Source organism: Ailuropoda melanoleuca, chromosome 8 (assembly GCF_002007445.2).
Source record: "Ailuropoda melanoleuca isolate Jingjing chromosome 8, ASM200744v2, whole genome shotgun sequence".
Taxonomy (NCBI): Eukaryota; Metazoa; Chordata; class Mammalia; order Carnivora; family Ursidae; genus Ailuropoda; species Ailuropoda melanoleuca.
This window is the reverse complement of record NC_048225.1, coordinates 74,714,749-74,858,927: the sequence shown is the minus strand read 5'-3', so window position 1 is coordinate 74,858,927 and position 144,179 is coordinate 74,714,749. Positions and strand designations below refer to the sequence as shown.

At 38.0% G+C, this 144,179-nt stretch overlaps 1 protein-coding gene and 1 long non-coding RNA gene across 4 annotated transcripts; one reads left to right on the top strand and one right to left on the bottom strand.

The window, feature by feature from the left end:
• Nucleotides 1-31,798: 31,798 nt before the first annotated feature.
• On the bottom strand, nt 31,799-50,799 carry GORAB (golgin, RAB6 interacting). 3 transcript variants are annotated; one of them, XM_002918576.4, is made up of 5 exons: nt 50,634-50,799; nt 44,801-45,158; nt 42,528-42,629; nt 40,171-40,311; nt 31,799-33,623 (listed from the first exon to the last, which is right to left on the bottom strand). In XM_002918576.4, the coding sequence occupies exons 1-5, from the start codon at nt 50,767-50,769 to the stop codon at nt 33,167-33,169; spliced, it is 1,194 nt and encodes a 397-aa protein (XP_002918622.1). In that variant the 5' UTR covers nt 50,770-50,799; the 3' UTR covers nt 31,799-33,166. The 3 variants fall into 3 exon arrangements, with proteins under 3 accessions (XP_002918622.1, XP_019654555.1, XP_034522606.1); XM_019798996.2 differs by lacking the exon at nt 50,634-50,799 and having other exon boundaries at nt 44,797-44,930; XM_034666715.1 differs by lacking the exons at nt 44,801-45,158; nt 50,634-50,799 and adding an exon at nt 43,445-44,787.
• An 86-nt stretch (nt 50,800-50,885) lies between these two features.
• LOC117803407 lies at nt 50,886-127,546 on the top strand. Its single transcript, XR_004627242.1, has 4 exons — nt 50,886-50,992; nt 67,115-67,202; nt 107,976-108,079; nt 127,361-127,546. It is a non-coding gene; the product is annotated as an uncharacterized LOC117803407 (long non-coding RNA).
• Nucleotides 127,547-144,179: the final 16,633 nt, after the last annotated feature.

Below are 144,179 nucleotides of genomic sequence, written 5' to 3'. Positions count from 1 at the left end.
AATATATAGAATTTAAAAGAAATTTATATTCCACCAAGAAAAGAAGGGGTAAGAAATAGATTTATCAAGTGGAGAATAAGCTAGTTTCCTGAGGAAGTCTTCATGAAGGACATAATCTTGAGTTGTGGCTTAATATACATCCTGGACCTAACACATTGAGAAAAATAGGATAAGTAACGAGATGCACTTGAGACCTTTTCTTTTTGTGTACCACTTTGGCACTTGACAAAGTTAAGAGATGCTGGTTAATGAATGAATTGGAACAGAAGAGCAGGGCAAAAGGTCAGATTGTCTGGGTTTACATTCCTGACTCTGTCACTTACTAGCTTGGGAACTTGGGCCATTCCATAACTTCTCTGAGCCCTAGTTTCCTCATCTATAAACCAGGAATAACTAAATGTACTTCATATGGTTATAGTAAGAAGTAAACAGTTTACATCTTAAATCACCATGCTCAGTAGATGCATAGTCAACAGCAGGGACAGCAACATATCAAAGTCCTGCTCCTAGTGGAATGCAGGCTGCATATGTGGAAAATATGCTTGTTAAATGTCAGTAGTTTATCAGATGTATCATCCATTATGAGGAATCTCTGAATGAATTAAATTAGGTCAAGACTGAAATAAATGGAGCATAACTCACCAGTTTGTTAAAGGTATTGACAGAGTCACCAGCTTCCACTAACAGTTTTTGACGGAATGTTTAACTTTTGCTTAGTGGCTACATGGAAAGAATGCACAGGTACAAGGGGCCACCTGTGATCCATAGTGGAGTTGAATTCATGGTTATTTCATATTTTTTTGCTTTAACAAAAGGGAGAATAATGCAGCAAATTTCCTAAGGGGTTGAAAAAACACAGGCACAAAAGAAATGATTTCAAGAGTAACTATTGAAAATTACTTTTTGACCACCCAATACTAATTGAATAGTCAGTAATGATTCACTTTGGGCCCCTGATTTTACCTTTTTAAGGGTTGTGGCTGGTATGAAATGATCAAAGCTGTGGAATACTGCAGTATTGACAAAACCACTCAGCAGTTTGGGAGCTGTCCTTTGGACATTAGGAATGTCAAGGGCTCTGAGCAGACTCTGAACCTGATCCAGCTTGAGTGTCACTGAAACGGGGATCTGACCAGTAGGAAAACTGTGTCCTTCTCCTGTCTCTGTGGATCTCTACTCTGGTTAGTTGGAGAGCTGCCAGGGGCTGACCGTGCATCTGATCTTCATCCTGTTGCCCATGAGGCAATGAATAGCACCTTACTTTCCTCATCTACAAACTGAAGACGGACTTCTCTCAGCAAACTTCCAGACTGTGTTCTTCTCTGGCTCAAGGGTCAGAACCAATCCTGCTGATTTATTTTCAGGCTTTGCAAATGGGAATGGAATTTAAAACATTTTTTTATTTCCAAATGCTAAATTGGATTTCCCACACATATATATGTGTACATTCAGTTAAGCATCAGGGAAAGCCCAGGGCTTGGTGGCTTTGGATTCCCAAAAGCCACCATTCTCCTTTCATGTGCTGACTTCCCCAGCCTCTGCTACCAGTATTGCCATACCTTATCTCTGCCACAGAAATGCCAACCGTGCAGAATGGTGAATATCATAGATTTTGTCTTTCTTCACCTCCTGGCAGCCCAGAAAAACAAACAGATAAACTGAGCCTAACTGTAAGTTAGCTCTTCCATGTAAATATAATAATACGTATTTTTACCCAGATATAGTAGGCACATAAACGCAAAAAGCTTTCTAGCCACTTCATGTTGCTTTCCAAAAGCTGAATAAATGTTTTCCTGGGATTCATTTTAGGAGGACAATGTTTTCAGATATGCCTTATGCTAATCTGTGAGACTTATGTCTCCCTTTCACCAGGTTGGAAGCTCTTTCAGTGTTGTACATCATTTTAGGAAAAGAACAAAACACCAAAGGGTTTTCATTTTCCCCTTTTCCCTTATGTTTCTACTACTCCCTGTCTCATCCATGCTAGTATTAGGTGGATTTCTTCTGGAAGCCCTGCAAGTGCCTGTCTTCTTTCTAAGTTGCTCCTTCCCCTCTCCCGAGTGGCTCCCTCGTATTGACAGTCTGTGTTCAAGCCTTCTCAGCCCTTCCTCAGTGCTCAGTGTATGCTTGTTTGTATTTTTCCTGAGGCTGGGCTAACTGTGGGGCTTTCCACAGAAGAGGCAGGAGTTTGGATAAGCCAGCAGTTTAAGCAGGTTTTATGACCAGCCAGTGTAATAAAATGCATTCAGGGGTCACCCAAGAAACTTTAATCAGCACCAGGGGTCACTGGATAGCACTTCTAGACAGGAGAGAAGAAATGAGGAACAGAGATTCAAAAGAAAGGAAGAAGTCTTGGGGGAGGGGGTTAGGGAATCGAAGGTTCTCAAGTTATCAGAAATAACTTAAAAAAAAAAATCAATGTGTCTTGCAATCAGAAATGGCAAGAAGCGCCATAATTGCCCAGCGGAAATGAGAGATCTGCTGCAAATTTAGATGAGAATTTTACCCAAAGACTTAATTTTTTCCCCTTGTGCAGTTTTGCATGAAAGTTTAGCCTTATGATTGGTCTCGGGATGGATATCAGATATCTCACCCTGAAGGGAGAAACATTCCCACCAAATCCTTCTCCCCTGAAAGAAAAAAAAAAATTCTGCATTCAATAATCAGAGCCTGGGCAGACAAATTGGCACCACTTTTTTGGTTTCCAGCCTCCTTTTTATTTTCTGCTAGAAATAAGACTGCAGACTTGAGTCACAATTCACAAATATTTGGTAGTATTATGTTGCAAGGAACTGGGGGGGAAAACCCAGAAGAAGGTAATTCTTAAAAGCTTTGCCTTCACTCATGCAAACAAACTTTATGCTTCTCAATAAATCTCCTGTTTTGTAAGTGGCCATTAAAATAACAGATCATTTGATTAAAATTCTGTTTTCTTTTCACAACGGTCATTTGGAGTTTTGGGGAACCTCCAAATGTGGTCTTGGCCATGATGTCATTAGCATTTTATTAATGCATTCAAAAGGTTAAAAGCTCTTACTTTTTATAGGGCTTTTAAAAGCAAACATTTGATTGTCTCTTGCATAAACTGACTCTGAACCCATTAAAAGGTGACAACAACTTCAGAACTGACCCTGTTTAAGGGTAAGAAAATTGATCAAGGATTTGCCACATTTTTAATTGCTTTGAATGAAATGGAAACTGAACTGAGGCCAATATTTAGGAATGGAAAGAATTAAATCCAGTCCAACACCTTTCAATATAATAATGATATTTTTTAAATTAAGGTTTTTCCTTTTTAGAGTTCAATGATTCTTTATGGCACAAAAATAGTTTGTAGTATGAAAGGTTTATTTTTTCCTCCAGTCCAGTCACAATGCAGTTTGTCATTAAAAGTAAGATGGAAATATTTTTTTAAAAAATATGTTTCAGGTGTCCTGGCCCAAAAAGAAATGCTCAGGGCAGCAACTGTAAATGTGCCTTTGTTGTTTATTTGGATGGAAAAGCATGTGTGGCTGTATAGATTTGAAATGATGTTATCAAGCTTTTAGGCTCTTATTTTTAAATTAGGCATTTTGGAGAATTATGTAATAAATCCATAGTAAAATAATAAATCCAGTGGTGGTGGGGTCTAGGCAGCCATTTATTGTTACTTTCCATTTTGTCTCATTCTCATCACATATATTTTTAGGTTGGAAGGCCCCATTTCATTGAATATTTTGCATACAAAGAGAAAACTCCTGTCCCCCCCCCACCACCCTGCCACTAGCTTCTACTCTAAATGAAAATATACACCCTCCATTCTTATTTTTTCCTGTTCTTACATCACTGATTATGAAGAGTTTTCAATCACCTGTATTGTTTTATTTCTTCAGTTTTTAGTGACTGATCACATTTCTAACTCTAGCACATTTTGGGTTTTTTCAGAGCACAGGCCTTTATTTTTTTACCCCTCACAAATGAACTACTGAAAAACCATCTCCCTGAGCCTTTCTTTTTTAATTGCTTCTGTGTTCTGAGGCATTGGGGGAGCTGCATAACTAGCAGGAGCCGATCAGCAGATAAGCTTGCATAACACGCACTTAATTATACAAACAAGTCTTTCTGGAGAAAGTCTTCTGACAATTACCTCTTGAAATAAATATACCTTGGTGACTGTCAATAGTAATAAAACCTGCACAATCATTTCTTAAAGCTTTTATTGTTTGCCTGTAATTAGCATGTTGATGTGATTAAAGCTACATTTGACTTTTGATAAACCCCAGACTCCTATAGATAACATTTCCAGCAGTTCAAAGCTGCTTTCATTAGAAGCGATATTTATCTGATTTGTAACCAATCAATTGGAAATAAAACTTTCCTGTGGCATGCCGTTAAAACAGCCAGCAGCAGCCCTGGTTTCCTCAAACCCCTCTTCTCGTCTATGTCCTTGGATGAGATGGATTCCATATGGTCAGGCGCAGGAGCCCCGGCAGGGAACTGGAAAGGTAGAAAACGCAGCTCCACCCAGGCCCCTCCACACTTTCTGCCTTCTGTTAGAAGGCACGGGCACTGCTGTAACCAATTTTCCTGAAAAATACACTTTTGTGTGGCAGTAGAAAAGCTGCACAACTGGGGTTTGCTAAGGGCATATTTGCGATGTTTACTGTGCTTCCATATTTCTACATTTATGTCTGATTCTTTTACCAAACCTTTTCAATTCTGTTTTTAACTTATCCTCTTTGCCCTTCCCCAAAGTTCTTTCTCCCTTTATTTCCATACTATTATTCTCATTTTATATCTCCTTTTTCCTTCCTTTCTGATATTTTTTATGTGCCTGTTTTCTGTGACAGTATTTGCTTTGCAACTAGTTTAAATTTCCTTGTTCAAAAAATCACAAAGCCCCAACTTTTGAAATTTTGACAAATAGACAAAAAATGATTTTCACAAGTTTATCTGACCCAGCAAGTATGCTGAGGACGTTCTAAATGTCCGTAAGCACTTGCGGAGCACGGAGCTAGTGGCATCTCTTCATTATCACTGCAGTGACACTGCGTCCTACAGCTCAGTTTCTGTATAATTTCACCTCTGCATAAATTTACTTATTCTTGTTCTCGAGAGGAAGAAAGAAGGAAAGAAAAAAAGAAAGCCCACTTTTAGAATCAGTATGCATTTATTCATAGCATTTCTCCCCTCTTATCCTCCACACTCTTCAAACATTTCATATTTTTAGAAATGAAATAGAGAAAGGAAAGTATTTTCCACAATGAAACCAGTGTTGACATGCAAACCTTTATGGAGTTCCAGCCATCACTCATTAAAAGCTGTCTTTAAATATATGGTAAACATGTGCATAATGCCATATATGCCATGTTTTTTAAGTAGAGTTTTAAAGTGAATGTACATGAACAAAATATTTTATTACTATTAAGAAGAAAACATGAAATCTGTGTTTGTGAAGCCATTTATACTAATCTGGACATGTTCAAAGGTTTTCAAATTTTATTTAATTATATGGTTTCTCAGTGTCCAGGTCAAGAGTTTTCTTGAGCACTGTAATTTATAACTTTATAGGTGCTCCTATATATTTCCAAACTTATTTAAGCACACATATGTCTTTGCACAGATTCAAGTGCATTACCTGGAAAATACTGATTCTTTCTCATCTTAAAATGACCTCAGTTATGACACTTAATATCTTGGAAATGAACATCATTTCATGTATTTATCACCCAGAGGCAGTTGCATTTAAAAATTGAGGATCTAGAAGGAGGAATCATTTCTGTAAAGTGAACAACTAAGAAGATAGCAAGATTGGGTGTGACAAGTATGTCTTTACTGGTCTGGTGTTTATGAATATGCCCATAGCCAGGAGAATTTCTAGAGAACTCCAAGCTCAGGGAAAAGGTCAGTAGTACACTATGCGCCTCTTGAAAGCAGCTTTTATCAAACAGTTTAAACATTTTCTTTCCATTTTTTTAAGAAAATATTTTAGAAATCATTAAAAATCCATTTTAAGTAAGTCAACTGTAAAGTAGGTCACTTCAAATGCATTCCCTCATTTCTCCACCTCCTAATTAATATACCTTAAGGTAAGCTTGTTGGCAAATATTTTATGCTACTAAAACACAAAATATTTATTCTCATCATCTTAATTTTGGATCCCTTAATTTAAGATTATAAATTGTGTTCTTTGGATAAAATTTTCATTTCTGCTGAAAATATGTTAAGTATATTTTAGAAACTAAAGCTGGAATATTTTTTTGCACATAAATTATCTTATATTTCAGCAACCATACGATCACTAAAATAACAGACAAGTTCAGAGCATTCTGGACTTGAGCAGTGCTTTTAAAATATACTCTGCGCATAACTGAAACCACAGTGACAATATTTCAAGTAATAGAAGGAAAAATCATTTGCAGATTTACAAAGGGAAATCATATACTTCTGCAAAGTTTTACTCTCGTAGGAGTTGTCAGGCTTACGGACGAGTAAGATTAAGATAATATCACACTAAATAACTAAAGATAGAGAGGGAAATCTGGCTTAACTGGACTTTTTTTCTAAATTGGTGCTTGAGTGTATGCTTCCGTGTGTGCGTTTATATGTTTGTGTATAATATAGGCACACAGGTGACCGTGGCACAATGATTGAGCTCTTTATTTTGTGTCTCTAAGATTTACTTCTCTTGAATTACCTATTTTATATAATTTTTAAACCTTTTTTTTTTTTGGTGGGGAAAAGATATACTAAACCAGTCACTGATTATAGCTACACAATGACAAATATCAGAATGAAAACTGAAAAATCTGAATTGTCTCCCTTTACGATGCCAAGGAGCTGAGGGTCTGAAAATCATCAAGGCACTGAACTAATGGTTTCAGTTTTTGCCCAAGTGTTTGGCATCATGTAGACATGGCCACAGGCTCTGTTCCTTCTTGGCTGTGGGTTCTTATCATCTGTAGATACAGGATATTTCAAAAGTACTCAGCAGAGCAATTGCAGAAGTGATTGAAATGACAATCCCCAGGCTACATACTTAAAGGGGGGAAGGTCTGACCACTTTTTATTGCAGTTAGCCAAGCCAAATCATTCCGACTCATGTGTCTCATCTTACACATCAGGTGATTTTCTCCCACATTAGTCTTTGCATTTGTGTGTGTTAATGCCTTTATTTTTGCTTCCTGAAATTGGTATGACGATTTTTAAAAATCCTATACACAATGGAGATTTAAATTTTGTTCATAAGCCCTATGCACATCATCAACAAACGGCTCTGTTTCTACGTCTTTTTGAGAAAAGGGAAAGAATCTTATTTCAAATTTTACCTGAAGACAGAGTGGGCTTCATTCTTCACAGGTTAAGTCTTTCAAAAATATGGAATGTCCATGAACTTGGGCAGGGTCTAAAGAGTAAAAAATACTCTGATTCTACTGTTTCATTAAACCATAGACTTAATTCAAATTTACGTAATCCGGTTTGTTAAAGGGATTGATTGGCCCATTTATTTATTTATTTAATTAGTATTCCTGATCTGAGGCACACTTATGAGTGTGTTTTGATGTTAAATGTCCTTTCCAGTCTGATCACACATGATGGAATCAGTAACATGAGCTAAATCCACTCCAGCTCCCCAGACAAGCTGTAAATAAATTAAGATAGTAACCTCTACTCTTTGGGTCTCAAAAAACTAGCTCTTAAAAGCAGATTGGAAGATTGGAAGATTCTTCTGAAGGAAGTCTTCCACACAAAATGGCGGTGTTGGGCAAGTCTATTCCCAAGGGAAGGTTTTGGGGGAGCTACAAACCTTGGCAGAGAAGTGGGTCACAAGCAACATGCATTTGCCTTTGTGAACATGTCACTCCTCAAGCCTGCTCTTTACGTGTCGTATGAAGGCCTGATGGAGGTGGTCAGAGTGGGCTCCAGAGGCACGCCTTGCATTTGCTCTGGTCTTGGCAATTTTTGCAGAGTCACTGCAGAGCCCAGGAGAAAGAACACTAAAAAATAACCCTGAAAACACTAAAAAACTTTTTAAAGGAAAGAAGAAAAAGAAAGGGTGGGGGAGAAGAAAGAACAGGCCCTCTCAGCTCCAACGGAAGCTATGCCAAGAAGCAACTAACTAAAAACAGACTGAACAGAGAGGAGAAATGAGGAAAGAATAAAATGGTTTGGAGTCAGGCTGACAAATGCACGAGAGAAAAATTCACATGGTTTTAGAGCAGTACTTGGCATCTATCTCAGAATTTTGTGTGTGTGTGTGTGTGTGTGTGTGCGTGCGTGTGTAGTTTTTCATTTTTATTTCTGGAAGGATAGTTTGCAATTTCTTTTTACTGAAAAAAGATGAGTTATTTTCCTTCTTTAGGAATAGTGCAGAGGCCACCCCCATCTCCCCTCAAAAAGTCTACCTCCTCCAACTTAATACAGTTTTTGAAAATGTTTCTTGTGCTGAATCACCGGATTGCTTCCTACTGTGTCTAACCAAATAGAGTACTAAAACCCAAATGCCTGGGCCTACTGTCTTTGAACTAGTTTGCTGACACCCTTATGAGGAAATAGAGGACCACTGGCTTGTTTCAAAAGAAGGCAGGGTACAGCGTGGGCCAATTTTGATTCTGCATTACTTTGAATAGTCGAAGCAGCCCCAGGGCTGTGGTCTGCAAGTATTTGACTTATTAGATCTAATCCACTGATGGCTTGTGTGGTAATGAATGTCTGAAATGCTTGTCTATGATTAGAAATTTTTAATGCTGTCCTCACGGGCTCTGAGGCGCTCTCCTGCTTGTAAATGGAGGCTTAACGCACTCAAATCATCCATGGAACTGTGTGAGCTGGCAACACCCAGAGAGAAAACTTGCCATTGTGATGCTAATTTCCCTCTCACCTTTGACCAGAAGGGGTAATTATATATAATTTGCAGAAACAGTTCTTCTGGAATGAGAAAACCTAAGGGAAACATGGAAGTTTGTTTAAACTAAATTGAATACCTTTTAGATACAAATGCAGTTTGAACTAAATTATTCCTCTTTCCCGTGATCAAAGTACTGGGGGATTTTGACAGCTCTGAAAGCCAGGAAACAGTGTGGACATTCTTATGTGGACCTCTCTCTGCAAGGCTATAAAGACTAGAATTGACGAAGCAAAGACCCTCCAAACAGCTGCCAGGGGGTTTTGTTTTCTTCTGTGACTGACATGTTCTAAAGGCACTGATAATGACTAATCATAAATGACTGTCCAAAGCGGTAGCATTCAAGCAACCTTTCTCTGTGCCTCCCCCTTGCCACTTCCCTTCCCCTCTCCCCTCTACCAACCTTAACCAAGTTGTCAGGACAGACACACCTGGAAAGTCAGTCTGGAGAAGAGTGTAGATGACTCCCACCTCAGGTGGCCGCCATTGTTGCCCTGAGACCATTTGTATAAGATGCATGTTCCCTGTGCCTCTGAGAGGAGTCTTTTGAAATATTTGCTCTGTCTTGTGTCCCAATTTCCAGCATTTTTTTCCATCAGAAGTGAGCTCTTTCAAGCAGTAAACCTTTCAGTAGTGCAGAAGACGACGAAGTCCAAGCAGACTGATATGGATAACAGTCATGATTCCCAGGTATCGCACTAACCTCCTTTCTGGGGTAGATGGTGGGAGCTGAAGTGCATGTATTTTAACCAGAGTCAAGCAAGGAGCCAGAATGTTGGTATTGTGGTATTAACTGAAATATTATTTATATCGATTTCTACTATTGACTAAAAGTTTCAAATAAGTAAAAGTAAAATCTGGCCACTCCCATGTCCTGGAAATAGCATGAGTTTTCAAGTCAGATAGGTCTGGATTCATATATTAACACCACTATATATTAACTGTATGACCCTTGACTTTTCTGACCCTCAGTAGCCTCACCCCTAAAATGAACACCACCTCATGGGATATTTAAGATAAGATACAGAAAGTGCTTGGTATGTTAAAACAAACAAATAAAAAAGAGAGAAAAAAAACCTCAACGCTCAATGAAAGTTAGTTATCTCTTCTCCCCTAAAAATAAGACAACAATTTGGAAGGGAACCATTTTGTTGCAAATCATTCTAGAGTCTAGTAATCATCTCTCCTTAATAATTGACGTCCTTGCTATACCATGATAGATTAGCATGGCTGCAGAAATTGAAGAAGACATGATGACCAATATCCTAAACACTGAATTTGCTCTCTAATCTGCCTTTGTACCAAATGTCTCTAGACAGTTTTCTTAGGCTGTAATAATCATAATCATATCTTTTTGAACATTGTGGTGAGAGCTATATATTTTTTCATTTATTTCACAAAACAAGTTTACAAAGTAGTTATTCCTGTTTTACAAATGAGAGAATTGAAGCTCAAAATGGTAAAAACGTTTGCCACCACATGAATAGTGGAGATGAGATTCTAACCCAGTTCTATTTGGCTCTAAATCCTACTCTTAACTGCTGCGTATACTGCCTTATGCTGCTGGATGACACCAAACAGACTTCACCATGGCATGAGGGCAGATAACTGCTTAGACTCTACTCAGATACTCTGCTGACATGAAATTCACTTTGCCATGTAGGCAACTCATTCCACTTTCAGATAGTTCTGTTTTCCTGTGGTTCTTTACTTTGAATTTGATGATCATTGCTGTAAAGCGGGGAGGGATACTTCAACAACTGTCTGAAAAGAAATGCACTGTAATAGAGAGGAAACAAGAGAAGAAACTGTTGAATTCTCTGCAGGTCCCCTGGCCATTATCCAGTTTTTAGAAATATTCCCCAAGGTCACTAAGTGTTATTTTTCATTTGTTGGAACATTTTCATGGCCAATATTTTAGAACTGTCCTTGCTACATTTGGCTATTAAGAACTTGAAATGTGGCTAGTCGAAACAGATGAAAATGCAACATATACTGTGGATTTCAAAGACTTCACACCCCCCCCAAAAAAACAAACCCAGTGATAATATGTTTTAAAAACAACAGAAAGTTCTCTGTTAATTGATTACATATTGAAATGATAATATCTTGGATATGAAGAAGTACATTATTAAAATTTTCACCTGTTCTTTACTTTTTAAAATGTGCCTACTAGAAAATGTTCAATTACAGTATATACAGATTCACATTTGCAGCTGACAGTATATTTCTACTGCACAGAGTTGTTCTGCACCCTTAAGCATGGAATGTACCAGAGGTTTGAAATGTATCGTGATCCGTACCTTGCCCTGTATAGTCTCAGAGAACAATAAAAGCAAAACCTTATTTTCCTTCCAATCAATGCTGCTTTAGAGTTAGTTATTTTGTATGCACAGAGACTGTTTATATTTTGGCATGCAGCTACTGCTAAAGTGACTCCCTTACTCACCCTTGTTTATAGTTGACAGAATCTTTACCCCACAAATAGGACTCTTTGTGTTACAGGGCAACGCATGGCCTCCACCCTTGAAATCCTTGGAGTTAGCAATGGAAAAATTCAGGCACTTGTCCCCAGTTGTGTGGGGTGCGAGTAGATGAGTATGGAGGGTGACAAATGGGGAGCTGTCCTAAACAGACTCCAGGCATAAGGATGCTCACCTGAGCATCTATAATGAACACCAAGGTCTTTTCACAACCTGAGGTCTCTGTCTAAACACAACAGAACATTATCCAGGGTAACCAACCATGTTAAGGACCCAAGCCACCTCTGATAACTGTTACCTGAGAAATCAAATGGTGTTTCCAGTCACCCCACCTAGAAATAGGAGGCTACAGCTGATTTCCATCTTGGAGGAAGGAATTGTTCCTGTCAGCCTGCCTGCCTGCCTGCCGCCTGCCTGCCTTCCTGGGATTGCAGCTGAGCCATATTTAGCCTCTAAAGCTAGATGTTTTAGTGCCTGGCTCTTTTTAACTGGCATATGTTAAGAGCTTTGAATTAACAGGTGCATAAAAACTGTCAAAAAACACTTAAATCTCAAGACAGACTGTCAGTTGTATTAAAAAATATGGTGTTACATAACCATGCACTCTCAACACGTCCAGCGTGTAACAGCTCGGAAAGTCCTTTCTCCCTGCTAGCAGCCCAGCAATGCTAATCCATCCCATGAAACAAAAGGCCACGGTCCCTTAACCTCTTGATGGAGGACGCAGGCTATGTGAGTGCATGTGCTCGCATGCACGTGTGGACAGGGGAGTGGGTCAGAAGCATGGAGGGGGAACTTTTCCCTTCTGCAAGGGAATGTTCTTTCAGTTTCCAAGACCCGCATTTGTAAACTAAGCAGATTGAAGGGAAAAAAACTTCCTAGGATCCTGGAAGGCACACTTGAAGCTGTTCTTTTTAGAAAAATAAACAATTTATCATGTAATATGGTGAAATTTAAATTACAGTTAGCACAGGATGGCAGAGAGAGAGAGGTTTGAAAATGTGTTGCTTAAAGCTGTATGAATGACAACAGTTTCAAGAGAATGTATAAAAGTCACTATGTGGTAAAAAAAAGTAGAATCAAGAATGATCCAGTTAAAGCAGAGCATAAATAATGTTTGCTTTCATGATATTAAGAGCTGCTTTACTGTATTTTTAAAGACAATAGTTATATATCATTAACTCTAAAACTGGGATGAGAGAGCCAAGCATTTCTGAATTAAGTACTTTCTTGCACATACTATATACTATAAAAACATTTTAATTTAATCAAATTAAGTATGACCTTGGCTGTGTTTTATAGCGTGATGTCTTGGATTCAGCATTGGGTCCTAATCTACCAAATAGCTGGGTGACTATGGCCAAGTCTGTTACCTCAAACTCATTAATTTTTTAAAAATTGTGATATGAAGGTGGAGGGGGGTGGGATGGGAGAGAAAGACCCCTTAATATTCATTTTGATTCTAAAAAGAGTAAAATCCTATGATTTATGAAATTCTACCTGGAATACGAGCATCACTTCTGGGTATCCCTATGTAGAATATTAGAACCACTCTATTGAAAATGATGAGGCAGGTTTTTGTTTATCTTTTTATTTCTTCTGTGTCTTGGCATTACCCTTGGGTTTTTTGTTTTGCTTTTTGTTTTTTTGTTTTGTTTTGTTTTCCTTTTAATGCATATTCCAGAAGGCCATCACAGGTCAGTTTTCCCAGAAAACAGACTCTGGGATGGAGGTACGTATGCAAAAGTTGATTGGAGAGTATGTTTGAGGACAACAATGGTTAAGTGGGTCAGGGAAGCAGCACCAGGCAGAGAAAGGTTGTATCGTAAAGTCTGTAACCTCAGCCGGTTGAGGAGTTCTGGCCCCCGGTTCTTCCCAACTGAGACAAGGGGGCCAGTCCTTAGTGTCCCCTCAACTATTAGTCTTTGATTGCAGGCTGCCCCCCGGGAAGGGGGCACAACCTTTGGCAAGGCCACTCTCATTAGCCCAGGCCAACTCCTGGAGAGCATAACCAGTGAGTCTTCAGCAGCCAACACTTCCCATAGCTGGGGGCTTGGTGTCTTGGTCCTGAAGGGGTCACCTGGCAGAGTGCACCACAGTACCCACTACAAAGACAAATGTAGGATCTGTTCTTACAGTTATTATTGGAATTTACTCTTACTAGATGTACGATCTTAGACAAGATACTTAATTTTTGTCTTCTTAACCCATACTTTGCGCATTCCCAAACTGGGGAAAATAACAGAACCAGGTAAAGTTATAATAAAGACTAAAGAAAATAATATTTGTAAAGCAGCTAGCAGAGTGCCTGACACATAATGGGCTCTCTTTAAACATGTGCTTTGCCTTCTGCTCTTATTAAGTGATAATCCTTTTTCATGTCTAGGGGTAGTTTCAAGAAAGGAAGATCTAACAAACATTAGACTGTCCTTGAGGTTAGTCCACAGATGAAAATATTTTCCTGTTGTAAAATGCCTTTTTTTTTGAAGGATGCTGACGTTTTGGATCTAGGTTATACTTCCTGCCTTCTGAAGGATGTCACTCTTGTCAGAAAAAAAATACCGAAATGATATAATCTCCCCTGCCTCACCGCCAACCACCTCATCTCAACATCATCCCAGGTGCTAGCATCGCTGAGCAGTGACTGTTAATATATTAAGGCCCGAGGCAGGCTATGTCCTCCAGAAAGGCCTTTTCTGCCCTACGTCTACATTAACTTGAGAGGCCATCACGAAGCACCCTGCCAGGTTCCTCTGACATCAGTTTATTAAGATGCACAGGTTTGGGAGGGATAGAGGGGGAGGTAGACAGAAGCCCTTAGTTATTTTGCCAAATCCCATTTCAAATATGAAACCAAGCCAAAAACAGATAGTACATAGTTCCCAACACTGTTTTCCCATTGGAAGGTGTTAACATTATTGTTATTGTTTTATCCTTATTGATTGGCAACGACAAGTTAGTTTCTGTAATGGGTATGGAGGAGAAAGAGTTTTTGCCAAAAGGAATTACATTCTGAGAAAGATCAAAGTGTGGGTGTTTCATCTGATACACATTTCCTCTCTGCTTGGATACCGGGTCTTCTGGCCTGTTTTGAAATTCCGATGTGCGTGTCAAATAGTCAGGGTTTGTTCCTCACTCCTGCTTCTTCCCTCCTTCCCTCCCTCTTTGCCCACAGACGGAGGCTTCCTTGTGGCTTCTCCCCTGCTCAGCGTCAGCTTAGTCTGATGTAACTATCACAGCAGGCCAAAGAAGGACCTGCGATGTCATAAAACCAAACCCTGTTGGTAAATATTTTGATTTCAAAAAGCTGAAAAACAATTGTTATTTTGGAAGCTGAAGGGCCAAGTCCCGGAAGGAAATTCCTGAAAAGGGACCTGGCTCTGGCATTGACCATCTCTTGAGCTGGGAGATATTTTTATCTTTGAATATGGAACAGGAAGATCATTTTCTCCAAACATCAGAATGAAACTGAATCTTTACCAGCCTGCCAGCAATTTATAATAGAAGAAAATTACTTGAGCCCTAACCATGGAGAAGTTAAAACCATATCAATAAAACAAACTAAAAAGACCCAAACAAACAAAAACCACTTTTCATTCCACTGTGTGAGCTAAACAATCCCATCCCTCAGGGTGTATTGGTTTTTATTTTAGTTTATTTACAGTTAAGCATCCATTTTACCTCTTTTTAAAGGAGTCTGAGGTGTCTTAGGGATGGACATTTAGTTTTTCTATGTTATTTATATTGTCAGTTTTCATCATGCCATCTTGATGGTTATCTAACACATCAGATACATTTTTTCAATCTTTAAAATAAGTACATAAGAAGTCCCTGAGAAATATTATTCAATTAAGACCGTTCATTTTAGGCCTTTAGTTTTGCTAAAAATAGATACCCAATGGCTCATAACTGATTTATACCTGATACTTTGTCAAAATTTAATGGACTGTGTTTCTGTGGCACAAAAAACAAAGTAAACCAAATCTTGAACTAAACTACAGAGTTCCTTGGGGGCTTTGAATGCTCACAAGACTATGGGGAAAGAATAGGATAGAGGTGTGAGGGAGGGACTTGGAGGTGAACTGACACCTTCTAAGCATCTCTCAGGATTACCTGGGAGCCTCTCATTTTCTGGACCCTCACCTCTTACTTGCCTTGCATTTCCATAGCCCACCAACTCAGCTGGACCTGTTGGGGTGAGCAATCTGCTGCCCTGTGAATGCCAAGCCCTGGCCCCGTGCCCACCCTTGGCTGCCTCTCATGTGTCCCGAGTTTCTGCTTCTGCCCACGACCCCCAGGCTTGGATAAAACAGTATACCACAGGCACACTACACACACCATACATATTACATATCTGACATACCAGCCACCACCAAGATGGTGTCAGCCTGGAGCAGGGGAGCCCTGCCCCATGAAGCAAACTTCAACCAATGAGAAAGGGAAGTAGGTAGGGGCTGGCTAGATGAATTCCCTCTTCTTCTTCATACCCATGGACTGTTCAACATAGCCCATGTGCAGAAGTTCCTCCTGGATATGCTTGCTGTGCGACCAGCCACGTCTCTTTACCATTGTGGATTGAGTATCCAAAGCACTGGCCAGTGCAATATTGCTTCCTCTTCTTTCTTAACCTCCCTTGCTTCTTCCTCTCTCTGACTTCCCAAGCAAAGGCTCACCAGTTAGTTAACACCTGCCTCAGGATCTGTCTGCTAGGGATTGGGGAGCTGAAGTCTTCTGAGAAACTAGTCTTTTCAACAACCCTTGTAGACTATTGTCTGAATCTTAGAAAAAGGGCTCGCAAGTAAGGAATCTGTCTGAGGAGCTGGGAATGCTAGACAGTCCCCCTTGAAGACCCTGGTAGCAGAGGGTGGCACAATACATGGCTCTGAGCACAAGGGGAAGAAAGGTCTCTCTACTTCCTCAGAGGAGTAATTCTGCAGGACATTATGGGTGCCACTGGGGACTAAGAGATCACTGGCTGGCAACACCAGTGGTAGGAAATAGCCTAACCTTAGTGGCATGATGAAGAATCTTCATAGGAAGATCACTAAAGAGAAATAGAGAAGGAGAGAGTATGGTGGGTGGTACACGGTGGTTTGAGAGAACTTGTTCAGAAGAACTTGCGAAGCCCCTCTTAGAAGTTTTAGAACTCTTTGGAAATTTGGGAAAGGGGATGATTGAGGGAAGGGTTAAAGTTTCTGCCATACAAGTTGGACCAAATCCAACTTTTATAATGCAGTTGTTGGGTTAAAATGACAAATGGCATTCTACATAAGCTAGCCACACTGTGACACATACATGCTGTATGCCCTTACCATATTTGTGTAGGGCACAGTGTGACAACCGTGAGGACCATTTACTAATGGAATGTATCGTGATTGGCTTGACTTTATTATCTCTTTTCCTATATCCTAAGCCCAGTCTTCAACCCATGAGACATTCCATTTCTGTTAGAAATGATCATGCAACACCAACATCAAATTTTCCAATTATATACTCAAAGCTAAATGCCTTTCAGATGATAGCTCTGGGGAAGGTAAGGTAGAAAACTGAACACTTGAAAAAATAATGTGTTCTAGGGGTACGTCTCCTTAGTATAATCTCACTACTTATAATGAAAGGTAACTTTCAGATACTCTCAAACTATGCTTGAGAAATTATTAGTAATTATTAAGCTCCAGGGAAAAGTGACTACAGGGAGAGCAGACAATATGACAACTGAGTAACAATGAGAGCAGAACAAATGACTTCTTCCCTTAAATCTTAAATCATCTATGTCATGATTTTTAAATCCAGGAACAACTGAGGGCCCCCCCCCCAAGTTGCACAGTACTACGTGTCTGTCCAGGAAGGGGATCAGTATGATACAATTGCAGTCATACCCGTATTCCCCACAACCTAGCCAACATAGCTCAAGAGTCCACACCAGCTATAGTCATCTAATTCCTATTTTGGAATCTTATGATTTTCTTTTCCTCCTAACCTTTTCTTTGAATAGTTAGAGGGGTCACTATTGTCTTAATTTTAAAATAAAAATAACGAATCAAAACAATAAAATGTCAGAATTACTATATACAACACAAGATTTAAGGTTCAAAATCTATCTTATTGTCAGTAGATCTGTTACTACTGCTTTATTCTAGTATATATTCAACTGTGATAGGTTTGTACGTATGTTATTATGTATACACAAAAGTAACAAATGGATATGGTTCATTGCTGTCCACGACTGCCTCTCCTCTCATACATCCCCTCTCCACTTGTCACTGTACCTTCTCTTATTCAACCCAGGAATCAAATTCTGGTTGATTTTCATTGATGCATTTCTAGCATCATAGCATGTGAGATATGGTAGATATTCAAGAAAGGTATGTTCAAAGAATGAAATTTATGAAAGGAGATCAGTGTAGTAGGTTAAATCTCTTGAAACCATCTTCTATTCTGAAAAATATAGACAGGCTTTACTCTTAGGCTGTGCACTAAGCTATATGAAGCACATAATTTTGAGACCTAACACTTATTCCTTTTGTTCTTATACCCTGAAGAGTATATTCCAGTTAATCGGGCAAGTAAGAGACCGCATGTATAACCAAACGAATGGGAGTAATTATGTAAGTTTTCATAGTAAAAATATACACAGCTTTTGTGTGTGTGTAATAGGGCATTCTCTTCCTCATCATCTATGTGATTATCCCCATCTTCGCCATCCACTGAGAGCTAACGAACACCAGGAGGCAAAGGTAGTGCCAAGAAGTAAGTCTCAGGAGACAGAAGGATGTACTTGGAAAAAAGCACTGTATTAGGAATCAGGAGATGGAGTCTTTCATAAATTACTTAACCTCTTGATCCTCTCCTTCTTCAGCTATAAAATAGAAGTAATAGTAATAGTAATGGCTTTGTCAATCTTAACTAGTCATGAGGAATATCCAGTGAAATCGATATTTGAGAACTCTGAGGTTCTACATAGCTATAAAATGTTATTTTATTCACAAAACAATCTCCTTAGGAGGTAATGGGGCATCAGAATCAGACAGACATGAGTTTAAATCCTGAGTCCCCTAACCAGAACTGTATGATCTTGGCTGGGTTATTTTTCTGAACCTCTGTTCGTCATCTTAAAATGTGGCTAGTCATCCTTATTAGAGTGGACATAACAATAAAAAACCATCATGTTGCTAGGTGTAGCACTTGAATACCTTGTTCATGTAAGTTTGGTTTAAAATGTGATTATTTGAAACAAACAGACATCTGTGGAACATTTCAACTCAAGAGTTTAACAAATTGAAGCCTGCCATTTATTTCGTGAAGTAGGTGGCAAAAACTTTGATGCACTATATAAAACACCTAAGGCTAACTAAATTAACTCCCTGAAGATAGATAGAGCCATAATCTTTCTCCTGACTGGTGGTGAGACCCAGGAGAACCCAAGAAATATTAAGTAATTAGCGGTACCTTGGTCACTTGATGCTTACAAAGAGAATAATAGTTTTCCATCAGACCTCAGTAACTAGAGCAATGGTTGATATGGAATATTAAAAGAGCATATGTCAACTGAAACAATGAATCACCCGTGATGAGTGATAAATGGCAGAGGATATGCTAAGAGCCAACAATTTAAATCAAGTGTTAAAAATAGATAAAAGACTGGAAACAGTGGTGTATACAGTGCCCCCCCCCACAAGCCTGCTGGATTCGGTGGGCAAAAATTGTCAAGCCTACTTGACTGGTTTACAAAGCGTGCAAAAGGGCAAAATTACAATGGTGTCTTTTTCTGTGTCATTTTTCTGTCTCCAATGGGACTTGAAGAAAGGTATTGTAAGACCACTTTTCATGAGAAAGCAATAAAGAATAACAGAATCATGAAGAAATGTACCAAGGGCAAAACCCACAGCGTAATAAGAAAACAACCACAAAGATTTTTCCACAGATAAACAAGAGTCACCTGAAAAGATGGGTGATGAGACTCTCCTGAACAGAAGGTTTATAGCAAAGAGCAAGACAGAGAAGGAGAAAGATGAGGCACACGTATGCAGTCCCAGAGACCGCCCACCACTGGGCAGGAAGGTGGAGGGCTAGCTGCCCAGGTGACAGCTGACGCCAGCTCTGAGACACTGTGCTGAAACCTAGGACTTCAGTCCCAGCTGCCTGATGAAAACCTCTCTAGTATCCACCATTAGATTCTGTCTGATTCCAGCTTCCTTGCTAAGACCCACGTAGTCACCTGTGTCCCGTGCTCTGCATTTGTGTCATTCTGGACTCTTCTATTCTCTTTGGGGGATGATTGCAACAAGTTTTTTTTTTTTTTTAAATCCTCATTGCTTTCTACTTTTCTGGTTAGGAGAACATGTGAATAGAAAAGAAGTAAGAATGGGTGGAGAGTGGTGAAGGGCTTTAGACCTGCTTGTAATCACAGGTGCCTTGTAGGACTGATTTATGTTTGGCCAACTTAGAAAATGTTTTTACCAAAGCAATGCAGTCTTAATTCATCGAGCTATATAGTCTTTCACCCCCAAGCTGATGTAAACTCCTAACATGATGTAAGCTCCGAAGTGCACATACTGCCCAAGGCAAGGATTTAAAGTGAGAGTCAAGTTTGTCGTCTTTTACAAAGTATACTTTCTCACCCCGTCACTTCTCCAGTTACCAAATCATTTCCAACCTGTCTGGACCTTCTGGGGCATGGGCATAAATCAGGAGAAATGTAGTTGGAAATGGCTTCCTTTTCTTCAAAGCAACATGTACCCAATGGAGCATTAGAAATCCATAATGATGCATGTGGTTTCCATTATGCCAAGGGAAAGCCTGTCCCAACTGCTCCAAACTGTCTCTCCTGTGTACGACATCACAGCCCAAGGTGATTTAAAAAAATATGGAGAAGTCCCTGGGTTACACTCAAGAAGGGATCTTCCAGGATCTCAGACCTAGTTTCTCATTCTGATGGAAGAGACCGATGTATGGTGGTTTGGCATGATCTCTGAAGAAGAGACTCTGTTATGAGATTTCTGGACTTTAAATACCACTATCCTTTGGGGATTTTAGAACTCCTCTGAGGTTGTTCCCAGACTGAGCCAGAATGATCACGAGAGGCCTGGGAACAAACGTAAAACACGCAGCCTTGAGGCAACAGCAATATGTTCACAGCTTTTTTTTTTTTTCCTTCTTCTAATTCTCTTTTCTTCTCTCCGTCTTCCTTCCTTCCTCCATTCCTGCCTCACCCCTTCTTTCCCTTATGTCTTCTTTCCCTTCTTCAATACCTTTATTATTGGCAGTTTGACTTTTATTTTTTAGTTTTATGGTATATATCTCAGCATGCTGGGCTGGTGGAAAACGTTAATAAATGTACATATTTTTCAGATGCTTTCTTCTCGCTCCCTTGCTTTTTTCTAAGATGACTATTATTATTACTATTTTTTTTTACTCTGCTACTGCATCCATCTGTGGGGAGTAGCATTGAAGTTCATAAATAAATGGGTTAATTACCATGATAAGTGGATCTTCACGTGCCATTGAGAGTTATCTAATATACAGGGAGGCCCACGACTTAGGAGGAAGCATTCAACAAAGCTCCTCACAGTGAGTATACCAAAAGATGTACACATAAGCCCCGTCCTCTAGAAATTACAGGCTAGTGGAGGAAATAAAACAGAAGAAAGTCAATGTTTACTACACTCTGAATGTTCATTAATTCAGTTAATAAGCATTAATTGAGCACCTACTCTGTGCTAGGAACTCTTCTAGGTGCCAAAGTTAAAGCAGGGAACAAAAGAGACAAACCTCCGACTTACTTTGAAGAGTAAGGGACTAAGTATTCTGTAGACATGACTTTATTTGATGTTACCAAGAACTCCTTAAGCTGTGTATTATGATTTCCAGTTTACAAATGAGAAAATGAAACTTCAGAGAGGTTAAATTACTACAGTTTGTTAGGGACAGAGCCTCAATCTCCAACCAAGTCTGTCTGATTCCAAAGCTTCACTATTTTCTATTATCCTCGATGGCCTTCAGAGACTAATGAAATCATGAGAGATCTCACAGGGCAAAGTAGCCTAGGCTAAGTACCAACTGAGAGGAATCCAGAAGAGAGCAACCTGGCAAAGGCTGGAGCAGCCCAGGAGAGTCTCATGGAGGCACCCAGTCTGAAGGATAGAAAGACAGAGCTTAGGCAAGGAAGAAAGGGAAACAGCACACGAAGTCTCAGAGGCACATGGGTGTGTGGCCCAATTAGGGACAGTGAGTGAAAGTGGCTTAAATGAAAAGCAAGATTCTTATAGGACAGAACTGGGAGCCAGAGCCAGAGAGAGGACTGGGACACACTATAGTGTGCCAGAGTTGGTACTGCGTCTTAGGACAGTGGAGAATGTGGATGTTGGACTTAGATTCAAAGACATATACGTCCTCTTGCTCTATGATTGCTGAAAATTGTTCTGCCTTTTCAAAGTTATCATTCCCTTGTCAATAAAAGACAGGATAAGCATGGACATGTTTTTAGGTGGCTTCAAGAATGACCCACTAATAGAAACATTGGTAAATTGCTGTATAAAAAGGCTAGCATATTATTACATTTCCACCCTGGATGTATTTTTAAATACCCACTCAGATTCTTCTTTGGGCTGGCTTGGTGTGCATACAACTGGATACATGACTATTTAGCCAATAAAACTGGTTGAAGAATGTGAAAAATTTATCTACTACATGAAGTCATTGTTTCATATTTGTCTGAAGCTCCCAGTGGACTCCGAACACCAGATTTTTGTTCCCTCTGCTTTCCACATTGCTCTTTCCCATGAGGAGATTCTTTTGATATCAGCATGGGGTATATGGAATTCTTTGGGGGTGAAAGGTGTTCCTTCTATTATAGTAGCTTTTTATTTAACCAGTTCATTTCCATGTAAAAGTTGCTTTTAATGCAATAAAATTAGAAGGGGAGCACCAGATTTGTTTTTTAATTTTCCTCTGGTGGAGCAGTGTTGCTGAGCAAATTTGTTGAGCAGCTGCAATTGTTAAGGTCACACTAACACTGAAAAAAGGAGGTCCTGACATCAACATACCCAAAGGTCTGAATAATTTTGGGCTGCCTCCAATTTTGAAATCCATTTCTCCGGGCTGTTCATTTCTTCTTTCTTTCTCCCACACTGGTTTCTGGCTTTTTCCCTTCTCCTAATGAACCCAATTTTATGTGAATGTTTTAATTTTGCCTGCTATAATGCAAACAGTTCCTATGGTATAACCTTTAGGTCAATTCTATCAAGTATTATTTGCTCGGGTTGTTCAGGAGAAAAAAAAAATCACTTTCTTCTGCCTAGACCTTGTGTAATTGCATGAATTCTCTGATTTAGTTGGCTCTGCAAATCTATTCCAAGGTGCATTGACTGCAGGGATGGAAGGGAACTCATTATGCATTGCCTGCTGAAATGGTGACCTGCAAATAATGATGGGGAAATCAAGCTTGATCGCTGTGCTTTCTCTTTAGTCTAATTTCTGCTGAACTTTGGACTGTAACTTGTTTTTTGGCTGGAGAGCCTCAGGACATACTGGAGTCTGACCAAGGGGGTGCCGAGACCTGGATTTTCACACCATGAAGCTGGTAACAGTTTTGACTTCAATGCCTTGAGAAGTAGGTGATTTCAATTGCCCTGTTTCCTTTCAGGGGAAAATGCTTTCTTTGCACCTAAACAATCTTCCGGTGCTTTTGACTGACAAGCATATTGTTATGATTATGACTGGACTTCTTGACTCCTGCAGGGATAGCATTTAAAACTGCCTGAGACTGGCACAAATCAAAATATTCATCAACTTAAACTATGTCAGCTAAAATGGAAAAGCCAAAATTGTAGTGTTTTATATCATGTCAGAAGTCCATGAACATGGTGCAAAACTGCTTAACTCTTTCCCTGCCTAAAGAAAATTGTAGCCCATAACAGAAGTTATCTGGATATATTTTCAAAATTATACCTACCATATAAATGCCTTATTTTTCTCCCTTTAAAGTATCCATTGATTTGGAGGGCTTATTGATTTCATTAACTTTCTTTTATTCCCATTCATTGGTTCATTTGATCCTTCAGTGGACACATTTGAATGCCTATCATGTGCAGGGCACTCTGTTTGCCTTTGTGGGAAAGGGAAATTAAGTTCTTGCCCACAAGTTGCTGCTGGCCCATTAGAAGAGACGTATCCATAAAAAGGTACAAAATAAGCGGTATGGTAAGAGCTACATGATAGGTACAGGTAAGCTGCCAACGTAGGTTGGGTGAAATCCCCTCCATCTAAGGAATTGCTGCTCAACCTCCACTTTCTCAAGAATTTTCCTCTCCTCCATTGGTGCTGCACAGTCAACAGCTTTTTTGTAAAATGGGATTCTGCCCTTCCCTATAAGTACTCCCTCAGATACAGCTGCTGGATCATTGACCACACTGACCTGACCAGTAGCCCTTCCACTGGAATTCAGGTAGCAAAGCAAGAGATTTCTGTCTCACTGTAGCAGCAGAAGTTGAAATGTAGACCCTATCTACAGAGGGGCCAGTAAGTGTAGAGTGAACAAAACCAACATGCAAAGAAGAGCAGAAATCAGAGAGAGCGTGGTTCTGGTAGGAATTCAGGTCCTCCGTGCCTTGGTAAAAGACGTGATTACATTTCTGTCTCTGCCTCCAGTCCTCCCTACCCCCTCTCCCCACACCTGCATTTCATTTTCAGAGAGACGGTGGGCAAGAATGAGTTGATTTCTATTACTCACATCCCAAAGAACCCTATCTAATGCAGAAGGCTTTGTAAGGAAGGAGAAGGATGGGTTTGTCTCCACTTAACAGAATAAGAAAGAGAATAGAAATCCTAGTGTTGCAGGATCATATTTTGATGTATTAACAAATGTGTTTTTCCCTGTGATTTCCTGTTACCCTTGACCCTCCCCCATCCGGGCAGCTAGACCATGAGTCATTCCTTGCCTCAAGGGAGGGTTGTCACAGCAGAACCAGAGAACAAAAGAGACAAATTCTTGGCTTTTGAGTTTAAAAGGCTGAGCTTCAGGCTTCAGACAAAAAAGATTTGGAAGAATATTTGATCAATTTGAGCCAATTTTTTCCTGCCCACGTAAAATAAAAATTCCCCTGGCTGGAAGACAAGAGGCTCTTCTAAGGCAGAGCAAGAGGGCTGGATGCTGGTGAGTCCCTGAAAGCACTTCTTGCACTCTGCTCTTGCCTCGCTCCACAGGCTGACCCCTAGCATGAATGTGGGGTTTTCAGGTTCTAAGAACAAGGAGACCTGTGCCTTCTTTCCAGGTTAGAATCCAAAAGATGGCAAACGTCAGAGTGAGCCCCTCCACCCAGCACTGTGCCAGAGAAGCTGTCGGGCACATCTAGAGCAAAAGGGGATGAGTTTTTCAGTTTTCCATGGTCCCAGAGTGGTAAAGGAGGTGAGCCTAATATTTTCTGTGGCCCCTGGAGACATGTAGAAGGGGCTGAGAGAAAGCCAGCCCTGGAGCTCTCCCACAGTCCGGTCTAAGGGATGTTGAAGATGTAATCTATTAGAGTTGAGTATGAGGGACCAGTGGTACCATATAGAGCTTAGAGGATGCCTATATGGACAGGTAACAGCCAAGAACCAGATCCTGAGGGGCACCTGGGTGGCCTAGCCAGTTAAGCACCTGACTCTTGGTTTCAGCTCAGGTCCTGATCTCTGGGTCGTGAAGATTGAGCCCCGAGTTGGGCTCCGCACTCAATATAGAGTCTGCTTGAGATTCTCTCTCCCTCTCCCTCTGTCCCTTCCACTCATGCTCTCTCTCTCTCAAATAAATAAATCTTTAAAAAAAATAAAAAAGTTAAAAAAAAAGAGAGAGCCAGATGCTGAGACATGTCAGGGCAATTTGGAGAAAGCAGCTCAGCCTCCCTGCAGGTAGCAATTTGAGATCAACCCACAATTCTCTGTGCTCTGCACTAATACTTCCCCCAATGGATGTTCTGATCAGATGGTGTAGGCATCATTTAGATGGCATACACCTCCCCAGATGGGACAGAGTTTCTGCTAATCACCCTAAGAATGGCTGTCCTCCTTCATGGCCAGCTTATATTTTGTTGCCTCATAGAAATACAAGAGCTCCTGATTCAATCTCCTGAGCCATATCAATTATTTATTGCTGCATAAAAAACTACCCCACAAATTATTCTCCTAAAACAACAACCATTTTATTTGTTTCTGATTCTGTGCATAGAACAGCCAAAGAACTGCCCACCTGATTCTAGTCCAAATTGCTGACATAGAATGGTGAGAAAATAAAATAGTTAAGTCCCTATTTTCCCTCAAAGTCTTGTTTTTGAGGCATGATTTATATAGAGTGAAATTTACCCTTTTGAGATGCACAGTTTTATGTAAGCCATACCTGAGTGTGACGGTATTTAGATGAGACTTTGGACTTTAGACCTCAGATGCTGGAATGAGTTAAGATTTTTGGAGCTGTGGGATGAAATTTGTTACAGCAGCATCCCACTTCTTGCTACCAAAATCGGTATTAGCTTGGGCTGCCATAACAAAATGCCATAGGCTAGATGGCCAAAACACCAGAAATGTATTTCTCATAGTTTCAGAGCCTGGAAAATCAAGATCGAGTTTCCGTCAGATTTGGTTTCTGGTGAGAGTTCTCTTCCTGGCTCGCAGATGGTCACCTTCTTACTGTGCCCTCATATGAAAGAATGAGAAAGAGAGCGAGACAGAGAGAGCCTGTACAAGCTCTCTGTTGCCTCTTATGGGGACACTAATCCTATGGGATCAGGGTCTCACCCTTATGCCCTCATTTAACCTACTTAAAAGTAAGCCCTATCTCCAAATACGGTCACAAAGGAGGTTAAGGTTTCAACATACATATTTTGAGACACAATTCAGTCCACATAGGGTCACATCTCCCTGACATATACGAAATCAATAGAGGTTTTTATAAAAAAAAAATTACTGTAAATGTGGCTTTGAAATTATGAGTGAACTCCACTAAGAGTCAAAGAGAATCAACAAAGTTTTAAGAGAGTTAAATTGACAAAATCACCACCAATTTGAACTAAAAGAGACCAAGACTTTCCAAAATGAAGAGGCCCGTGGACCCTCTAGTTTCCATGGACAGGAAGCAGGCTGATAAAGCTTCTCAGTTGAAAGCATGGGTCATTTCTTATGGAAAAGCAAAGATATCTCCAAGTACAAAGCTGAGAATTGAGAAGAATGCTGAACTGGGGAGCCATTCCCTGAGATGAGAACTAGGCCCTTAATTACACTCCCTGCCCCCAGAAGAGGGAGATGTGACAACACACCCCAGGCTGGATTTCCGAATGCCTTCTCTCTGCCTTGCACCCCTCTTCTTTTTAAAAGGGAATGTCTTCTGATGTTGTCCTGTCCTGTCTCACCCTGTGTGTTGAGGTGTGGGGAGAACAGGTGACTTTGCCTCTTAGCTCACAGGTCTGTAGACTAAGAGGAGCCACACTGAAGGCGCTATACCAGAGCAGGTTCATTCACGTCTGGGCTTGATCAGATGATGAGATCGTGGCTCACATGCCCGAAACCATAATGGGATGAGGCTTTTGGGGGAGGACGTAGTACATTTTGTGTGGGGGACAAATGTGAATTATTGTAGCAAGTGGGGGCAAACTGTGTTAAGTTGTTTGCGAAGATGACCACCAGAATTCCTCCCATTCCTAGATGACTCTTCCTTTGCAATGTGAGTCTCCTACTCCTCCCATCAAGATGTGAAGTCCACTTCCCCACCACTGGAATCTGGGCTGGTCTTGTGACTTCCTTTGATCAGCAGAATGCAGCACAAGTGATATGTGTGACTGTAGAATCTCGTCTATAGCTCGTCTTGCCACCGTGAAATCCTGGGACCTCCATGAATAGAAGTTCAAGCTAGCCCTCTTGCTGAGAAGAGACTAGGTGACAGGCCCAGGTGACAGGCATCACCAACTGCCGGAACGTGAGTGGGGCTCTCTTAGATCATGTAGCCCCAGGGAAGCCACCAAATTACTGCAACCACATGAGCGATCCCCAGCAGTGTCAGCTAACTGCCCAGCCTAGACCAAATTATTAATCCATAGAATCAGAAGCAAAAAAGTGGTTCCTGTCAGAAGACACTGTTATGGGATGGTTTACTGTGCAGCCATATATGTGACTAGAACGGCAGACTTGGTTTCACTTCTTCAACTACATGTTGCATTACAATAGGAGTCAGGGGAGGACAGCTTGGGGTAATTTTCCTCAAATGAAGATTATAATGCCATGGGCAATAAAGGCTCCAGGGGACTCATTTCTCAGCTCACGTAGTGAAGTATGATTGAGGATCTCCTTCAGCCCTCTTCAGGCAGCTCACTACACCCCCATTCTCACACCTGCTCTCTGATGCTTGAGATGCCGTTAGCTGGGGGTTAAGATTCCCACTCCACAAGCGAAAATACATTGCTTTAATATATTTATTGTATTAAAAGGCGACACTCAAGAAAAGTAACCTACTTAGTTTCCCTAAGACATAACTGTTGTCTTAGTCCGGTTGGGCTGCTGTAACAGAATAGTACAGACTGGGCAACTTCAAAACAACAGAAGTATATTTCTCACAGTCTGGAGGCTGGGAAGCCCAAGATCAAGGTGCTGGCAGATTTGATATCCCTGTTTCCTGGCTTACAGACGATGCCTTCCTGCTGTGTCCTCACACAGTGGAAGGAGCAAGGGAACATTCTGGGGTCTCTTTTATAAGGGCACTAATCCCATTCGTGAGGGCTCTCCCCTCCTGACCTAATCACCTACCCAAAGCCCCACCTCCTGATACTATCACATGGCAGTTAGGGTTCAGCAGTATGGATTCTGGAGGGATGCACACATTCAGTCTACAGCACTGTCTTCAATTCTTAAGAGCAGATTTTGGGGGAGGGTGAGAGCACAGGTCGCCTGCGCTAAGTTAAACCACTGTTTGGCAAGAATTCTGTCCAGGGTACAACCCTAGCCTGTGCCATGGGAGACATGAAGAATCACAAAAAATCTTGTTCTCTGAGCTTGGTTCCGAAGATTTTTAATGATCTTCTGAACTGATGAATAAGAATCCCAGAAACATGGAGAGGAATCTGGCAGTCAGACAACTGCCTCTATTGGCTTTTCAGGGCATCTGTCAGTCTGGAAAATTTTCATCCCACTGTGCTTAGTGGGTATCTTGCTTCTCATCCAGGTGAAGGGCCTGCCTTCACACTATGGTAGAACCATAGTGTGGGGTTCAGTTGGCCACTGGCTCTGGAGTTCTGTCTTCCACCAGCAGCACAGCAGTAAGGAAAGCTCAGACTAGAAGACCAGATATTTCCAGACCTGTGTGACACTGGGGCCATGTCTATTGGTAGTTTCTGAGGGAAATGCACAGGAGGTAAATACGACAAAATATTGAAAATGACTTCGTACGGTTGCTTCAACTATTTTTCAGTTATAAAAGCCAGGTCTAAGTTCCCTTATTAAAATTCTACCAGACTGTAGTGCCATATATATGGCTATGCACTTCCAAGTCTGTATCTTAATGGCCTGGTTTTTGTTTGGCTGAGAAAATGAGAAGATGGACAGTTCTGCAGGGTTTTAATGTAAGTGAAGGCACCCGTGTAAACTGTGCTTCAGAGCGCTGGATACAACAGCCACATGTACTGTACACATGGAGGTATTGCCCAACAACTGGAATAACAGCTCATGAAATGACTCTTCAAACTCCGATTATTCATTTCCTTCTCCTTCTCCCTCTAACAGTGTGATGCTATACATTGCAGGGTTATTATTTCACTCATCACATGAACCTTCGGCCTAGTGACCTATCCCTTGAGGCATGCTATAATCACTGAGAAATGTGTTCCCTGTCACATCTTATTGCTTAATTATGGTTCTATTTTAGGCTTCTAAAGTCACTTGGCTTGGAAAGACCTCTCTTCAATGTGATCTTGGAACACGCATCCATGTTGTTATCCTTGAGTTCACACAAGTCTGTTTCATTTCCACCTTGTTCTGGCATGGGCAGTAATTATTGCTCCTTGATTCAGCAACACCTTGAGTTACTGCAACGAGCTCTTGTACTTATGCTACTTTCCACATAAGACACTATCACCTCTCTGTCAGAAAAGCATGTACTTACTTTTTCTAATACTTGGGGTTTTTTGCACTGATAAATCCCAGTGGTCCCCTCTTAAATCATGCAAAAACCTCCTCTTTTCTCAATACTCTTACTGTGGTGGTGACTATAATTTTTTTTTTTAAACTCAGAATGTGTACATATTGTCTACCAGAGGCTTTTTGTTGTTTTAGTTGTGTGTGTGTTGCTCTTTACTGCTGAAGGCAAACTGAAAGATATGGCAAGCCCTAGATACATCCATCGATTGCCAAAAAAAAAAAAAAAAGCGGACAGAATATTTAAAATTAGAAGTGTTCTAAAAATTTGGGACTTCTGGAGGATGCAACCATGTTGTGTTTCAACCACTCCTATTGCCTCCCATCAAGAAGACATGTTCTGTATCAGCCTTTGAGTGTAAATCTTGGTCCTTCGGGTAGATGATAAACTTATGGACAAAAGGGGCAGATCATACACCTCTCACATGGCTCTGTTCATATATGTAGCTACATACAGTGGTTTGAGCAATTGCATAAAGAGATAATGTTGCATTTTGAAGACAGCTGTTTGGGATTAGGAGCTTGCAAAAGCAGCTGACATTAAGGTAAAGGCAGATGGAGAATAGTGTCCTGCTTCATCCCTCCAGAGAGTAGTTCGAGTCAGGCCTGGGGTAGATCTATGTTGAGAGGGGGTATAATTACCCTGGTCCAGAGTGGCCCCAGGTCTTGTCTAGCAGACTGAGTTATATCTATCAGGGCCTTTTAAAATGCTGACTTGGCTCCTTAGAAATACAAAACCCAAAACATCATTTATAAAGGTCACTGGGAATGGCCTGGGTCAGAATAACTTGAGTCCGTTTTGTGCCAATGTTTCGGAAGAGGAAGTTGCTGAATACTTAGATAAAGCTCCTTGAGAGTACTGTGTTGCTAAATTCAAACAAAGAGTGAAAGAGGTTTATAGCTGAGTTTTTACTCTATAATTCAAATGCCAATCTAGCAATAAAATATGTTCTAGAAATTCCAATCAGAGATTTCTATCATCTGACTTGGAAACCAGCTGTGCTCTCAGTGAGTTACAAAGATTTACCACCCGCAAGTGCTGTAATTCAGTAGAATTATGCAGAGGTGAAAAGCGTGAAAAACTCTCACTGTATTTTAAATGCAATGAGAACTGTGCTTTATGAAATTCTCTGAAACCTATAAAAATGATTCTACTTAAAGAAAGTAGCAGGAATGAAGGTATAAGAACTCTTAAATTCGGGAATTCAAGTTTACCCTTTAGAGTATGATTTTTTTTAAGACAATGAGTCAAAATTATTACCACTGGTTATCTTTCAAACAGAACAAGTGAGAGAACACAAAGTAGTTAACTCCTAAATTACACATCACATTATCAAGAGCCCTGATAACCTTATGCTCCAACTATTTGAGAAGTAAAACCAAGAGAAGAGGAGTTTAACAACAGAGAGGGTTAGATAGCTCTGGCTCCAATAAACTCAGGGCAGTAACTTTGAACCAATAAGTTCCTTCACAGAAAGTAACAATTATTTGTGGATTTGTGAATCCATATATCAAAAGTCTTTTGAATGTGTTTTATGATTTTAAGATATCAAGGCTATCCTGGCAAAGCCAGTGCATATGGTCCTCATACCAATGAGCCCCCACTTCTTCATTTGCTCTTATTCCTCCCACACATGGAATACAGCTGCCTTGTACAAAACTGATGCAATATAACTTTGTCACTTATATCATCACCTGAGCACTCAGATACCACCCTGGGAAAGCCAAGCAAAGCAAGTTTTTCAAAATAATGGTATCAGTGGACCTTTTATAGACATATTTGAGAGCATTTCACAAGCACAAACACAATCCCTAGATGGGTTATAAAACAAAATTTTCAAGTGGAGGGATGCAGTGAACTTTACGGTCGAATACATGTAAGAGATACACCAAGAGTTTTAGAACTGCGACGTTACTACCACTTGAAGTTTAAAAAACCAGTTGATCAACATGCCATAAGTGAAATCTCTAGCTCTCAAACTCCTCTTCTGTAAAGTAAGATGATAAAATCAGATGATCTCTGAAGTCCCTTCCAGTTCACTGATTTCATGGTTCTCCTTTCTCCGTATACCTTGTAAGTACTTCGACTGAGAATCAGATTGTAGCTCCCTGTATGTAGCCGATCTTACAGAACCGCATTCACTGATGAAATTCCCTTAACAGGCTCATACAAAAGCAGATGACTGCATCAACCACATGGAGATACGGGCACATGACTGCCACACCATGTGTAAAACACATAATAAAGTGTCTGAGACTTTTTAAGAATAAACAAAAGACCATATTATAGATGTATCAGACTTGTTTATTCCTTAGAAAAATAAGAGTGTATTGGACAATGATGCTTTCGGTTTTTACAAATATCATTCATAAATAAAAACACAACTACCTCTATAAATGCCTCTGTTTAGATAAGTCAGAATGGAAAGCTATAATTTTAACTCAAATTACATAATATAAAAACACACAGCTCATCCACACTGCTAGAATACCCTCAAACTCATTTAAAGATAGGATGTCCCCAACTTTTTCAGCATTATTATAAATACAATATTACATTTGTCCTCATTCTCTTTTATGATCGTTCTTTTTTCCAGACTTAAAATGTAGTATTTGTACTTTTTGGAATTTCTGATAAATAGATCACAATTTAGTGTGAAATTCATAGATTCTGTGACAAACCAACAGTATTTATTTACACATTCACATATAGCACAATGTGGTGGTCAAATATTAATGACAGTAATTAACAAACTATTAAAATACTAAGAAAATCACCATTTTAACATTGCTTTCTGACAGGATAATTAATACTTTATGACAAGCATCAAGTAGAACAGAAACACATATTTACAAATAACTTCATAAAAAAGCATATGAATTGTTTTGATAGGCTTTTTGTTTTATTTTCACCCTCATTGTAGAAATGTTTTCGTTGTCTAAATTTAATCAATGTGCTGATTAAAGAAAAAACAATAAATTAATAGTAAAATTACATGTATTAGTTAAGGTATACTTGTGTGTGTATCAACTAATCAAAACTCAGGTTGTGAATTAAAGCCATGTAAAAGGCAAATTGAAGACAAAATAACATTACTTAAGCTATCTGTCTTTCGTAAACTGCAAATCCCAAGCTATGTTTTGCAGCTCTAGTAAGATCCAACAGACAATTCAACATGCTACTTTTGTGATTTTTTTCTCCTTCTGCCTCTTTTTCACATGTTAATTTTGGTGCCTCTTCACCGACTACATAAAATAGGACTCTTATCATCAACCTCTCTCCCAGGAGAAGTCAAATGAGTTTGATGAGGTGTCGAATATTATTTTCCATTTTACTTTTCTATATTTACCTGGTCCAACAACACTCTTAACCGTGTAGTTTTTCTTCCGTCTTTTTAGGTTGTTTGTTTTCACCCGGTCATCAGGGTACACCAAGGGAACTGGCCCTGGATCAAGGTGAACTGTGTGCTTATATGTAAAATTATCGTAATTTGAGGGTTTAGAATGTCAAACATGTTATACTAAAACTAACCAGGGATTCAAAAATTAACACCGTTTTAAAGACGCGCTTATCCGAGCTCACAGAGGAACCTACGACGACTGTGTACTTTACTGAATCCCGCACTAGCTGAAGGGAAGAAACACTGGCACTTCATGTGGTCAGAGCAGCTGAAAATGCCTTTACAGGAGTTTTAACTTCGTGATTTTTGTCTGGATTTTGAAGGGGAAAGCTGCTGGGATTTTCACACTGTTCATCTACCTTTAGGGAAGCAGCGTGTTCTTGATGATTTTTGTTCTCGTCAGCAAATCCTAATGTCCCACTCTCCCCAGAAGGCTGAAATGGCCTCTGCAAATGAACCAGCTGTTTCCCTGCTTCGGCTTCCTGTTCGCGCAGCAATCTCTCCACCTCCACCTCAAGCTCCAAAGTCTCCTCGTCAGCTTGTACATCCAGTTGTTGCATCAGCTCTTCCAACTTCTTGGCCTTGCGGAGCTCGTTTTGCTGTATGATCGTACAGAGGTGTTCGGTGAGCTGCTCTTTAATTTCCGTCTTGCGCTGCAGCTCTAGCTTTGCTGTAACATACTCCGCTTCAGCCCTGTCAAAGCGCTTCCTGTAGGGACATGTACAAAGATTGGTCCATTGGTTTTCCGCTTAAGAAGATATTCAAAGGAGGGCCTAGAAACAATAATTAAACTCCAGAATTGGGGGGGGAAAAAAAAAGAAGCATAATGAAGATATGGATACTAATATTTTATCCACACTTGTCCTACATGTCAGACAAAACAGGCTGTTGCTGCTGAAACTTTTACAACATCCACATTTGGACGCTCCTAATATAAGGACATTCTTCTGCATTCATTTCCTCTTCCCGAAGCTGGGCTTGAATGTAAGCAGGCTGAGAGGTTAATCCAGTGGTGAGCTAGCTCTGGTCAGGGAGAGCCCTGATTTGCAGTTTGTCAATTTCTGTATTAGAAATACTACCACCACCGCGGCCAATTTCAGGCTGTTAATGTGACATCACTGACTGCGGAATTGGAAAGAGATACACAAAATCTGCTCTCATGAACCAGTGCAACCTAGCTCCAGCACACAACTGGTCAAAATGTATGAGAAGTAAAACAGTAACAGAAGGAAAAAGTAGAAAATCTGCATCTCTTGATTAACGGAGTAGAAAAGGAAGAATTTTGGTGGAGAACGATATGGACAGTAGTTGCAAGGTGAATGTAAATACTAGGTGAGGCAAGAAGCAAGCATCAAGTAGAACAGAAACACTTCAGCACAGGTTTAGGAAGGGTTTCTCAATCTTGGTTATTGACAACTTGGACCGTATCATTCTCTGTTTTGGGGAGCTGTCCTGTACATTGTAGCACGTGCAACAGCATCACTGGCTTTCTCCCACTCCCGCTGGTAGCACCCAATACTTTTAATTACCAAAAAGGTCTCCAGATGTTACCAAATGTCTCGTCAGGGGCAGGAGACTTCCTGAGTTAACCCTCAGGGGCAGGAGAATCCCTGGGTTAAGTAGTTTTCTCTCTATTCTGCAACAACAGACTACTGTTAGACTTTGACTACGGCATTTTATCTATTTACATATACATATAAACTGCAAAAGCAGGCAACGCCAATCTCAGAAGTAAGGTAATTCTACTGGGGAAGTCACCCTGTGATCTCTCTTTTTTTCTTTTGTATTAGGTTGACGCAGAAAGAAAAGTGATCGTATGCCGGTTTATTGTCTTTTGCCTTTCCCATATAATTCGCTCCTTTTTTTCTTTTATTTTTGGCCAGGAAAAGAGACTGGCCCACATTTATCAACTAATTATTCAGTTTAATAACCACTAACAGTTGTGAAAGCCATTGTGCTTTACCTGTTATGACTGCCTACATTAACTCAATGTAGTAAATAATTTCTGGTACTACAGTTACAGCAAAACAGAAACAGTTACATCTCCTAATGTAAGATTCTCTGTATTGAAAAAGAATATAGTGAAAAAATGAATGGCTTTGATTTTAGAAAACCCATGGTTCAAAACCTGCCTTAGCCATTTACCGTGTATGTACCTGTTTTGGTCAAGGCCTTTTTTGGATGTAAAGAACAGATACCCAGTCAAACTAGCTCAGGTGAAAAGTGGGTTTTATTGTAGGATACAAGAGGCAATCTCACAGGCATGTCATCAGAATCAAAAGCTGCTCTCTTTAATGCTTAGAAACCACAGTTTCTCTCCTTTTGGCTTTCCAATCACACTCACAGCCCAATATGGCCACCAGCTGTGGCTCTACATCAAGATCACTTCGCTCAATTTCTGAGTGTTCCAATTGCAGGGGGAGGACCCGGGTTGGCTCAGCTTGGCTCATATCAGTTTGAACAGAGCTCTTAGTGTCCAGCCATGCCATCAACCCCTACTTAGCCTTTGGATTAAATGTTCTGGAGTTGGTAGTCCATCTCTGTTCTAATCAGATGTGCCCCACCGTCAGCACCATGAGTACAAAACACAGCTAGGTTCTTAAGGAAGAGGCTGGAGAATATACGTGCAATGTCTGAAAATTCCAGTATAGTGACCCTTGGTAGTATCTTCATCTGAGTTTTGGTTTATTTGTAAAATGGTGATGATACTATTACTTCACAGGAATGTTAAGGATTAAACAGTATAAACAGGGCAAGTGTCTCACCGAGTGCCTGGGAGGCACTCAAGGAACAGAACTTCTCCTTCAGAGCACCAGAATCAAAAAGCTTTGCTAGTATATCACTAAACACGTACTGTATCTAAAACTAAAATTATGCAAAGTTAAAGACTCAATGTTTATACTTAAAAACAGTTGTTTACATAATGTTCATTTACCGTTTTTAATTTAACTGTCATCTAGTAAATAGAAGAATGAGAAAACCAGCTGTTTTTCGATTACTCTCTATGTTAAAAGAATTGTTCGAAAGGAGCTTTGTTGACATGTGAATCCCTTATTTCCATACTTGGTAACATATTCTGTTTATGAATGTTCTTGCATCAAGCTTAAGAGCTCTGACAATATTCCCTACAGGTATATGAATATCTTGCCCCTTCCCCCAACTCAAACCTCCTTTCTGTGGTCTGGGGTCTCCCTCAGCCAGCCAGAGTCAGTTAGTAAAGATTTACTGACTGGGCTCATGAATGCTGAATTGAAATTAAATTTGCAAATAGGTCCCTAGGTTTCCACTGATCTTTCACCCTGGATAAATCAATGAAGATTTTGCATTTTGTTTATTTATTTAAAGTTCTTCTGGCTAGAAACATGCATATATATTCTTGCAAAGAGTGACTTATGCTTGAAATATTGATTAATTTCACAAACTGGACCATGAGCTGGAGGGTCAGGTGGATAATACCAAATCAGAATATGATGACATGCTTTGGAAGAGAATAGTAAGAGCATTATATATAACACAGTAAGATAAATTGAACTGGAAATGTAATTACAGAATTGTTTTGTTATTTTAAAGGGACATCGAGTGATTTAATGAATGTTATTTAAAGGACTCTAAAACTGTCTCTTGGTTTGGTATCCTGAAATTTTTTAAGAACTAATCATTAACCCTTGGCATGCTGTTAGGTTCCACTGGTCCACTTTTAGTTTTCTGGCTCCTTTTCTGAGCAGTTCTAGCTATTTGTAAGGATCGACATATCAAAGCTTTTATTCTAAGGAAGGACAGTATAAAACTACATTTTGCAATTACTATATGGGTCCATTGGATCCTTTTATGTATCTGAGATACATTACAGGATTGTTGAGACAGGATACATTGTTCCTTTATCTTGAAACAGTTTGCCATTTTATCACCCTGGGAATTATTTCCTTATTACTCATCAATTATTCCATTTATGCAGAAAAAAATTAATAAGAAAACAGAGAATGATGGAATAGCCTAAAGGCTGACGCCACAGTGAAATAAATCATCGTTTAGTTTCCTTATTGTGTTGTTCAAAGTATTACATCATCTTTCAAAAAGATATTTAAAAAAAGACTAGAAACACCATATCTGTAATCTGTTATCAGCTTTCACTGAACACGTTCAGAATTAGTACTTTTCATTTTCTGCCCACAGTGACAAAGCAGAGAAAGCTGACAGATGAAGACATTTTGCAACTATTAGACACATCAAAAGACAAATGCTGTGGTAGGCTAAAAACATGACTACCCATAGATGTTCACTTCCTGATCCCCAGAATATGTGAGTATAACCTTATATGGCAAAAGATGTGATTAAGTTAAAGATTTTGAAAGGAGTTTATTCTCAATTATCCAGCTGGACCCTAAATACAACTGCATGTAACCTTTTAAGAAAGAGGCAGAGGAAGTTTTGTGAAAGAGGAGGAAGCAATGTGACCACAGAGGCACAGAACTGAATGGTGCAGCCACAAACTAAGGAGTGCCTACAGCCACCAGAAACTGGAAGAGGCAAGGAATGGATTCTGCCCTAGAGTCTCTGAAAGAAGAGTGACCCTGCCAACACCTTGATTTCAAACTTCTGGCTTCCAGAAATGTAAGAGAATAAATTTCGGTTGTTTTAAACCACCCAATTTGTGGTAACTTGTTATGGCAGCCCTAGGAACCTAATACAAAGGCTGAAACAGCCTAGGTTCTAGATGGTGAAACCAATCACATATGTGAAATCTCAAGAGTATGAGACTTCAGAAAAACACATCCTAGATGAACTTTCTTAAACTCAGAGTCAATGAATGAAAAACATATTTCTAAGGATAAAAAGGGAATGTTATTCTCACAGAGTTAATAATTCCAACAGAAAGAACTAGATCACACAGTATTTTACAAGTACTTGGATCGTCTTGTGTTGTGAAAGGATGTAACTGCATTCTTCCAGCTTTTTATAAGGTTGGGAGTCAAATGTTACTTGACACAAAGAAGTCTGCTCTGCTTACATTCTTATTAAAATTTTTAATAAAGTTAATAATCCCTATTATTTTTACTTCTGTAAATTACACATAAAACATTTATTTACATATGTTAACGTGTATGCACGTGTATGCATACATGTTAATGGGAGTGTCTATTAAACATAGATGGCAAACAGGGATTATAGTTTTTCCTGGTCCATGAAGGGTCAAAGAACTGTTCTACACACAGCCACTGTGTTCCACAAGCTGGTCTATGCAGTATACGGCAGCCTGGTAGTCATAGATGCGAACAGCAGCAATAACTCAATTTGGTTCACTCAAAGTGCTGGTCTCCTTAAAGGGGTCTACTCTAACAGTGCTCTACAGAAGCCAATTTAAAAGCAAATTCTGGCCTATTCATTATCTAAGAACCTTTTGTGGACACTGCACTGTACTATAAAACTACAGTATTATTTTTATTTAAAAAAAAAAATCAAGGAACTCTCCATTAGAAACTGGCTGCCCTGGGGATTAACTACCAGTAGAAATCTAAACCACCATATTGTATCACCAATATCTCATTTCTCAATAACCACAGATGTAAATGTAGGGAATGTTGTCTTAACCTTATGCATAAACAAGACACAATGCTGGCTGCAGTCACAATTATCTATGGCTTCTCTTTGATTTATCGCAAGAGCTTAGATTTTAAAAAATAGCCTCACGCATACAATATGGATATTACAACTATGTCTATACCAGTACCAAGAGAAACTGCCATCTTTAGTTTGTTAAAAGATGTACAATTTTATGTAAAATTTTTTTACTATGTAAAAATTTACTAAAACTTCATTAAACACATTTATATATTATGGGATATTTTCTTCTTTAAACAGTAATCCCACCTTCTTTGTGATTCTCTGAAGACTAAAACTATGACTTTTTTTTTTAATGTTCAGTTAGCCACCGTATAGTATATCGTTAGTTTTTGATGTAGTGTTCAATAATTCATTAGTTGCATATAACACCCAGTGCTCATCACAACATTACTTTCAACATACAAACACATCTTTCTCCAGCCTCCTCTAGGACAGAATTAAAACATAATGAGATGATTTTCTGTTGAGATATCCATAATAATCTGAATTATTCATATAAAGGGCTACAAAGGCATAAGAATGTTTCTCTGGCGAATGTAAGTTACAGAGAATAAAATATGCTAAAAATCTAGGATTAGTTTTAACTTAATAAAATCTTGGTTATCTCCTTAATGAACTGATTAATAGGAATCTGGAACCTCCAGTTATCAGCTACTGATGGCATTAATTTAAGCAGTTAATTAATAAAGGCAACCCATTAAGTCTAATAGCATATGGTCAAACAACAATTACAAAAATCACAAGGACACCACAAACCTCTTTCTTAATAAACAGTGAATTAAAAACCACAATCAAGCATTTCCGCTTTATTAAATTGTTATATAAACATTCTGATGCTGTGGTTTACCCTGGACTAATGAGGCATTCTGATTGATTTCTAGTGTTACAGAGAAATGCAAAACTCAGTCATTAACACGGCATTCCCTTGTGAAAAAAGACAAACCAGGATGATTAAAGCAACGCTGAAAGGACTGAAAACCCTGAAATTGGACCTAATTTTTTGCCCTTTTATCTGCTTGCAAAGTTCATGTAATTCTTTACATGTGCTAGTTCATTTTAAAAATACTCCATGATGAATTTTTCACTAAAAAAAAGCCAATGGTTGAAACCAAGGAAATACATGATAGCAAACTATTATATACAGAATACAATCGAAAAGAAAAAAAAAAAAAAGGAAAAATTTCAAGCTTTCGAGACAGAGTGGTATTTTCTTTAAAATACTCACAGGCTTTTTAAAAAAATAAACCAGATCTTCTTTCTTTGATGAAAACTGAAATGAGAACTAGGCTAATCTCTAAGGACCATACAGACTTGGTGTTAGAGTAACAGAATGTGGGGACAAGCCATTTAGACAATTAAGAGTCCAAACGTTACACAGCTGATGGTCTGGCAAGAAAGACTAAAATGTAAATACATAATGCAAAAAAAGCTCTAACAGGAATATAAACAAGGGTGGGGCAAAGTTAAGAAGACTTCAAGAAGAGACGCTTGACTGAGTACAAAATACAGATAAATAGAGTACCTAATGGTATTGTTATGAGGCTTCAATGACAACATACCTGAAAGCTCCTGGCCCAAATAGCAATAAACATTAACTTACTCTGACTCCTGGTTCAGTGTTCTCTCAACTCACCGAGCATATGAATACTCGAGGCTGGCCTGATCAATCCGGTTTCTGAGGATTCCAATGTCAGCTGACACCATGTCATCCAGAGCCTGTAACTCCTTTTGAATCCGCTTTAGTTTCAAGGTCTCTGCTTGAGTTCTTTTAGATCTAGAAAAATGAGTAGAAAAATAAAAACATTTTAAAATCACATATCTATACACAATATAAGTGAAAAAAGCAACTTACTGTGTATACAATATGATTTGATGTATAATTCAAAAATTCGAAAAAAACAGTACAAATTGAAATAAAACAAATCCTGGCTGCATTTTGGTGTATCTCTTAAGACTGCATTTGTGCTGCTTTCCCTTATTATTCCAATACACAAAGGAAAAAGTAAGATTAAAAAAAAACTAATAGTTCACTTACAGGCCTATATTCATTCTGTGAGAACGAGAATAAGCACTGGAAGGATATATCTGTATTCTCTTTTACATCCAACAAAAGCTTTCTCAATTTCTAGCCTTAAATTCTTGTTAAGCCCATTTTCATTTGTCTGATACTTAGTGGACAAAAGAACTGATGCCTCCATTAAACACCATTTCTTTTTGTTTTTTTAAACACCATTTCTTTATATGTCTATTTGGTTTTAACCCTTTTAGGACTCATTTCCTCCGAACTTTTATTACTTTGATTCTTGTTTTTTAGGCAATACTACAGGTCCTCAAAATTCCTTCTGGGGCTCAAAACCAAATATTCTTTTTTTCCCTTTGTTTAAAAGCACATCCAACCTCAGTCCCCTCACCACCCCCAAACACTGAAGAAACAGAATAAACAAACACAAAAGCCAACCTTCAATCTGATTTCACTTATTTCAAAATTTCATACCCTTTCTCACAGAATAAAACTCCCCCAGGAAACCACTATATTGCAACTTACATTCTCCTGATTTCTACTCTGTTACGTATTTTCCCTTGTTTTCTGCCTACAAAAGTTAACAGTATGATTCTTTGACTTCAAGTACTTCACTGGCGCATTTATTAATAATCTAACCAGGTTATATTTCCTTACATTCCTGCTTGTATCAATACTTTGTCTTCAATCAAATGCATGTAAAGAACAAGCGCTGAGCCTATAAATCTTTTTGTAAAATCCCCAGTGAACGGCCTCCCCAACCACTTCCAAACTGAAGACTACTGAAGTGATTTCCAAAATCACTTTTCACTTATAATAATCCCATTGTTTTTTTTCTTGAAACGTAAGTTCAGTAAGTTGCATATTTCGTATGTTTCATGAAAGATCAAGGTGGACTAGCTGGAGAAAAAAAAAATCATCATTTTCAAATACATATATCCCTGACAAATAAAATTCTGAATGACTCTTATATACCTACCTGCCTTTCTCTCTAGCCCCGTCCCTTCCCCTCCCCTGACACATACGCCAGCTTTAATAACCAATAGTTTTGCCAGGCTTTTCTGGAGATCTGAAAAGAAAATGCCAAGAATACTCGCTTGCATTTCATTCTCACTATTCTCAATCATTGCTTCATTGACTAAGCTCGGTTTCCTAAGTCCACAGCACACTGGAAATTACAAACTAGAAGGGCAGAAAGAGTGGGTGGGTGGAAAGTGGCTCGAACAGGCATGTTGCTGTTGGAGGCCAGCACAATGTAGTAAAGGAAAGTGATTGCCGACAAACTGACACTGGGAGGTGACAGAAAAATCAAAGTGCACATAATACAGCAGAGCGCTCACAATGGTGACCTTGAGTCACTGATGAAAGGTTTTATCATGTATCAATGGGAGCAGGTACATTATTCAAGAGAAATGTCCATGCAACACACAATTAAGATTTCTGGGGTGGAAGTTGATAAATAATCTTACTCTTCTACATGTCACATGATTAAAGCCACCCCACATCAAAATTAAAAACCCGCATTTGTTGCTAATGCACTTATACTAATGGTTATTCACCGCTTCCTTAGAATGTGCAGATGGTTAAAATTGAAAACACCGAGGCTGATTCTGAAGTTTTAACTGCACCTGTATTCACAAATTCAGTACAATTTAGGCTTACAAAGTCCTCCTTAATAAACAAACACTGGAATTTCAGTATCATTTATAAGGCATAATTTGTTTAGTTAGCTTTAAAAGTAACGCTGTAGAGGGGTGCCTGGCTGGCTCAGTCAGAAGAGTATGTGACTCTTGATCTCGGGGTTGTGAGTTCAAGCCCCACAATGGGCATGTAACCTACTTTACAAAAAAAATTAAAAAGGAATGTTGTATAGAAAATGTCAATTTATTAAGAGACAAGGGAAAACAAATATAAAACATGACAGAACTGATCACAGGTTACAAACAACCCTCCTAGTTCAGGTGCCTCACCTTTCAGCAATAGCTTTAGCCAAAAGAGCTTTCTTACGTTTATTTTTCTCTTCCATTAGCCGTTGTTCTTGCTGGAGGACTTCCCAACGAGATTTTTCTTGCCTAAGGAACAAAAAAAAGTATAAAAATGAGCTTCTGAAACCCCATCCTACACCTTACCAGTCTCAGTCCCCTATGTATAAAATTTAATCAACCAGATTATATTTTCTTTCAAAAACCCTCTTAAAAGAAACCCATCTACAGCTCATTATTTTGTTCTAATAGGAACAAAGATTATGATTCGAAGTAAAGAAGGCTTATATAAACTGGCCCTTTGAAATCCATTATATATATATAATCTAGGAAGCCACAAACTGGAAGCCAGAGTACTATGGCATTTCTTAGAAGAACAAAGAAAGTTGTATAAGTTAATTATGTATTATATGCAAAATGGAGAGCAAAATAAATTGATATGTAACTAATGTCATCTTCTATCTTTTAGAGTTTTCTGTAATGAAAGTCTCTACCATCTAACACCCTCAGGACAACAACCAATGTTAATTTCATTCTTTTTTTTTTTTTTTTTTTTCAATTTGCTCACTTCTTTCCAGCTCTCAAACATTTAAACAGAGCCCCACAAAGTGCTGGGCTACCGAGAAACTTCAAAGATGTGAAAACAGCCTTCCACCTGTTCAATTCTGAAAGACATAGATTAAAATTTCCCATAAATTCAACAACTTGATGTCAACTCAAACAAGGTCACAACAAAGCTATTTATTCCTTTTATTGTCATTTCTTATGGCCATCGTTATCAAAATTCTCTAGTTCCAGACCTGTAACCACTCCCAAATTTATCATTTTCTTCCCATTCCCACAGCCTCCACCCTGATGCTGGCACTGGTCTGCTTTCATTTTCACTATCGTGCGTATCTTCTCACCCGGCGCTGAAGTTCCAGCTCAGCCAGCGCCCTCCCCAGAATGCGCAGCAATGCTGACACCTGCATTTTCTCTAGCCATTGTTTTGATCAGGGCATCTGTCCCTCAGAGGCCTTGGTGATACATGACTGCATCGGGGAGCTCGACAGACAGGAACCCTCAGCTTCCACATCCTTCTTCGCTTCCCTCATTCTCTACTATTCTCTGGCCTCGCTTTTGCCTCTTCCAGAGAAGTGAGATGCTATCTCTGAGCATTCTGTAGGATAGAACTTTCCTTTTCCCTTCTTATAGGCTCAGGATTCCTCCTTTTCAATGACAGTTCCTGAGATTGCCTGTCTTTTATGAAAATCTTCCCAAGTACCTAAAATAAAAATTATCTTTCTAACAACATTCAATCTGAATTGTCCAGCTCAATTTAAACCCACCCTCCTCTACTTGTCTCAGGTCTGTGCTGGTAAAGTACATTTAAAGACATTTAAATATATGCACTTGTTCCATGTTGTTCTCATAATTCATGTGACTTTTTATCTCTTTGATTTCTTGGTTATGAACTCATCGCACAGAATCTGGATCAGAGAAATCCTAAAATACTGTGACAGACTCAGAAAATGGAAAACAGAAACAAATGCCATCCTGATAAATCAGGAGGAAACAAACATGAGTGGATATTAAAATATAAGCTATAGGACAAATATTCTGAGAATTCACAAATGATAGAATGGCAATTTCCATAAGAATGTTTCTAAACTAAATTCTGGAGGTAGTTTCTAATATAAGCACATTAAAGAAAGAATAAAAAGAAATCTAATGATGGAGCTGAATTGTTTTATTAGACCTCTCAATTTCCTCACTTTCAACTTTCCTTTGACCATCCTTCATATCTCCTCACAAAAACCCTTTTCTGGGCCAATGGAGATGTAGTCTGGAAGGTGAAGAAGGGGTTCAATATGGGGTGAAGTGAGTACTACACATAAAAACTAATTTTCGTGAGGGTAAAGGGCAGAGACTTTGGATCCAGAAAGACCTGTATGTGAACCCCAACTCTGCTACTTATTAGCTATGTATTTGCTCTGGGAATAAAGTTATCTTTCCTGAGTCCAAGATATCTCATCTATAGAGTGAAATCATGAACAGGTACTACAAGCTGCTGCAAAGACTAAGCAACGTAACATGTCCAACAAGCCCAACACTGACTGGCTTACAATACATTTAGGGGGTAGCTACTCCTTAACAGGTTATCCATTACACTTCTAGGATAGAATATAAAAGAGAAAATGTTAAAACCATTATTTCTTCAAAGTCTAATGGAGAAAAAAGTAAAATGGAAAAAAGTCTCATGGATATATAGACTTACTAACAATTCCACTTTCTTTTTTTCCATTTTGCAATCTGGCTTTGGGGGCAGAACCTCGACGTTTTTGTGACTATCATGGGCATTCTCGAGTCCCAGTTCCCCTGGTTGCCTTTCAATACCCTGTGGTTTTCCATCACCAACAGGAGAGGTGAGTGTAAGAGGACTAGGAGGAACAGGGAGAGAAGAATGTGGTTTTGGACTATTAAAGCTTGATTTTGGTGCAGAAAGCAGCTGCTCTGGAGGTACTGAGGGTGATCCATCTTGAAGTCCAAGTTTTTGGCTTTGCTCTTGAAGGGCTTTTTCTCGCTGAAGTTGTTGTCGACTTTTCTTCACAGGAAGACGCCGCTGTGGTTCAAATGGATCTGTGTGAAGAAAGAGAATGGAGAAAAATTCCCTTGTGTGAGCAGCAAATAATTAGAATTTCTCTAAGAAAATAAAGCTTAACATTAAACTTTGATGATAATTCTACAGGGTTTCTCCTCTCTTCTCTACCATGACAGCCCAGCAGAAAACACCCATCTTCCTGTAGCGTTTTTCTCCAATCATACTGTTAATATTTAACAAAAACTGTCCCAACTCAAAATTTACCTTAAAAGAAGTCCATTTGTCTGTTGAGTTAGGCCTCAGAATAAAAAGCAAGGTTTCTTTTTCAACTTGAAGTCAGAATTGCCTCAAGAATCAACTACTTTGATCAAACAAAGTAGACAAATGAATTCTGGATAGGTCTTAAATTTGCTTTATGATTCTATCTGCTCTCCTGAAATAAAATGGTGCTCACATTTACAGATGGGCTGCGCCTTTCTTGAATAACAGCAGATCTTAGGCCAATTTTATACACAGGTAGATGTTATACATAAAGTGTAACTGAATGAAATCTATTTCCAAGAATGCTAGTTAACCCTCAATTGTTAGCTTTCATCTTCCAGAGCAGTGCAAGGCTGTGTTCCCCAAAGTCAGTTAGCCATTAATCGAAATATGTAAGCTAATTTTAATAGCAGCCTAAGCAAACCTATAGAGGAAGATAAAACAACTGGGAGAAATTTTTTTAAAAAGCACTGTAAAATGAATAATACCCCTATTATACTTTTTGGGTTGTCCATGCCAGTGTTACCCTTGTAAGACAGAAACTAGAGAATTTACTCACATTCACACTATATTTAATAAGATCTGTAAATGGTATTGTTTACAAAATACCTGGGAAATGAAATTGTGGTAAGTCCTTGTAAACGAATTCAAATAGGGCTTTTAAAATTCTGCATGTTGACTTCTGAAGCAACACAAGCCTAGTATTTAAATCTCCCATAGGAGAATTAAAGGCTCTGGAGTCACAGTTCTGGTACTACTTTTGTCCAGCTCAATAATCTTAGGCAAGTCAATTAATTGTCCCATACCTCAGTTACTTCATTTGTCAAAGGGGTTGAAAATTTACCTGCTCCACTTAATTCGTGGAGTTGGTGTAAGGATTAAAAGAGATAGGTAAAGAAAATATTTTTAAAAGATACATGTGCCACTGAAGGTAAAATGTTATTATTGTTGACTTTTGCCAGAAACACAAAGTAGCCTCCTCTATTTTAGGACAGGAACTTATTCTAACCACTGATCTTAATGCACACCACCAGAAAATGCCATTGAGCCTGTTCACTTCCCAGTTACACTCACTTAGCTGAATTAATAGTCCCTGTGAAAACCAGTACTGCAGCTTCCATTCTATTTTGTATTTTCACAGAAGCTGTGTATGAGATTAAAAATGCTACAATAAACAAGTAACAAATAATAAACCAAACAATACACAAATCAGGCCACTTAAAAATACAACGTATGATATAAAAACTCCTGGAACTAGTAAGCCATTATAGCAAGGTTGTAGAATGCAAGATTAATATACAAAAGTCACATGCTTTCCTATGTACCACCAACAAACAAGTAGAGTGTGAAATTAAAAACATGATACCATTTGCATTAGCACTAAAAAAAAAATGTAATCCTTAGGCATAAATCTAAGAAAGAAAGTACAATATCTATAAAGAAAACTACAAACTTTGATAATGAACGCAAAGAACTAATTGGAGAGATATTCCATATTCATGAATAGAAGATTCAATACTGCCAAGATGTCAGATCATCCCAATTTGATCTACAGATTCACTGCAATCCCAACCAAAACCCCAGCCAAGACACTCTGTGCTTACTGACACAATAATTCTCGAGTTTATATGGATAGGCAAGAGACTCAGAATAGCTAACATAATATTGAAGAACAAAACTGGAGGACTGGCATTACTTGACTTTAAGTCTCACTATAAAGCTACAATAATAAAGACAATGGGTATTAGTGAAAGAATAGACAAACAGGCCAATGGAACAGAACAGAGAGCACAGGAATAGACAAAATGCCCGACAAAATAGAAGAACACAGAAACAGGTTCATGTATGTATGAAGCACTGGTATCTGACTGAGATAGCATGGTCTATCAACAGTAAAAGATGGAATCATTCAATAAACGGACTTGAGGAAAAAATTGCTATATGGAAAAGATAAAATCAGATCCATACCTCACACACTATAAAAATAAACAAAACACTCTCCAAATGGATTAAGGACTTAATGTCAAATCAACACTTTAAAATTCTTATTAGAAACACATTTATTTAGTGTTTTGAAACTGTTGTAGCTTATAATAAAAATGATTGTCAGAAACTCTTAATTGAACATAAGGATTAATATCTTATGGTAGGGTACTACCACTTCATGGTAGGGTACTAAATTCTTAAGACACAAAAACGTTGACAAATTTGATCATATTAAAATTAAATTGTTTATCAAAAGGTAAAAATTAAAAGATAAGTTACAAGCTAGGAGAAGATATTCAGAGGAGAAGAATATACCCAGCAAAGAGCTAGTATCGAGAATAAATAACTCATGAATATTTTCTTTAGACATTGACAGCATTGTAGCGGCACTTTTTTTTATTTCCAGTTCTTTAGTATGAAAGAAGTCATATATCAAATACATGTATGTGTTACAGACACATAACCAACCTGTATGGATTATTAAAAATAGTAACATTTTAACAAATAAAATATGACTATAATAGACATAACTGCTATTTAATGATAGACATGTTATCCTCTCTTTTGGAACACACAAGATAATTGTATTTATTACCCTCCAAATCATATTACTTGCTTTTGATAAATGAAATATAAGTATGAATGACGCCTATCATTTACTGATGGAAGCACTTAGTTGCCAATGCTCAATTCTCAATCTTTTTCTCCTCATGCCATGGTGAACTAAATGACAGCACCAAAACACAATGTGAAGTAATCATGTGTCATGTGGAAAAGAGTGAACTTGTGAAAAATAAATCTTTATTATTTTAAACAATTGATATATTAGGGCTATTTGTTACTGTAGCGTAACTTGTCTCAATTTGATTTCATTATTATGAATACTTTTGAAATTCCCAATGTATTTGCTCCTTTCTGATAATATTCCCTTGCCTCTCTACTATCCTATATTTTGATGTACTATGTTCCCAAAAGAATATACCTGCTTTGTATGATTTTGATCTCCTACAGATGGTATCAGCTTGTTCCACTGCAACTTGCTCTTTTTCTGCATTACATTTATAAAATTTACACGTTAATGCATGTGGGTATACCTCATATATTCCCACAGCTATACAGCAGCCCACTGGATGGTTATTATTACAATTTATTTATCCACTTTTTAAAATGAACACTTGGTTTGTTCCCAGCTTTTTAATATTACAAATAAGAATACTAAGAACAGGGGTGCCTGGGTGGCTCAGTGGGTTAAGCATCTGCTTTCAGCTCAGGTTGTGATCCCAGGGTCCTGGGACTGAGCCCCACATCAATTCTGCTCTGCAGGGAGTCTGCTTCTCCCTCTCCTTCTCCCTCTGCTTGCCACTCCCCCTACTTGTGTGCTCTCTCTTCCTCTCTATCTCAAATAAATAAAATCTTTAAAAAAAAAAAGAATGCTAAGAACATTCTTGATCTTTCCTAACGTGCATATGGGTTTCTCTAGAGTACTGTCATGCTTACTTTTGCTGGCAACCAACTCCATCTTCATGGATTACTTAATTATATTTTTAAGGTTGGAGAACAACTGGAAGGAGCCTTAAAAATTAAAAATCCTAATCTTCTAGTTTTACAAATGAGAAATCCAAGGCAAAAAGATTGGAGGGGCAGAACTAGATCTATATGCCAATCACTGTGTTTGGCTATCAGTGTACAAAGATGCTAAATAGGGTGGACACAGACCAGTGGTTGGTGTCTATGCTCTAACATCTCACTATGGGATGACAGGCCTTGAAGCTAACGTCCTTCCAGCCCCTCTTTATCCCAAATTGCAGAGATATTTAGAAATGTACTTCTACATAATGAATCTACTGTTATAATTTAGTCTATATTAAGTCTTCTTTTCCTTGGCAAACTCACCTCTGCTAACACATAATCTCTGTGAAATCTTCCCAAGCTCCACCCAACCCCCAGCACAGTCAGGTTCCTGCTAGCTATATAGCAAGCTCTTGTAAATTATCTGTTATCCATTATATTCAGTTTGACCCCTCACTAGACTATCAGCTCTTTAAAAGCAAGGATGATGCCCTGTTCATCTTAGTATGTGTAATACAGAAGCTAACTTTGGGTCAGACCAGAAGCAGGAATACCTGTACTCTGTACCTTCAAATATGTGAACGGATGTTCAAAACACAGAGCAAAAGAATTTGAGAACATCAAGCTAGACAGAGTCAATTAACTACACACTGTAGTGTAACTTTTATGATACAACTTCTAACGGCCTCTAGACCAGTCAAAAATTCCTCCATCCATATAATCTACACTGGCCCTATGTTACTACTTTATTTCCTTTTCCACTTGTCAGCCTTAGATTATTTTTACATCTATGCTAATAATGCACAGACTTACCTGTGCAACATTCAATTTGATCTCAAACTCTAACAAAAAGCATACCAGGGTTCATTTAATTTTCTCCCAAAGTATATAAATTACAGTACTCAGAGTGATGTAGTGTGCACGACCAGGATCACCATACAGATTTTCATGAAATTTCAACCACAAACAAATATACCAAGAGTTTCTCACCAAATAACAGCAAAATTAATTCCTTCATTAAAAGAAAACAAAACAGTACAAGTTCCAGCCAGGGAAGCACAAAATTTTAGCTTACAACAAAGCCAACAGGTATAATTTCACATGTAACCTCTCAAAAACTCTTGGTTTTTCTCACTCTGAAGACTTATAATTACATAAGTCATCTGGCAACCATAAGTGAATGCAAGACTCCAGATGTATTACGAAAAGCATGGTCCTTTTGCGTTTATTCAGATCTCCGTGCTCCCTTCTTCCCAACCATTGTCAACTTCGATAAATTCATCACAATGCTAATGGGTTTGTGTCCCTCCTCCTCCTTTTACCTCCTTTTTGACCCCAACTCCCCAGCCATTGATTTATGCAGTAATCTTCCCATAGAAGACATCTAGGCTGTAGGCTCACTTCCTCTCCCAAGTCCCATTCCTTTCACAGGAAAAAATCAAATTCAAATCCCTGAAACGGAATCCTGAACTTTCTTCTCTAGAAGAAGAGCCCAGTCCCCTGGACTCGCCCCTCCCGCCCTGGCTACCAATACGTCCACCTCTGGAGCCCCTCAATCCCCTCCTCCCATTATAGCTCCTTCCCCCAAAACCAAAACATTACCCTCTTTCCCGCCCCCTTCCCCCTCAAAAGCTGCAGGCCCGCCCCTTCCCCTCAACAGACCCAAAGATTAAACCTCTGCCGGCACGTCCCGTTACCTTTAGCCTGCTTTAGTCGCCTCAGCTCCTCCTCAGAGAAGCCCGCCCAACCCCGCGCCATCCGCCTCGGCTGCCAGCACCCCCAGAACGCCCAAACCTCAGAGCCCCGACTGCCAACACGACTACTCAAGCACATCCGGGTTCTTTCCCGGCCGCGGCCGACCAACCAATCAGCGCTTCGAACTCTGGCTACAAGGCCCCCTCTCGCCCGCTGCAGGGCCCAGCTGCCGTCGAGTTGCCTCCGGCGGTGCCGGAAAAACTGCCTTACGAAATCTCGGCCGCAGAGACATTTAGGACTTTAAACTGAGTCTGATCGCTCTCCCTGTGTCCTATTCTCGTTGGGTTAAGAGTTTCACGAGGTAAGGGGAGTAATGGAGATGGGATGAGGGTGCAAATAAACAGGCAGTGAGGAAGTGGCTACAAGTTGGTGGCGGAAAAGAGCGGCCGCAACTGCCTCCCGGGTCCTCTGGGAAGAGACTGGGGCGGAGCCTTCTCCTTGCACGTTTAGGGAGGGTGAAGTTCGCGGCCTGTGGAGGGTTTTTTCAAAACTGCGCTGGGCTTATCCTGCGAATTGACTCAAGAGAACGTTCAGAGTTAGGCCTTTAGTTGTGAAGAAACATTTTAGAGGGCTGGGGCATAATAATGGGAAGCCAGGTCTCCCAAATCTGATTGTGGGTTGTTGCCATGATGTTTTGTGAATGATTCTCGCATATCTGTAACTTTTCTCCTAAGGGATGCTTTAATCTACTTAAAAATGATCTCTCATCAGTTTTTCATTCAGAGAAGACAATGTAAAACAATGTCGGCGCTGAGGTGTGGGGAAACACTAGGCTTTTCTCTCCTGCAGTCCTAATTTCATTGTTTGGTTCGACTTTGAACCCTCGTCTGCGCTTCCATTTTTTCATTTCAAGCGAAATTAAGATGCAGAATACGTATAGATCGAAACGATTTAAAAGAGACCAGTTACTCTGTTTTTCATGATTCTCATTATATTGCATTAAAAAAAAACCCTCATTATTTTGGCTTACGTTTCAAAATCCCAAGTGTGACTTTTGGCTTTGGTTTACCAATATTTTTAAACAAATTGAAATGAAGTAGACTGAAAATAAAATGCCACACCAAGAGAAAGGGGTGGAATGAGTATTTCAGGTTTAGATAGGTGACCAGAAGGTGAAGGATGTTTGGAATTCCTCCTGACACCATTGAACTTTTAAAAATGATTTCTGAAATTTAAGTGTGCACAACCAATTCATTTTAAATGTGGACTTGTTTTCCCTAACATTTGAAAATTAAGTGCAATTTAAAAGGATTGGCAAGACAGCTCCTCCAGGTTTGGGACATGGGCTAAATATTTTAAAGAAACAGATTATCGAGCAGATGGGGATCAGGACCAATGGTAATTAACTCGGTTTCCCATTTACAAGCATCAGCCATGTAGTAAAAATGAAGCACCCTGTATGCCTCGTGTTAAATTTTATACATAAACTTTTTTTTTTTTTGCTCTGGGTGAATTTCAAGAATTATCAATATCCTTAATAGAGATGGATATTATGGTATTTTAAAAGGTTTTGCATCAGCCCTGAATGAAAACCAAAATTTGAGATTATATAGTAAAAAATAACATCTGTATAAAATTACAATTTCCAGTTTGCAAGGTTCTAACTCTTGTTTCTGTTGGCTTTCCCTCATGGTGACTGGTTTCTTCAAATGACGTAATATTTTATTGGGAGCTTATCAAAGAAGTTTTTTGCTTTGTGAAAGTCCTCTGTATCCTGGGTTGAGAGACTGTCTTGCAGATTGGTTTTGCTGGGTGCTAGAACTTTGAGTTGCTTTAAATCAAATTTAAAGTAATTTTTTCAACTTGTGATATAGATTTGGATCTCTCCCCCACATATGATCAGGGCTCAGGTTATCAGTAGGCCGAGTTTTTTCTAATTCTCTGTTATCACATGGACCGTCCTTTCCAGTCTGTGAACTTTATTTCAGTGATCTTGTCTTCAAATGTGTACAGGACTCCCAACCCCCAGCACTTATATTCGGGTAGACTCCCCCTTGGGTTTGCTTTCTACACCTCTTTTTGATTTCTTTTACGTTCTAGGATATATTTTTTCTTTTTTTTTTTTCCCTAAAGATTTATTTATTTGTTTGGTGGGGGAGTGGGAGAGCATGAGTGGGGGGAGGGACAGAGGGAGAGAGTGAGGGAAAGAGGCAGACACCCCTCTGAGTGTGGAAACCGGATGCAGGGCTCAATCTCAGGACCCTGACTGAGATCATGACCTGAGCAGAAATCAAGAGTTGTAGGCTCAACTGACTGAGCCACCGAGGCGCCCCTCTATTTTTTCTTTTAAATAAAAATATGTTTTATGTTTTTCAGCAGTTTTATGTGTTTATGGCAAAAGGGGATCATCTGTGATAACTTAGATCCTTATATTCCCTCCAGTTGATTCTCTACCAGAACAACTAGAGATAATCTTTTAAAAAATGAAAATCTAATGTGTGTAGTCTGGTTAAAACTGTAAAATGACTTCCTGTTGCACTTTAAATAAAATACCAGTTCCTGTGTGAGCCTGTGTGATCTGACCCCTGCTTACCTCTCTTAAGTGATCATTAGGCTTATCTTTCCCTTTACTCCATAGTCCCTACACTCCAGCCAGATTGACTTTCTTTGGAGATTTGGAACATGTCAGGCTCTCACCCTACCAACTACTGCCCTACACCGGGCTTTCCCAAATGCTGTTCTATTTGGCCATAATAATCTTCCCCTTGTCAGGCTGGTTCTTTTTGCTTCAGGTTTTGAATTGAATGTCCACAGACTTTCAACGACCACCCTATCCAAATAGCACCCCTCCCACCCCCCCATTTCTGTGTTCTTTATTACTTTAATAATACTAATTACAACTCTTAAGTAATTTGCATTGTTTGCTTGCTTGTTTATTTTCTGTTTCCCTCTATTAGGTAACAGCTCCGTAAGATCAGGGGATACATCTTTTTATTCAACCAGTGTATAACAATGTTTGATGCCTACTGACCTTTCAAATAAATGTTGAAAGACTAAACCTTTCCAAGTTAAGTATTGAGAAACATTTCCACATTTCATGTATTCTGAGATTCCTTTTTAGTATGAATTTCTGTGATGGTAAATAACGTTAACCCCATTTATTACTTATTGCTAGTTGTAGCCATGGACTCATTGGTTAGTAAATAAAAAACTAAAAATAGGTTGAGAAGAATCAAGATGCCATTTTATTTTTTTAAATAAAGGCTTAAAATAGTATTTCAACAGTATTCCGCAGTTTTCAGTATACGGATTTTGCACATCTTCTGTCAGATTTACCCCCAAATAGTTAATAGCATGACCTATTGTAAATAGCACTTTTAATTCAATATTCAATTTCTGTTTGTATCTACTATATAGAAATAAAATTGATTTATGTTTGTTGATCAACCATGATAAATACACTTATTAGTTATAACAGCATTTTTTAAGGTAGATTTAATTGGATTTTCTACAGGGGTGATCATGTCTACAAATAACAATGTTATTTCTTTCTTTTGAATCTGCATGCCATTTATTTATTTTCTTGCCTTATTGCACTGGCCAAGACCCACCAGTATAATGTTGAATAGAAATGAGATTGAATACCCTGTCTTGTTTCTGATCTTAGGGGAAAGCATAAAGCCTTTTACCATTAAATATGGTGTTAGCTTTAGGTTTTTCAGTAGATGCCTTTTATCATGCTGTTGAAATTCCTTTCTGGTCCCAGTTTGCTGAGAGCTCTTAACAGAGATAGATAATGGATTTTCTTGCATGCTTTTTCTGGGTCTGTTAAGGTGATAATAGGATTTTTCTTTTTTAGATTGTTAATATGGTGAGTTGCGTTGATTGACTCGTGTTACACCAATCTTGCATCCTGAGATAAACTTTACTTAGACATAATATATTACGCTTTTTATATATTCTTGGACTTGATTGACTAAAACTTTGTTTAGCATTTTTGCATGTGTTCCTGAGGGATACTAGTGTGTGATTGTTTTGTGTGATGTCTGCCTTGTTTTGGAATCAGGTTAATACTGGTCTCACCAAATGAGAAATATTTTTTCTTTTCCATTTTCTGGAAGACTTGTGTAGCTCTGGTATTAATTCTTCCTTTTATACTTGGTAGAATTTACCAGTGAAGCCATCTGCAGTTTTCTTCGTGGGAAACTTATTAACCACAAATTGAATTTCTTTGACAGATATAGGGCTATTTAGATTATTTATTCTTGAGTGACTTTTCATAGTTTTTCTTTCAAGATATTTGTTTCTTTATATATATATATATTATATATATATATATTTGTTATATTAGTCACCATACAGTACATCCCCAGTTTTTGATGCAATGTTCCATGATTCATTATTTGTGTATGACACCCAGTGCACCATGCAATATGTGCCCTTCTTAATACCCACCATCGGCCTATCCCAATCCCCATTTAAGTTGTTGACTATATTGGCATAAAGCTGTTCATAATATTTTCTTAGTGTCCAGTAAAGGGATCACTTGGAGGGTTTGTGATGGTCAAACCCTGAACATTTCAAAGAAAGGAGTAGCCATTGACTGGCTCCTGGGAGAAGACCTCTAAACCCTTGGAATGTCCTGTGTGATAAAATTGTCTTTATATACCTAGGGCTTTTGTGCTCATTAGATGGCATATGCTATGTAATTTATGGTGAATGCCTGCTTTTGTCTACCTGGATTCCTACGCCATGCTTTATCAGTTTGATCTCTGGAGGGGCTAGAGACTGGGTAGGTAGCTAAAGTCAGTCATATGAGTGTTCCATGCCTGCATGACCGTCCAATAAGAACCCTACACAACAAGGAGCTTCCCTAGTTGGTGATATTTTGTACGTGTTCCTGGGAGAATTAAGTGCAGTCTGCACAATTACACTGAGAAAGGACAACTGGAAATTTATGTCAGATTTTTTTTTTCTGGACTTGTCTCTAGATGCATTTTGCCTTTGCTGATTTTTTTTAAAAGAATTTATTTATTTATTTATTTATTTATTTATTTATTTATTTATTTAAGAGAGAGATTGAGAATGCACAAGCCAGGGGGAGAGGCAGAAATAGGCTCTCTGCCAAGCAAGAAACCTGACGCAGGCAGGGCTCGATCCTAGGACCCCGGGATCAAGACCTGAGCCTAAGGCAGGCGCTTAACCAACTGAGCCACCCAGGCACCCCATTGCCTTTGCTGATTTTAATTGTATCTGTTCATTGTAATAAACTGTAATTATGAATATAACAGACTTTGAGTATTTCTAGTGCTAATTATCAAAACTAAGGGTGGCGTAGGGACCCTGAACGCCTACATCTTTTTAATGACTAGGTTTTTTACTGTATCACTTCTGTAATTCCTGATATTGGTAATTTATATCTTGTCTCTTTTTCTGATCACTCTCCTTAGAGGTTTATCAATTCTATTTTTCTTAAACAACCAGCTTTTGGTTTTACTGAATTTCTCTATTTATTGGTTTTCTACATTTGTTATTTCTTCTCTAATCTTTACTATTTTATACTTACTTTGGGTTTCCCTTGCTCTTGTATAAAGTAGAAATTGAGGTCTTGATTTAAAACCTTTCTTCTTTTCTAAATAAATGTTCAGTGCTATAAATTTTCTCCTCTGTACTGCTTTAGCAGATTCCCATGAATTTTGATGTATTGTTTTTATTACTTTCCTTCAATTCAAAATTTTAGTTTTTTAAAAAAAGTTCATCTTTTAGTTACCGATTATTTAAAAATCTGTTGTTTAGTTGAAAATATTTAGAGATTTCTAGAGACCTGTGATTTATTTTTAATTTAATTCTGTTGTGATCAAAGAAGTTTGTATAATTCGAATGCTTTTATATTTAATGAGACTTGTTTTATGCCCCAGAATGTAGTCTCTCTTGGGAAATGTTTTGTGTGTCAATAAAATGAATGTGTATTTTATTATTGTTAGATGGAGTGTTCTGTTAGTACCAATCAAGTCAATTTTGGTTGATTGTGATTTTTAAGTCCCCCATATCATTACTGGTTTTTTATTTAATCAATTGAGAGAAGAGAATTGAAATTTGCTTCTGTAATTCTGGATTTGTCCATTTCTTTTTGTGCTTCTGTCAGTTTTGCTTTATGTGTCTTTTTTAAAAAGATTTTATTTATTCATTTGAGAGAGAGAGACAGAGACAGAGAGAGAGCCCGAGCAGGGGGGAAAGGCAGAGGGAGAAGCAGAGGGAGAGGCAGAGGGAGAAGCAGATTCCCCACTGAGCTGGAAGCCTGACATGGGGCTCCATCCCAGGACCTGGAGATCACAACCTGAGCCAAGGACAGACACTTAACCATCTGAGCCATTCAGGTGCCCTGCTTTATGTGTCTTGAAGCTCTGTTATTAGGTGTGTAAACATTTAAGATTGTATGCCTTGTTGATTATTTGATCCACTTATTAATATAAAATCTTCCCTTCTTTTGCCTGATAATATTAGTCTGAAATCTTAGTCTGATATTAATATACTAGTCTAGCATTCTTTGATTAATGTTAGCTTGGTTTTTCTTTTTCCTTTTCTTGTTTATTTTCTTTACACTTTTAACCTACTTGTAACTTTCTTTTAGGCAGTACATAGTTGGTCTTGCTTTTCTATCTAATCTAACAATTTCTGCCTTTTAATTGGTCTGTTGACCCATTTACATTTAATGTGATTATTATGTTTAACATTTAATGTGATTATTATGTTTAGGTCTTAAACCTCTAAGCTAAACCTAAAATCAAAACTAAACATTCCAGTCTTTGCTCTTTTTGTCTCAAATGTTGTTCCCTTTCCCTATCTTCCTTTGTATTCTTTTTTTTTTTTAAAGCAACTTGAGTATTATGTTTCATGGTGTACTTTTCTTCATATTTCTTTCATATTTCTTGTGTTAAGGTTATATGGATGTGTCGAGTTTTAGTTTTCATCAAATTTGAAAATTTTCTGGCCATTATTTCTTCAAACATATTTTCCATCTTCTCCACTCTCTTCTTTGGGGACTTCCATTACGTGTTTGTTGACCACTTGACATTTTCTTATTGTTTCCTGATGCTCTTTTCATATTTTAATATTTTTTGCTTCATTTTGTATAGTTTCTATTGCTATGTCTTCAAGTTCACTGATATTTTCTTGTCTAATGTCTAATTTCTACTAATTCCATTTGGTGTGTCTTTTTCATCACAGACATTGTAGCTTTCATCTATAGATGTTCAACGTGGGTCTTTTTTTAATATCTTTAATGTCTGTCCATACTTTTTGAACATGTGGAATATAATAATGATGTCATTATTAATTATAATTAATGTCATTGTCTCATGATTCTAACACCTGTGTTAGTTCTGGGTCAGTTTCAGTTGACTAGTTTTCCCCATTTTGATTTATATTGTTCTCCTTTTCAAAACTGGTAATCTTTGAGTTGATTCATGCTGTGAATTTTACCTTGTAAATTTGGCTTGCTATTTTTGTTTTCCTATAAATACTTTTGAACTTTGTTCTGAGATGCAGTTGCTACTTGGAAATAGTTTTATCTTTTTTGAGAGTTATTTTTTTAAAGATTTATTTATTTATTTGAGAGAGAGAGTGAAAGGGAGTACACAAATGGGGGAAGGGGCAGAGGGAGAGAGAGAATCTCAAGCGGATTCCACGCTGAGCACAGAGCCCATCGCAAGGCTCAATTCCGTTACCCTGAGATCATGACCTGAGCGTAAATCAAGATTTGGACACAAACTCCTGAGCTACCCAGGCACCCCTTTGAAAATCGTTTTAAAATGTGTTAGATATGACAGAGAAATATTTAGTCAAGACTAATTATTTCCTGTTACTGGGATAAGAATCTTCTGGGTACTCTACCAAATGTTCTGCGAATTTTGAGGTTTTTCAGTCTGACTGGTGACAAAAGGCACTATTCCTGGACCTATGTCAGTACTGTGTACTATACTTTCTGGTGTTTTTGGATAGTTCTTGCCCTGGTCTTACATAGTTTCCTCACATGGTGTGTGCTTATCACTACTCTGCTGAATACTTGAGGGGATGCTCTGCCGATCCCCATTGTTTGTTTGTTTTGTTTTGTTTTTGTTTTTGCCTTTTTATTTTTATTTTTTTCCCAACTCTCTCCTTTCTGGTACTTTATCTTGCACTTTCTAACCCCCTTGTTCTTCTGCTCACACTCTGGACTCCAGCTCCTCACCTTAGGGAGTCCTGCAAGCTTTGCCTGGATCCTCCCCTCAACTCCCTTCTATACTGTGGCCTATGAACTCTCTCAAGTTAGTAAATTAGGGCAATCATTCAGGCTTGCTTCATTTGTTTCCCATGTCTCAGGGATTACTGTCCTCCATTGCCTGATGTACTGTCTTGATAATCATTATTTCATGTTCTATTTCATATCCTATTTGGGTGTTTTTGGTAGCTTTAGGAGGGAGCATAAAATCAGTCCCTGTTACTCTGTTTTGGTCAAAAGGGCAAGTCCCAGCACTGTTTTAAGTGCTTTACTTATATTAACTAATTTAACCTTTCAACAACCTTGTGGAATAGTTTCAACTATTATTCCCATTTTGTAGATGAGGAAACTAAGGCATCAAGAGATTAAATTAGTTGCCTAAACTTGCATAGCTTGTTATTAGTAGAGCTAGTTTTCAAATTCAGACAATACAGCTCCAGAATCTATGATCTTAACTACTTTGCCATTCTAACTTTATAGCATTCCTCAGTTTACAAAGAACTGTGCCAAACATTTCATTAAATTCTTATGTAGCTCATACAAGCAGCATGTGAATGACTGACAGTCCTTAACTCCACACCCCCATGTTATTTGTTTTCAAAGGAGTATGATTATTCATCCAGAAGAATCTTTAGTAAGTTAAATACTGACAAAGAGAAATGAGAAATATTTCTGAAGTGTAGCAGAAACTCTTTTTAGTCACTAACTTGTCCAATTTCATTCTACCTTGGAATTTTCTGGCTTGGTTTCCCTAAGTTGTTCTTGATATTTGCCAATTTCTCTTACTCCATTCTTTAGATTGTTACAAATGACCCAAAAGTTTCCCCCTTTTTTTTAGGCTTTGTATCTATGCCATCGTACTAGGAAAGATGGTGGTTATTTTGTATGTTAGAGTATCTTAAAAATGAAGTGCTGCACTTTGACATTGGCTGTAGCAACATTTTTCTAGATGTCTCCTGAGGCAAGGGAAATAAAAACAAAAAAAAACTACTGAAACTGCACCAAAATAAAAAGCTCCTGTACAGCAAAGGAAATAATGAACAAAACTGAAAGGCAATCTACTGAATGGGAGAGGATATTTTCAAAGGGCATATTTGATAAAGGGTTAGTATCCAAAATATATAAAGAACTGATACATTTCAATACCTCCCAAAAAACAACCCGATTAAAAAATAGAAGATACAAACAGATATTTCTCCAAATAAAACATCCAGATGGCTAACAGACACATGAAAAAATGCTCAACATCACTCATCATCGGGGAAATGCAAATCAAAACTACAATGAGATCACCTCACACCTGTCGGAATGTCTAAAATGAAAAACACAAGAAACAAGTGTTGGCGAGGATGTGGAGAAATGGGAACCCCTATGCACTGTTGGTGGGAATGCAAGCTGCCATAGCTACTGTGGAAAACAGTATGAAATTCCTCACAAAGTTAAAAATAGAACTAACATACAATCCAGTAATCACACTACTGGGTATTTACCCCAAAAATACAAAACCATTAATTCAGAGGGATACATGCACCCCTATGATTTGCCAGCATTATTTACAATAGCTAAATTATGGAAGCAGCCCAAGTGTACATCAATAGATGAATGGATAAAGAAAAGGTGGTATATATACACACAATGGAATATTATTCAGCCTTAAAAGAGAATGAAATCTTGCCATTTTCAACAACATGGATGGAGCTAGAGAGTATAATGTTAAGTGAAATAAGTCAGTCAGAGAAAGACAAATACCATATGATGTCACTCCTATGTAGAATTTGAGAAACAGAACAAATGGTCAAAGGATTAAAAAAGAGACAAACCAAGAAATAGACTCTTAGCTATAGAGAACAAACTGATGGTTATCAGAGAGGAGGTAGGTGGGGGTGTGGGTGAAATAGGTGATGGGAATTAAGAGTACACTTAATCATGATAAGCATTGAGTAATGTATAGAATTGTTGCATTACTATTGTACAGCTGAAACTAATATAACACTATGTTAACTGTACTGGAATTAAAATTAAAAACTTAATAAAAAATGAAGTGACATAAGCAATTTAACAGCTTGCATTGTCCTTTGGGAAGCATTCAGAGCTCTTTCCATCAGCTTTTGGATTCCAGTTTATTTCTTTGTATTAGAATTTTTGTCTCTCCAAGTGCATAACCATTAGGCAGTTAGGAGAGGTATGTGGGAAAGTTTTTTTTATTTACAACTGCGTAGCAAGTAACTAGAGCAGTGCCTGAGGTGATGGCTCAATATTGTTGAGCAAATGAATGATCGGATGGATGAATCAAGGTATGCTGGCGGCCAGCTGGAGGAACCAAAGGGAAACTGGACTGAGCAAAAACATGCGGCGGACAGCGTATTCACTATGAAGTGAATACCTAGCACACAGGCAATTGAGTCTTGAGTACATGACGTTCTGGTTTTGGGATGTCTTTTCTACTTACATTCGAATCCAGTTTTGTTTTGATTTCACAATTCATTATACTTAAAACAAATCATACTGATTCCAAGATGATCCTGGAAAACTGAGTTTCTCCTTCTTTTCCATATGCCATCTTCCCTGGAATTTTAAATATGTTTCTCAACGAAGAGGTAGTTCTTTTTAATTGCCCTAGTATTTCAAGCATTTTTTTAAAATGAAAATGCATTAAAAGCACTAACGTGAACTGCTGTGCAAAATAGCTCTCCTGTTTAACAGTTTCCATCAGTCCTCGGTTTAATTACTACGTTATTCTGCCAACTTTCTCCAGAAATAATTGACTGAATGAAGTCATTTCATTGGATATTTACAAACACTAGACTTGTAAAGGGGGAGTCTGTCAATTCCCCGTTGGCTTGGAAATGACTGAGGCCAAGCTGGCAATATGCAGCTGCTATTTTGGACTTAGCATATTTTCATAGTCACCAACTCAGGAAGATGATGGGAAGGAAACACAGGAAGGTAAAACGTTTGGCTTTTATACTCAGTCCTGGTTTTATAATCTGGACTACAAGTTTACTTGAAAAATGAGAGGGCAAAGCCTTTATTTGGTCTAAGACACAGAGTGGTTGGATAGTGATGTGTGTGTGTGTGCTTGTTAGCATATCTTGTTAAATTATGAATAGTCTGGACGAAATTTGCAAAGTTTTGAACATCAATAGTCTAAGCTTAAACACTGGCTTCTCAATCATGGTAAAAATGAATTACTAAGGCCAGTCTGTGAAATTACTGATTTAATATTCATAATAAATTTTTTGTTTTGGATTAAATGATAAGATTTGATTTTGAAGGCATATTGTCAAATGAGAGATCAGACAAGACAAAGACTAGCCTGGAAATTATTTTATCTGAGGCAGCCTACAGGAAATTCCAAAAGACAAGATCAATATAAATGAAGCTTTTAAAGAATTGTAGTAGAATGCCAAATTGAAGTGCTGTAGATTCAAGTTTAACTATGGCAGCCCCCACTCATGGAAACAAATTGACACAGAAACTTCAGATGGTCGTCAGAAGGAATTCCATTTGTGGTGATATTTACAACATGATGATTTCAGAGTGGCTATTCATAGTCTGAAAATATTGAGAGGTGGGAGAGTGGAAGTAAAACTATTGGGTAAGATGCTTATTTAACCAAATAGTAGATGTAGTAAATGTCTTAAGAGGAATGTTAAGAAGTGAGATGGTTAAAGTTCATGTAATTATGAAGAGTATAGAAATAATGAACCTAGATTTAGTTCTTATTTAGATATATATTTTAGCCACATAGGAGGATAAATATCTCTCTCTCAAAGGTGACCCCAGAGTAATCCAAAGTGTCTCAATCACAACTTATAAATTTGGCGAAAACCCATTGGGCTATTTTCATCTTATATGGTCGCAGCAAGTTTACAGGATATAAAGGCTATACAGTTTTGTGGGGCTTCTTCAAGAAAAAAATATAAATACATACTTACCTGGATGACTCAAGAAAGCAGAAGGCCCTCGAGCTTGACCTTTTGTAGCTTCAAGTCAATGCTTCTAGTTAACAAATTTCGTTTCATTTATATAGATGAAACGCTTCTTATAAGTGAAGAGTAGCTAGGATATTTGCGTGGTAGAAAGAGGAGTGGATTAGATTTAAAAACCTGTGTTTTAGCCTAGGCTGGTCCATACATTTCATTATTCATTTACCGAGTGCAGCATTATAAAAGGCGTTACAGAAGTAGCTGTGAACACAAAGAATCTGTACTTCAGGAATAAAGCATTCCAAGCCCAATTTGAATTTGGGAAATAGTATATACACTACTCTCCCCTCCTGAGTGAGATGCAATAGACTTCGATATATAAATGGCTCTGAGATATACTAGTGTTTAAGAACACGTACATAAAGGTGGACTTCATTTATTCCAGTTTTTAGCTTTTTTCTTTGTAAATGTGTGTAACACAGAGCAATATCACCTGGACAACATTTTAGGCAATACTACTCTGAGGAATGATCTCTTTCAGCCTCCTTGACTGTTACAGGTGTTTTCAGGTTTTCTTCTTTGGCCAAGTGGGAGCTGTCCTTCTTAAAGAAATTCCAAGCAGTGTATTTTAGACAGACTTGCACACTTGGAGTCAGTCGGGAGCTCTTATTAAATGGTACCCCCCATCAAGCAGAGATTGGCCATGGGGTGTGGATAGTGCTTCGCTGGGATGGAGGAACTAGCCTGTCACAACCCAGCTTGTTCCTCATGATTCCTGAGAAGACTTTCTTGAAGCATCTTCCAGCTGTCTTAAATGAGCTCTTGGCTTCATAGTGCTGACTTCTGTGCCTGTGTGTAGAGGTCACTGCACTGAACTGTGAATACCACCCAAGCAGCCTGTGCACTGCTCAGAGGGCCAAGCAAGAGGGAGATTCTGCCCCTTCTTTGGAGTATTTCTGAATGTGGAGGCCTGAAAAGAGGCCTTTTTGTCAAGTATGGCTTGAAATTCAAACTTAATGTCAGAGCCACCACACCTCTTTAAGGTAATTACCACTTAACCAAACATTTCTGAGTTCCTTATAAATTGGTCCCCTCAGCCCCTTAATCCTTTTAGTAACTCTTCTCTGAACTTGGTCCAAATATTCTACAATTTTGGTAACAAGGTGCTCTGCAGGGAATGCAGTGTCCAGGTGTAGCCGCCTTGCCAGGGCATTTGGTGTGGCGGGAGGGAGCCAGAGAAAGATGACAACCACCCAATATCCCTTAGGCTCTCATAAACATATGGCGGCTTTCCAACAAATGGAGTTACGCTCACAGTAAATGCATAGGTGAGTAGACTGGAAATCGCCCCTTCCTTGATTCAGGTGGAAGAGAAGCCAGTGGCTTGCAAAGCAAGTACTGAGGGTGCGTGGGAAGTTGAAGAAATCCTTCATTTTCCATACTTAACATAAGAAATGACGTATAGCCACACTTGACAATAAGAAATCATTCCAAGGCAAAGCTGAGAGGTTCCTTAACAGGGATATTTTGAGGAAAGGTTAAAGCCTAATCTGAAAGTTACTGTTGTTCTAGCTTTTCTCAGTATTAACACCATATTTGTATAAATAAGATCATTAAAAGAGTGTTCATTATTTTTGTTTTCTCATTTTTTGGTGGATCTGAAAGGAAATCTGATGAAATTTAAAAGTCACTTGAAGTCAAGTGACTTTCTCAGGGTCAAACAAATGAGTAAATGGAAGAGTCAGAATTATACCCCAAGTATGGATGGTTTCAAGCCCTTTACTTTTCACTTAACACTAAGCAAACAAGCCAAACAAAAACATTCCCACCCCCATATCCTCTTTCTAACACTGGTGCAGGAAGTAAGATGTTAACATTTACCGACAAGTCTGTTGGCTTTTAAATGTGTTTACTGTATCGTTTGTGTCCATAGTTTTTGATCTTGTAGTCATTAGTTCACTTTTTTGGGATAACTTTCTTTTATACCAAAAAATGAAATTCCAAAGACATAAGCATCTGGTACTATGGTAAAAGTAAGTTATGTCAAAATTTGTTGGGGTTCCGGGAAACCCTAACAGGGGTTCTAGTGAAAGATTGTTAAGGTTTAAGTGCAAAAGTCAATAATAAATTCCTGAAAAATATAGGGTACTCTTATTTCTTGATATTTGGGACATTTAAACAAGTATTTAACAACCTGATTCTAAGGCTAATTAAACATATGTATAACGGACCACCCTAAGAAATAAATAAATTACTCATACAGGAAACTACATATCTCTGTGGCAAACTAAAGTTTAAATCATATTTAAAATGCATAAATATTGCTATAAAACAAAACTGGGCAAGGAGAACCATACCAGGAGGAGTATAATATTTAATGGCAAATATGCATATTATTGTAGCATTTTAAAGATACTTTTTATAATCACGAAAGCTTAAGATTTCAACTGAAATGCCATTATTTCTCACAACCCTGGAAGATTGCTTGCTATTAAGATTCTCAGTTCACCGTTTCTGATGGCAGGGGTGTGGGGGGGTCACACCTCTCAATATTGGATTGGGCTTTTGTTCTAAGCATGGTCTAGTGTAGATTTCTCCCTGGCCACTGTAGGGTGATTGTGTCATTAGGAACCTCTAATCAAGTGAGGATTTTTAGGGGATCAAATACTACCAGAACTATCCTTTCCTTCTCAGGTTTAACAACCCTTTGTACCAGCCCTATCCAACTTTGGAGGCTGGGTTCTGGAGATCTTTGAACACAGCTGGACTCTCAGGTAGTTTGGTCTTTGGGGGCTGATATACCTAAAATAACTTCGAATAGTTAAATCTGACCACGTGTGAAATGGCAGTTGCCTTTTAATTTTAATGGAATATTTTAGAGCATTTTTATGGAAAAGCTCTTAAAGTTCGTTTTTTCACTACCTTAATGAAAGGGGAAAATGTGTTGCTGTTGCTGTTATTTTTTATAATAAATTTAAAGCAGTTCCTGCAAATCTTAACAAGTAGAATCAAATATTTAATGCTTTTGGCAAAACCCCTTTATAAAATTTCCAGAACAAAATAAAATATTTTGAATTTAAACTTCTTTGGATAAAACAGACTGAATTTTGAAGAGTACTTACATTATGTTTCAACATTTCCAAGTTAATTTAGTATGTGGAATCAAACCACATCATTACCACAATAGTTACTGTCGCATCTGAAAAAATTTGTGCTCAGATTTTTTTTTTTAAGATTTTATTTATTTATTTGACAGAGAGACAGCCAACGAGAGAGGGAACACAAGCAGGGGGAGTGGGAGAGGAAGAAGAAGGATCCCAGCAGAGGAGCCTGATGTGGGGCTCAATCCCAGACCCTGGGATCACGCCCTGAGCCAAAGGCAGACGTTTAACCACTGAGCCAGCCACACGCCCCTGTGCTCAGATTTTTAACCCAGAATAGAAAGTTATATTCATGAGTATGACATTAAGATAGAAATATATTTGTTCTTTTTTACACCATATTTCTTTTATATATGCAAATCAGCATATCTTATACCTGCATCTTAAAAGATACTCTTAACTTGGAGACTTTACAAAGGCTGGTTCTTTTGGACAAGAGGTAATGAGGAGCTGGTAATTCTTAACAAATTCTCTCCAGGAAAAAAAAAAAAAAAGCCAAAAACCACCTTGATTTGATGATTCCTAATAGTGTAAATATGAAACTTGGAGGTAAGAAGAGATGTATAAATCACCTCTTACCAATCCATGCCAGCCTGTGCAGCTAATCCCTGATGATGGAATCCTTTATATTTGATAAATATGCAGTATGGAAACCATCAGTTATAAAAGCCTATGTTAATGGGAAAAATTGGTTTCACTAGGTAAGATGGACTAGTATGGTTACTGTGGGCATAGACCACGTGGGAAGTTTTCTATAGGACTTAGTCATTTTTCAGATGGAGCATTTTGAGAAAATGCCTACTAATAAACTATTAGATAGATATACGGTCTCACAAAAGGAATGGAAATAGAAAAAGTCAAAGGAGCAGTTTTTTATTTCTGTTATTTGTTGTTCATCAAGAATTGGACTGTTCTGCTCTGAATGAGCTTTGAGCTGGATTGTTCAAAACAATCATCATTTGTATGATTGAATGCTAGTATCGTTCTGGGAAAGATGTCTTCCAGAGAAATATTTTATTAAAATAGTCGTAGCTAACGCTTATTGTGGTAGCCTCTACTCTAAGAGATTCGCATGCATTACCTCACTGAATCCTCACAACAACCTTCTTACTCCTCCCACCCCCATTTTACAGATGAGAAAACTGAACACAAAGAGTTGCGGTCACTGGTCCAAGTTGCCACAGCTGCTAAGTGGATTAACCCAGACAGTCGGCCTCACAGGTTCGTGTTTTTTTTGTTTTTTGTTTTTTTTAAGATTTTTTTATTTTTTTATTTGACAGAGATAGAGACAGCCAGCGAGAGAGGGAACACAAGCAGGGGGAATGGGAGAGGAAGAAGCAGTCATAGCAGGGGAGCCTGATGTGGGGCTCAATCCCATAACGCCGGGATCACGCCCTGAGCCAAAGGCAGACGCGCAGCCGCCGTGCCACCCAGGCGCCCCTCACAGGTTCGTGTTCTTAATCAACGCTCTCACAACTCAGGTATTGGTTTTGCTTCATTCTGCTTGAAGGAAGCCTACTCATTACTATAGTTAGCGGGTCACTTTGAATGTTTCAAGTGCTTCTTTAAGGTAATTTAATTTACACAAGGTTCTTTCCACATATGTGGTTAAGAGATACAGTGACGCTATCATTGATTTTCAGAAGAGTAGATAGTTTGAAAACCATCTTAAGGTCAGGACAGATCTGGGCTAGGTAATCTTTGGATCACGTTAGTAAGATGGAGATTAAATAATGATGGGTAGTAAGGAGGGCATGTATTGCATGGTGCACTGGGTGTTATACACAACTAATGAATCATCGAACTTTACATCAAAAACCAGGGATGTACTGTATGGTGACTAACATAATATAATAAAAAATATTATTATAAGAAAAAAAAATGATGTGTTAAACCGTACCCTTGCCTTTAGTTAATTGAAATCATCTCTCAAACTATAAATGTATATTTTTTCTATCCCTGCCTAGGCCATATATATATAACCTAAAATCCAACATATACACTCATACATATATATGTGAATATGGACATATACACACATGTGCAAATATAAATATGAATTTTTTAAGAAGTAAAGAAATCCAAATTGAGGGAACATAAGAATAGGAAAAGTAAAATGGAGGCAAGAATGAGGATAGGACATGAAAACCGTGTTTCAAGGTCTTATACTTCCTAGAGCTGCATCACAGTTTTGGTTCTTAAACTTTTGAGGGGCAAAGCAGAGGGGGGAAATAATATGGGGTCTTCATGTTATGCTAATTTAAAAATATTTGTATACATTTATAATCACGTAGTGATAACTTTACTATTAACAACCAGAATTAATCAGAATCTATGAATCTCCTCCATCTCCCAGAGCACACACATCCCTTAGCATACTTCATAACACCACACCATCGACTTACATTTTCAGATCTTTTGGAATCCTTTTGATTGATTGGGTATATTGCATACTCTCCTATCATTGTGATTCTGATTCCTGATTCCTTAGGAATAATTTCTTAGTAATTGAGTTAACTTTAGGGTCAATCATTAATTGCTATTTGAACTTAATTACAGGCTTTATCTTTGCTTACAATTTTTTTCTTATGTTATCTTCCTTCTTGAATTCAGTTTTTAGTTTGTTATAGTACATTATTTTGTATTTTTTCAGAAAGGCTATATATTTTCAACTCAGTCTTTGCATAAATAATTTGTCCTGGTTTTAATTTTTTAAAAATTTGCCCTGGTTTTTAAAGGATGGTTTAATTTTGTATGTAAATTCTAATTGTCCCTGGTTGATTTGAAGTATTATTCTATAGTCTTCTAGCATCTATTGTTGCAGGTGAGAGGTCTGATGCTGTTTTAATTTTTCTTTCCATTTAGTTATACTCTCTCTCTTTCATAGCCTATCACAACTTCCTACTTAATGTTGGAGTTCCTGTATTTTAATAGACCGGGTCTAGATGCTGTTGCTTGCACTACTGACGAGACTTTGTTCATCTGGCAGAAACTTTACCTTGCTGTTCTTGTTTTTGCTACTTAATTGATTTTTTCCTTCTATTTTTTACTTTCTCTTCCTTGAACGCCTACTAGATGGATGGCAGAACTTTTAGACATACATATCTCATCTTTTCTCTCATCATTTTAACCTCTTTGTTCTTGTCAATCCTGATAGAATCTTTTGGCTTACCCCTCGAGCTCACTATTTTCATCTGAAGTTTCTTTCATTCTGCAGTTCAGCCCACATTTCAATAATCTTGATAATTTCCCAAAACTCTGTTTCTTTTTCATCGCATCCTGTTTTGAAGTATTTTTTTTTTAATTTGACATCTTTTCCTTTTAAAACTATCTGTAGTTACTGGGGAGCCTGGGTGGCACAGCGGTTAAGCGTCTGCCTTCGCTCAGGGCGTGATCCCAGCGTTATGGGATCGAGCCCCACATCAGGCTCTTCTGCTGTGAGCCTGCTTCTTCCTCTCCCACTCCCCCTGCTTGTGTTCCCTCTCTCGCTGGCTGTCTCTATCTCTGTCGAATAAATAAATAATATCTTTTAAAAAAAAAAACTATCTGTAGTTACAAATTGTGGGGTTTTTTTTTTTTGAGGATCCTTTCCAATTCCCTATATTTTTCTTCCTCAGGAATTAGCTCTTTTGTGCAATCTTGTACTTTTTAAAACATTTGGTTGACCTTCTCATGCAGTTGGTATCTGGTTGCCTGTTCATATTTGTAGATGAGTGTACTATCAGAGATTTTTAACTTGAGGACCACAGAGAATACAGACAGAGTTCAGGATGTTCAAGAATTTAGATGGGAAAAATGATATTATTTTACTGGCTTCAAGATGAAATTTAGCCATTCCTTCAATCTTGAACATAGGCAACAACTCTAGGAGTATTAGCAGTACCTGGGATTTTGTCCCCGATAGACATCACAGACATTTCCCTATCACATTAGTTTGTAAATGTGAATTATAATCCTCACTGTTTTGAAACTTTGGCAGTGTTTGGCCTACTGCTAGATCTTATTTTATGTGTTAATAAAGAAGCAAGTATATTTTTATATTATAATTTAAAAATATTTTGATACTTTCATTTCAATGTCATTGGTTTCTTTTATAATCATACAAATATTTAAAATATTATATATTTCCAAACGTTCTGAGAAGGGCCCCATAGGCTTCATCAGACAAAGAAGTCCATGTGGCATAAAAGAGGCTAAAACCCCCAGGCTAGGCTGATCACTGTTGCTTGCAGAACACATTTCATCAGCCTGGGGAATGATACTTGTTCCTTGCAAATTAGTACATGAGCCCTGACTCTGTTGGCTGTGCAAAGGAGAGGTATGACATAGGCAGGCTTGGGGGTAGGAGATACTTGTTTTCTTCTATGAGATCTCCTAACCCTTATGATAACTAGGGACATGTGGTTCTCCCACAGCCCATTCTATCCATCCTGGTTTAGAACTCCCAGTTTTATGGAAGACCAGTATTTTTGCTTTCTGCTTTGGGCAACACCAAAGCGACTCTGAGTGTGGAGGGGGTTCAACTGCTCTGCTGACCTTACTTACCTGTCCATTTCTCCTAGTCCCTGCTGTCTCTGATTCACAGGTTTAATCTGGGATTCAGATTTTCAGGAGATTTTCTCCTTCATTTGTATGGGATTAAGGTAGGTGTGTGTGTGTGTGTGTGTGTGTGTGTGTGTGTGTGTGTGTGTGTCTTTTGGAATTTGCAGTCTTTCTGATTTCATCCACCAGAAAATTCTTTCTGTTCATGGACACTGATGATATCCTTCCTGGCATTTCAGGCTTACTGTGGATTTATTTCAACTTTTGTGCTTTTTCTGATTTGGGGGAGATAGAACAGATGAACAATTATATTTAGCTGCTTTCTTGAACCAAAGGTCTTGTCTTCTTTATATTGGCTTAAGTAAGGATTTAGCATGTATAGCAGTCATCCTCAAACCTCAAACTTACAGACCTCTTTTAAAGAAAAGCCAAAGTTTTTGCAGGATCCTAGCTAGAATTTACTGACTTAGCTTAATTTTTTTAAATTTTTTAAAAATAATTTTTATTTTGTTATGTTAGTCACCATACAGTGTATCCTTAGTTTTTGATGTAATGTTCCATGATTCATTATTTGCGTATAACACCCAGTGCACCATGCAGTATGTGCCCTCCTTAATACCTATCACCAGCCTATCGCAATCCCCCACCCCCCTCCCCTCTGAAGCCCTCAGTTTGTTTCCCAGACTCCACAGTCTCTCATGGTTCATTGCTCCTCCTGTTTACCCCCCCCTTCATTCTTCCCTTCCTTCTCCTACCAATCTTCCTATTTCTTAGGTTTCATAAATGAGTGAAACCATATGATAATTGTCTTTCTCTGCTTGACTTATTTCACTTAGCATAATCTCCTCCAGTCCACTGTTATACCTCAAATCTCCACTGGGTTTGTACGTCCTTTTTTTTTTTTTTTTTTTTTAAACAAAGATATTTGTAAATAGGGCAGCGATTATCCTATAGTTCTTTCCTCTGACCCAGGACACCTCTCATCCAGAGCTTTCAGTGGTCTCTGTAGTTAAAATCATATTCTTTGGTGAGACACCTGTATCAGGCATTTATAACTGTGCTTTGTTTGGTTGCCGATTAGAAATAAATCTAATAAAGTTTTATGTGTGCTTTTATCCTGGTTACACTCTTTTGCCTCTTATCCAGGTATCTTCTATGTTGGAGCCTTATCAGTATAGACCCAGGGCAAGTCACACTTATAGGGACTGCCAACAATAAAATTCTGTATGCTAGGTTTTCGCACATCAGAAAAATCCAAGTGATTTGACACAGACATAAACATTTGGAGGTATTTCAGTTCGCACCAAATTAATTTAATTTGTCATCACTTAATTTGGAGATTGAAGACATGGTCCCTGCCTATATTTTTAGCTTATTAAGTGAAGTTTTGCTTCTTAAAATTATTTAACTTTCATTTTAGAATTAACCCATAATGGAAATTCTTCTTAATTTCAGTTTTTAAATCATCTCAGAACTTTTTAAATAATGGAGAAGAATAATTTTGAGAAGAAGAAGATAGAGAATTGATAAAAATCATCCCACCTCCCCCAGTTTTAAGTGTAAAACTCAAAATCTCAAAATATTGGTTCTATCTCAGGTTATAGTTAAACAAAGGAGTGTCTAAGAATTGTCTAAGAGTGTCAAAGGAGTGCTCCCTAAATATGCAATGCAATCATTGGTAAGATAGGGTTGAGTTTATTGCTTGGTGTGGTGGGGAAATAAGCACTGCTTCACAGAGCTTTGGCCGTGTCTAGATGGGGTTACGGGAAAGGTAAGGTCAGAATTTATTGAGGATTGGAAGTTTTGCTTAAATCTGATCTTTCATTGTGGAGACTTGATTAGGATGGGGTAAGAAGTCCAGGATTGTCAGAAAGATCAAGGGGAAGATTTTCAAGCAAGGGATTCAAAGACTCCAAGGGCACACCTGTCAGTCAATGCTTTCCGTTGAAGAATTGGGGGGTCTTTTGGGAAATTCCTGTAATGAACATTCACACTATTTTCTTGGTTGGGTAGGACAGTCCTGGAAAAGTTAAGAAAATGCTAATGAAGACAGCAGAATAGAAAAACTACATGAATACAGACAGTAAGGTGTGGTTTCCTTTCTCAGTGCCCAGGCTGATGTGTGGGTAGATTATTTTACTTCTCAAGAGTTTCCAGATTTATCTGGATTATGTAACCCTGCATTTGCTCTGCAGTCAGATGGCATCGAGGTCCTCCTAATTCTCTACTTCTCCTCACTGGAAAGTGGGAGAATAAAATTTCACCTCCAGCAGGAATACTGATGGTGTAACTGGCACATTCTGAAGTCTTTGGATCATGGCATGATACAGCGTGATTCTCTAAAGCTTGCATCCAGAAGACAGAAGACCCAAGGGTCAGTTCCTCCACTCCCCAGCGTGGGCAGGGGCGGGACATGTGGACTACCAACCTCACAGGGTATGACTTTGTAAGCAACAAGAGAGCTTTAGCTATGGAGAGACAAGGGCCTAGAGGTGGATAATATATAAGCAGTTTGTTTCCAGAGTGACCAGTGAGATTATCAGGACAGGCTTAAAAACAAAGACTCTTTAAGGGTGGCTTTCAATTATTTTTTTCAGTTTAGAGGGCTTTTTAGAGGCCTCCCGGCTACACCCTAAAACAGCTGTCACAATGTAAATAAGATGAGTAAGTCTCTCCCGTGACAAATATATTCTATCTCTTCTTCTTCTCCCTCCAAATACATATCACCTTCCTACCTATATATGAAAGATCCAAATTTCCATTTTATTAAATTTTGCACTGAGACTTCAGTTAGTGTACCATTTTCTATCATTAATGTACTTCCAAAAGTACATGATACCCAAAGTACCAAAGCACACATCAAATTGTTTTGTGCCTGTGTATTGAACTGGTGGGGGGTGTGCGGGGGGGATGCGTAAGAGGAAAAAATACCCATTTCAAAATCTTATTTCAGTGATGCTCAAAGGGTCTCTCTTGCTTTCAGAAGTTTCAGAGCAAGATAGGGTCCTTTCTTTTTCGTAGCTTGGAGTAACTTTCCTGCCAACCACCCATCTAACCTCTGTCACTAGAAAGCTATGTGCTGGCAAACTGGCCTCAACAGTTCAAGGTTGGAGAACCCCAGCCAACGCCCGAGGGTGGGACAGAACCCAGGCGCCAAGCAGTATCCTCAGGCTGCTAATTTGCTGGACACACAGAGCCCTGTTCTGTAACCTCCCCCTAGGTTGTGGGTGAGTGGAACCCATTAACATTTAAAAATATTTGCAGAAATCAGAGGGGGAATAGGTATTTCTGGAGGGCCAGTACTCAGTGCACTTTCATGCGTGCCAAAGTTTGCTGGCACGGCTCAGGCTGTGATAGAGAACATCTGGGTGACTGCTGCTGGAGCATAGAGTGGGGTGGAGGGCAGGGAACAAAGGGGGCTTGTGAGAGCATGTTGGAGGGGGGAAATGCTCTGCATAAAGGCGGCCTTCCTTAATGCCTATCCCAGGCTCAGCTGGGGGAGGGGACCGAGGACAGGAATGGAAGGTTTTGCCCTTCTGTTGCCTCGGTAATGAATGCTGGAGACAGAAGCAGGATAGTGGCTAGTAAGGGCTACAGAGACCTTTGTTTCCGTGCTAGACAGAAATGTGCTTAAGTGCGAAGATGCAGCCAACAGTAATCACCCCTGTTAGCCTCTTCATGCTGCTCCTTCTCTTGGGGCCACATGGTTGGGGGGCAAGGGAGCAGGAAGCAGATTGGAGAGGAGGGAGGACTGGTAGAACATTTCCAGCCCAGACAGATTTGTCATTGTTTCCCCCATTGCCAGTCCCATCCATATGGAAACAAGATAAAATGTGTTGCATATCATGAATAGGTATATTTGAACACAAAAGTGCTTTTATTGACGGAAGGTTAAGGTCAGACTGTTGAAAATCTGTCATTTGTGAGTGGAATTTTGTATTGCATTCTGATTTATGCATGCCACACCTTACTGAGCACGCATATCTATGTAAGAAAAATCCATGTTTAGGCATGTTTAGGCATTTATTAAATCATGGAAGTCGTGGCTTAATGATATATGATAGGCACCACTGCAGTTCTTTATAAGAAAGAGTAAACTACTACCCTCCTTACCAGTCAGATACTGGTTTAGATATAAGCTGGTCGAGGTGTTCCAATAAATGTAATGTATATACTTCATTTTCGAACTCCTCCCTCTCTATACCCTTTGCTCTCCAGTTCATTGTTACCTAGTGCTCAGCTCTGAAAAATGAGTCCACATTGTTAATATTGCTAAGAGCTCTCTGTCCTGTGGATTCATCTCAGAACCCAGACAAACACTCAAAAGTGCTATAGGTTTTTGTGATGACGGGGATGCCAATACTAGTTGGCCTAAGGGTGCCACGATTCTGGAATCTTCACATTCCATTCATTTAACAAATATTTATCAAGTCTCTACTGTAATGGGATCTAAGGTTATGATATTCCACAAGATAGTCCCTCCTTTCCAATGCTGGGAGCCCCAAATGATACGCTTGATACTACAAATAGTGAATTCTGCCTTGCTTGAAAATAGGTAGGCCAACTTTATTCAGTTCCGCTAATTGCTCTGATGACTTTTATTCTACATTGACTTCTATTTCAGATTGTCGCCACATTTTTAAACCTATATCACTAAGATTGCCTGTTCTGCTGTCCAAAAACGGCTACTAAATTAAGGCTAGTCCGTGGCTTTGAATTTTATGTGATCTGATATCCATGATCTGTCTGTCTATCTGCCTATATTTAGCCTAAAATAGACCAACTAGTGTCTTAGCAGGTTTGGCTTTGGCAAAAAGTAGTTTAAAAACTATTGTTAGTCCTAAGTTTGTTTAGAATTTGAGTTTACTTCAATTGTTTGTGTTAAGAATTATACTCTGCTACTCATGGTTTCACATTTCTGATTGCTTTTTAATATTTTTTTTATTTTATTATATTATGTTAATCACCATACAGTACATCCCCAGATTCCGATGTAAAGTTTGATGCTTCATTAGTTGCGTATAACACCCAGTGCACCATGCAATACGTGCCCTCCTTACTACCCATCACCAGTCTATCCCATTCCCCCACCCCCTCCCCTCTGAAGTCTTCAGTTTGTTTCTCATAGTCCATAGTCTCTCATGTTTCATTCCCCCTTCTGATTACCCCCCTTTTCTTTATCCCTTTCTTCCCCTACCGATCATCCTAGTTCTTATGTTCCATAGATGAGAGAAATCATATGATAATTGTCTTTCTCTGCTTGACTTATTTCACTTAGCATTATCTCCTCCAGTGCCGTCCATGTTGCAGCAAATGTTGAGAATTCGTTCTTTCTGATAGCTGAGTAATATTCCATTGTATATATGGACCACAGCTTCTTAATCCAGTCATCTGTTGAAGGGCATCTCGGCTCCTTCCATGATTTGGCTATTGTGGACAATGCAGCTATGAACATTGGGGTGCATATGGCCCTTCTCTTTACTACGTCTGTATCTTTGGGGTAAACACCCAGTAGTGCAATGGCTGGGTCATAGGGTAGTTCAATTTTTAACTTTTTAAGGGACCTCCACACTGTTTTCCAGAGTGGCTGTACCAACTTGCATTCCCACCAACAATGTAGGAGGGATCCCCTTTCTCCACATCCTCTCCAACAATTGTTGTTTCTTGCCTTGTCTATCTTTGCCATTCTAACTGGCGTAAGGTGGTATCTCAGTGTGGTTTTGATTTGAATTTCCCTGATGGCTAATGATTTTGAACATTTTTTCATGTGTCTGTTAGCCATTTGTATGTCTTCATTGGAAAAGTGTCTGTTCATATCTTCTGCCCATTTTATGATTTGTTTATTTGTTTCTCGTGTATTGAGTTTGAGAAGTTCTTTGTAGATCTTGGATACCAGTCCTTTATCTGTGGTGTCCTTTGCAAATATATTCTCCCATTCCGTGGGCTGTCTCTTAGTTTTTTTGACTGTTTCCTTGGCTGTGCAGAAGCTCTTTATCCTGATAAAGTCCCATAAGTTCATTTTATCTTTTATTTCTCTTGCCTTTGGAGATGTGTCGTGAAAAAGGTTGCTCTGGCCGATGTCATAGAAGTTGTTGCCTATGTTCTCCTCTAGAATTTTGATGGATTCCTGTCTCACATTGAGGTCTTTCATCCATTTGGAGTTTATTTTTGTGTATGGTGTGAGAGAGTGGTCAAGTTTCATTCTTTTGCATGTAGCTGTCCAATTTTCCCAGCACCATTTATTGAAGAGACTGTCTTTTTTCCACCGGATGTTTTTTCCTGCTTTATCAAAGATTAGTTGCCCAAAGAGCCGAGGGTCCATTTCTGGGTTCTCTATTCTGTTCCATTGGTCGATGTGTCTGTTTTTGTGCCAGTACCATGCTGTCTTTGTGATCACAGCTTTGTAGTACAGCTCGAAATCCGGCATTGTGATGCCCCCAGCTTTGTTTTTCCTTTTCAACAGTTCCTTGGAGATTCGGGGCCTTTTCTGGTTCCATACAAATTTAAGGACTATTTGTTCCAGTTCTTTGAAAAATGTCCTCGGTATTTTGATCGGGATAGCATTGAAAGTGTAGATTGCTCTGGGTAGTATGGACATTTTAACTATGTTAATTCTTCCAATCCATGAGCATGGAATATTTTTCCATCTTTTTATGTCTTCCTCAATATCTTTCAAAAGTGATCTATAGTTTCTAGCATATAGGTCCTTTACGTCTCTGGTTAAGTTAATTCCAAGGTAACGCATGGTTTTTGGTGTTATTGTAAATGGGATGGATTCCCTAATTTCTCTTTCTTCAGTCTCGTTATTCGTGTATAGAAATGCAACTGATTTCTGGGCATTGATTTTGTATCCTGCCACCTTACTGAATTGTTCTATAACTTCTAATAGTTTGGGAGTGGATTCCTTTGGGTTTTCCATATAGAGTATCATGTCATCTGCAAAGAGAGACAGTTTGACTTCTTCTTTGCCGATTTGGATACCTTTGATCCCTTTTTGTCTTCTGATTGCTGTTGCAAGGACTTCTAGTACTATGTTGAATAATAGTGGCGAGAGTGGGCATCCTTGTCGTGTTCCTGATCTTAAGGGAAAGGCTTCCAGCTTTTCCCCATTGAGAATAATGCTTGCAGTAGGCTTTTCATAGATGGCTTTTATGAGATTGAGAAATGTACCCTCTATTCCTACACTCTGAAGGGTTTTAATCAGGAAAGGATGCTGTATTTTGTCAAATGCTTTTTCTGCATCAATTGAGAGGATCATATGGTTCTTGAGTCTTTTCTTGTTGATATGATGTATCACATTGATTGATTTGCGAGTGTTGAACCATGCTTGCATCCCAGGTATGAATCCCACTTGGTCATGATGGATAATCCTTTTAATGTACTGTTGGATTCTATTAGCAAGGATCTTGTTGAGGATTTTGGCATCCATATTCATTAGAGAAATCGGTCTGTAATTCTCCTTTTTGAGGGGGTCTTTGCCTGGTTTGGGGATCAAGGTAATATTAGCCTCATAGAATGAGTTTGGTAGCTTTCCTTCTGTTTCTATTTTTTGAAATAGCTTTAGGAGAATAGGTATTATTTCTTCTTTGAATGTTTGGTAGAATTCCCCAGGAAAACCGTCTGGGCCTGGAGTTTTATTATTTGGAAGGTTGTTTATCACTGACTCAATTTCTTCATAGTTAATTGGCCTATTTAAGAAATCTATTTCTTCCTGTTTCAGTCTTGGTAGTTTATAGGTTTCCAGGAAGGCCTCCATCTCTTCCAGATTGTTTAGTTTTTTGGCATATAGCTGTTGATAAAAGTTTCTAATAATCCTTGCAATTTCAATGGTGCTGGTCGTGACCTCTCCCTTTTCAGTCATAATTTTAATAATCTCAGTCCTTTCTCTTTGTTTTTGGACAAGTTTTGCCAGTGGTCTATCAATTTTATGGATTCTCTCAAAGAACCAGCTTCTAGTCCTGTTGATCTGCTCTACTGTGGTTCTGGTCTCTAATTCATTGATTTCTGCTCTAATCTTGGTCAACTCCTTCCTTGTCAGTGGGTTAGGCCTGTCCCTCTGTTGCTGTTCCAGTTTCTTGAGGTGAGAATATAGAAACTGCATTTTAGATTTTTCTATTCTTTTGAGTGAGGCTTGGATGGCTATGTATTTCCCCCTTAGGACTGCCTTTGCAGTATCCCATAGGTTTTGGACCGTTGTGTATTCATTCTCGTTGGTCTCCATAAATTGTTTAATTTGTTTTTTGATTTCCTGGTTTATCGAGTCATTCTTGAGCAGGATGGTTCTTAGCCTCCAAGTGTTTGAGTTTCTTCCAGGTTTTTCCTTGTGGTTGAGTTCCAATTTCAGAGCGTTGTGGTCTGAGAATATGCAGGGGATAATTTCAATCTTTTGGTATTGGCTGAGACCTGTTTTGTGTCCCAGAGCATGATCTATTCTTGAGAATGTTCCATGGGCATTTGAATAGAATGAGTATTCTTTGGTTCTGGGGTGTAGTGTTCTATATATATCTATGAGGTCCAACTCGTCGAGTATGGCATTCAAAGCCTTTGATTCTTTGCTTAGTTTTTGCCAGGGTGTTCTGTCTATTTCTGATAGTGGGGTGTTGAGGTCCCCTACTATTACTGTGTTCTTATCTATATGTCTCTTTATTTTGGTTAAGAGTTGGCTTGTGTATCTTGCTGCTCCCCTGTTGGGGGCATATATATTAATAATTGTCATATCCACTTGTTGAATACTTCCTTTAAGAATAATATAGTGCCCTTCTGTATCTCTCTCTATGGCCTCTAGTTTAAAATCCAGTCTATCTGATATGAGAATTGCTACTCCAGCTTTCTTTTGAGGTCCATTTGCGTGGAAGATGGTACTCCATCCCCTTACTCTAAGTCTGAATGCATCTTTGGGTTCAAAATGAGTCTCTTGTAGACAGCAAATGGATGGGTCATGTCTTTTTATCCAATCTGCAACCCTGTGGCGTTTTATGGGAGAGTTTAAGCCATTTAGATTGATAGAGATTATTGACAGATATGATTTTAATGATGCCATTTCTCTTTAAAGTCTTTGTATCGGTTGTGACTTGCTGCTCTGTATCACTCTTGGGGCCTTTTTACCTTTATAGAGCCCCCCTTAATATCTCCTGTAGGGCTGGTTTCGTGGTTACGAAATTGGTTAATGATTGGCGATTTTGGAACGTCTTTATTTCTCCATCAATTCTGAATGACAGCTTTGCTGGATAAAGGATCCTTGGCTGCATGTTTTTCTCTGAAAGAGCTTTAAAAATGCCCCCCCAAGCCTTTCTCTCATTCCAGGTCTCTGTAGACAGGTCTGACGTAATCCTGATACCTTTGCCTTGGTACGTGAGAAATTTCTTTGCCCTGGCCGCTTTCAATACTGTATCCTTGGATCTAATATTTGCGAATTGCACTATGACATGCCGTGGCGTAGGTTTGTCCTGGTTGAGCTTGGATGGGGTCCTCTCTGCCTCTTGGACACGAATGCTTGTTTCCCTTGCTAGATTAGGGAAGTTTTCAGCTACAATTTGTTCAAATATCTCTTCTAGACCTCTGTTTTTCTCCACCCCTTCAGGGATGCCGATGATTCTGACATTGGATCGTTTCATAGAGTCAGTAATCTCCCGTAATCTACATTCGTGGGCGTGGATTTTTTTAAGACCAGCTTCTATTTTCGTTTTTTCTTCTACTAACCCATCCTCCAATTCGCTAACGCGTTCCTCTGCCTCGGTGACCCTGGCCGTCAGAGCCTCTAGTTTTGACTGTATTTGGCCCACTGAGTTTTTAATTTCTGTCAGATTCGCTCTCATTTCTGCCCTTAGGGATTCTATATTCTCAGCAACGCTTTCTCTGATGCTTTTTTCAAGTTTACTCATCATCTTGACCATTGTTGCTCTGAATTCCATTTCTGATAATTGGGATACATCCATATGTATTAATTCTGTGGCCGAGGCCAATTCTGTGGCAGAGGCCACAGACTCATTATCTTTTCTTTGCTGGGGGGGACTTCTCCTTCTCGTCATTCTGATGAAGAGAGATTGCAGGGTTGTCCAGAGCCCAAGTGTTGACTGGGACCCAGGCCGTGCGCCCTTGTTTTATAGAGATCTTAGGGATGTGGGCTTCTTCCTTAAAGAGTTTATTTATTTATTTGAGAGAGAGAGAGACAGTCAGCAAGAAAGGGAACCCAAGCAGAGGAGTGGGAGAGGAAGAAGCAGGTTCCCGGTGGAGAAGCCCGATGAAGGACTCCTTACGGAGCGTTGTGATCACACCCTAATCCGAAGACAGGTGCTTGGTGACTGCGCCACTCAGGCGCTCCGGGTTGTGGGCTTCTTGATTTTTCAGCCTGCCTTCTGGGGGAGGGGCCTGCCTGCCGGTACTCAGAAAACCCTGTTTGGGTAGAGTCTCTGTGTCCCTTGCGAGGGGGGATGGGGATGGGCACCCTGTGAGCCGGTATTTCCGGGCTTTTGTTCTCTGGCGGCTTTCCCTGGCGGTTTGCTATGCCTCTTCTGAGAGAGCAGCAGCGGCTGAAATTCAGCCTCTGTCTCAGAACAGAGGGATCGCGGATCGTTCTCCACTGATGTTCTGGCCACTTTAACTCTGTTTCTGTTGGTGCTGCTCAACCCTGCAGCATCCCGGGCTGTGCGCCCCACACCCGGCGTCCCAGCCCTCACTTCCAGGGCCGGCACGTCTCTGTCCTTTGTGTTTCCAACCCCGCCAGCCGCCAGCCGCCCCGCGCGGGCTCCCGGAGCTCCCCGTCTCAGTCTGGTGTCTCACGGGTGCTGACCGCGAGTCCGCCTGCTCCCCCGTGCAGGTGGCCCTCCAGCCGCCAGCCGCCCCGCGGACGCTCCCGGAGCTCCCGGTCTCAGCCTCGATCCAGTGAGCACACCGGAGCTCCGGAGCTCCGTGAGATGCTTGGTGGTGCACGCTCCCGGCTCACGGACTCAGTCTGCCGTTTCCAGAGTGCGGGTCCGCGGTCCGCCCGCTCCCCGGTGCAGGTGGCCCGCCAGCCGCCCTGCGCGCGCGCTCCTGGAGCTCGCGTTCTAAGTCTGTTGTCTCGCGGGTGCCGTCCGCGAGTCCGCCTGCTCCCCCGTGCAGGTGGCCCGCCAACCGCCAGCCGTCCCGCGTGCGCTCCCGGAGCTCCCTTCTCAGCCTGCTGTCTCAAGCGTGCGGGTCCGCGGTCTGTCCGCTCCCCCTTGCAGGTGGCTACCGCTTCCCGGCGCCCTGACACGGCGGCTCCCTCCCCCTTCTGTTTAGCTTCCGATATCTGTGCGCGGTTTCACGGCTCCCCGCTTCGTACCTCGATACTCAGCGCTGGAGATGTTCATTTGTAGAGATCCAGATGTATCTTCCTGCGTCTCAGGCTGATTCCGTGGATGTTCCTGCTGGTCTGGTACCTATCCAGCTCAACTCAGGGGACCGGCTGAAAAAGGGGTCCCCTACTCCTCCGCCATCTTAACCTCCTCCGCTTTTTAATATTTTAATATTTTCTTTTATCCTTAAGTTTTTCTACGATTTTCCCCTTTCCCTCTCTTGCATTTTCTAAGCGATAGATCAGATCTATTGAATGGCAGATTTTTGGCCAGTTACTCCAAGAGAAACTGTTTTTCGAACTAAAATCACTAAAGGTTACCTCAAATCCTATCAGGTATTGTCTCTTTGAAATGTAATTTTCATAAACTACAAGCTCCCCTATCTCAAAAGTGATAGGTATCTGGTGTTATGGAGAAATAGAATCTATAACTCAAACTACAAAACAATGATCTTGACCAATTTTTAGTCTGATGAAAGCACCAGAAAAAGTGCATTATTAACACCAAATTTTGCTCCATCCTTGCACAACTCTGTACCTGTTAGTAAGAAACTGTACCCTAGGTGAGTAGCTCCACTTCCTTTTGAGGTTAACTGACATTTGTATGCAATTATTGCCTCTTGTATGTAATGGATATTCAAATGTTAAATAGAACTTACATTCTTGAAATTAAGACATCTTAAGTATTGAGAAAATGGAATATCAGTCTTAGTCATATCAGGGATATAGTAGTTGACACCAAAATCCTGAAAATACTGTCAAATGTATCTAGCCCATATTAATTGAGAGTGAACCCATATATAGAATGCTTGTTTCTCTCATCTCCAAATTGTTATGTCCCTATTATATTATGTGGAGACTCACATGCCCAAAATGATTCATTAGATTCCAGGAAAATGTAGACATTACCATTAAACCAAGAGCGAGTCTCTGAATTCACTATTCTGAAGCAAATAATTGAGTCTTGACTGAGCCTTAGGAGATGCTGCTGTGATTTTGCTTCCTTCACCAGGCTAACTATAGTGAGTCCTTTGAAATTAATCCTCCATTTAAGAGTAGTGCTAATGGTATAGGTCCATGTCATAATTTCTTCCTTCATCTGTATCCAATCACCAATGGCATCTAACATTTGGTGTCTATTCCCTTTGTTCATCCAGTTGGCTCACATCAACCCGTTTTAGATTGCAAGGCACTGAAGTGATGAAAACATCCAGTGGTCAGTCTTAGAAATGCAATGGCTTATTCAAATTGCCCATAGTTAGACAGTTGGTTTTCAAAGAGGTCTTCTGAGTTTGATGTCAGGGACCCACGGCCCATGAAGCATCTCAGGAGTTAAGGTCACCTTACGCGGTTGTGGGTGAGTCCAAAGCTGTCCCCGGGGTAACACATCTGCATACAGCAGGAGAGTTTGCAGTTGCCCATCTGGATATGAGGGGGAGCATCGACCCAGCTGCTACAGATGATCCAAAGAGCTCTGTGATTTTCATGATTGGTTTTATAACCTTATGTCAGCCCATCCCTGGATAAGCTCAATTGTCTTGTCAGCACTTTATCTGCATAGCAGCCCTGCTCTGCAGCTTCAGCCGGTAAACACGGTCTTTGAGTATCCTTCATGCAGGGAGATGTAACCCGTTTATCGAGCTGCTTCGGCATTTCTCTTACACAACCCCACAAACAACCTCCACTGCTGTCTGAGATCTGAGCTCTTTATTCACTGTCCCCTAGGCCTTGAGCCATCCTTATCCTACTGCATTATCACCTGGTCCCTGAGCAAGACCCAAAGTGTCATAATCCACATAACAGTCACCCACAGCCTACTACTGGCACAATTCAGTCACCTCTAGCATGCTTATTCCCTCTTTAATGTGAACACTGCTGCTGTTCTGTTAGTGTAAGCTCAAGTATCAGCTGATAACTTTGACCATATAAATGGTTATGTACTCATAACCGTGAGCTGTCATTAATAACAAAATTCCCTGGAACATTCAGAAATTCAGCAGCAGATAGGGTATCAGAACTTACCATAACTATGGTTGCTCAGTGCTGTGCAAATCATCTTGAACTGCTCGCTATTGCCCAAAAAGAGGTGATTTGTTTTTCTTTTGTGTAAAATATTATTCAGCTCAAAAAAGCTATCCTTAATGAGGAGACACATCGAAGAAATAGGGTTGAAAGCATGCTGAGCAGAAATCTCAGTGATGCAAAGAGTGGAAGGTCCTGAAGTCAGATACTTCACAGGAGAGGGCAATCAGACTCCTAGTGTAAGCAAGAACAACTCTGCTCTTACAGAAAAAAATGCGTGTATCAGTGTAGGTCTCACTTAAGTGAAAGACCATTTTCAAAAGCAATATAATAAATTCATATAACATTGACGATTGTAAAAGTAATATTTATTTTTCTGTTTTCCTTTTTAAATGAGTGTAGTATTGGCAGTGTGTAAAGAAGTGAATCCTCATTCAGGGATCTTGTTCCTCTGACATAAATTTAGTCCTAAGAGAACAGACAGCAACAAAGGTCGGACACAGTCACTGCAATAAAATCTTTGGTGGAACCACTTGAGCTAGTATCCTAATGTTTATAATCTGATTTTTTGGGCTTCATTTACCACAGAGGAGATTAAAGGCTTCAATTCATCTCCTTCCTGTAGCATGCCTCATGGGGAGAATATGTTGTCCCTAGTGATGTTTAAACAGTTCTCCAGCTTCTGGGTTTCTAAAGGTGTTTCTCAACCTTTTTATAACCTCTGCCCCTCTTTGATAAAGAAAAATCTCATGTTTCTCTGGAAATTATTTTATGCCCTGTCTGCTAACAGGGAGGACGGCGATGCGTGAGGAGAGGGGGAGGGATGGTTCCATTTGTTTTCTGTTTTCTGAGTTTCTTCACCAGCTACAAAGATTATACCAAACTTTTTCTGTAGCTTTTGAAAAATCTTTTCTGTTTACTTGTTTTTAGATACTGAAAAATATAATACTGAACACATTTTATCCAATCTATGTATGTTCCACACTTCGGTTCTGTTACCCCCTTTCTAGATAAGTAAGACTAGAGCAGCTTGCTCTGATAAATGGAAATAGCATTGTTTCTCAAAATGTTAAACTAAACTAAAACTAAAATTTTGAAGCACCAGATATGTTTTTAGCCCCTCTGAGGATAAAAATGTGAATTTGGTTTATGTGTACCTCAAAATTATAATTGAATTTTTTAGTTCTTGAACAAACGGTTTTAGTACAAGATGGGCAACAACCAATTTCAGAGGACAATGAAAGCACTATTGTGTCATTTTCCACTTATTCAGCCAAATGAAGGAATTCTTAGGGGACATCTTCAAACTATTAGTAATCACCAACAAGTAAGAGTCTGATGATTATTGTGCCTTCAGCTCTTTTTGTCTTCTTTGGTAAATTTTTCAATTGTCCAATGAAAATATATCTAGGTATCTTTATCCATATCACATCATCTCCTATTATTAGTGAAATCTACTGTTTATTCTAGTCCTGAATTTGGTTTATATGGTCAGTAGTAATCAGCCATTTTACTTGAAAACTAGAAGATTTAAATGGAGCTTCTGCGTTTGTCATGCCGTCTCACTTCCAATGATAGGACGTTGCTCTTTTCTGTTGACTCCATATAATCTTTTGTAAAATCTTTTGGTTACATCTGAGATCCCCTCAAGTAGCCACTTTTTTTAAAATTTTTTTTTTGCTGTGAGCCAGGAACTGTGTTAGGCATTCATACTCATGTGCCCCCCAAATCCCACAGCAGCCTATGAGGAAGAATACTTTCCAGATGAAGAAACTGAGGTTCAAAGAGATTAAGTAACTTTCACAAGGTCAGTCAGCTAGTAAGTGGTAGAGCCAGAATTCAAACCCAGATCTAAGTCCAAAGCCTATGGTCTGCAATGTGAATGCATATAGCCTTCAGAAGTGATACTTGACCCTTCTTGATGAGCATTCCCTGGATCTTCATTATATTACTTCTGGAGCCTATGAACTTACTTGATCTATCTTGTCTGAACTTCTGATAAGTATCTCATACCACCTGAACAATATGCAGGTCACTTGTTGATGTTCTCATTCTTCTGGTTTCCTTTTAGGACCATGATCTAGAGACTATTGCTAAGCAAGTCCCTGTTGTTATAGTTTGCTCAGGCCAAACTCTATGTATGTCTTATTTTATCTTGTGGAGTCATTTTTTTTTTCTTGTGGAACTTCTCCTGTGAATAAGGAGAATAAGAATAGGTTTAAGTTTTTTCTAAACTTAAAAATTCAGGAAGTTATCAGTGGACATTAAAATATTGCTCTCTGTCCTGGGTTAGTCTACCCAAGACTACATTTTGACAAATCAGATTTCATGTGTGAGAGGCACTGAGAGCACAAGATGTGAGGATGGTGACCATGTCTCTGGGAGCACTTTTCCATTTCTGCAAATTGAGAAATGTTGGCAGGAATTTAAGAACCCAAGAAAATATTGATGGCAGTGAAAGTTCTGTATATTAAATTACCCTATTTAGAATTTCTTCAGTGAGGGCAACCAAATTTGAGGTCCAACTTCATTTTTCTTAGGTATCTTATTTCCTTAGCCACAATACCAGTTCACATGATAGAATTTGGTTCTGGAACTTTTTGATGATGAAGATAACTATTCTTATTATCCTCTAGAGTTGAAAGGTAAAATCATGTGTGGCAATTCGGACTTTTTTTTTTTTCTTTCCTCATAGTACTGGCAGGAAGTTAGCTGAATTTCACAAAATATACCTATTGAAATTCAGCCATTTCTGAAATGAGAGAGGGTGTCATTTTTATGTGCTGAATGATGAATGTCCTCTGGAAAAGATGTGAAATGTTAACATAAAGAATTTGATATCCTAGTTAACAGCAAAGTTTAAGAAAATTTCTGAAAGAAGACATACAGATGGCCAACAGATATATGAAAAAATGCTCAAATCACTGATTATCAGGGAAATACAAATCAAACCTACAATGAGATATTACCTTAAACCTCTCAGAATGGCTAAAATCAACAACACAAGAAACAACTAGTGTTGGTGAGGATGTGGAGAAAGGGGAAGCTTCTTGCACCATTGGTGGGAATGCAAAATGGTGAAGCCACTGTGGAAAACAGTATGGAGTTTCCTCAAAAAGTTAAAAATAAAGCTACCCTACAATCCAGCAATTTCACTACTAGGTATTTATCCAAAGGATACAAAATTTTGTATCCAAAGGCTACAAAAATACTAATTCAAAGGGATGCATGCACACTGATGTTTAAAGCAGCATTATCTATAATAGCCAAATTATGGAAACAACCTGCGTCCATTGGCTGATGAATGGATAAAGATGTGATATATATATCGTATATATATGATATATATATAATACTACTCAGCCATTGAAAAGAATGAAATCTTGCCATTTGCAATGATATAGAGAATGTTATGCTCAGCGAAATAAGTCAGAGAAATCAAGAAACAGACTCTTAACTATAGAGAATAAACTAATGGTTACCAGAATGGAGGTTGGTGGGGGGATGAGTGAAATAGGCAATGGGTATTCAGGAGTGCACTTGCTATGATGAGCAACAGGTGTTGTATGGAAGTGTTGAATCACTATATTGTACACCTGAAACTAATATTGCACAGTATATTAACTAACTGGAATTTAAATAAAAACTTAAAAAAGATATTTAAGAAAATACAGGGACAAATAGAAACAATAAATTTTTAAAGGCCAACATTTTATGAATTCCAATATCTGATACATGTTCTTCCACTTAAAACTAGGTAATAAATGGAACGTCAGGTTGTATCAATGGAGTAATTCTATTTTTAGAAAGTTCAAATGCTAAGCTTAAACTGAATTATAAGTTTAAACTGAAATATTTAGTGTAAGTTGGCTCATAAATGCTGATAGTATTTTTAAGTAGATGTCAATTGTATGGAATCAGTAAGCAACTGTCTGAGTGGTCCTATATAAATTTTTAAATTAAATTTATTTTGTTCATCAATATAGGATTGGTTAGTTTCAGGAAGGATTTTCCATATGGAAATTGGGAACTAAGGAATAAGGAAAATAAGTTTAACACTAATTAGAAATTATTTGTTCAGTACTGACATTTGGAAATGTAATCAAAATAATTTTTTTCAACCAGTTCTATATTTCTAAATTCTTACTAGATCTAAGACTATTTTGCAGAGGGGCATTGCTTTTTCTAAAGGGCATATTTATTATTTTGAAAATATAATATAGCCTCTTGGAAGCAGCCCTACTATAGGGCTACTGTTATACACAATCCTTGTTATACACAATCTTATTTTGACTTTATTATAATGGCAGTATTTCAGTTCATTTCATTGTTATTTATGTATGTTAGGACCTGAGAAAGATACAAAGTTAATTCCCATCCCTAACCTCCCAGGAGATACCATCTGGTTGGAATTCTTTATTTTTGAATAGTGCTATTTGCCTTTCACAATGAACACTACATTCCACGTTTTCATTTTATTCTAATAATTCTATGAAACAAGGCAGATGAGAAAACTGAGTATAGAGAACTTGTAGAATCATTTTATTATATAATAGTTGTTATGGGAATAAACACTAGATCCAGAGTCTTCTGATCCAAACCAGATGACAGAAGTCTAAACCAGAAGTCTGAAAGAGGCAGTCTAGTCCCGGTTATCCAGTTATTAAACTGAGCGGCCTTGGGTCAATCACTACCTCTGGGCCCTCAGTTTCCCCAACTGTATAGTAACTGGGTTGAGGTAGATGATCTCTAATACTCCTTCTAGTTCTACAGTTCCCAGGTAGTTTTCCCTAAGGAAAGTAATGTGACAACCTGGAACAAAGGCCATGCTGTTTAGAGGCATAGTTTCCTCCTTAACTTTCTTTTCCTGGGTTAATATTCTTGTTTCTTTCTGTGAATCCAGATAGAACTGTTTTTTCTAAAAATGTACTATTTCTCCTTTCTTCTTAATTCACTTCATTATAAATCAGTGCTTTCGGCATATTCTTTAACAATTCACTGCTGTGCTTCCCATTTCTAGGACCTCTTTTTCAGAAGTATATCTGGCTTCTCTGATTTAAAGCTCTCTTTGCATTGGAAAACTCTGAATTCTCTTCAGCAGTAGCACTTGCTCTCATAGGACTCATTCTAAGGATTTAATATCACTTCCGCCTCATCTTCCATGACCTCATTATGACTATCCAGTTGTACAAGCCATGGAGTGTTGGGAATTTGAGGCATATCAAATTTAAGACTAAGGAAATCAGGTCCAGTCTCAAATTAGACTTCTTTCCACACACTGTTCATATCATTTCCCACCATCATTTTTCAATATTTTTCTTAACCTGGTAGTAGAATGTGCCAAAATCCATGAAATATGCCACCCTCAGCCCCAGTATCATTGCTGAGCTACAATGGGTGTTCCATCCAGCCCATCTTGGATACACAATCACTTCCCACCGCATTGGCTGCTGGATGGATTTGCGTCAGGTGGAAGAAACTCAACATTTAATGTTGCCTCCAAAGACTCCAGGTTTATGGAGTGACCACGGGCATTGCTCAGGAGCAGCAGTGCTTTCTTGGAAAGGTTATCACTCTTGCATCGCCTATTAATGACTAAGCAGTAATTGCAAATCAACCACTCACTGAATATCTTGAATAACTCCTGTTGTTCTGTTTAAAATAGCGTAATACCAGCAAGTTCGATTTGCTCTTAGCCCGATAGTATTGGTTAGTATTGGACAGTATTCTGGTGACGAACAAGCTGGAGTTGTAAGTCCCCTGTTGAGTCTCCTCTAAGCAAGAGAATGAGGTGGTCTGTGTGGCTGCCTTAAATCCAGGCACAGTCATTTTGTGTGTGTGTGTGTGTGTGTGTGTGTGTGTGCACTCAACGTACAGGAAGGTATCTGTTTCCATGGGAGATTGGTTTCATCTGCATTAAAAGCAAATTGCAGAGGACATTCACCAATTTCCTTCATGAACTTAAAAAAGTTTGGGACATTCCTGTACTGCTACCTAGTCTGTATTTACTCCCCATCTCAAATTTTGGTGCTGGACAAGTATCTGTAACATTGAAGTCAGTTCACCACATCTGCCGTTTAAAATTCCTTTGGTGGGGGCGCCTGGGTGGCACAGAGGTTAAGCGTCTGCCTTCGGCTCAGGGCGTGATCCCGGTGTTATGGGATCCAGCCCCACATCAGGCCCCTCCGCTATGATCCTGCTTCTTCCTCTCCCACTCCCCCTGCTTGTGTTCCCTCTTCGCTGGCTGTCTCTATCTCTGTCGAATAAATAAATAAAATCTTTAAAAAAATAATAAAATAAAATAAAATTCCTTTGGTGGTACTCTTATATATCACATACCCTGAGCGCATTGCTTATTAGTGCTCAGAAGCAGTGAGTGCAGTAGAAAGAGCACTGATACAATCTGTACGGCACAACTATGGGATGTACGTGGTGGGGGGCGGGGAGTGTGAGCTCGCACTACGAGTTTGCATAGGTGGAGGGACTTAAGGCAGTACCTATGTACCAAGTAAACAAAACATTTTAAAAACTTCACTGATGATATCACATATTGACTTGGGTGTGTCCACAGCCTGGCTGGAACATATTATGCCCCATGAGAAAGTCTTCTGGCTGCACAGTATTCTTTGACTCCTTCTTTTGGGAGACTTTTTCCGATGAGTCAGTTTGACTCCACCTGACGGTCACCCTCACAGCTCCAGTCAGAAGCCATCTCTCTGGTGAAAACTTCCCTGACATTTCCAAACTCCAGGCCAAACTAATAGCTTTCTTGTGGGTGCTTAGTGCATTTTACCCACTTGTGAGAAATGTTACAGTGGGTGTTTACAAATCTGTCTCTCCAGCTATATTGGGACTTATTTGAGGGTAGCAATTTTGCTTTATACAACAGGAAGCAGTGTAGCAAGTTAGAAAGAATCTGAACTTCCAAGCCAGACCTGGTTTCAAATCAATTTCACTGCTATGTTGTCTTTAATGAAGTACTCAAAGTTTAGCCTCAGTTATTTTATATGGAAAATGGGGATAGGAATGTCTAATTCCATAAGGCTTTTTGAAAGTGCTAAAAGGTCCCCATGTATTACATTCCCTTGTATCTTGATTAAAGCCTAGTGCCTGCCAGAAACATAAAAAGTGTTCAATAGTCTCATGTTCTTTGACCTGCAGTATCCTGATAATCTAAAGTTGACCCCTTTCTTTCAAAAGAAGTTGGTTCCTTCTCCATAATGGCAGCTTGATAAGGGCATGGGATACCTAGGTGAAGGCCAGGCTTCATCACCAAGGGTATTCATAGAGACCACAGTTAGAAAGTCAACCATTCAGAAAGCTATAAAAAAGATGTCATTTCTATGTAGATTTGTTGAATGAATGACCTCATCCTGGAGTACTTACTGTATGCCTTCCAACTGTGCCAGATGCTATAAAGATCATAATCCAGCGGATGGCAAAGATTTTAAAATTAAATTAAAAAGTACAACGAAATCAAATGTAGGAAAGAAAAGAAATAAGAGCTGAGATCCTGAGTTCCTTTCCAAATCTAAAGTACATGGTCGTTTTCAGAAAAGTGGAAAATTGATCTCCAAATTGGAAATTTGGAAATGGAAATTTCAAGATCCTTTGTAAATTTGTTCAGCCCTACTTATTTAATCTTATGTTCTGTTCCTTCCTGATGGGCCCATCTAGTCAGAGTGTCTCGGTGGCCCAGTCAGCATCCCTGTGTCCACGCAGATGTAGCTCCCTTTCCCTGGAACTTTTTTCGTACCACTACTTAAAATGCTCTTCATCATCCTGCTTCAGTTCCACAATTACACAATGAGCTGGTGAGAATAAATGACCTTTAACACTTCCCAGTTTTAAAATATTTTGATTTCTTTAACCCTGCTAATGAAGGAAGAAAGTAGATTGTGCTCCCTACTTTTTTACTTCTGAATTGTATTTTCTGTGGTTGGTTATCGTGATGAACTGTTTTTAGCTTTTCTGGTATCAGAGCTCCAAACAGAAGAAGCTGGAATGTAGGGCATGCGTTACATGAAAAGTGAAATGTTTTGAAAGGGCTTTGAAGTGTTGAATAGGAATATTGTATTAAGAACATTCCACCAAATGGAGGAAGCCTGGAAAGTGGACAAGTGTGGATGTGCAGATGGTATTACTAACCATCAGTCAAGCAGAGAACACAGCCTATGTGTACAGATCGATACGTCATGTCTTTATACATTGGGATGTACCAAGAAGTTGTCAGCAGTTGTTATCTCTGTATGTATTGCTTCCAAGGAGAAGATTCAAACTGCCCATGTTACACAGCCGAGAAGTTTCAGTTTTGTCTGTACCAATATGAATAAATTTACTTACGATGCCTCCTATGAGAGAGGATGCTTCCACACATGCAAATTGCCATAAAATAGTAGGTTTGTTTGTGGATGAGCTGCGGGGCAGCAGGGGGGCAGAAAGGGAGATCCTCAAGCTATACCATTCTTTTAAAAATCTCATTTGTCCTAAAATCAGGCAGTCTACAAACTGTAATAATCCAGTGTGCTCCGTATTGGCCCACAACATTTACAGTTAGGATGTAGGCAAAGAGTTCTCCCTCAGTCAACACTAACGTTAAAGAATAGCAGAGTCTTTTAGGTAGGTATGACCACGAGTCAGCCAGCCATTTGGAATATTACAGAGAGGTGTTATTTCTCGGAGATAAGGAACAAAGAGGTCTTAATATCCGGCTCAGCTGGGGCAGGAAATTGCCTACTTCCTGAGCCAGAGTGGTAGAGGCTGTGGGATGGGAGCCAGATATTGGAGGGAGGAGGGAAGTAAGCACTGGAGACCTCAGGATTTTATCGTTGGGCACATGGACTTTGTATCAGAATGTCAAGAACTCATTTTGCACAGAAAGATGCTTGGCAAAGAATTAATTACACTAAAGCATTTTTATAAATGTCATAGACAGACATTAATTTTCACAGGTGGATATTCATTCTCACATGTTTATGCTTTCATTCCGAACCTCCACGGTCCCTGGTATGTGACAACATTTTAATTTTAAAGTCTATCAATTATCCTGTTAATTCTGAATTCTACTATAAAAGTGTAAAGTACCAGGCTGACCTTACATCCCTACTACTAATTACATACATGTGTTTTTATAGACCTTCTATCCAACCCCAATGACACTAACAAACTAGTTTGCAAAGCACTTAACCCCTCCAGCTTTCTTTTCCTCATTTGTAAATCAAGAGTGTTGAACTAGATGATCTCAAAGGTTTGGGGTCTCCAGAAAAGTGGCAAAAATCCCTTAAGTATAAGGCTGTATGGTGGAAAGGGGAAATCCCTGGGATCCTGAGTTCGAACCTCTGCATGTCCAACTATTGTGTGACATTGGGAACATTCTTTAATCTCCTCAAGCTAGTTTCAACATTTGTAACTGGAATAAAACCTGGGTTTTATGGTTGTTATAAAATTAAATGACATAGGGCATTAAAGTGTCTGGCAGACATGTATTTAGTAGCTGTTCCTTTTTCCTCCCTTCTCTTCTTCCAGCATTAGGTAGACTTAATAGATTTTACTACCATTTATTAGAAAAAAAGCTCAGGTTCAGATGGTAATGTTGAAAGAAAAGAAGCAAAAGATTAATTTTACAGGAGCATCTAAAGATGGGTTGAATTTTGACAAGCAAAAATAAGGATGAAGGACAGTCTACACAGAGAAGAATATAATCAAAAGTATGGTGGCTCTAACAAAATGGTGTACGTGTAAAATGGTAAGAGTCTAATACTACTGAAATGTGGACTATAGCAGCCAGGATTAAGATATATCTTTTATGTGTTCCTCTCAATCCATCAGTTAATTTTTACTTAAATGTTTATATATTATACACGATATCCTGTATCCCTTTTTTTTCTGTTAAAAACATATCTTGTGCTGGCTAATTGATAATAATAATAATAAAATAATAAAAATAAATAATAATAAAATAAAAAATAAAAAGATATCTTGAAGGTCATCCCATATCTGTACCTAAAACTCTTTGTTTACTATTTATCATATATGATTACATGTATAAAGCTACAATTATATGAGAAGTACTCTATTGGAAAGTGTTTAGGTGGTTGCCATATTTCGCTTTTCCATACAAAGTTGCAGTGAATAATCTTGTATATACATTCCTTTACTACATCTGTGAGTAAATCTGTAGAATAGAGTCGTAAATGTGGAATTGCCAGTTCTAGGGTTTGTGTATTTGTAATTTTGGTTATAATGGTCAAAATACCCTACAAACAGGTTTTATTGATTTCAATTCACATAGTCTGTTTATGAGAGTGTTTCTCTGAATTCTATCCAAAACAGAAGTATCATACTTTCTGAAATTTGCCAATCTTTTAGATTAAAAAATGCTATTATAATGTGCTTTTAAAGTAGCAATCCTTGATCATTTTATCATGTATTTGAGAGTTGTCTATATTTCCTTTTCTGTGATCTGTCTGTTCATAGTCTATGCTTATTAGGCTAATGGATTGTTGTGTTTTGTTTTTTTTTTCGTATTGGTTTGTAAGAATTCTTTATATATTAGAGAAATTAGTGTTTTGTTTCTTATGCCAACAATTTCTGTCAACTTTTTTTTTGATCCTGACTGATTATTGTGATTCTTGCCTTACAAAATGTTAAGTAAATTTTATATAGTCAAATTTATCAATTTTGTATGGCTCCTGCATTTTGTTTGTACTTACAAAAACTTTTCTTACTTAAGGGAGTAAATTTTTTTCATGCTTTCTTCTACTACTTTTGTGGTTTTATTTCTTACACTCAAATTTTTGATAAGTTTTAAATTTACTCTGGTGAGAGTTATGAATCCAAATTTATAGTTTTCAGGTGGCTATCCAGCTTTCCCATCACAAATTATTATAAAATTCATATTTTCAATGCCATTTTGAAACATTTCTTGGATCTTGTATGTATTTGGATCTACTTCTGGATTTTTTTTTTCTTTTATAGGCCTGTCTGCCTATTCATGTGCAAATTTTTATAAGATTCATAAAACCTGGTAGAAATAATTTCCTTCTCTTGCTTTAATTTTTTCAGAAAATTTCTGGCTATTTTTATTTGTTTACTTTTCTAGATGATTTTTAGAGTCAATTAGCCTAGTCCCACACCTATTCTCTAGAACTAATATATCAAATTTATGAATTAACTTAGGTGACTCTGACTTTTTAAATATTTTTGGATGTTCCTTTCCAAGCACATTCTATATTTTTCTTTATGTGTAAATGTGTATATGCAGATATGTGTCTAATTGTGTTTTGTGTTTCTCAAGGGAATTTTTAAGCTTTCTTCACATTGATCTTATTTATTTCTGGTTAAGTATAATCCTAGGTTTTGTGGCTGTTATTACTTTGGTAAGTGGGATCTTTTCTCCTATAGGTAATCTAAGCAGAAATTGTTTGTATGTATAAGGGCTGCCATTGTATGTTAATATTTTTACCCTGCCACCTTACAGAGTTATACTTTTTTGAAATTAATTCCCTTGTTTTTTCCAATTATGCAATCATATCATCTGCAAATGATGATAATTTTACTTTCTTTCCCTTTTATACCTTAGTTTATTTTTCTTATTGAATTGTGTTGGCTAATACCTCTAGGACAATGTGAAATGGAAGTAGTGATAATAAACATTTATGTCTTATCTGCAACTTTAATAAAAAACTTCCCCTGGAACAGTTGGAAATTGGAATTTTCAATTTTTTAAAGACATATCCCATTAAGTAAGATCATGTTTGTTACATTGTGAAATATAACTATCATTCCTATTTTATTAAGAGCTTTTAAAATCAAAAACACACAAACAGAGAACAACAGGAAGAAAATAGATCATGTAGTAAACTATGTTTTAGTAGAAGCAATAAAAACAGAAAGCATGACATAAATGACAGAATTAAGACCAAGCAAGACTGACCTCCATAAATATAAATGAATCAATTACCTACTATAAAAAAAAGGCCATGTTTGGTCATAACAAAAAGCCCAACTCTATGTTTTGTATGAATAATGCTTAAAATAGGTGTCATGGAAGAGCTCAAATAATAGTTAATTTAAAAAAAAAGCCCCTCAGATCTCTTAAAATGATAAAAAGATGCTTAACCTGACCCATACAAGAGAAACATACAAATTACAATACTAAGATATCCCTTTTAACCCACCAGGTTGGCAAAAATCCTAAAGTTGAATAGCATGATATGTTGGTAAGGGTAAGTGAAACAGGCACTGTTATACAAAATTAGTGAGCATGTACATTGTTAAAACCCCCTTGGAGGCCAATATGGCGATAGCTCTCAAAATTATAAGTGCATACAGGACTTTGTCTTCATGTTTCTGCTTGCAGAAGTTTACCCTATGAGCACACCTAATGTGTGTATTTCGGACGATATTTGTTTCTGTATTGTTTATAATAGAAGAGTTCTTAAACAGTCTAAATGTTTAATAATATGGCCCCAATTAGACAAGTTATGCACATAAATACAATGTAATAATATGAATCCCTTAAAAGGAGTAAGATATAAATACATCATTATCTCTGAAGTACATTTTTAAGTTTAAAGAGCAAGGGTGGCACATTATAATTTAGTGTTAAAATATATGTACATATGCACGTACACAGACTCACACGTGCACATGTAGGCATACACGTGTCTGCAGGTGCAAAGGTTATTTCTGTAAAGACAGCTAGTGACTGTTCAGAGCGATTGCTTCTGGGAAGGAGAACTGGATGCCTGGGTGGGGAAACAGAGGTAGAATGCATAGCCACTGTTCACAGTATATTCTTCTGTGCCCATTGAATTTTGTGTCATTTGCATTACTCATTCGAAAAACATTTTTAAGAGCGAGGGCAAAATAGAGTTATTTCCAACAGATAAAAAAACTCTCAGAAATTTTACTTTCATCATACCTTTGCTGAAAGAAATATTAAAAATATATTCCCGCAAGAAACAGTCAATGCTACTGCCTGTTTCCAATAGTCAACATTAATGCTTAATACACTGTTTTTAGTGTTTCCAATGTCTCATTGAATTTAATCTTCCCAAAAGTTTGATGAAGTAGCTGCCATTAGTATCCTTAGATCACAGATGAGAGTTGGAAATTTTGAGGGATGAAATCGTTTGCTCGAGGTCACACAAAAGAAAAGTAGGAGTGTCGGTTTGCATCTAAGCAGGCTAATGGCAGAGCCTGTGTTCCCAGTAGGCTCCTGTTCTATTGTGTCTTCTTGTAAAGAGTGGAATGCAAAAGCTGCATCAGTAAAGCACAGTAATCATTCTAAGTAACTATTTCATTACCGTCATTATTGGTTTTTACAACATACATCAAAATCTAGAAAACACTGACTTCTTACTCTGGTGGGAGGAGTTTGGATTTTTAGGAGTACTAATCTCATTTTATTTGGGCACAAATACAAATTCTTCTTCCCTTTTTTAAAGCAAAATATATGTATTTAAGGAAAAATAAAAAGGACAGTGGGTAAAATAGTAAAGTATATAGTGAAGATAAAGAGAAACGTGATGTAACCCATGGAAGTTAGAAAAGGAGGAAGCCGAGAAAAACTCATGCTTACTAGAACAAAATAAATTAGCATAAAACTGACCATATCTATAATATTTAAATGCAAAAAGTAAATGAGTTCAAAAAGAAGAGGTTTTTAATGATATGCTATTTACAAAATAGAACCAAATGACGTAAGTCTGAAAATCAGAGATAGAAGGACACCAGGCAAAGATTAACACCAGGCAAAGATTAACCAGGTCAGAGAACACACCTTTACTAGACTTGCATCAGACCAAAGAAAATGTGAAGTGGTACCTATTCCACATTTTCCAGACTTTGTTTAATAAATGATTAAATCCATCATCTATAAATTTGTCTACAGGCTCCTTAAACACTTTTTACTGTTTAACCAGGGATGTGCATTTAGAGAGGAATTTTTCTGTCTTTTTTACTTTTTATTTAAAAAAACACTTTAAAATATTGACATACAAGCTAATTCTCTCAAGTTAGGAGGGGATCTTATATACCTTTAGTTATTTATTTTTTGGAAGCTTAGGTCATTTTGTTTTTGTTTTTGTCTTCCCCTTTTTGGATTAAAGAGAACCTTTGTCATTTTTTAAAAGCTCATGTTCATACGGAAGTCTCCCCTCCCACTCAGCTCTCCCTGGTGCCTTTTCCCACTTTGTTTTTACTGAAAAACGTTCACCCAGAATATGTGGTATAATAGTACGGAGGCTTTTCCTTTCAGGGTTAAGACGATGTTTTCTGCTTAACTTCTGTGTGGTCTTTTGGTGATTTCCAGAATTAAAAGACCCCTTATCTTAAGGAAATAGTCTTCAGTGACACCGAGGTTCTTCCTTTTGTCTAGTGACAACTTAAACCTCTGGAACCCTAGCTAAGAAGCAGTTAGGGAGTCCCAATTTATTTGAATAAGTATTCAATTCCAAGTTAAGCGCCTATATTGAACTATGTATTGGGAGATGGAGAGTTGACTAGGGTGTGACCCTTGCCTCAGCCGCTCCTAAGCAAATCAAGGTTTGCTGATCGCTCAAGGGATTTAATTTGTAGGGGAAGCAAAATGAAAGTGAGTGTGGCCTATGTTCAAATGAATCCTGGCCTTATGTCCAGAAACAGAGATGATCCCCCCATGAGAGTGACAATTCGTATCTTTTGTTTTTTGACTCTTGAAGCTTAAATGACCTAGTGCCCAGAGGATTAAACCAAGTCTCCAGCCCTCCTTTCCTGTCCTGTCCTTGTTTAATGAAAAGAAACCTACCATTGAATTGAGGGCCAAACACTTTAAGCTATTATTTTATTAATGTTTTCCAAATTACTTACGCAATCACGCTGCAGTTAGCTATTGAGTTTCTTGTCTAAGCGAAAACATTTAGTGAATGAAGGCAGAAAAAGACCATAGGGGAAACCGAAATGCAAAGTCTGCGTAGGGGCTGTTGGTTTTTTCCTTCATTTAAAAAAAAATGCAACCTGCATAAAAATGGGAATATGGACTTTCACCATCATCTCCTCATCTCATTTAATGCCAGAATGATTAGACACTGCATAGGGTTACAGTTGTTCCTGTTCATGTTTAAGAACAATACTATATTGCCTGGAGGAAGACTTTTTAGGACAGGTAGAAGATGCAAGCTTAGTAAGACCAGAGTAGCTGTGGATAACTGGAAATATGAACACAAAATTCCATTTAGAAAATACATGTACGCATGGGTGCAGGGTAAGATATTCTTGATATTCTGAGTTAATATAGAGAATACCATCATTACTGACAATTAACAATGATTAAGCCATTTTATTATGTAAATTAGGTGAGAACCTTTTTAAAGGATTGATCACAGCTGAGCTTCCCTAAAGCTGCACTACAGGATATGGCTGTGCTAAGAGCTGGTCATAGGTGTGCTGTGAGATACCGATCCTCTCAGCCCTTGAGAAGGCCAAGAGAGACATGGACTGGGCCCTTCCACCAGACGGAGGGCTCTGGCTGATGAAATCATTTTGGTTTGTTTGGGACTTTCCTAGTTTTTTTTTTTAATTTTTTTTAATATATGATGTTAGTCACCATACAGTACATCCCTGGTTTCTGATGTAAAGTTCGACGATTCATTAGTTGTGTATAACACCCAGTGCACCATGCAATACGTGCCCTCCTTACTACCCATCACCAGTCTATCCCATTCCCCACCCCCCTCCCCTCTGAAGCCCTCAGTTTGTTTCCCAGAGTCATAGTCTCTCATGCTTCATTCCCCCTTCTGATTACCCCCCTTTCCTTATCCCTTTCTTCCCCTACCAATCTTCCTAGTTCTTATGTTCCATAGATGAGAGAAATCATATGATAATTGTCTTTCTCTGCTTGACTTATTTCACTTAGCATTATCTCCTCCAGTGCCGTCCATGTTGCAGCAAATGTTGAGAACTCATTCTTTCTGATAGCTGAGTAATATTCCATTGTATATACGGACCACAGCTTCTTAACCCAGTCATCTGTTGAAGGGCATCACGGTTCCTTCCACGATTTAGCTATTGTGGACAATGCTGCTATGAACATTGGGGTGCATATGGCCCTTCTCTTAACTACGTCTGTATCTTTGGGGTAAATACCCAGTAGTGCAATGGCTGGGTCATAGGCTCAATTTTTAACTTTTTAAGGGACCTCCACACTGTTTTCCAGAGTGGCTGTACAAACTTGCATTCCCACCAACAATGTAGGAGGGATCCCCTTTCTCCACATCCTCTCCAACAATTGTTGTTTCTTGCCTTGTCTATCTTTGCCATTCTAACTGGCGTAAGGTGGTATCTCAGTGTGGTTTTGATTTGAATTTCCCTGATGGCTAATGATTTTGAACATTTTTTCATGTGTCTGTTAGCCATTTGTATGTCTTCATTGGAAAAGTGTCTGTTCATATCTTCTGCCCATTTTATGATTTGTTTATTTGTTTCTCGTGTATTGAGTTTGAGAAGTTCTTTGTAGATCTTGGATACCAGTCCTTTATCTGTGGTGTCCTTTGCAAATATATTCTCCCATTCCGTGGGCTGTCTCTTAGTTTTTTTGACTGTTTCCTTGGCTGTGCAGAAGCTCTTTATCCTGATAAAGTCCCATAAGTTCATTTTATCTTTTATTTCTCTTGCCTTTGGAGATGTGTCGTGAAAAAGGTTGCTCTGGCCGATGTCATAGAAGTTGTTGCCTATGTTCTCCTCTAGAATTTTGATGGATTCCTGTCTCACATTGAGGTCTTTCATCCATTTGGAGTTTATTTTTGTGTATGGTGTGAGAGAGTGGTCAAGTTTCATTCTTTTGCATGTAGCTGTCCAATTTTCCCAGCACCATTTATTGAAGAGACTGTCTTTTTTCCACCGGATGTTTTTTCCTGCTTTATCAAAGATTAGTTGCCCAAAGAGCCGAGGGTCCATTTCTGGGTTCTCTATTCTGTTCCATTGGTCGATGTGTCTGTTTTTGTGCCAGTACCATGCTGTCTTTGTGATCACAGCTTTGTAGTACAGCTCGAAATCCGGCATTGTGATGCCCCCAGCTTTGTTTTTCCTTTTCAACAGTTCCTTGGTGATTCGGGGCCTTTTCTGGTTCCATACAAATTTAAGGACTATTTGTTCCAGTTCTTTGAAAAACGTCATCGGTATTTTGATCGGGATAGCATTGAAAGTGTAGATTGCTCTGGATAGCATGGACTTTCCTAGATTTAGAACTAAATGTCTTGTGTCTTGGGAAATCCCTCAGTCCTAGGCAAACCAGAATGCTGTCCCCCTACATCAAGGCAGTCTGGGTGCGGAAGGGTCTGTGCAGGTCTCCGTGTCCCCATAGGCAGGAAGAACGTAAGCTGCATTTAGCTCTTTCAGCTGTGTTGTGAGGAACTGAGCATTAGCATGACCAAGAAGGTTCTCTTCCATCTGATCATAAGCTTTACTAATGCCATGTTTTTAAAGACATTTGTCCATTTAACCTAAGTTGTTAAATTACTGATGCAAAGTTGTTTCGAATATTTCTCATTCTTTTCATGCTTGTAATGACGTATCCCATTTTATATTGGTGTTGGACACTTCTCTCTCTCTCTGCCTTCCCCTCTCCCCCTAGTCAGTCCCATTCCCTGCCAGTTCTACCTCCCTACCTCTCTCTCTCTCTCTGTCCCTCCCTCTCCCTTTTTGCTTTTTAAGTCAAACTTGATAGAGATTATTCAGGTTTCTGTGCTCTTATGATGAATTGACCCTTTTAATATTATGAAATATACCTCTTTATCTCTCTTAATTCTTCTCACCTTAAAGTCTACTTTGATATCAGTGTAATCATATGAACTGCTTTTTGGTTAATGTTTACTTGGTATGTCTTTTTTTCTATTCTTCAAAGCATTGCATATTTTTATATTTATGGTGTTATTTCTTATGCAGCTGTAATTGTATTTTTTTAATCCAGTCTGAAAATCTTAACTGAAACATTTCATTCATATATATATATATATGATGCAGTTATTGATATAGCTGGGTTTTGGTCTACCATTTTGTTATTTGTTTTCCATTTTTCCCCTTTTTCTGTTTTTTATTTTTGTTTTTTATTTTTAAAAAATTATTCCTTCCCTGCCTTCCCTTATTAAAATAAGTTTAAAAAAATATTCCTTTTTATCTCCTCTGTTAGGCTTTTGTTATAGTTTTTAATGTCCTTGTTTTGGTGGTTACCTAAAAATTACAAGATGCAAATTAGTATGGTCTATCTTAATACATTCACTGTTTTTAGATGAAATAGAACATTTGAACAGACTAATTACTAGCAATGAACTTGAATCAGCAATCAAAAAAAACTCCCAATAAACAAAAGCCCTGGACCAGATGGCTTCACAGGCAAATCCTACTAAACGTTTAAAGAAGAATTAGTAGCTATTCTTCTCAAACTATGCCAAAAAAAAATAGGAGAGGAAAGAAAACTTCCAAATTCATTCTATGAGGCCAATATTACCCTGATACGAAAGCTAGACAGACAAAAAAAGGCCAATATTATCCTGATACCAAAGCTAGACAGACAAAAAAAGAACTACAGGCCAGTAACTCTGATGAACATAAATGTAGAAACCCTCAACAAAATACTAAAAAACTAAATTCGACAATACATTAAAAAAAACCATTCACCAGGATCAAGTGGGATTTATTCCCAGGATGCAAGCGTGGTTCAATATTTGCTTATCAATCAATGTGATATATCACATCATCTATTGTATGGTGACTAACATAATATAATAAAAAATATTATTATAAAAAAACCATATGATCATTTCAATAGATGCAGAGGAAGATTTTGACAAAGTATGACATCCATTCATGATAAAAACCCTCAACAAAGTAGGTCTAAGGGGAATATAGTAACATAATAAAGGCCTTATTTGAAAAACCCACACTAAACATCATAAGAAATGGGGAAAAACAGAGCTTTTCCCCCAAGGTCAGGAACAAGACAAGGATGTCCATTCTCACCTCTTTTATTCAACACAGTACTGGAAATCCTAGCCACAGCAGACAACAAAAAGAAATAAAAGACATCCACATTGGTAAGGAAGAAGCAAAACTTTCACAAGTTTGCAGATGATATGATACTATGTATAGAAACCCTAAAGATGCCACCAAAAAACAACTAGAACTGATAAATGAATCCAGTAAAGTTGCAGGATATAAAATCAATGTATGCAAATCTGTCACATTTCTATACACTCATGATGAGGCAGCAGAAAGAGAAAGAAAACAAGACCATTTACAATTGCACCAAAAATAAATTTAACCAAGGAGGTGAAAGACATGTACTCTGAAAAGTATAAAATATTGGTGAAAGAAATTGAAGATGACACAAAGAAATGGAAAAACATTCCATGCACATGGGTTGGAAGAACAAATATTGTTAAAATGTTTATACTACCCAAATCATCTACAGATTTAATGCAATCCTTATCAAAATACCATCAGCATTTTTTCACAAAGTAGGCCAAACAATTTAAAATTTGTATAGAACCGCAAAAGACCCTGAATAGCCAAAGCAATCTTGAACAAGAAAAACAAAACTGGAGGTATCATAATTTCAAACTTCAAGTTATATTACAAAGTTCTACTAATCAAAACAGTATGGTACTGGCACAAAATAGACACACAGGTCAATGGAACAGAATAGAAAATCTAGAAATAAACCCACAATTATATAGTCAATTAATTTTCAACAAAGCAGGAAAGAATATCCAATGGGAAAAGGACAGCCTCTTTGATAAATAGTGTTGGGAAACTGGACAGGTACATGCAAGAGAATGAAGCTAGACCACTTACATATACCACACACAAAAATGAACTCAAATTAGATTAAAGACCTACACATGAGTCCTGGAACCATAATAATCCTAGAAGAAAGCACAGGCAGTAATTTCTCTGACATTGGCCTTAGCAACGTTTTTCTAGATATGTCCCCAGAGGCAAGGGAAATAAAAGCAAAAACAAACAAACAACAACGACAACAAAAAACAACTATTGGAACTACATCAAAATGAAAAGCGTCTGCACGGCAAAGGAAACAGTCAACAAAACTAAAAGGCAACCAATGGAATGGGAGAAGATATTTGCAAATGGCGTATCTGATAAGGGGTTAATATTAGAAAAGACTATGGACTCTGAGAAACAAACTGAGGGCTTCAGAGGGGAGTGGGGTGGGGAATGGGCTATAGGCTGGTGATGGGTAGTAAGGAGGGCACGTATTGCATTGTGCACTGGGGGTTATACGCAGCTAATGAAACATCGAACTTTACATCGAAAAAAATTAAAAATTAAAAATTAAAAAAAAAAAACNAGTGGGGTGGGGAATGGGCTATAGGCTGGTGATGGGTAGTAAGGAGGGCACGTATTGCATTGTGCACTGGGGTTATAAGCAGCTAATGAAACATCGAACTTTACATCGAAAAAAATTAAAAATTAAAAATTAAAAAAAAAAAACCCAGCAACAACACAAAAGAAAACTTTTCTGTTGAGCAACTGATGAATTTTCTGTCTGGCTCTTTTTTAGATGTATATAATCATTTTTTGGTTTTCCTTCTTTCCTAGGCTTGATCTTGGGCATTATGTCACAGGTAGGCAGAGAATGTGAGTGAAGGAATGAAGGAATGAATGAATGAATGAATGACATATATGAAAGTATTGAGGAAAACATACATGCTATCCAAAAGCAAAGGGAAGTTATCAGGATCCTAGCAGTGCTAGAGATCTGTCTCTTTAAGACATTAATGCTCTTGTCAATCTTACTTTTTTAGTTCACATTTTTTCTTGTAATGAGATTATAAACGTGTATCAGTGTTCATGTCTTATCTCTTTTATTCTATATGATTCATTTGGTGGTGTGGCAGTTTTCAAGTTTAAATTGGAAGGTAGCTTCTTCTGGCATTCTGCTTATAGTTACAAATACCAAATTCAAAACATATGATTGGTGAAGTCAAGTCATATGCACATTTAACTCATAAAATTCAACCATACATGCTGCGCCAACTTAAAATAAAGAACACTTAGAATAGGGTGGAAGGTTTCACCCACAATTTCCCTTGATGAGTGCAAGAGCCAGGCAGAGTGTGAATGGGGAGATGTGAATCTGATCTTCCTTTAGATGCTTTTGTGGGGTGAGCATCCTACTTCCCTGACCTCAGAGCCTCACACCCAACAGAGCACAATGCCATCATACAAACACATGCATAGTTTACTAGATGTTCTTTTAAATCCTAACTTAAACCCTTCAATTACCCAGTAGCATTTGCATGCCCTATCATTTGACTATCACAAATATTTTTCTCATGGAAGAGTGATGTAATCAGAGGCCATCTACAACAATATGACATGTATCCTGCATAGTTTATTAAATGCTTCCAAGAGATACCACCTATACCCATAGAACAAAAACCCCAAAGCACAAAAGTATGCGATAGGTTTTTTAAAAAAGGATATTTGTGGTAATTTAAATCTTAAGTGTATATTGAGGATAAAGAAGGTTGGAAAGGAAGGCTATACTACAAAGTTAATTAAAATGTTGTTCTAAGAATTTAAGACTTGAGTTTTTTGTTACAAAAAGCCATCATCTTATTTGACTCTCAAATATCCTCGTGAGAAACTATGACCCAAGTAATTTTGGAGTTTTGCACACATACCTGTGGTGGGACTTAAGCTCAGATGTCCCAATTCAAATTTGATGCTCTTTCAACTCTGCCAGACAGCCTTTCTCAACAGAATCTAAGCCACTACTTACACCCACATTCAGGCCAGTCTTGTTATTTGCTCACTACTGCTCTGGTCGTGATCTGCCCTCCTGCATCTTTTGGGATAGCCCAACCCTGACAAGGGTTCTGGACCTTCCCTTTATTTGGAGTTTCAAGATGGTGGCAAATCTAAAGAGTTGTCAAAAGCAGACAGTTGGAATGTAGAATTACTGGGCTGTGCAATTTCTGTGGAAAATTCAAAACACCCTGCACTTAACACAATGCCAGAGCTGATTAGTACAGTTTATTGCTAAGCCCCAGGGGACACCTGCAGGCTTTTACCTTCAGTCTAGAACCCCTGGCCCGAGGGAAGGTGTAATGCCACGTTAGTTCCGCACTCTTTCTATTAGAGTTTACTCAAAGCTGCCGACACCAGATGTGTTACAAACGAACGTTAATTCTCCTCCAGCATCTGGATCACATGTACAATGAGGGGCAAGATTTATGCCCTGCTGAAGCATTCCCCAGTTTTTAGCACAGAAGTGATTGAACTCCAGATGTTAACAAGATGCAGAGACCTTTTAGTATGATTAAAAACATGATTTCTTGTTTTGCTCATGACAAAAACCATTGGATTAACTTATTAGAAGTGGAGCTGCCGTCCTGTTCATTGGAAGCTGTGTCTGCTTTAGCTATTGGAGCTTGTCGTCGAAGATTTTATGTAGAAAGAATGAGTTAGCAACTCCTAAAATCAACAACTTCAGGGGCCCTCTTGACATCAGGGGTTACAAAGGTAGAAATTTTCTAGGAATTATGATCAAGATTTGGATGTGAATGAAAATCAACACAAGTATTTACATGACTTAATCAAATTAGGATCTTCTTCTTTTCAATACTTGTATTATCAAGAAACATGGAACCACAACCTTAGAGCCCAAGGGCTAGAAATCTCCTTCAGAGATCTTCCGGTCTGCTCTTCCCTTCCTCAGCCCTTCCCTTCCTCTGCCTCACAAGGAAGAAGAGAATGGTCTTCTAGTGTTGGACAACTGAGCCAAAAAGATTCAGTTTTCAAAATACAGGTTTCAAAACCAGTAAACAATGAACTTGCTGCATTCAAATCTTCTATTTTCGAAGTACAGTATTTCCTCAATGATAAGATGTACTTTGCCCATAATTGACTTTTTTCATGGTTGGAATGCATCTCATATTTAGCGTTAATATTTAGTAAGCTTGCTTACTTATTTTTGTGTCCACAGTTGCTATTAAATCAATGGTGCTTATGATAATTAAGGCATCTTAGAATTCAGAAAATATGGTAACTATTGATTTCATTAGACAGAAACCCTGAACTAATAAGCAATCAACTAGAATTTTTACTACTACCATAATCTAGGAATCTGTAAAATGTATTGTTATGCTGATGAGAAAATGACTTCCTGTAGAGAGACTCATTTTATGGTGTTCTCAGAATTTCCTAGTCAGGATAAAGAGGTAACTAAATTGATTTTAATATAAAATTTTAAAATAGAGGGGCGCCTGGGTGGCTCAGTCATTAAGCGTCTGCCTTCGGCTCAGGGTATGATCCCAGAGTCCTGGGATTGAGCCCCACATCAGGCTTCTCTGCTAGGAGACTGCTTCTTCCTCTCCCACTCCTCCTGCTTGTGTTCTCTCTCTTGCTGGCTGTCTCTATCTCTGTCAAATAAATAAATAAAATCTTTTAAAAAATTTTTAAAATAGAAAATATGATCATGTTGAATTGTCTTCATTAATCATGGACTTAGCCTAGTATTCCCAACATGATTTTCAAGAGTTTGTGGACTTACTACTTGAATGATTTACGAATTTTAAGACCTTAAGTTACTGTTCAATTTCTCTCAGTGCCTTTGGTTGTTTATACTGTTCTAGTGTCTGCCATGATAGCATTCATTTTCTTCTTATATCTGTTGTGTGACGCTGAAAAGTATAGTAACTATACCTATAATGTGTGTCAGTGAAAAATCATGTACTCATAATCATGAGCGGTGAATCATTCTTTACAACTTTATCTATGGTTAAGAACCAAGGAATCAGGAAGTGCTTTAAAAAAAATTGCTGTTTGACTCTGTATTTCCCTTGTCAGACATGTAGTAGACCTCAGCCCATTTCACATTTGCCCCCAAGACCAACTCATTGTACATTTAACTGAAGATTTTGTAGAGAATGGGAGGTAGGTGCTGAATTTCCATCATAAACTTAGGGCAGAAAATGTAAATACAACTCTTAGCTAACAAAAATCTCCTGTAGACATTTTAATTCTTCTCCAATAATTGTTTGCTTTGTTTTGGTTTCATTTCCTCTTCTCAAACACAATAACAATCTTGTATTATTTTTCTTTTCTTCTAGGATTTTCTGTCAGCAACTTACATTTCCCCAAGTTTGTATATAACAAATCATTGAGGACATACTGTGAGGCAGTCATTTGCCTACTGTGAACAGATACATTCCAGGTAATAGGAATACGATGGTGAACAAAACAAAATCCCTGCTCTCCCTGCCCTTGTGGGGCTTACTTTCTCCCAAGGAGTGGGGCTGATGTGTATGGCAGATGTCAGATGATGGTAAGTGCCATGAAGAAAAAATGTACCAGGCTAGGGCTGAGAAGACAGAAAGTGTGTGTGTTTGTGTGTGTGTGTGTGTGTGTGTACAGGAGCCCGGGAGGTATAATATTACCAGATATATGTATTACAAACACCTCCCCCAATCTGTGGTTTGCATTCTAATTTCCTAGACATGTCATTTGAAGAGCAGAAGTTGATTAAGTCAAGTTTATCTTTTTTTCCTGTTATCATTAGTGAAAATCTTTGTCTTCTTGATCAAACTAGCAAAATGTTCATAATTTTCATTGGTGTTTTAAAGAAACAGCTCTTTGGGTTTTAATTTTTCTCTGTTGATTTTTTTCTTCTCTATTTCACTGACTTTTGCTCTTGTCTTTATCATTTCCTTCTTTGCATTTCTTTTATGCTTAATAGTATCATCTTTTTCTAGCTTCTTAAAATGAAAGCTTAGATCACTGATGGCAGACATTCTTTTTTTCCAGTATAAGCATTATAGCTGTAATTTATCTCCAGGCACTGTTTTCATTGCATTCCACAAATTTTGATATAGTGTGTTCCCATTTTCATGTGGTTGAAATATTGTCTTAATTGCTTTGTAATTTTCTTTTTTAATTCATTGGTTATTGAGAAGTATGTTGTTTAATTTTCAAATACATGGTGAATTTCATATATCTTGTGTTATTAATTTATTTTTAAATTTTCTTGAGGTCAAAGAATATACTCTGATTTTAATTCATTTAATTTTTCTAGACTTGTCTTATAGCCTCATATAGGTCAATCTTAGTAAATGTTCCATTTATACTTGAAAAAAAATGTTTGTCCTGCCATTGTTGGTATATGTCAAATAGTTTTCAAGTTGTTTGATAGTGTTCAAACTTTCCAGACTGATTTTCTGTCACATTGTTTTGTTGCTGGCAGAAATGTGTTTATGCATCCAATTATAATTTTGGATTTTTCGATTTCTACTTTCATGTTCATGAGTTTTTGTTTCTGAAGTTCTGTTATTGACAGTATACACATCTAGGAATATATCTTTTTGATGAACTTATTCCTTTATTATTATGAAATGGTCTTTAAATTTCTGCTAATATTTTTTGTTCTGAAGTATATTTTGATATTAATATGGCCACATTACCTTTCCTATGGTTAGTATTTGCCTGGTATATCTTTTTCCATTCTTTTACTTTTAGCCTGTTTCTGTCTTTTTATTTAAAATGCATTTCTGGGGGCGAGGAGTTAAGATGGCAGAGTAGGAGACCCTAAATTCAGCTGGTCCCTGGAATTCTGCTAGATATCTATCAAATCATTCTGAACACCTGTTAAATCAATCAGAGATCTGAGAAAAGAAATACTCCAATTCCACTAATAGAAAAATGGCCACTTTTTGGAAGATAGGTGTGGAGATGTGAATCCAGAAGATACTGCATGGGGAGGGAGCCTGCTTAAAAGAGGCTACAGCAAAGTATCATAAGCAGCAGAGTGCAACATCAGAACTTTTAGAAGTCTGCTCTGGTGGGGGACGTCCCTGGCTTAAAGATGTTCAGGTGGCAGAGGGGGGTAGAATCCCAGGTGGGATAGGGTGGTCTCAGGAACTCCCGGGTCACAAGAAGAACAGGGATGCCTGACTGTGGCAGAGTTCCCAGGCATCAGAGCAGGAAAGTCAGCTGCAAACAGTGAGTCTAGGATTTAATCAATATGAATATAAGTCAGATGTCGGAACTAGAATTCAAAACAACGATTATATTAGCTGGGCTTGAAAAAAGCATAGAAGACACTAGACAATCCCTTACTGTAGAAATAAAAGAACTAAAATCTAATCAGGACAAAATTAAAATGCTATCACTGAGATGCAATAAAAAATGGAAGGCTTTGGCGGTAAATGAGGCAGAAGAGAGAGTCAGTGATATAGAAGACAAAATGATGAAAAATAAGGAAGCTGAGAAAAAGAGAGATAAACAGCTACTGGATCATGAAGAGAGACTTTAAGAAATCAGCAGTACCATAAAGCAAAATAATATTTGAAAAATAGGGGTCCCAGAAAGTGTAGAGAGAGAGGGACAGAAGGTCTATTTGAACAAATTATAGCTGAGAACGTCCCTAATCTGGGGAAGGAAACAGGCATTCAAGTCCAGAAGGCATAGAGATCCCCCCTAAAAATCAATAAAAATAGGTCAACACCTCAGCATATAATAGTGAAACTTGCAAATTTCAGAGATAAAGAGAAAATCCTGAAAGCAGCTTGGGACAAGAGGTCCTTAACCTACAAAAGTAGAAATATAAGGCTGACAGCAGATCTTTCCACAGAGACCTGGCAGGCCAGAAAGGATATATTCAATGTGCTAAATGGGAAAAATATGTAGCCAAGAATACTTTATCCAGCAAGGCTCTCATTCAGAATAGAAGGAGAGATAAAGAGTTTCCAGGACAAACAGAAGCTAAAAGAATTTGTGATCACTACACCAGCCCTGAAAGAAATATTATAGGGGATCCTTTGAGCAAAGAGAGAGACTAAAAGTAACAAAGACCAGAAAAGAACAGAGACAATCTACAGAAACAGTGACTTTACAGGTAATACAATGTCAATAAATTATCTTTCAATAATTACTCTGAATGTAAATGGACTAAATGCTCCACTAAAAATAGACAGGGTATCAGATTGGATAAAAAAACAAGACTATTGATACACTATCTTCAAGAGACTCATTTTAGACCCAAAGTCACCCCCAGATTGAAAGTGAGGGGGTGGGGAACCATTTATCATGCTAATGGACATCAAAAGAAAGCTGGGGTAGCAATCCTTATATCAGACAAACTAGATTTTAAGCAAAAGACTATAATAAGAGATGAAGAAGGACACTATATCATAGTAAAAGGGTCTATCCAACAAGAAGATCTAACAATTGTAAATATTTATGCCCTTGCCTTGGGAGCAGCCAGTTATATAAACCAATTAATAACAAAATTAAAGAAATGTATTGATAATACAATAATAGTAGTGGACTTTAACACCCCACTCATAGCAATGGACAGATCATCTAAGCAGAAGATCAACAAGGAAACAAGGGCTTTGAATGACACACTGGACCAGATGGACTTCACAGATATATTCAGAGCATTTCATCCTAAGCAACAGAATATACATTCTTCTTGAGTGCTCATGAAACATTCTCCAGAAAAGATCACATACTAGGTCACGAATTGGGCTCAACTGGTACCAAAAGACTGAGATTATACCATGCATATTCTCAGACCACATAATTCTTTAAAACTTGAACTCAATCACAAGAGAAAATTTGGAAGGAACACAAATGCATGGAGGTTAAAGAACATCCTACTAAAGAATAAATGGGTCAACCGGGAAATTAAAGAATTGTAAAAGACTCATGGAAATAAATTAAAATGGAAACACAACAGTTCAGAACCTTTGGCATGCAGCAAAGGAGGTCCTAAGAGGGAAGTATGTAGCAATTACAGGTCTTTCTCAAGAAATAAGAAAGGTCTCAAATACACAACCTAACCTTACACATAAAGGAGCTGGAGAAAGAACAGCAGATAAAACCTAAATCCACCAGGAGAAGAGAAATTAGAAAGATTAGAGCATAAATCAATAAAATAGAAATCAAAAGAACAGTAGAACAGATCAATGAAACTATGAGCTGTTTCTTTGAAAGAATTAATAAGTTCAATAAAACTCTAGCTAGACTTATCAAAAAAGAAATGAGAAAGCACTCAAATAAATAAAATCATAAATGAAAGAGGAGAGATTGCAAGCAACACTGAAGAAATACAAACAATTTTAAGAGCATATTATGAGCAACTATTTGCCAACAAATTAGGCAATCTGGAAAAAATGGATGCATTCTTAGAAATATAAATTACCAAAACCGAAATAGGAAGAAATAGAAAATCTGAACAGACCCATAAGACCCAGCTCTCCAAAGAAGACATAAAATGGCCAGCAGGCACATGAAAAAATGCTCAATAGCACTTGGCATCAGGGAAATGCAAATCAAAACCACAATGAGATACCACCTCACACTTGTCAGAATGGCTGAAATGAACAACTTAGGGAACAACAGATGTTGGTGAGGAAGCAGAGAAAGGGGAACCCTCTTACACTGTTGTTGGGAGTGCAAACTGATGTAACCACTCTGGAAAACAGTATGGAGGTTCCTCAAAAAGTTAAAAACAGAGCTACCCTATGACCCAGCAACTGCAATATTAGGTATTTATCCAAAGGATACAAACCTAGTGATTCAAAGGGGCACATGCACCCCAATGTTTATAGTATCAGTGTTCATGATAGCCAAAATATGGGAAAAGCCCAGATGTTCATTGACAGAAGAAGGGATAAAAAAGATGTGATATATATACGTATAAACCATATGTGTGTGTGTGTGTATATATATATGTGTGTGTGTATATATATATAATGGATTATTACTCAGCCATCAAAAAGAGTGAAATCTTGCCATTTGCAATGACATGGATGGAACTACAGTGTATTATGCTAAGCAAAATAAGTCAGCCAGAGAAAGACAATTATCATATTATTTAACTCATGTGAAATTTAAGAAACAAAACAGATGAACATAGGAAGAGAAGGAAAAATCAAATAAGACAAAAACAGAGAGGGAGACAAACCATAAGAGACTCTCGACCATAAGAAACAAACTGAGGGTTGCTGGAAGGGAGGTGGATGGGGGATTGGGTAACTGGGTGGTGGGCATTAAGGAGGGCAGTTAATGAAATGAGCACTGGGTGTTATATGCAACTGATGAATCATTAAATTTTACCTCTGAAACTAATAATGTACTATATGTTAATTAAATTTAATTTAAATAAATTTTTTTTAAAAAAGTATTTCTGGGGCATTTGTGTGGCTCAGTAATTTCAGCATCTGACTCTTAATTTCAGCTTGGATCAAGTCCTTAGGGTCCTGAGATTGAACCCTGCATGGTGCTCCACACTGACCATGCAGTCTGCTTAAGGATTCTTTCTCTCCTTCTCCCCCTGCCACTCCCTACTCTTACTGGCTCTCAAAAATAAATAACAAATAATAAACAAACAAATAAATAAATAATAAATAAAGCATTTCTTTTAGACAGATATAATTTTGTCTTGCTTTTTTATCCAGTGTAATTCCTGCCTTTTAATCGAAATGGCCAGCTATATCTCTTTATTTTCTTAAGTGATTACTCAAAGTTTACAGTATACATCTTTAACTTCTTAAGGTTTGCCTTTAAATAATACTGTACTATTTCATGTGTAATATAACATCTTTACCACAGTACATATACTTCCATTTGCTGTACCCCATTTGTTGTGCTAATATTGTCATTGGTGCATTTCTACACATAAAGCCCCAAATACATTGTTATTGTTTTAAACAGTTGATTTTTTAAAAACAAAGTAAATGGCGAGTAAACTGAAACTTGTGTATTTATCTATATATGCCATTTCCAGCTTTTTAAATTATTTTGTATAGATCCAAGTTTCTGTCTGGTATTCCTCGTATCTGAAGTATGGCCTTTAATATTTCTTTAAGTAGACATTTGCTAGTGAAAGCTTCCTCAGCTTTGGTTTATATTTAAATGTTTTCATTTACACCCATGCTTGAAAGTTATTTTTAATTAATATCAAATTCTAAGTGAACATATTTTATGTTCAGCACTGTTCAGGTACTGTTCCATTGTCTTCTTGCTTTTTTATTTCTAGTGAGAAGTCATTAGTCATTCTTATATTTATTCTCCTGCATGTAATGTGGCTTTTTCTCTGGCTGCTTGATAATGATATACCTTCCTCTGGTTTTCTTTTGCTTCTTGACTATATGGGCTTCTTCAATATATGGGTTATAGTGTTTATCAATTTTGGGAAATTTTCTGCCTTTATGTCTTCAAATAGTTTTCCCACTGGGAATCCCTTTATATATGTATGTTAACCACATGATGTCCCACAAGTCACTAAGTCTTATCTTTTCCTTAAACCATTTTTCTCTGTGTTCTGGAGTCTAGACAGTTTCTCTTGATAGGTTTTCAAGTTCGTTGATCTTTTCTTATGAAGCGTATAATCTGAAATTATTCCTTTCTAGTAAAGTTCTAGAGATGAGGCTTATCAAAATGAGGTTCATTTTGATTCTTTACAGTTTCTACTTCTTTTGTTCTTATGTTTATGTTTTACTTTAAATTTATTATTATGTTTATAATAACTGTTTTAGGGGCACCTGGATGGCTCAGTCATTAAGTGTCTGCCTTCAGCTCAGGTCATGATGCCAGGGTCCTGAGATCAAGCCCCACATCGGGATCCCTGCTCAGCAGGGAGCCTGCTTCTCCCTCTCCCACTCCCCCTGCCTCTGTTCCCTCTCTCACTGTGTCTCTCTCTGTCAAATGGATAAATATAATCTTTTTTAGAGAATAGATGTGTTAATATCCTTGTGGGCTAATTCTACCATCTCTATTATTTCTGTATCTGTTTCTATTGATTCATTTTTATTTTGGTTATGGGTTATATTTCCAAGCTTCTTCAGTGGAAGTCTAGAGTTGCCTTTCTTCTTGAGTTAGTCTAGTCCTACAACTAAGGTGTAGTCCTTCTCAAGTCTCTACTCCATTCTATGGGTGTTCAAAAAAGTCTCTTTCCCTTCGGGATGATTGAAATTCAAATGTGGCCTCAGAAATGTTTTCAGGAAGAAAGCTGAGGGATTGCAGAGCTCACTTTATTTTCCTCGTTTCTTGTAGAGAGTATAGCTCTGTGTCTGAAAAGTGTTGCTTTTTATATTTCTTATACTTTGTCCAGTTTCCTAGTTGTTTATGACAGAAAGACAAGTCAGATACTAGTTATTCTGTCACAGCCAGGAAAGTTGATATTTATATCATTAAAAAATCTTTTTATAGTTTCTAAATTTTCTGCAACAAGCAGGTATTGCTCAGAAAATACATGTAATATTATTGTATGAGTTTCTTATTTGCTTCTGTAACAAGTTGCCACTAACTTAGTGGCTTTAAAAATGTAAATTTATGATTTTGCAGTTCTGTAGGTCAGAAGCTCAACAAGAGTCTCACTGGGCTAATATCAAGATGTTGACAGTGCTGCATTCCTTTTACAGGCTCTAGAAGAGAATCTGTTTTTTTGCCTTCCCAACTTTTAGAGGTTCCTACATTCCTTGATTTATGGCCACTTTCTCCATCTTCAAAGTCAGAGCATAATATCTTCAAATTTGTTTCTGACTCTGACTCTCCTGTACCCCTCTTTTACTAAAAAAGGACTATGCGATTACATGGGGGACCACCTGGTATAACCCAGGATAATCTCCCCAGGTCAAGACTCTTCACTTTATCACCTCTACAAAGTCCCTTTTGCAATGTAAGGTCATAATCTATAGTTCCAAAGATGAAGACATAGACATCTTTGGGGGACCATTATTCTGCCTACCGTAATTATTAATGTACTTGTCATTAGTTATTAAGATAATAAATCATCATTCTCAGAATGTATCATAACAGAAGTTATTCTGTTGACGTAGTCCGCATACACCCACAATGACATTAGGGCATCTGGGTTTTGGTAACATCTTAGCCAATTGTGTTATTCAATTTTAAATTGTGCTATTCATCTTAGCAAATTGTGTTATTCAATTGTGTTATTCAATTTCAATATCAACTATGTGAAGTTGATTTGCTGTTTATGTCATAGTAGATGATGCCTTGTCTACAAGGTAGGTTTATTTACAGACAATTGAGACTTGTCAAATATGGCCTTAAATTCTTTGGTTCCTAGTCTCCTGTTTTCTCTAGCCTACCCCCGATTTCTTATGACATCTCTGAGCATAGCTGTCAGTATTAATTTCTAGAGATACTACCACTCCCTGGGCACCATACTGAAAATTTTATTCTTGAAAGTTGCCAAAACATTTTCCTTTGATGTCTTAGGTCTATAAATGGTACCATGTTTTTCTAAATTTAGGTTTAGAACCAGTGTCACTCTTGCCTAGTTTTTATCCTGATCTTTACTTTCTCCACCTAATCAATTGTCAGATTTTGTAGATTTTTTTTCAAGAAATCTCTCAGAAGATCTCTCACATACTTTGCTTCATTTTAGTTCCCACAACCATCATGGTATTACATTTGTTATTATATTTGAACTATAACAAATGTTTTCTAATGAGTCTCCTTGCTTATTTTCCCCCTCCAAATCACTTTTGCTAGATGACTTTTCCCAAAGATACATTACTATGCAAGTTTTTTTAGATACTCCCCAGTGTCCAGTATAATATAAAAACTCCCACACTTCCATTTTAACAATTTAAATCCTTCATGTCTGAGCTCAAATCCAACTTCCTTTTATTTTGCTTCCCTTGATTATTCCAGCTTTCAGCAGCCTCTCGTCAACATGAAAGGATTTCTACAGCAGTCTTCTATGGAAATCTTCTAGTAATTTATCAAATTACGTCTTGATTTATCTTTATATAATTATATCCTTTTATGTTTACCCTCTGAGTTTTCCAACTGTAGAATCCTTGTTCTATAGGTCTTTGAATGCTTTATAATATCTAATACCTAGCAGTTAATAAATGCTTATTTGTGGGTGAAAGAGAATGGGGTTTAGGGCTACATTTTTTCCAGGTTTTTTTTTGGGGGGGCGGGGGAAGAGAATGAGGGAGGTTTTTAAAATACTTTAAAAAAAAAACCCTTTTATTTTGTCCTTATAACCATTCTGTAGGGTTAAGTTAAGTATCTCCTTTGGAGCAACTATGAAACTTCCATAAAGCAGTTAAATTACTGATGAGCAGAGCCAGGTCTCATTGCTACTACTACGTTCTTTCTATTCTATTCTCCAGCCTCTCAGAATTTGACTCAATATTTCTTATTTTATTTAAAAAATTTTTGGGTCTCCATGCAACCACCTTAGTAACCACACAGACAATGTTAATCATTTTTCTCTAAAACTGACCTCACTTTTTTTGGTTCTCTATTGGCGGAATAACTTCCTATAGCTCATGAATCAAATCTACTTTGTTTTTACAGCAGAACCTACTTCCTTTACTACACTGTCTTGTATTTCCTGCTCTGTATCAGTTCACTCTTCGTACAATATAGAAAATATAAAATATATTTGGATTGTTTTAAAATTGTCCCAGATATCTCTAGGGTTGACTCACTGTTAAACCTCATAGAAACCCTAGTTTGTTTGGCTGAACCCAGGACTGGGATTTGGGGAATTATGATGATTATGGCTCGGCTTATGATCCCAGGCCAAGTATTTCATTTTCTTTGCTTTTGTTGCTCCATCAGCAAAAGGTAAAATCTATTGTGTGTAACCAGAAGGTAGATTGCAAAGGATAGTAAAAATTGCAGGCAGTTTGTGAGTATACGGTTATATATAAAACTAAATATAGCCAACCCAACTGCTTCAGGGGAATAAAGTTTCTAGGTCATTCTCCCAGGGGGCCCAGCAATGAGTACATTTCTCAGGTCCCTTTTCCACACCAAATCATGTAACACATTGTTAAGTGATACATCTGAGATATTTGAATATCTCAATAATATTAATGATGGTGATAATGAAAGTGATGGCTACCATTTGTTGAGCCTTAGAATGTACCAGATTCTGGATCAAACTACAAAATTCCTGTGAGGTCTGTATGCTTATCTCCCTTTTGCAGAAAAACAAAAATAACAAAGGCCCAGTCAGGATAAATGACTTGCTTGGAGCCACAGAATTAGTGAAGGATAATTCCTCATCTCTCTAACCCCAAGCCTGCGCTCATAACCAGCACGCCATGTCATTTCCATAGACCAAGGAATTGGGCAAGCTTAGAAAGCTGTGAAGTGGGAGCTCCTTTTGTTCTTGTGGCAGTTTGACTCATTTTATAGTTCCTAACTTGACTTGTTATGCAAAAGAGATTTTAAGAGAAACTAAGTTAGAAAATAACTGTATGTTTCAGCTTGCTTACAATTTGGTTTAAATATTTGATTCTGTGCTCTCTTTGCTACTTTTGTTTTTCTTCCTTCCTTCCTTCCTTTACTCCTTTTTTCCCTCTTTCCTCCCCCTCCCTCTCCCTCCCTCTTCTCCTCTCCTCTCCTCTCCCCCTCCCCTCCCCTCCCCTCCTCTCCTATTCTTTTCTTTCTTTCTTTCTTTCTTTCTTTCTTTCTTTCTTTCTTTCTTTCTTTCTTGTTGTAATGGCTTTGGGCTTCAACTCTAATACAAGAAAGATTTTATTTATTTATCTATTTATTTATTAAAGATTGTATTTATCTATTTGAGAGAGAGAGAAAGCATGCTCCAGCAGGGGGAGGGGCAGAGGGAGAGGGAGAAGCAGCCTCTCTGCTGAGCAGGGAGACAGACACCAGGCTAGATCCCAGGACTCTGGTACGCTTTGGCTAGATGCTTAACCAGCTGAGCCACCCAAGTGCCCCCCAAGAAGGATTTATTAAATTTTGTCTACTTCTAACACTTATCCTTCAAGTCTCCATTATATTGTGGTGACATTTTGGAAGTGTTCAGGAAAAACTTTTAGCTTTCTTAACATGTCATCTAATTTGAGATAATAACAGTAATACTTTCTATTAATTGAGCAGTTTGTTACTGATATCAGAACTTTGCTCCCGGCAATTGTTCCCTAGCTTTATTGGTATCAATACAGAGTTTAAGGCATTTTAGAAACACAACAGGGCAACTTTCTTTATCTCTTGGTTGTCATGGCTGACAGAATTGGTACAGCTGCACGCAGGACAGATCATCACCCAGAAATATCCATCTCCGTAAGTATTTAAATATTCATCAGCCTCCTCCATTGTTGAGGTGTCAAGGCTTTTGGCCCCCATTAGATATTAGATCCTACAAATCCTTTCGTTCATTCCACAGCTGAACACTGGGCACAGGAATGAACAAAACAGTTAAAAATCCTTAATTTCACGGAGCTTACCCAATGCATATATTTTAGCCATGTTCAATGATCTTTACACACTCCTAGGGTTGGGTAGAATTTTTCTCTGGGCACAGAACTTGGGATTTGGTAAAAACAGTCAGCTTGAGACTTTAGGTTAATTATCATACAAATATTTTTTAGTTTGTTACTCTTTTTGGACTTACTGGTCTAGATATATTTCTCCTTGGATAATTTTGGTTCACCTGCATTTTTCATTTTGCCTTTTATTTTCTTCAATAACTTCAGCATCCCATCACTAATTCCTTCCATTTCCCATGCTTTAATATTCTCAAGAGTCCTATTAGGCTTCATTTTATCAACGACAATATTAAGACTCAAAGAAATTAAATAATGCCCTCGAGCCCACACAGCTAGTCAGTGGTAGATATGAGATTTTGGTTCAGATGCCTGGTTCCAAAAGTTGTATTACCAAACACAGTTTTATTATTCCACACTAAAAAATATCTTCCGTGCATTTGCCATTAAGTATTTAATCACATGTAACTCTGACTTCTCTGAGATATTCCCTGACTCCTGGCACAGTCCAAACTCTAGTGTGTAACACATGAATGATAGAAGCCTATATTATTCCTCATGCTATTTTCAGCTTATGATGGTCCTGATCCATTGCAAGATTAAGTGTTTCTGATACCATTTAGTTACAAAAGGGAAATCATTCATTTTCATTGAGAAATTCTTTGGTCTTCTTTCCAACCCTTCCTACTCTGCACCACTCCTTCCAATCAGGCAGCAGAAACCTTGCTCTATATATATCCCCAAAACTTTCGAATGAAATTTTTCAATTTTTGAACAAAAGCACTACCTCTTTTGATTGTTGTTTAGAAATTACATATTTTTCCATACTACCTGAGTTGAGGGTAGTGAAATTTGAAAGGGGCCCTATGGAAACAAAATGGGTCCTCTTTGGAGAGATATATGGAGCCAAAGCACATGGGAACAGTCCATGGTTAGAAGCATGACACCCAAGCCCAGTTACAGAACCACAAAAACAGAGTGGGCAACAGTGTGGTACAGTGGAAAGAGCACTATGGAGATTCAGGCTACCTGTTTTACTTTAGCAAAGTGACCCAGTTTTTCTGGGCCTGAGTTTCTTAATTTATGGAATTAAGTGTATTACACTAACAGCGATGAAACTTCACAATTACAAGGAGATTCTTTAAAAAAAAAAAAACACAGATTACCAGTCCCCACTCAGAGATTCTGGTTTAGAAGGTCAAAAATTAGATTGGAAATCTCTGTATTTGAACCAGTTGCCCAAGTGATTCTATTGCAGTCTTTGAAAAGAGATTGTATGGGAAACATACAATATTCTGTGCTTCACTGGTTCAATGGACTTTTTCTGTAACTCCATTAAACCTATTTTTCCCCCTGCAACTTCCTCATCACAAGAAGGGCAATGCTGGTACCCCAGCTGCAAGCCTCTCCTTCAGGATTCTTGCTGCAGCCAGCAGTGTCCTTGGAGTCTAGTTCAAAGCTGAAGAGAATGCACTATGGAGCCGGGAGCCATTGGTGGAGGGGCTGGCCTGAAGGAAGTGAAGTGTTTCAGCCAGAATGTACTGACGCACGACCAGGAAACCACAAGACTGGTGAAAACCTTTCCAAGCCTGAGCCCTATGATCAAAAGAGGTACAGGAAGCAGCTCTGCCAAGAGTCCTTTCTGCTGCTGGCTGCAACCCTGAGCTTCTGAGGCCCTCTGAGCCAACTCCCTGAGCAGATGCTGTCACCCAAGGAGCCATTACTAAAGTTTTTTTGTTTTGTTTTGTTTTGTTTTTTTGCTTTGTTCTGAGGTGGCCCCACTAGTGGGTGGGAGTGAGTTGCAGTCTCTTTTTCTCTTTCTTGCTTCTTTCTTTTGGCAAAGGTGACCATCTGATTGTTCACTCTGATTTTGCAGAAGCCATAGATTACTGGCTTTTTAACCTTTGGCAGATGACTGTTGTTTGGTGCTGAGAGCCTGTATACCAAAACTAAATCCTCAAACTCTTACGGATACCTAGATCAGCAAATATCAATAGCCTGGACTTCAACGGGAGTGAACTTCCTTTATTTATTGCATCATAACCATTCCCCCTTCTCCTAGGCTTGTTTTGTGTGTGTGTGTGTGTGTGTGTGTGTGTGTGTGTGTGAGAAAGAGAGAGAGAGAAAGTATTCCTTATAAGCATACACTTAACTGGAAATTGCATTCAGATCCTTGTCACAGATATAGATCATGTCTAGGTTCAAGGTTAAAGTAATTCTGTTCCTGTGAATTCTTTTTCTATCCATGGCCAGAGTAACTACCAGTTGCCATGTAATAAATCACATCACCATATAGCAGATCCAATTAATAGTTGAGACCTGCAAAATAACGGAACCATGTCCCGAGAGCTAAATGGCAGACAAACCGGACTGACCATGAGCATTTCAAATTGATTGCTTAGTAGTGGGGTATTTTTCCTGGAAACACAACAGAATAAATCTGAACTATTGATTCTGTCATGGGTACAGGCTCCCATGTAGAGGAAAATAACGCAAGTGTGATGAATTTTTCATTTGGCCTTTTGCTTGCTTTCTTGTTTTTTGCCTTGCATTGCATGCCTACATTTTTATCCTGTAGACCCATACTAAATGATCAATGATATTACCCATGTGGTGTAAAAGCTACAGTTTTAATCCATTTGTTACCAAAACGTCAGCAGGTATGGGGTAGCCAATAGCTTTTGTGGGATGATGACTGGATCTTAGCTTAGGTTTCAGTCATTTTAGGAAACATGAAAAATGCAGTAACAAGAGGCCATACACTGTCTGCAAAGACACCAGGGGACTATACACACAACTATACACACAAACTGAGCAGTGACAATCAAGTGTTTTCTTAGTATTCCTCCCCCGATGCTGACTGCACACACGATACGCTGCAGTACATTCTGAGACATGCCTTTTTTGGGGGAAGCACTAACTTTGTATACTGCTGACACCAAAAATTTGAAAATAAAACTTTTTTTTCCCCGTTCTCTCTCTCTCCCTCCTCCACTTTTGGCTCAGCTTATCCTACCAAAACACACTTCATAAGACTTCTTCATCGAAAGAATGTTTCAAAAATATAATATTTCCATCTGTTATTTCAATAATACATGCTCTGGGACTCTCTTATGAACCATTTTCCTTTCTTTGCTCTCATTTAGATGTATAAATATTTGATTCAAAAGCCCTGAGGAATAGTCAGCCAATCAGGTCACAGAACTGTGAACATTCCTAACCCTATAATTTTGTCTGTAGCAGGCGCCTCCTGGTGTGGAACTAACTGCTAAGGGATTATAGCAATGTAATCCTCAGACTGTTCCATCTCAAGGTTACTCTCAAGTGGAGAGAAGGAAGCAGTTTTAATTCTGATAAAATAAACTTTATTTTGTAACTTTATTATTTGTTTTTCTTTCTCTTTTCAACACTTCATAATAGACGTGTCTGGTAATTTCAAGTGAGCCTCCCTGGTTGAGGCGCCCTTGGCCACCCCATATTCCTGTAGCTTTTTAAAGAGATAGCGACACAACACTTGGCCCTGTCGCTCCAAAGTGCAGAACTCGGAGTTTTTTTCTCCCTCGTATGAACGGTATGCTGACTTTCATTAAATATATGGTGTTTTACCTATGGGTGGCAACAAAAGTTGCATAAGCCTTGTCGTGCCACAGCTATGTTGGGAATGTCATAGCTTCTGAAAATTGTAAGTTACTTTTCTATTTGTTAGACTTTTCCCACAAAAGCTCTACTTCAGCAATTACTGAATCACTTACGGTTGCAACATGAATTTCACGGGAACTCCCTCTTTGTTATAAACTCAAACATGTTGCTAGGAATAATAGATCTTTGTGGATGAAATTTAATATATTTTGAATCAAGCACAAAGAGATTCTTTGCTATGTGTGAAGAATAAAATAAAAATTCCTTTTATAAATTTTATGACTGGATGATGGGTGGGGAAAAGTATTTTCCAGGATACAAATATTTTTCTGTTTCTTCTTTGTTTTTTTTTAATTTAAATTCAATTAGCCAACATATAGTACATCATTAGTTTTTGATGTAATGTTCAATGAGTTCTTGTTTCTTCTTAAATTAAAAAACCCCACAGTTACAGATACACACATAAAATTAAGCCTAATTATTAGCACGTAAATAGTCCAATCTTTCTGGAGACAAGAGGACAAAAATGTGGAAACACTTTAAAATGTCTACAACTTTGACCAAGAAATTATGCTTTTAGAAGTCGACTCAGGAAAAACTCCAGAAATCATGACACAAAAGTATACATCCAAAGATGTTTATCGCTGCATTGTTTGAAAGAGTGGACTATGTGAATGGTTTACATTTAAAAGTTCATTAACAGTCTAAGAAATCACATATATTTAATGTTGCTTTAAAAAGATCTTTTTCTAAGTATTATTCCTAAGTATTAATATAAAGGTTGTCATTGTTAAGTGTTAAAGAGTTAAACACTATCTAACAGTGTTCAGTTCAATCTAGATATGGTAGATATTAGGATGATAATCTTTAGAGGAATAGTTAACTTTCACTTCCAGCCATGACACAATAGTTTGTATCTGATCAACATGCCAACAATAGGGGCACCCGGGTGGTGCAGTCGTTAAGCGTCTGCCTTCAGCTCAGGGCGTGATCCTGGCGTTCTGANAGGAATAGTTAACTTTCACTTCCAGCCATGACACAATAGTTTGTATCTGATCAACATGCCAACAATAGGGGCGCCCGGGTGGTGCAGTCGTTAAGCGTCTGCCTTCAGCTCAGGGCGTGATCCCGGCGTTCTGGGACCGAGCCCCACATCAGGCTTCTCCACTAGGAGCCTGCTTCCTCTTCCACTCCCCCTGCTTGTGTTCCCTCTCTCGCAGGCTGTCTCTCTCTAATAAATAAATAAAATCTTTAAAAAAAAATGTCAACAATAATTTGAATGGTGGATAAATTTTAAAAATTTTGAATGCACTGGTGAACCATAAGGCAGCTAGAAATTGAGGGCTGAAGATCTTAAAAATAATAGAAGAAAGATGAACCTAACATTTGGTGGTCTTCCCCCATTAAGATATTTCCCAATTTAGAAGCAGCCAAGAAAATAAGAAACTGAGGGCAGTTTTTGCAGATTTATGGAACTGAAGGGACAAAAATTAGATATTGGAGTCTGTGAAGGTGTTAAGGATCTGATAAATAACCAAGCTTTCATTTGGGACCTCTAAAGGGCTACAAACCAGGAGGAAAAATGAACAGAATCAGCTCTTGCAGAGACTAAAACTCTAAAGTCAGTTTAATCCCAGATTAGAATAAAGTGATCTGCTTAAGCTAATGGTCCACCAAAAGCAAAGTAAATGCTGTGTGCAGGGAGATAACATCATTAAAAGCTTTAAACTCTCTAAAATATTGTATACGCAACCATAGTATTTCATGAAATATTATCAGACATCCCAGTAGGCAAGACCAAATGAGCAAAAGTACAGAGGAAAAAAGACACTCGGGGGAAAAAAAAAGGACCTATAGGAAAAATATTTATTAGTGTTATCAGACATGGACTTTTAAATTGCTATGATTAATATTTTCGAGAAAATAGAGGATAAGGTGAAAAATTTCAGCCAAGAACTGGAGTCTATAAATTGAATCAGTATTTTAAAGTAAAAAGACAATAACTGAATTTTAAAAACAAATAGATGAATTTAAGAGCAGATTATACATAACTAAAAAAGAATGAGTAAATTGGAAGATAAGTGAGTAAAACAATCCAGGATAAAATATAAAAGAAGAAAGGAAAATACAGAATATAAGAGTCATAAACCGTTGTAAGAAAGTCTAATAAGTGTGTTATTGCAGTCTTAGATAAGGAGAAAGAAAGAGTGGAGTAGAAGCAATATTTGAAGAGATAATGGTTGTTAATTTTCCCAAGCTGCTGAAAAACATCAAGCCATAGATTAAAGAAATACTATGAATTCCAGGTAGGAAAATGTGAAGAAAGTCACATAAGGGAAAATCATAATAAAACTACTGGAAGCCAAAAAAGAAGAAAAATCTTAAAAGCAACCAGATAAAAGATTTTGATTTCAAAGAAGAAATAATAACTTCTCAGTAGAGATGATGGAAGGCTGTAGTGGAAATCGTAGTCAAATAGTTGAGAGAAAAGAATTTCCTACCACAAATTCTGTACCTGGTAAAATTATCTTTTAAAATTGAGGTAAAATAAAGACATTTGGATTTAAAGGCTCAGATGCAGTTTTGAGTATATATGATACATCTGGAGAATTCATTTATTATGAATTTAATAATCGTAAGTAAGAACTAGAGCTTAGAACAGGATCAAGAACCAATGGTGATGGTTAAAATGAAAAATTCTGTCCATCAAGAGTCACCATTAAGAAAGTGAAAAGAGAGGGTCACCAGGGTGGCTCAGTTGGTCAAGCATCTGCCTTCAGCTCAGGTCATCATCTCATGGTCCCGGGATTGAGCCCTATGTCAGGCTCCCCGCTCAGAAGAGAGCCTGCTTCTCCCTCTCCCTTTGCTCCTCCTTCTCCCCATCCTCCCCCTCCCCCCCAGCTTGTGCTCTCCCTCTTTCTCAAATAAATAAATAAAATCTATTAAAAAAAGAAAGTGAAAAGACAAATAACAAAGAGTAAAACAATATTTGCAATACATGTATCTCTCAAAAGACTCATACCCAGAATATATAATGAATACCTACAAATTAATGAGACAGAAAACCTAATTAAATATGGGCAAAAGGTTTGAGCAGACATGTCAAAAAGAGATTCAAATGGTTAGTAAACAAATCAAAAGGTGCTCAAAATTAATAGTCCTTCAGGGAAATCCAAGTTAGAACCTCAATATTAGCCTACTACATGGCCACCAGAATGTATTGGCAAAGAAAACTGAAACTCATACAATGCTGGTGGGTGTGTAAATTGGTATAAGAAAGTTAGAAAACTGTTTGATACTATGTATTAAAGATGGACATATGTATATCCTATGACCTTGCAATTCCACCGCTAGGTTTATACCACTAGAAGTTCATATATGTGGTGACCAAAAGACATGTACAAAATGTTTTAGTAGAACTATTCAAGCCAAAATTTAAAATAAGCCAAATATCCATCAATAACAGAATGGAAAGTAAGCTGTGTTCTATGTATGTTATAAAGTACGAAATTGCAATGACAATAATCAAACTACATGCATCAACATGGGTGAATCTCATTCAACATTATGCTGAGTGAAAGAAGCAAGACCCAGAAGAGTATATATTGAAGAAGGATATAAATTTCAAAAACAAGCCAAAAATACATATCATGGTGGGACGATAAAGTAACTGGAAAGAAATACAAGGGGGCTTTTTGGGGTTGTGATTGTTTCTTGTGTCTGATCTGGCTCCCCATTACATAGGTGTGTTTATTTTAAGAATATTCTTTAAGTAATAATGATTCACGTATACTTCAATAAAGGGAGGGGAAAACACTCTAGAGGAGTTTCATTCAAGATATGGGGAAAATACATTTTTTTTCCCAGTAAAGGAATGAGAAAGGAGTACAGAAATAGCTCATTGAGTTTGACTTCCTTAAAAGGGACTTTTTAATAATATGAAGCATACTCCATGGAATTTTGGGATTTTTAAAAAATCGAAGCCTAAGGATTATAACCTTTTTCAATCTTTCTATAATTAGCATTCAATCATGACTTCCAATTCTTGAGGCTGTTAAGCATGAATACTTTTCTTAAATGAGATATTCATCTTGACTAATGAAGAAAAATTCAGCCATTTACATATGGCCCATTGTAGACTGTGATTTAGAGCAAGGGAGAGTCTCAAGGATGGATCCTTGTTTGATAAATGAGGTAGTTATTTAACACTACATCTTTCTCATGATGCATATACCCAGAGGGAAAAGATGCAGGTGGTAGGTAGACATTAAACTTTCTCAGAAACTCACCAAGTTGAAAACTCTGAATAGAAACCTTGGGAAACTCTGGTTTACTGTGAGAATGAAGGGGGTCAGTGAGATAAACCTCTAGAAAGAGACCCTGGGGGGGAAGCTGAACTCAAAGTAATCCATTCCTAGGAGACCTATTCAGATAACAGTCAGTCTATAGCAGACCATTTCCCCCACCTCCCTTTTTTGCTTTGAACATGTATGTAAAAGCTAGGAAACTGTTTCAGTTGACAAATTGCTGCTTAGAGCATAATTTAAAACAAAACGATTTTGTTTTATCTACAGGTTTCTATCTAAAGCCAAGAAGCAAGGTGACCAACACTGGAAGGCCTCTACACTGTAGCTATGGCACTTCTCCAAAGCAGAGTGAGTCTCCAATGGGATGCAAGACAGAATTTCTTAATTGTTTTTTCAGTGACTCTTGTATATTCTTATAAGCTGACATAGTCAAATGCTTGTTTTTCAGTTACAAATTATTATGATGCACCACAAATGTTTTAATCTCAACAATGGTCTTTAATAAATCTGGTGTGGGTTTTATCTTTGCAAAAAGAAATTTTACAAATAGAGCTATCAATATTTTTGAAGCAATTTGTACTTTCTCTTGAATTTTTGCCATCTTTTAATATGATGGCAAAAAAAAAATTCCTTCAGGGAATGAGAGCAAAGGAAAATAAGATTGCTTTGGATTTACCTTTACACTTTTGCCAGTAGACATGAAATCAGTGTGACAACTCAAAGGGAATGATGCCTTTCTGATACTTGTTTCCTTGCTGCTCTTCATGTGACCTCTGGGTCAGTTTCATAGGACTTTCAGCATCTTCAGAGTAATTAATATATTTCTGGAGCCATCCTGAGAACCAACAGTTGTCAGGAGTCACTAACAGAATTACTCCATCTTCTTTCTTAATAAACATGAATTCCAGGGGTTCAAGAAAGCTTGAATTGTGGGAAATTTGATAGCCTTTGAAATGAAAGTGGCATCTTGGAAGTGAGTGATGCACTATCTCTTACCTGGTTCAAAGGAGTGGATTTTGATAAAGTCTTTATATAAGTAAAAATTCTTCCTTCATTTCAACAATTTTATAATTCCCTTGAAATTGGGACTCTCTTACCCATGATTCAACAACACAGGCCACATTCTTACTAGACTGTGAAGTTATTTTGTTGTCGTTGTTGTTGTTTGGAAAAAGCTTTCTGTCCCTCCTTTACTGTTAAAAACTTTGTTCCTCTGAAACCAGTAATACATTATATGTTAATTAATTGAATTTAAATTTTAAAAAGTTTAAAAAAATAAAACCTGATCCTGACATTTAATGAAGCAGTTTATTTAACTGCTCTGAACCTCAGTTTCCCTTCCATAGAAAGAGGATAATGATATTTATGTGGCAGAATCATGTGAGGAGTAAACAACATGATGTATTTAAAATTGTCAGCCCAGTGGCTGTCACATAATAGGTGCTCAGTAAATAGGAGTTACCTATTTTTTAATTACATGGATTCTTTTTAAATGATTCTTTGATGATTGTTTAGAGTATGTTGTCCAATAAGGTAGCCAGTAGTCACATATGGCTGTTGAGCACGTGAAATGTAACTCATCAGAACTGGGATGTGCTGTGTTAAATACGTAACAGGTTTCGAAGACTTAGTATGATCTAAGGAACATAAAATATTCCATTAATACATATATATATTAAATACATATTTAAATGATAACATTTTGCATATGTTAGGATAAATAAAATATATTCCTAAGGGGGGAAAAAAACTTTGTCCCCTGACTACAGGGTTGAAAAGTGGGTAGGTATCTCAGGTCTCCATCCAATCATCTCAGTGATTGAATCAAGGGTGAGCATGTGATCCAAGAAAGGCCAATTATAATCTTTTCCTAGGATTAATATATTTTCTGAGGTTTCCAAGACAGGTGGATATGAAGCTAGGGCTGCTAGCAGGTATGTGGAGAGAGTGTCCTCACTGAAAAGCCAAGTAGAGGCAATCGTCATACAGAGACAGAAGGACTTTTGTGTCTTTGAATCTCTGGCTGAAGACCCCAAGGCTGATTCTTGTATGTCTTCTTTCAGGTCTATGAATTGCTCAAATATGCTCCAGAGTTTTGTAAATGAAGGGATTCTCTTTTTGCACAAGCCAGTTGCAGTTGGTTTCTGTCGCTAGCAATCAAAAAAGTCCTAATGAATAAAAGGACATTATCAAGAGTAATAGGAGGGCCAAGAACTGCCAATTGCTCTCTTGGAGCTATTTATTTCCATCATGTTATCCAGATATATGCTCTCCTTTGTATGGGCTCTTGGTGATTGGACATTAAATAGCTGCTGTGTATGTAGTGATAATTTCCAAATAGTGCAGGCACCTTCTCCAAGGGCAATGCTTCTCAAATTTCAGTGTGCTCTCAGGAGTTAGATTTGCTTCCCCACCCCTTACTCCCCCACCAAGTATCTTTCTGCTGTCTAATAGTTTAATACCATAATGTTTTTCTATAGATTTAGGGGTTTCTCTGGATTAAATTTTTATTTACCAGTTTCACAGGTGTTTCTATGATTACAAAAGTAATACATTTTCTTTGTAAAATGTCCATAGTTTACTGAAAAGCATAAAATAAATCCCTTGTAATTCTATCATTCAGAGATAAAACTGGTAATATTTTGGTGTGTAGCCTTTCATACTTTCTTTATGCACACACACAAACATATGCATATTACAAAAAATTGAATCATAGTGTAATAATGCAATTTTCACTTGATCATTTTTCTAAATCAAAACTATCATCTTCATGAATAGTCTCATTGAATTCTATTCTATGGATATTGCCAGATATCATAAACTTGTACCGATTTTTTTTAACTTTTGACCCCCTTCACTCGTTTCTCCCACCCCTCACCCTCTACCTCCGGCAACAGCAATCTGTTCTTTGTATCTATGAGCTTTTTTATTGTTTATTTTTTAGATTACGCATATAAAGGAGACCATATGGTATTTGTCTTTCTCTATTTCATGTAGCATAATGCTCTTGAGGTCCCTCCATGTTGTTACAAATGGCAAGATTTCCTCTTTTATGACTGAATAATATCCCATTGTATAAATATACTGCATCTTCTTTATCCATTCATCCATCAATGGACACTTAGGTGTTTCCATATCTTAACTATTGTAAACAATGTTGTAACGAGAATGGGGATGCATATATCTTTTCAAATTAGTGTTTTGTTTTCTTTGGGTAAATACCCCAAAGTGGAATTGTTGGGTCATATGATAGTTCTATTTTTAAATTTTTTTTTATTTTAATGTTTTTTTATTATATTATGTTAGTCACCATACAGTACATCCCTGGTTTCTGATGTAAATCGACGATTCATTAGTTGCGTATACACCCAGGGCACCATGCAATATGTGCCCTCCTTACTACCCATCACCAGTCTATCTCATTCCCCCACCCCCCTCCCCTCTGAACCCCTCAGTTTGTTTCCCAGAGTCATAGTCTCTCATGCTTCATTCCCCCTTCTGATTACCCCCCCTTTCTTTATCCCTTCCTTCCCCTACCGATCTTCCTAGTTCTTATGTTCCATAGATGAGAGAAACCATATGATAATTGTCTTTCTCTGCTTGACTTATTTCACTTAGCATTATCTCCTCCAGTGCCGTCCATGTTGCAGCAAATGTTGAGAATTCGTTCTTTCTGATAGCTGAGTAATATTCCATTGTATATATGGACCACAGCTTCTTAATCCAGTCATCTGTTGAAGGGCATCTCGGCTCCTTCCATGATTTGGCTATTGTGGACAATGCAGCTATGAACATTGGGGTGCATATGGCCCTTCTCTTTACTACGTCTGTATCTTTGGGGTAAACACCCAGTAGTGCAATGGCTGGGTCATAGGGTAGTTCAATTTTTAACTTTTTAAGGGACCTCCACACTGTTTTCCAGAGTGGCTGTACCAACTTGCATTCCCACCAACAATGTAGGAGGGATCCCCTTTCTCCACATCCTCTCCAACAATTGTTGTTTCTTGCCTTGTCTATCTTTGCCATTCTAACTGGCGTAAGGTGGTATCTCAGTGTGGTTTTGATTTGAATTTCCCTGATGGCTAATGATTTTGAACATTTTTTCATGTGTCTGTTAGCCATTTGTATGTCTTCATTGGAAAAGTGTCTGTTCATATCTTCTGCCCATTTTATGATTTGTTTATTTGTTTCTCGTGTATTGAGTTTGAGAAGTTCTTTGTAGATCTTGGATACCAGTCCTTTATCTGTGGTGTCCTTTGCAAATATATTCTCCCATTCCGTGGGCTGTCTCTTAGTTTTTTTGACTGTTTCCTTGGCTGTGCAGAAGCTCTTTATCCTGATAAAGTCCCATAAGTTCATTTTATCTTTTATTTCTCTTGCCTTTGGAGATGTGTCGTGAAAAAGGTTGCTCTGGCCGATGTCATAGAAGTTGTTGCCTATGTTCTCCTCTAGGATTTTGATGGATTCCTGTCTCACATCGAGGTCTTTCATCCATTTGGAGTTTATCTTTGTGTATGGTGTGAGAGAGTGGTCAAGTTTCATTCTTTTGCGTGTAGCTGTCCAATTTTCCCAGCACCATTTATTGAAGAGGAGACTCTCTTTTTTTCCACTGGATTTTTTTTCTGCTTTATCAAAGATTAGTTGCCCAAAGAGCCGAGGGTCCATTTCTGGGTTCTCTGTTCTGTTCCATTGGTATGTGTTTGTTTTTGTGCCAGTACCATGCTGTCTTAGTGATCACAGNCTTTGTGATCACAGCCTTTGTAGTACAGCTCGAAATCCGGCATTGTGATGCCCCCAGCTTTGTTTTTCCTTTTCAACAGTTCCTTGGCAATTTGGGGCCTTTTCTGGTTCCAATAAATTTGTATTTTTAAATTTTTGAGGGACCTTCACAGTGTTTTACATAGTAGTTGCACCAATTTGCATTCCCACCAACAGTGAACAAGAGTTCCTTTCTCTCCACATCCTCACCACTTGTCTTTTTCATAATAACCATTCTAAAAGATGTGATGTGATATCTTGTTGTGGCTTTGATGTACACTTCCTTGATGATTGATGATGTTGAGCATCTTTTTATGTACCTGTTGACCATCTCTATGTCTTCTCTGGGAAAATGTCTATTTAGACCTGCTCATTTTTTAATTGGATTTTTTCTTTCACTATTGAGTTGTATGAGTTCTTTATATATTTTGGATATTAGCCCCTTACTAGATATATGATTTGCAAATATCCCCCCCTACTTGGTACGTTGCTTTTTCATTTTGTTGATGGTCCCCCCTGCTGTACAGTGCTTTTAATATCAAATGTGACAAGATATATACATCCTGTTCTTGATTAGCACAAAGAAAATAGTCACATCTGCTTTATTCTAGATGCTGTGTTAGGCAGGAGTCTGATGAATTTTAAAATGATTTCAGATTTCAAGTTACTTTTAGTCAGAGGTTTCTTTTGTAAAAAGAATATATACTGAATTTATTATTAATTTAAGTAAGAATGACTGATACAAAGTGAGTAATTTGGAAATGAAGGAAGGGACAATAATGATAGGCTGTGGAAACTAAAGATTTGTGGAGTTTGAGCCGAGTCCTGAAGAACAGAAATACTCGGTTTATGCAGAAGGTGCAGGGGTTTCAGAAGAAACAGTGACAAAGACTCTATAAAGAAAGAATGGTACTTCCTGGTATTCTTTTAAATGATAATTATACCCAAGGTTTAGACCAGAAAAAAAAAGAAAGAAAGAAAAAAAGAAAGAAAGAAAAAAAGAAAGAAAGCAAAAAAGAAAGAATGTAGGTCTGTGTGCCTGGAGTGGAAGCTTGATGAAGAAAACAATCCTATACCATTAACCATTTGATCCTGTTTCGTCTCTTTACTGATCATCCTTTCCAGTTGTGATTTCTAAATGGATTTGGGTGTGAGAGTGAGAAGAGAGAGCTAACCATCCCATCTGGAGTTCTCCTTGACACATGGTCCCTAAAAGCATTTTGTATGCTCCTTTTCTCTGTTGCATCCATGGGCTTCCCTTCTGATCATTCATCAAAGTAAGGGGCCATCTGCTCTGTGCTCTGTCTGCTCCATGAATGAAACGAAGGCATGTGTTACGTGGCTCTATTCCAGTTTCCCCTACTTTACATCTGCTGTGCCCCTTTGAACAGCCCATGGGGCATAACTGATGTCTCACCTTCCTACAAGGTGCATGACCCTTTTGCTTCCAGTCCTATTTTACTTTGAAAAATACCTGCACCTCATGCTGTTCAGGTGTTATTGTAGAAACCCTTACTATACACCAAACTGCTAGTTGTTTACATTTCTTTGGCAGTAACCCATTTTACCAGTGAAAGGTACTAAAACCTTTCATTAAAGGAAATTCAACATTTCAACCAATTCTTCTATTACAGGAAGAATAACAACTTTCAATTTATGTATCCCAATTCCTTTGAAGGACATTGTTGACATTTGTTAACCAATCTCCTGTATATCCTTGGGCTCCTCACCTCACAGGAGAGAGGGTTTAAAGCTAGAACAACCTTGAAACTACAGAGTCTAAAATGAACGAAAAGAGCCCTTGGAATGAAGTCACAGAACTAGAAAGAATATTGCAAAGACCTTTCAAAAACTCTGTGTGCATGTGGGTGTATGTGTGTGTGTATTTGAATATGTAATTGACAAATGCTCTTTTCTTCCAAACTAGAGAACCAGAGAAAGACCTGTAGATGACTGATGGATAAATTTTTAAATTTTATACTTGTATAGAAAAAATCACTTTTCCAAGATTTTTGTGTCCTAGATAAGTAAAAGTGGGCAAGTACTTAACTTCTCTGATCCTTATACTGTTAATCTGTAAATTGGTGATAATAAACACCGGCATGAAAGAATGTTTATAAAGGACTATATATTGAGCTTAGTGCCTATGATGTAGTAAGCCCTCAAATAGTTATCACAGTGCCTGGAATATAGCAGGAACTCGTAATTATCCCTTGTTTGAAAGAATAAATGAGTGAATGAAAATGACACGTAGAAATTTTCTTGTCTTCCAGGCACAGAGTTGGTATAAGTTGGTGACTCTTAATGCTCCTAGAAAGATATACTTCCACCATAATTTCTGTAATGATTATAGCTCTTTGCTTAGCCTGATATGAAAACTTTATGAAACATAAAAGCTAGACCACAGAAATAGTCTTAATCAACATCTAAGTGACACTGGTAATATTCCTAAGGCCCTTATGGGATGGAGTCATTCTTTTTCAGAGTTTCAAACCCAAAGTAAGTCCCTGAGAGAAATTAGTGAACAGAAAGCAAAGGTTTAATTAAGGATCTACTTGCGGCAGTGAAAAAGGCAGGTAAACAGAATTGAAAGAAATAGATGATATTTTAATACTTTTATTGAGATATTATTAATTTATAATAAACTGCATAATTTGATAGGTTTTGACATATGTATATATCCATGAAATCATCAACATAATCAAGAGAGCTGAATCAAACATAACAATCGCTCACAATAGTGTCCTCTTGCCCTTCTATAGTCCCTTCTCTATCCTCACCCTCTTTCCCTGGCAACCCAGTGGGGTTTTTTAAATATTACTACAGGTTAGTTTAGATTTTCTAGAGTTTTATACAAATAGAATTATACTGTGCACTTTCTTCTTATTTCTGTTTTTTTCATTCAGCATAGTTATTTTGAGATTCATTCTATTGTTGCATTTATCAAGTTCACTCCTTTTTATTTCTGAGTAATATTCCATTGTATGTGGTATTGTTTGTGCATTCACCTGATGGACATTTGGGTCGTTTCCTAATTTTGACTATTACAAAAAACTGCTATGAATATTTGTATACAAGTGTCTGTATGATATATGCTCTCATTTCTACTTAGGAGTAGAATGACTGGATAATGGTAGGTATATGTTTAACTTATCAAGTTTCCAAACTGTCTTCAGAAAATGTTTCCACATTTTGCATATCCACCAGTGGTTCCCGGTTCCTCCACATCCTCACCAATCCTTGCTATGGTCATTCTTTTTAGTTCTAGCCATTCTAATAGGTGCATATTGATGTGATGTTAATTTGAATTTTCCCAATGACTAATGATGTTGAGCATCTTTTCATGTACTTATAAGCCATATGTATATTTTGATAACGTATCTTGTTCAAATCTTTTGCTCATTTTTTATTGAGTTGTATGTTTTCTTATTACTGAATTTTAAGTGCACTTTACAGGTTCCGGATACAAGTTCTTTATGAGACTTATGATTTGCAAATATTTTCTCTTGGTTCATGGCTTGTCTTTGCATGTTTTTAACAGTATCTTTCAAAGAGTAGAAGTATTTAATTCTAGTGGACTACAGTTTGTCAACTTTTTGTTGGTTTGATGGATCATGCTTTGGTGTCCTAAGAAATTTTTTTCTTCCAGATTTCTATGGTTTTTAGAATTTACATTTAGGTCCAGGATTCATTTTAAATCTATGCATATGGTAAAAGGTGTGGATCCCAGGCATGCTTGGCATTTGGGTATCCAGTTGCTCTAATAGCACTTGTTGAATAGTATCCTGTTTCCACGGAATTGACTTGTCATCTTCATAGAAAATCACTTGTCTACAAATATGTGGGTGTACTTCTGGATTCTATTCTTTGCCATTGATCTATTTTTCTTATCATTATGCCAATACCATACTGTCATGATTAATCTAGCTGTAAAGTAAGTCTTTGGTTTAAAGACTTTATTCTTCTCTTCTGAAGACGTATTATATAGTTATTTTACATTCTTTGCAATTCCACTTGAATTTCACAGCCAACTTGTCATTTAAAAAAATTTAGGCTTCTGAATCTGTTGAATCTATAGACCAGTTTGAGAAGAATTGACATCTTGACTATAATGAATATCTGTACCCACAAACACAATATATTTCTTCCATTTTTTGGGTCTTCTTTTATTTCTCTCAACAAACTTTTGCAGTTCTTAGCATACAGGCTTCATAAATATTTTGTCAGTTTTATTCCTAAGTGTTTCATATTTTCGTATGCTATCATGAATTATATATCTTTTAAATTTCAATTTCTGATTTTTTGTTTCTAGCACATAGAAATAAAACCGGGTTTTTTTGAGAGAGAGAGAGAGAGTGCATGTGAACAGCAGAGGAGGGCCAGAGGGAGAGGGAGAGAGAGAACCTTAAGCAGGCTCCATGCCCAGGGCAGAGCCTGATGGCTCAGTCTCACAACGCTGAGATCATGTCCTGAGCCAAAATCAAGAGTTGGATGCTTAACCAACAGAGCCACCCAGGAGCCGCACTTTTTGATATTAGTTTGTATCCTGTAATCTTGGTAAACTCACTTTTTAGTTCTAGTAGCTTTTCATATATTTCGTTGGACTGTCTATATAAAGAACATGTTATCTGTGAATACAATTTTATTTCTTCCTTTCCTATCTGGATGTCTTTTACTTATTTTTCTTACCATATTTTACTGGCTAGAAGCTCCAGTCTAATGATGAATAGAAGTTGTGGAAGCAGGCATTTATGCCTTATTCTTGACCTTAGGGGAAGACATTTAGTCTTTCATCCTTAAGGATGTTGTTAGCTGTAGAGCTTAATATGCCCTTCATCAAATTGAGAGATTTCTCTTCTGTTACTAGTTTACTGAGAGTTTTGATCAGGAGTGAACTGGATTTTGTCACACGCTTTTCCTGCAACTGAGATGATTGGTTTTTTGTTTTTGTTTTTGTTTTTGTTTTGCAATTTAATATGAATTGCATTGATCAATTTTATATGTAAAACCAACCTTGCATTCATGAAACAAACTCTACTTGTTATTAATATATTATCTTTTTTTGGTAGGGTTTCACTTACTTGGATAAAATATTATTTAGAATTTTTGCATCTTTGCTCATAAATGATATTAGCCTATCATTTCCTTTGCTTATAATGTCTTTTTCTGATTTGGTATTCAAGAAATACTGGAACCAAATAATAATTTGGGAAGTATTCTCCCCTCTTCAATTTTCTGTAAGAGTTTGTGTAGAGTTGGTATTATTTCTTCCTTTAATGTTTAGTAGAATTCACCAGATCAACAACTTAAATGAAATGGACCAATTCCTTGAAAGACACAACCTACAAAAGCTCATTCAAGGAGAAATCGATAATCTGATTAGCCCTAAATCTAATGAAGACATTGAATTTGTGGTTAAAAATCTTCCTGTAGGGGCGCCTGGGCTCAGGGCGTGATCCCGGCGTTCCGGGATCCAGTCCCACATCTGTTTCTTCCTCTCCCACTCCCCTGCTGTGTTCCCTCTCTCGCTGGCTGTCTATCTCTGTCACATAAATAAATAAAGTCTTTAAAAAAAAATCTTCCTGTGAAGATTATGACTGGACTCCATGGGTATAGCTTTCTTCATATTTCTTGTACTTGGAATTAATTGAGCTTCTTGGACCTTTGGATTTACGGTTTTCATCAAATTTTTTTAAATGGTGATTATTTCTTCAAGTACTTTTTCTGCCTCTCCCTACCTCTTTCAGATACACCCATATTAGGCTGAAGTTGTCCTACAGCTCACTGATGCTACTTTATTTATGTCTTTTTTCCCCTCTATGTGCTTTATCTTGGACAGTTTCTATTACTTTATTTTCAAGTTTACTTATCTTTCCTTCTGCAAGATCCTATCTGCTGTTAATCGCATCCCGTGTATTCTTCGTCTCAGACTCTTTTTTTTCATCACTAGAAGCTTGATTTGCTTTTTTAAAATTTCTTTTATGTTTCCACATAACTTTTTGAGCATATGGAATGCAGTTACAATAACCATTGTAATATCCTCTTCAGCAAATTCAAATATCTGTGTCTGTTCTGTGTCAATTTTAATAGATTGCCTTCTCTCCTATTTTCCTGTTTCTTTGCATGCCTGGTAATTTTTTTTTTATTAGGGGCAAGCCATTTTGAATTTTATGTTTTGGGGTACTGGATATTTTTGTATTTCCATAATATTCTTGAGCTTTCTTTTGGGATGCAGTTAATTTACTTAGAAATAGTTTGATGTTTTTGGGTGCCACTTTTAAGATTTGTTAAATGGGAACAAGGTGTTTCACCTAGGACTAAAAATGTTCAAAATCATTAGACATCAGGGAAATTCAAATCAAAACCACATTGAGATACCACCTTATGCCAGTTAGAATGGCAAATTGACAAGGCAAGAAACAACAAATTTGGAGAGGATGTGGAGAAAGGAGATCCCTCTTACGCTGTTGGTGGGAATGCAAGTTGGCACAGCCACTTTGGAAAACAGTATGGAAGTCCCTTAAAAAGTTAAAAATTGAGCTACCCTATGATGCAGCCATTGCACTACTGGGTATTTACCCCAAAGATACAGACGTAGTGAAGAGAAGGGCCATATGCACCCCAATGTTCATAGCAGCACTGTCCACAATAGCTGAATTGTGGAAGGAGCCGAGATGCCCTTCAACAGATGACTGGATTAAGAAGATGTGGTCCATATATACAATGGAATATTACTCAGCCATCAAAAAGAATGATTTCTCAACATTTGCTGCAACGTGGACAGGACTGGAGGAGATAATGCTAAGTGAAATAAGTTAAGCAGAGAAAGACAATTATCATATCGTTTCACTCATTTATAGAACATAAGAAGTAGGAAGATCAGTAGGAAAAGAAAGGGAAGAAGAAAGGGTGAGGTAAATAGAAGGGGGAATGAACCATGAGAGACTATGGGCTCTAGGAAACAAACTGAGGGCTTCAGAGGGGAGGAGGGTGGGGGAATGGGATAGGCTGGTGATGGGTATTAAGGAAGGCATGTATTGCATGGTGCACTGGGTGTTATACGCAAGTAATGAGTCATGGAACTTTACATCAAAAACTAGGGATGTACTGTATGGTGACTAACATAATAAAAAATTATTATTAAAAAAATAATTATTCCCCACTACAGAAGCAAGTCTCTTCTAAGAACTCTTCCCAATTCATTGTGAATTATGAAGTCTTCTAGGGTTGATGAAAGTAGATACTCTTCCTGGTCCTATGTGATTGATTTATACTATTACTACTAAGCTTTTCAGGGATTTCTTTCCTTGGCTCAAATGGTTTTCTTCCATTCATGCACTGATCAGTATTCCAATGAGTACTCAAGAGGGACACTTTGAAATTCTTTGGAGTTCTTTCTCTGTGCAGCTCTATGTTCCCTGGTTCACTGTCTTGTGACCATGAGCTGCTTTGATCTAAATGGATTCTCGGCTCTATCTACTCAACTCAGTGAGCCTCCTGGACTCTACCTGGATACTCTGTTCATGTTCTATGGTCTGGCAACTTTCACAAAGTGGAAATCTGAGATAATTGTAGGGCTCACTTTGTTCCCTTTCTGTTTCTCAGGGATCATTGTCCTCTGCTGTCAGTGTATTGAGAATCATTGTTTCATATAATTTCCCTGGATACTTTGGTTGTTCCATAGGGGAGGGTAAATATTGTCCCTATTGTTCTACCTAGGTAGGAAGTGCAATTTTTGAGACAGATGATATTTACAAGCAATGTAGTAGGTGCTGAGGGGTTTTGAACACTCCATATTGATTCTAAACCCTTTTCTATTCCAGTATATATCCCAGATTTGACATCATCTTTTACACACAGATGCTCACGATAGGGATGATTCTCAAAAAGAACAAGTGATACTCATTCATCGCCCTCATCCCCTGCAATAGATTCTTTAGAAAAGGGAAACTTGTTAGAGAAGTACTGGGAAGAATTGTGGAACCCCCACCAGCCCCCCACCAAAAAGTCAGGCCACCATTCCTTTAGTTCTTATAGTTTCTACAGAATTACAGAATATCCATAACCTGATATTATGAAGTTGACTTAGGTCCCAATTTTTATTATTGAGTTCCTCTCACTCCTGGTTCCTCTCTCATGGAACCACAGGCATAGGCCACAGGCATCTGATTCCCTTCATGGAGATTTTTCTCTTTTCCTTCTCTTCAAGTTTCTGCCTACCATTTTAGGACCTCGGTATTTTAAAAAAAGCTAAACAAAAACACCTTTTTAAAAAAGATATTTTCTTCTGTATAGAACTTGATGACCCATCAGATGGAGCTCAGACCTCAGAAACACAGGTGTCCCTGTATTTACCCAGCCCCTGGGGGAGATTCTGGTACATGCTAAGCTTTGAAAACCACTGCTGTGGTCAATCACAGGCATCACAGAGCAGAGAAAGTTTCCAAGTGCCCTAGTTACCCCGGCTGACACTGGTTAAAAGGGTGATATTGTTCAGCATCCAGGATTAGGACTATTTCTGTTGGTGATTCTTAACACTGCACTTTTTCTTGAAGTTTTTCCATGTATTGTTCAGACCTTTTTTGGGTTTTGAAACATGGGCTCCATTTTTTAAGTACTTGTGTGGATAAATGGGAACCTGGACATACAATGATGGTTTACAGAATTACAAAATAAGGTTGGCGAGGAAAGATGAGACAGAGAGCAACTCTCTCACCTAGAAAACTGCTCAGGGGAGACTTGAAAGCATATAGCTCCGTTTTGTGAGACCAAACACCCAAACTGTTCTTCCTCTTCCTGAAAAACAGAACAGAAGGGAAAACACTGATAGAAAAGAATCTGATAAATGCAAAAGATATAATGGAAACGATATGCTTAATATCTGAACCATCTCAGAGAAAAAGTGGATTCTTTTTAATCTGGTCTGAAATCAAGAGAGTTGTTCCTATGAATATCGGGAGAAGTTTCCTCAGTCAGTAAATGGAAGATGTGACCAAGCTTATGTTTCTGCTGGTAACAAGATAGAGATATAAGCAAACTCATACCTCCCAAATATTTTTTTCTGCAAAAAGGATTTCTTTCAACCCCAAAATATATATTCACACTTGCCCTGCATTGCAAGTACATTTGGAGGCAACCCTAATTCCTCTGATTTATGTTATGTGAGCATCACAGTCTTATTATGTTTATGCTTATATTCAGAATAAATAACATACATTATTGGCAATTTAAGGCATACATTTAAGTTATTCAGATGCATAGAAATAAAGTGCAATCATTTTTGTTCTAAGGTAACAGCATCTCAGCACCTCTCCCTGTTTTCATCTCACTACTGTCCCCATCTCAAGCCCCACATGGCAGACCATATGAATTTCTCTATGTTTATTTTTGGTTAGCAGTATAAGCATTTAAAAAAAAACCCCATAAATACAGAGATAACTTTTAAAAAGAAAAATAGCTAAAATGGTTGAAAGTAGTTCTTTGGAGTAGAAATCAGTGTGGAGATTATTTTTTTCTTATTATAATATAATTTCTGTAAAACTATTTGGTATTCTATACATACGTAAGGGTTTTATTTGATAAAGTAACTTTTTTCTCAAGGCGCACAGCTGGAAATGGTTCATCCCTGAGGAAGTTGTTCTCTACCATCCCGACACTTCTATCTCGGGGTTGCTCTGAAATTATCCTTCTCAAAGCCTATTTTTTCATCTTTACCTTCAATTCCTAAGGCTCTAAAGTTTTGCCACAAACTTCTTTGTAGTCGGGATCAATTTCAGACTTTCTTGCAACCAAAGAGCTCTGGCTGCTACATTTACTGATATGAACATCTTAGCTCTCGTTTCCATCTCCCCAGTGGATCCCTATTGCCTATACAACAGTAGAAGAGCCTTGGCGGTCATACAAGGGCCTCCATGACCAGGCTTCTCTCTGCCCTCACATTTCTGTCACCACTCTTATTTCTAGGATTGCCCATCTGCTCACGGTTAGCTGGAAACCATATGGATTTGCTGGACTCTTCCCTTTTCCTGGAGCATATCGCCCTCCTTTCATCATTTGGCCAATTGTTATCTACTTTCTAAGCTTGGCTCAAGCATCTTGTCCTCCAAAAAACATCATTGAATTCTTCAGTGTGCTCTTTAGAGCTCTCTATATACCCTTCATTATTACTCACTGTCAAAGATCGATATTCTCTCATGTATCTGTTTTCTCCAGGCTATAAATTCATCAAGAGCATAGTCACATTTATTTTTATATGTTAATGCCTCACGCATCAACTAACATTCAAACCAATAAATGTTTTATGAACTGAAATGGATATTCTTATTATAATAAGGGTCAGATTATATTTCACATAATAGACTTCCTTCAGTATTCGAAAATCTGAAGATTATGGTTTTAAAACTTGTATCCAAGAAGTTGCTTTTAAAAGTTAAGAATGTAAATGTCAGTGATGAAAATTTGGGGAAACTGTCCTATATACGATGGTTGCTCTCTAATGGCTTTGTAAAGTTTGTACTTCTTTTGGGGAGATCATCAAGCTCTCTTTGGTTGTACTGCCATGACCAGATGGCAGCATCAATACGATCTTTTTAAAGATGTTCATTAGATCATGTTGAAAGACTTTCAGTATATTCTCATTGCACTTAGACTAAAATCTAAATGTCTAGGGCATCTGTCTCTTCCTGTATTTGTTTCCTAAGGCAGCTGTAATAAATCCCCATAAACTGGGTGTGTTAAACAACAAAAATTTATTGTTATACAGTTCTGGAGACTAGAAGTCCAAAATTAAAATGTCAGCAGGGTTGGCTCCTTCTGGCGGCTGTGAGGGAGAATATGTTCCATGCCTCTCTCCTAACTTCTGTGGTTTGCTGGCAATTGTTGGTGTTCCTTGCCTTGCAGATGCTTTACCCCAACCTCTGCCTTCAGCTTCACATGATGTTCTCTGTTTGTGTCTGTTTCTATGTCCAAATTCCCCCTTTTTGTAAGGACACAGTCATACTGGATTAGGGCCCACCATAATGACCTCATGTTAACTAATCATCTGCAAAAACCCTATTTCCAAATAAGTCACATTCCCAGGCACTAGGGGTTAGGACTTCAGCATCATCTTGGTGAACACAATTCAAATCATAGCAGTGTCTGCTTTTCTCATACCATTTCTTGCCACTCTCCTATTAACTCTAACCACAGTGGCCTTTGTGCTCTTCCTAGAACAAGCCAGTGGCACCCTCTCTTCAGAGATTGTGTCTTTCTTGTTTGTGCTGAGAATACCCTTCACATGGGCATAAGCTTCTCATTTAGAGCTCAGATCAAAGTTGGAGACCCTGGTCCTGACCATCCTATCTCTGTACCCATATGCTATTGGCCTATTTATTTCTGCATGACCCTTACAACTATCTGAAATCATCTTGTTCTTTTATCTGTTTGTTTGACTCTCCTATTGAGAATGGAGACTCAAAGAGCACAGAGATCCTGCTTTCCTTCTTAATGATGTATCTCCAGTGCCTAAAACAGTGCCTGTTATATAGCAGGACTTCAATGAAAAGTACCGTATTAATGAATTAAATGTACTGCTCAGTAAGGTATAAAGATAAACATCTAAAGTCACATCTCCAAACAGCATAAATAATTTATCAAAGAAACAGTCAAAATATGTCATTACCCAGAATAATTTTTTTCCAAATATGGAAACATCACTACCATCCCTTCTCTCAGAATTCAAAATGACCTCTGATCACATGTCCCTTTTGTAATGTAGTCTCACTGACCACCCTGTTTAAAATCACAACCTTCCACCCCAGCCAGAATTTCCATTTATCTCCTTCAACTGTTCCACAATACTTACCACCTTCTAAAAGACTGTATAATACACTTACTCACGCTGCTTTTTTTTTTTCTTTACAGGAGATACTGCTTTACAAAAGTGCCTTTCTCTCTTTTAATAGATAAATTTGTCTGTTTTGTTCATTGGGGAAGTCCAGGAATCTGGAACTGTGCCTCACACATAGTACGTGCTCAATGAATATTTGCAAATGGTGGAAAAATAAAAAGTGCTTCCCTGCTCTTAGTTTCTAGTTTATTTACATGAGCATTATGAAAATAATAGAGCTTTATTTGTAAAATCAAATGCAAAAGAAACTCCAGATCAGAGAAGAGAGTATAAGAATCAATAGGGTGTACCCACGGCCTGGTGTTTTTATACGGGCTCTACCTACCCTAGCTTAACATTTTGGCATTTAATGGTACTCACATATGAAAACTGTAGAGTTGAGTGACTCTTGCAGGGGCTGTGTTAGTCCTGGCCTCCAGGCTTCACTTTTTACTTGAC

Coding starts and splice junctions, on each gene's coding strand:
- GORAB (XM_002918576.4), bottom strand. CDS start 50,769: ATGTGCTTGAGTAGTCGTGTTGGCAGTCGGGGCTCTGAGGTTTGGGCG. Junction 45,159..50,633: donor GCGACTAAAGCAGGCTAAAG/GTAACGGGACGT, acceptor TTCTTCACACAG/ATCCATTTGAACCACAGCGG. Junction 42,630..44,800: donor GAAAAAAAGAAAGTGGAATT/GTTAGTAAGTCT, acceptor TTTGTTCCTTAG/GCAAGAAAAATCTCGTTGGG.